We start from the raw sequence: 143791 nt of genomic DNA, 5'->3' as shown, positions 1-143791 counted from the left end.
TACATGTCAAACTAATTAGAAGAAAGGATTTGCACCAGGCGGTGGTGGCACACACCTTCACTCAGGAGGCAGAGGCAGATGGAACTCTGTGAGTTCAAAACCAGCCTGGTCTACAGAGCGAGTTCCAGGACAGGCTCCAAAGCTAAGTAGAGAAACCCTGTCTCAAAAAAAAAAAAAAAAAAAAAAAAAAACAAAAGAAAACAAACAAACAAAAAAAAAAGGATTTCCAAAGTCCTCACAACAAATAAATGATAAAACACTGGGTTGTAGAGGTTGCTGCAGGAAGATCTAGACAAGGCTACACAAAGAATTCCTGTCTCAAAAAAACAACAACTATGAAGAAGATAAACATCTGAGGAACTAGATATGCTAATTACCCTCTTGTGATTATTACCTGATGTATTTATACAGAAGAAGAGCAGGTTGTAGAGCTGGTGGCGTAGATCACATGGTGACCATCGCTGGTTGACAAAGATCCAACATTTCAACATTGCAGGCTACACTTGTCCAGCACCTTTTACTTTCATTTTTAATGATTCTCACTATCATACCTCTCCCTTTAGGAAACTTTGTGTGGGCTTTGGTAAAGGATAAAGATGTGCACAATGGTTGGTAGTCTCTCTAAAGAAAAAATTCTTTGGGGAAAAATCCCCACCACCATGGAACCAGGAATTCCATTGTGCCCTCCTAATTACAACAAGAATAGGAAAGTTAGGGATTTACTAGACATACCTGATCCCAAGGATGAACTGCCTACAGTTCAGACCCAGAGCCTGCAGCCATTAAGGGCAAGAGTTCAGTTAATAAATACAGAGAAATCGGAATGATATGGTATAATGGGAAAAGAATAAGACATTAGGACCTTCCTTTTTGGGAGTGTTATGAGGGGAACAGGCCTATATAGTAAGACTAAGAAACTGTAGTATAGTGTCTGCTCCCCAGAAGTCCTTTCCACAAGATCAGGCATTTGTGATGGAGGAAGGTCATTGGTTAAATAAAAAGAAACTGCTTGGCCCTCATTGGTTAGAAGATAGGTGGGAGGAGTAAACAGAACAGAACGCTGGGAGGAAGAGGAAGTGAGCTCAGACTCCACAGCTCTCCTCTCGGGAGCAGACACCTCAGAGAGACGCCATGCTCCCAGCTCCCAGGCAGACGCACACGATGAAGCTCCGACCCAGGATGGACGTAGGCTGGAATCTTCCCGGTAAGCGCACCTAGGGGCACTACACAGATGATTAGAAATGGGCTAAATTAATATGTGAGAATTAGCCTAGAAGAGGCTAGATAGAAATGGGCCAAGCAGTGATTAAATGAATACAGTTTGTGTGTTGTTATTTCGGGCATAAGCTAGCCAGGCAGCCGGGGTGCTGGGGACGCAGCCCCGCCGCCCTTATTACTACACATTTGGTTAAGGGTCTCCTTTCCGTTGGGAGCTTAAGGAAAATCCCTGCGTGGTAAAGCAGTCATTCTTCTTACTTCTAGCGAGAGGAACTTGTGATCCTTCCATTAACATATGATTGGTGCCTATTGTCAAGATCAATACTAGATTCTACAACTCCTGATCTCCAGTCACACTCCAGCTCACACGCCCCCTGTCTCCCATTTGGTCCTCTGTGCAACTATGCAGTATAAAAGGCATGATCACCGTCGTACACCCCCCCCCACTCAAAGGACTCTAGTGTCCATCTCCTCTCCCCAACCCCCATCCTCCACCCCCGCCACACATCCTCTTTGGCACCTGAACAACACCACTCCACTCCCCACCAAAGCAGGTCTCTGGCAGACTTGAGAGCTGGCTCAGTGGTAAGGAGCACTTGCTGGGCTCCCAGAGGACCAGGTTGGTTCCCCATGTCAGGAGATTCACAACTGCCTGTAATTCCAGTTCCAGGGGCTCCAACACTCTGTTCTGGCTTCTGTGGACATCCACATACTCATGGTATATACATAAAACTAAAATTTAACTCACACAATAAAACAATACATTATGCTTCCAAAATATGTGTGCTCATTGCTCTTGACAAAACATATGAAAAGGGCAAGGTGAGGAAAGGCAGGTTTATTTTTGTTTGTGGTGGGTTGGCACGGCAGCAAGAGCTTGATCACATAGCATCATTTGAGGTCAACTGATGCTCAGCAGACATCCTCCTTCCCTCTTCATCTAGTCTAGGGTCCCACTCCATGAGATGGTGCTAGCTGTTATGCCCAATCTGTGGGGACCCTAAAATACCACCAGGGAGACCGACTCACCGAAGTGCAAAAGCAAGATTTATGTGTGTATGGAGCTACCCCACCCTTCTAAGGGCATTATTTAAAGACAAAACCCAGAAAAGTTACATTAGCAGGGTGTGGAGTGATGGGGTTCAATCCTGATTAGCTGGAATCTAGAGACTTTTTTCATCTGTTGCTTGTGAAGTTTTCTTATCGGCTGACCTTTGGGTGGGACACTGCAGTTATCTGTACTTTCCAGATGGTTACCCTGTTACTTTTGTCCCTAGCCATTTCTGAGGACTGGAACGTTTTACAAGAGATAGCTTACACAAGACACAAGATGGAGGCAGAGAACAAAATGGAGAAACTTTGGTTCTTCATTGGCCACATTGATAGTGGGTTTTATTTCCTCAGCCAAACCTCTCTGGAAACTTCCCAGATGTGCCTCAAAGTGTGTCTCCTGAGCGATTCTAAATGTCATTAAACTGGCAGTGAAAATTAACTGTCACAATGTGCAGAATTGTTGCATTAATTAAAAAGTATCTTAGGGCTGGAAAGATGGCTCAGCAACTAAAATCAGTTGCTGCTCTTGTGGAGGACCTGGGTTTGATGCCCACCATCCATGAGGCGGTTCACCACTATCCATAATCCCGGTTCCAGGGGATCCGTTCCCTCTTGACCTCCAAGGGCACCATGCAAGCATGAGATTGGAATGAATGCATGCAAGTTAAATGCTCATCCACATAAAATAAATAAACATGAAAATATTTTAAATATTATAAAAAAAAACAGACCTGCTTAACATGAATCAGAAGAATTAATAGAGAGTAAGGAGGATGAGCAGCTACTGATCTTTCTAGACTGACAGCTTGATTCCCTGATAAGGACATCTGACGCCAGCCTTACCATGCTGTTCAGATGTACCAGGTGCAGCATCAGTCTGCTGCAATCAAGAAAGGCTGGAACTGCCCGGGCAGTGCTAAGAACGGTACCCAGAGCCAGGCATCCAGAGCCGGGCAGCGAGACTTACACCTTTTATCTCAGCACCCCGGAATCAGAGGCAAGCAGAGCTCTGAGATTTCCAGGCCAGCTGGAGCTGCACAGTGAGAGTCTATCTCAGAAGGAAGGAAGGATGGATGGAAAGAAGGAAGGAAGGAAGGAAGAAAGGAAGGAAGGAAGGAAGGAAGGAAGAAAGAAAGGAAGGAAGGAGGGAAGGAAGGCTCCAGAAAGAAAGGCTGGATTGGGTGTAGGGGTGTATAAACCTGTAATCCCAACATTCAGGAGGCCAAGGCAAAGGGAGGAAGAAATGCAGGAAAACCTGTCTTAAATTTAAAACAGAACAAACAGAGAGTCAAAGTGGAATGCTGACCAAGCCTGAAGGAGTCAATGTTCCTTGACCTACCAGACCCTGTGGTCATGACTAATAGACAGGCGATTGTGCCATAGGTGGTCAGTAGATAGGACAGTACTTGCTGTTAAGGTTTGGTGTGAAAGTCACCCCCCACATCAGTTCATGTGTTAGAACACTCAGTACCCAGCTAATGATGGTGCTTTGGGGGGTTGTGGAACCTTCAGGCTGTGGTGATGGCTGTGGTGGGTCAGTGGGGGTGGGCCTTGAATGTTACACTCACCTGTAGCTCTGGTCTGAGCTCTCTGCTTCCTGTCTGCAACCACACCACACTATGACCAACCACCTCAGACCCCGAGTGACACAGACTAAGCCACCCCCATGATGGTCTGAAACCCCTTGAAATTTGCCCCCAAATCAAATTTCCTCCTTTAAATTATTTCTATGGGATATTTTGGTCAGAGCAACAAACAAAGGAACTAGTGTACTTGCTTAATACAATCAACAGGACATAAAGGCCACTTAGCAAAAGCCAGGTTTCTATCACCAAGATAGGTAATTGCAACCTACTTTCCAGATCTAGCGAGGTCCCAGACTCAGCTGACCGATGGCATAGGAGCCATAACCTTTGATAATGATCCTGAATTATAGCTACATATATGGTGTAATACGGATGTGTATTCCTTTTCCAACGGGACCTGTCTGTGCACCAAGAAAAGAGGAATACCTAGCCCTGTTGCGGGATATTGAACACCCATCATGGGCTGGAACCTGAAAAGTTATCATATCTTCATGTTATAAAAGCTAGGAGCTTCACAGACTTCTGGCCTGCATCCAGCTCACAGCAACCTCACACGGTGTGTTAACCCCCCAGTGCTCATCAAGCCTGTGATGGAATTCCTGGAACTGCTGAAAACTGGGAAAGGCTTTGGACCCATTCCTTCGCCCATTTTGCTGAGAGACAAGACAATAGGACTGCTCACAGAGAAACCTTTAAACCCTACCTCTGCTTGTAGCCACGCTTGTTTCCCAGAAGGAAGGGGTACTCTCTCCTAGTCTTCCCTCTCCACTGTGCAGTTGCCTGCGGCCAATCACTGCCCTCAAATATTAAAATGCAAAATTCAAGAAATTAACAATTCATAAATTTCAAATTCTATAGCACTTGAGGCAGCTTGATGGAATCACATACTATATTGCTCTGTCTGCATCAGATATGTATGATCCCCACAACCTGTGCCCAATGTTATGATTTAAAAAAAGCAACAAGTGAGAGAGAAAGATGCCATGAGATAGAGTTCAAGTAAAGGGTTTTTTTTATTAGGGCAAAGGGAACGTAAAAAAGGGGTGCAGAAGTAGGGAGACCGGCCTCTGGGGACAGAAACAGCAGAAGAGAAGAGAGGTGGGGGGAGCAGGGGTAGACAGAGAGACAGGCAGAGAAGCAGAGAGAGAGAAAGAGAAACAGAAAGAGAGAAAGATAGAGATGGGAGATGGGCAGGCCTTTTAAAGGGAGCATAGTGAATGTGCACAGGAATCAATTGAGAACTTTCATATCTTATCAGAGACCCAGGGGCCAGACAGTATGATGGATGCCTGAACACGAACACCCAGTGTATCTGTACTGCCTCCCAAGGGCTGGGATTAAAGGGGTCTGCCGCCACCACCAGCGCCGGCCTGTGTGTGTGTGTGTGTGTGTGTGTGTGTGTGTGTGTGTGTGTTTTAACATTTTTAAAATTTATTTATTATGTATACAGTGTTCTGTCTGTCTGTATGCTTGCTGGCCAGAAGAGGGCACCAAATCTCATTACAGATGGCTGTGAGCCACCATGTGGTGCTGTGCTGGGAATTGAACTCAGGACCTCTGGAAGAGCAGTCAGTGCTCTTAACCTCTGAGCCATCTCTCCAGCCCCATGTGTGTGCGTTTTTATGTAGACAAATGTGGATGGATGTGAATGATGTCCCACTCAGACACTGCCTCACGCCAGGGCTGCTGTGCTACCCGGCAGGATGCCAGGGATGTTGCACTATGAAGCTGCCCTGTCACCAAGACACAAGCCAGATGAGGAGCATCTACTGCTGAAGGATTGCAAGCTTCCTTCATGACCTCAAGGCGAGTCAGGGAGCAGTGATGACATCCCTGAGTGACAGTTACAGCTGGTGACCTACGCTGAGCTTAAGAGCATTGAAAGTCTACTTACCCTACTTCTAATCAGGCTGGCCCTGGTTTGGATCCACGTATGGAAGGGAATCCTGAGAAAAATGTCTATTTAGCTAGCGTGTTAACTTTCTTGAGCACAGCGGAAATTATCCAGGAGTATAGCTTTGGAACTCTATTGTGCAAAGGATTCACCAAACCTTCTGATTGGCACTGCTCTTCTCTTTCTCTTTTCTCTTCTCTTCTCCTCTCCTGTCCCCAGAGGCCAGTCTCCCCTCTCTCCTCCCACCTTTTCCCATTTACTTCTTCCCCCGAATAAAAACCCCTCCACCTGAGCTCCGTCGCATAGTGTCTTTCTCTTGTGCGCCGTTTTTTCTAAATTACAAGAAGTTTATGTGCACCACATGCGAGGACAAAGGGCATCAGAGCCCCTGGAACTGGAGCTACAGGCAGTTGTAAATTACCTGCTGTAGGTGCTGGGGAGCAAACCCGAGTCCTCTGCAAGAGCAGGAAACACTCTTAACCACTGAACCATCTCTCAACTTACAAAGATTATTTTTAATTATATGTATGTGTGGAGGAGGAGACCAAAGCACATTTGTGCAGAGGCTAGAGGCACTGAATCCCCTGGAGCTTGTGTTACAGGCAGTTGTGAACCATCCCATATGTTAGGAACTAAACTCGAGTCCTCTGCAAGAGCAGTCCAAGCTTTTAACCGCTGAGCCATCTCTCCAGCTGGTTTGCTATTTTAATTGATTAAGTTATATAATCATTCCCTCTACCCAGGAGTGGTGGTGCACACCTTTAATCCCGGCACTCAGCAAGCAGATCTCCAAGTTCGAAGCCAGCCTACAGAGCAAGTTCCAGGATAGCCAGAACTTACACAGAGAAACTCTATCTCAAATGCCACCCCATCAGCAAAATCAGTTTCCCTTTTGTACATGTCTCTTCCCTTAACACATCTCATTTTCAACATATGCACACACAATCATAAGCATGATATGGTACATAGGGTATTTTCCTTAAACGTTCACTTTGAAGACACTTCCTCTGCATGCACAGACAACCAGTTTAGGCTGAATTGAGCTTTTTGACATGGCCTTAGGGGCTGTAGTGATGAGCTGCTGGCTGCTTCCCGCTGCCAGGCTCCCGTAATGCTAGCTTTACCCAAAATAATTACACAAAAACTGTATTCATTTAAACACTGCCTGGCCCATTAGTTCCCACCTCTTATTGGTTAATTCTCACATCTTGATTAACCCATTTCTAATAATCTGTATAGCACCACAAAGTGATGGCTTACCAGGAAGATTTTAACCTGCGTCCATCTCGGAGAGGAGAGCTATGGAGTCTGCCTCATTGCCTTCTTCCCAGCATTCTGTTCTGTCTACTCCACCTATCTAATCTGCTGTCCTATAAAAAGCCAAGGCAGTCTCTTTATTTGACCAATGAAAGTAACACATAGACAGAAGACCCACCTACATCAGGGAGAAAATGGAGCATGGTTGAATAGAATCTAAGTTTCCTGGCTGATAAGGGGAAAAGAAACTTCTTCCATTATTCAGAGTGAGGTGTGTATGCACTAGGTGCTGGCATAGGTCCTAGACTCCAACTGCATTACAGAGGAATGTGAGCACAGCCCAGGCCAAGGGGAGCCCCAGCTTGCTGACTCCCCATGCTTGCCAGCCTCAAGGTTTCACCAGACCCTTTGCTGAGAGTCCAATCACTACTCCTCCCCACACCTCAGCTGCAGACAGTCGTGACCCGGATACACACGGTGCATGACTGTGTGGAAGGTAGGAGGCACACTGCAGTTCTTTGGTGCTGCAGCTTTTATGACTCATCTCCCAGGCTAAGAGTAGGCTCTACAGTACACAGCTTCATGGGAGTCAGCCATGCTCCTGCAAATAACCTCAACAAATTGATTGTTTCTGCATGCTAGACTTAGAACGTTTTGTTGTTGTTGTTGTTGTTGTTGTTGTTTTTACTCAGTCCCCACTCTATGGGTGAATGGATGCTTCCCAAGGAAAAGTCACGCATTACACATCCCTCAGTATATTCTCTCTCTCTCTCTCTCTCTCTCTCTCTCTCTCCCCCCCCTTCCTTCCTTCTTTCCTTCCTTCCTTCCTTCCTTCCTTTCTTCCTTTCTCTTTCCTCTCTTCCTTTCTTTTCTTTTTCAGCAGGCTTCCACAGGGTACACATCCATCTCTGACTACATGTATAGATCAGGCTGACATCCTCCTGCTTCTGCCTCTTGAATGCTGTGATTAAAACTGTGTACCACCAAATCCAACTTAATTTGAAATGAGTATTTTCATCCAGAAAAAAAAAATGAAAAGAATTTGGATCAAGGCCAGCCTAGATTATACAAGACCTTGTCTCAAAAAGCGTTTAATTGGCTAATTAAACAAAAATTCAGTTTTCCTGTGGCCGCTACCCGGAGATTCTGATTTGTAGCCAAGGAATCCACATTAAATCCTCCCAAATGATGCTGATATCCGTGAATAGCTGTGTTCCCTGGGACCTACAGAGGGTCCCAAGTTCTTGTATTGTGGAACAAGAAAATTGGACACATGAATAACAGCAGCAAGCACAGAGAGACTTCATTAAGAAGGAAAAAGAAACCTTGTTCTAGATTCCCAATAATGGGAGGAGTCAAATCATTATTTCTTTGTCTTCTCTCAGAGAGAGAGAGAGAGAGAGAGAGAGAGAGAGAGAGAGAGAGAGAGAGACTGCCAAAGGACATAGACTGTAGCAAAAAGAAAATTATAATTTCAAAAGTGCTAGTACAGTAAAGGTTGAGGCTTTTCTGTCACATAGAGTTAAGGCTTTTGGTCATTGGCACAGCATGGGGTTTTCATTTTTTTAAAGTTACATTTTATTTAGTCTGTGTGTGCATGCGTGTGTGCATGTGTGTGTGTCCACGCGTGTATAATGGAGATGACAATGTATGTGTCACAGTATCTGTCTGTCCTCTCCCCTCATTTTCATCAAAATTACATTTTACACTAATCATTTTTTTCTTTATCAATTCCTGCTTCCAGATTTCTTTGAAATTCAGGGAAACCAAAGTGGTGGATTTATGAGTCTACATATCCAGGAACAACACACCTGCACTGATCAAATCAGCCTCCTGGAACAGGAAAGTAGGGCAGAGGCTGGGAGGGGCTTAGACAAAAAGGCTGCAAAATTACCAATTCAAGAAAAGCCTGTTGGTAAAGAGGAGGGCTGGAAGCCCCAAGGTGGTGGTGCACGCCTTAGATCCCAGCACTCAGGAGGCAGAGGCGAGAGGATCTCTGTCAGTTTGAGGCCATCCTGATCTACAGAGAGAGTTCAGGACAGCCAAGACTATACAAAGAAACCCTGTCTTGAAAAAACTCCTGCGGGTTGGGGGGAGAGGAAGCCTGGAATATACACACTCACACACATGCACATACACACACAGACATACACACATGCATGCACACACATATACACACACAAACACCACAATACACACATGCACGCACACACACATACACATGCACAAACACCACACATACACACATGCATGCACACACACACAGGCACACGCACAAACACCACACATACACACATGCATGCACACACACACAGGCACACGCACAAATACCACACATACACACATGCATGCACACACACACATACACACGCACAAACACCACACATACACACATGCATGCACACACACACATGCACACACTCACACATACTCTCACAGCCCTTGATGGAGGCCAGCCAGCACAGACTGGAGCCACCCGCTCAGAAACAGATACACCCCGGTGTCCCAAGGTGAACCGTGCTCATTACACTACTAATACACCCTGCTGAAGATCCAAGGCAATGAGATATGCAATAAATGAAGTTACATGTAGAACAACATGGGGCAGAAGATGTACGAGAAAGTATACCGGATGTGAGTGATCTCAAAAGCTCGTGTAACATAGCATAAAAACCAACATCCTACATTCAGTATTCGCTGTTTAAGTTCCTAAAGAGTCAGACCCAGTCTGCTTTCTCCTTCTCTGAAGCATACCTGTTTGTGATTAACCATCCCTGCTTCTGCTCTTATCCATGTAGCTCGGTCTAGTTCCTTGTTCCAGGATACAAGAACATTGGATCCCAATATTTGCTTATATCGTACCCTTACTTCCTCATTTGTGTGAATGGGTTTTTTCTTTACACCCAACTGTAGGAAACTGCAACCCTGGGACAGGGATCCTTAACTCAGTCCTATGCAGGGGAAAGGTTTTACAATACGGCACAACCTCAAAGGAAAGAATGATTCTGAACCTCAACTCAATGGAAGAATAAAGGCTAAAAAAAAAATCACATAGGGCCGGCAAGAGGGTTCATCAGTAAAGGTGACTGCCGCCAGAGCCAGAGCCGGGCAACCTGAGCTCCGTCCCTGGAGCCCACATAAAGGTGGGAGGAGAGATTGGCCCCACTAAGTTATCCTCTGGCCTCCACGTGTGCCCTGTGACATACATTTACACCCCCAAACGCACACAGCAATAAACAGTTGTTTGTTAAAAAATCAAAATCAGTCAACATAACCCTGTAACTTAGCCTTTTCTGTCCATCTTACTTCCACATAAGGATGAGCTCAATTCTGCCGTTCTACAAAACCCTCTGACTACAGGACCTAGGCTGGCTTCCCTAACCTTTTCTGAAGAAAAGGGAGGAATTTTTATTTATTATTATTATTATTATTGTTGGTTTTTTTTTTTGAGACAGAGTTTCTCTTTAGTTTTGGAGCCTGTCCTGGAACTATCTCTACAGACCATGCTGGCCTCAGACTTACAGAGATCCATCTGCCTCTGCCTCCCAAGTGCTGAGATTAAAGGCATGCGACACCACCGCCCAGCCAGAATTTTCTTATATACAACAAAAGGGAAATTTCCCTTTACGATGTTTCCTGGGGGCTGGTGCGATGGCTCAGGGGGGCAAGGCTTGACCACGGTCTGACTCTCAGGACATGGAGGACGTAAAGAACCTACTCCCACAAAGTCTCCTCCAACAGCCACGCGTGAGCCCAGGCACCAGCTGTCCATGTGAACCTGGGCACCATTTGTTCTTTCTTCCCCAGGATAATTTATTTTGGTTTCATTTGGTTTGGGGCAAGGTTTTGTTTTGTTTCGTTTACTTTTGGAGATAGAATCTCACTAGGTAACCCTGACTGGCTCGGTAGACTAGGCTGGGCTCAGACTCACAGAGATCTGCTTGCTTCTGCCTCCTGAGTTCTGGGATTAAAGGCGTGTAGGCAGGTGGCACCATTCCTGGGCTGGTTTGAGGCCCCAACACGTAGCCATGGCTGACCGAGCACTTAAAACAATCCTCTGGTTCCTGAGTACTGCAATTACAGGTATACACTAGCAAGCCCAGACCCCCTTGTGACTTTTTAGTAGGACCTGACCATGAAGGTACAGCTTTATTGGCAGAATTCTGACTTGTCCTGCTTTCCACGTAAGTGCTAATCCAGATGCTCTCTCCATGAAGCTTCCTATCTGGCGTTGGTTCTCTGCTGCAGATGTTCCAGGTGGCCCACCATCAGAACCATGCCTGACATCTTTATAGCAAAGGGCAGGTTTACAAGAGGAAAACCATCACGGAATCATTTTGTCATAGTGTCACATGACACAGGGAGCCTTCAGGTGAAGGATCCAACTTAATGCTCAAATCACATGAAGCAGGAACAGCTGTGTAGACGTCTGACCGGACAACAGTGGGAACTGGTGGAGCAGAATGAACTGGGACAACCCAGCGGGGCCTGTCCGTCTAGACCCTTCTCGGTCCCTGGTTGTAACAATTCTTCGTCTTCAGTATGGAATGAGGGCTCCCTGGAATAAAAGCCATCATTTCTTTTAGACTTTTTTTAAAAATTTGTTTGATGCTTTTATACATTTATAGGATGAATTTTAGTAATTTTTGTTTTCATCTCCAGTCCTCTCCAACCGAACCCTTCTCCATGAGACCCCCCACTCCACCCCACCCCCATTTTCAAGTCTTCTTTTTTTGCTTGTCACCCGCTGAATTTAACAAGAGTTTCTCAACAGAACATGCTTGATGGGGTGTTTATTGAATCAAGGCAAACTTATCAGCAGCTACATCACTGAGAATAAATGACACCCAGGAACTGGAGAGGTAATTCGGCGGTTAAGAACATATACTGTTCTTCTAGATGACCTGAGTTCAAATCCCAACACCCACATCAGGCAGCTTCACAACCATCTGTAACTCTAGCTCCAGATGATCTGATGCCCTCTTCTGGCCTCCACAACAAATACATGCATATACATAATTAAAAATAAAATAAATGTCTCCATCTCTCCAGATCCTTAAGGATACCCCAGCACCAACAACTATGAACTTCCAATAGTTCCTCAAGAACTTGTAAAGCCCCATTTCCCCCTCCCCTGTCCATGATGAAATGCTGAGGGAATTTTTAATTTTTTAATTTTTATATTTTTTGATAGGGTTTCTCTGTGTAGCTCTGGCTGTCCTGGAGCTTGTAGACCAGGTTGACCTCAAACTCAGAGATCCACCTGCCTCTGCCTCCCAAGTGCTGGGATTAAAGGCGAGCGCCACCACACGGGACTGAGGGACCCAGTTTCTGCTGGTTTGCGCAGATACCCTCAGTGCAGTGCAGTCCTGAGTGCAACAGCCTGGTCATGTCAGAGGACATCTTACTGCTGCACGTTTTCCCATCCTCAGGCTCTTGGGAGGGGTGTAGCTGTCCCTACACGGTGAGTCCCCCCCCCTTGCCTAGCCCGCCCCCCACCCCCCACCTCCCCCCACCCCCGCCATCACGTCTTCGCAGCAAGTTGGTCGGTTATGGTTTCTGCATTAACTGCTGCCCACTGGAGTAAACATTTTTTGGTGTGAATGGATATAAACCTAAGTATTTAAAGGCACGAGGATAAACTCTTACAGAACGGCTAACATTCCAGGCTTTGTGGCTGGCTTTGGGGGACAGGGTTCCGGTTTCTATGACTCAAGTAGGGAAAGGCTTTCGGGTTTCTAAGGTTTGTGTCAAAGGAGGAAGTGTGAGAACCCGGAGGACAGCAAAGGGTCAGAGAGAAACGCGGCTGCGGGAACCTTCATTTGAAGCCACCATTTTCTAAACTTTTTTCCACAGACCCAACACCTTGTTTCCCGAATTCCCAGCTCTTCCCGGGTCTCGTGTCCAAGGACACACCCGGGATCCTTGTATTAACTACTTTGATTAACTGCAACCTTCCCTTCGTCGTCGCCCTTTGCACCCTAGGTTTTTGTTGGTTTCAAGGGCAGCCAGCCTATGGCCCTCATAGCACCTTCATTTGAATCCTATCGTACTATTGATTTTTCTGGGGACTGGGACAAAATACCTAACGAAAGCAAATTAAAGATGGAAGGAAACAGAACATAGAGCAGTTGGTCATTTTGTGTCCACAAGCAGCACGCACCGGGCAGTGAATGCTTTGGCTCAGAGACCACGGAACGGTGCGCTGGCTCACAGGTAGTGTGGTGCTTCCTTACTCCGTTCATCTAACCTGTAAACGTTCTTGTAGACCCACCCGGAGCTTTATTTCCATGGTTGTTCTTAAGCCCATGAAACCATCGATCGAAATTACCTCAACCACTGCACCTTCTTTCCAGCTCCCAAATGTCCAATTGTTCTTACCAGATTCATTTGTAAGAAAGGAGACATAACTGTGAGCAGAGAAAAAAATTATTGTTGGTTTTATTTATTTGTTTATCTTTTGTACTTACTTGTTTTATTTTATGTGTATACATGTTTGTCCTGAGCATATATCTATTCACCAAATGTGTGCCTGGGGCCCTTGGCGGAGGAAAGGGACCAGGATCTCTTGGGACTGGGGTTACGAATAAGTATGAGTTTCCATGTGGGTACACGGGAACAAGTGCTCCCAACCACTGAGCCAGCTCATTTAGTTATTTACTTAATTATTTAGTTAGTTATGAGACAGAGCTTCTTTTTGTAGTTTAGGCTGATCTGAAACTCACTATATGCCCCAAGATGGCTTGAACATTCAGCAAACTTACTGCCTCAGTCTTAAGAGTACTAGAATTTCAGGCATGAACTATGACCCTGGGTTTTTCATGAAACAGGTTCTCTGTGTAGCCCTGGCAATCCTGGAACTTGCTCTGTAGATCAGGATGACTTTGAACTCAGAGATCCACCTGCCCCTGCCTCCGAAGTGCTGGGATTAAAGGCATGTACCACCACTGCCTGATCAAAAATAAATAAATAAAGAATAAATAAATAAGTCTTAAAAGCAAGGTAACAAGATGGTCATGTGGTACACCCCTATAACCCCCACACTCAGAAGGCTACAACAGGAGGATGGTAAGTCTGAGGCCAGCCTGGGCCACATAGTGAGACTGTAGTTGAACCAACAAACAAAACCAAACAAAGCAACATAACAATCTCTTACCAATTAAATTCTAATTTAATGTATGTAGCCAATAGAATGTCATAGTTTTACTTGGTAACATTTTGTTGCTTTCTTGATGGTACATAAAAATAGCGCCTCTCAACAGTAAGTGGCATTTTAGAGTCAAGCAAATATGAAGTAATTAAATAGCAACTTACTTCACTCTGATGAAGAAATGTGTGCCATCAGAACATGGAAAACCCCCTTTACATGCAGTTAGTGATGTGAATGTCTCTTTCTACCAAACCTGAGCATTGTTATGACCATTGTCAATGCTTCTGCTTAGCTCAGCCTCTACTTCCCTTTCTCAGGAAGGAGACATGTGCCCAGCTGGCTCAGCAGCTTCACACACTAGACATCCAGATCACAGCTCAATGGGCAGCCAGCGTAAGCCATCCCAGCCATCAGGTTCAAGGTGTGTGTACCAGTGTCATATGGGCAGGACCTTAGAACCTGGTGCGGTGTTCATAGAGACATGGGGTTTGAAGGGTCTGTTCAGAGAAATCAGATACCAAAGGGTCAAAGGGCATGGTCCTGAAGGGTCAGTGTGATGCTATAGACCACGAGTCTCCTTTGGTTTGGAAAGCTGTTTTGACCCAGATCCCTCTTCTCCTCCCTCTGCTTTCCTTATTATATTACTGTTGTTATTATATTATCATTATTATCGCTATTACTATTGTCTTAGTTAGGGTTTCCGTTACTGTGCTAAGACACTATGGCTAAAAACAACTTGGGGAGGAGAAGGTTTATTTCTCCTTACAATTCTCGGGTCACATTCTGTCACTCAAGGCAAGGACCTGGAAGTGGGAACTGGAGCAGAACCCACAGAGGAGTGCTGCTTCCTGGCTTGCTCCTCAAGTGCTCAACCTACTTTCTCTGTTGTTGTTGTTTTTATTAAACAAACAAACTAAAGGTTGGTTGGTCTGGCCTGGTTTAGTTTGGTTTTTTTGAAACAAGGTTTCTCTGTGTAGCTTTGGAGCTTGTCTTGGATCTTGCACTGCAGACAAACTGGAATTGAACTTAGTGAGATCCGCCCGCCTTTGCCTCCTGAGTGCTGAGATTAAAGGCTTGCGCCTCCACCGCCCAGCTTTCAACCTTCTTTCTTAGACAACTCAGGGCCACCTGTCCAGGGATGACACTGCCCGCCGTGGCATGTGCCCCACAACATCAGACGTTAGTCAAAAAAGAGCTTCCCAGACTTGCTGTCAGACCGTCTGAAGCAGACATGTTCTGAGCTGAGGTTCCTCTTCCCAGACAACTCTAGCTTCTGTCAAGTTGACAAAAAAAATAACCAGAACAGAGAGCGTCTAGAACAATAGGTTTCATTGTGACATTTTTGCATATGTCATTTGCGTACATCATTGTATTTGCTCATATCCACAACCTTCCTCCCATTCCCTCCCCCTCTGTAAGTCGGATATGTGCACGTGTATACCTGCGAGTGATACTGTGAGTACAGATAAAATTTGTAAAGTACTTGGCAAGAAACAGGCACTCACGAAACTGCGGTAAAAATCAGCTAGGTTATGAGGGGACGGAATGAGCTGTTGTTGGGACAAGGAATGTGGAACTTGTGATCAAACACAATGTCGGGGACTGGAGAGATGACCCAGTGGTGAAAAGCTCACTCTGCTCTTACAGAGATCTGAGGTCAGTTCCCAGAACCCACCTTTGGGACTTCCTAGGACGCTAGCTCTCAGGGGATACAAAGCACTTAAGAGCTGGAAATGGTGGTGCTCACCCATAATCCTCGGCTCTGGTGAAGCCGAGGCAGGAAGACAGCCCGAGCTGGCAGTCACCCCATTTACAGAGTGAGTTCCAGGCTGAAACCCTGCCCCCCAAACCAAACAAACAAGGCAGGAAGACAGCCCGAGCTGGCAGTCACCCCATTTACAGAGTGAGTTCCAGGCTGAAACCCTGCCCCCCAAACCAAACAAACAAGGTAAAAGGAAAACAGTAAGGAACTGGTTAAGAGTGCCTTTTTCCATCTCATAGATGGTGAAACCAGGGGTGGTAGTGAACACTGCAAGTCCAGCCCTCCAGAGGCTGACGCAGGAGGATCCTGAGGCCAGCCTAGACTGCATAGTGGACCCTGTCACAAAATAACAAACAGATTATTTTAATCCTCTGAGTGAGGCATTGAGGTAGGAAGAAGGTGACTAAGGAAAGTAGAAAATATATCTTGCTGGACAGTGGTGGCGCAAGCCTTTAATCCCAGCACTCCGGAGGCGGAGGCAGATGGATCTCTGTGAATTCCAGACCAACGTAGTTCCAGGACAGCCAGAGCTACACAAAGAAACCTTATCACGAAAAAAAGAGGGGGTGGGGGGGGGAAGGTGTATCTGGAATAGAATGAGGTGTTTCAGGCACTGATCCCTGCTCCACCCAAGAGATTGCAGAGGCTCGTGTGGGTGGAGCCTGTGGGGACCCCGCCTCGGCCACGCCCCGCACTGCCGAAACTCCGCCCCAGTCCCTTGACTTCTCGGGCACTCACTGGCCGCTCGCTCTGTGGACCCTGCTGTCCTGTTTGGCCACGGAGTTTCCGCGCAATCGTCCAGCTCCTAGGGCGACACCATGTTGGGCATGATCAGAAACTCGCTGTTCGGGAGCGTGGAGACGTGGCCTTGGCAGGTTCTGAGCACCGGGGGCAAGGTAGGCCCGCCGAACGGCGTTAGAACTGGAGGACTGCGCAGCCGTCCCCACCCTGGCCCGGGGCTGGAGGGGGTGTTGCGAAACTGTGGGTGGGACTGTGACCGAGCTGCGTTCCTGCTGCCACCGCACTTCGCAGCCAGGCGCTGGCCCTGGGAAGGAGGGAAGAATGCTGTAGGGCTCAGCCCGAGCAGGATGCGAAAAGGATCCATCTTGGAGAGTGGGACACTGCCTGTTGAATGCATTTGTCCATTTAAGCATTCCAAACTGTTTGAACTTCCCCCCTCTTAGTACAGAGACCCATTCTGTCACAGGCTGGCCTGGCACTGGCTGTGTAACCCAGACTGGTCCTGAACTCTGTGGCAATATTCCTGCCTCAGCCTTCTGTGTTCTAGGGTTACAGGCGTGAGCCACCACGCCTGGCTACATTCTGAGCAATTTTGTTCGCGAGAGACTCTTGGTTGCAGAAACGACTGACAAAAATCGTAGCGAGAAAAAACAAAGAAACAGAAAAAAAATCCAAATACAGAAGGCATAGAAAAGGTTTGTGTTGCAGACGTATTGTGCAGGTTGGGAGTACGGGGCGGGGTGGGGTGGGGGCAGCAGGCCGATCTGCTAGGGAGCCATGAGGGGATCTTCAACCTTCCTTGGGCTGTGCAGCGCAGCTTGTACGGCAGTTCACAGTCAAGGGTATTTTCAAAAGTTCAGAGCTATATGGTTCATGATATAGAACTGTTCGTGTTGGGTGCGTAGAGTGAGTGAGGAGATATAAATCACCGTGTTCTGTCTAGTTTGCCTCAACACATAAGTGGGCAACAGTCTGCTTTCTTGAAAACTGGAAGCTGGGTACTCAGTTAAAATCTTGCACGCATGCATTGTTTTCCTTAAACTCTATTTGATTATTGACTGGTTGATATTGGGCATCAAACCTAGAGCCTTTTGCTACAGATTGAGTGTTTCACCACTGCCCTGTGCCCTTGGCCTGACAAGTATTTTATCTCAGTACCATCTCTCTTTATAACAATTTTGGTAAAGGCTTGTATACTTGGGGACCAAGTTCTGGAACATATCACAGTGAGCCTCACACAAAAGCTCACAACTCACCTCTAGACTAGACTCAGTTATCTAGAGGCCCAGCAAGGCATCTGTCCATCTCTCAGAGTTTCCCCAGCTGTAGATGGAACAGGCAGTTGAAGGGCTGATCGCAGGGGGACCGACATTCAAAGGCCTTCACCAGCCAGGCAGATAATGGAAATGAACGGAACCGGCTGGTTAGATTACAGGGCCTGGTGGCCACCGAAACATGTTAAGAATATTTTATGAAGCCAGGTGGTGGTGGCGCACACCTTTAATCCCAGCACTCGGGAGGCAGAGGCTGGCGGATCTCTGTGAGTTTGAGGCCAGCCTGGTCTACAAGGGCTAGTTCCAGGACAGCTAGGACTGTTATACAGAGAAACCCTGTCTCAAAAAAAAAAAAAAAACAAAAAAAAAACAAAAAAAAAAAACAAAGAAAAAGAATGCTTTACCACCAAGCAGCTTCTCAGGACTAGTATTGTCAAGTTAAGAAAAGCCAGATATCCAAGTTCTCTGTGAGAAATCCCCAAGTTTACAATAATTATTTTAACAAATAACACTCTTTTGTGTGCTAACTATGTGTGGCAGGCATCTTAGAAAGAAAGAAAGAAAGAAAGAAAGAAAGAAAGAAAGAAAGAGAGGGAGGGCGGGCGGGCGGGCCAGATGGAGGGACAGAGGGAGAGAGAGAGAGAAAGAGAGAGTAGACAAAACCATGCTGGATATGGTGGCTCATAGCTGCAAACCCAGAACTCAGGAGGCGGAAGCAGGAGAATTGCCACAAGTTCGAGGTCATCCTGGCCTACATTGTGAGTTCCAAGCTGGAGCTATATAACAACAGGGTGAATCCACCCAGGAGTTCTGCCCTCATGAAACTTTTGTTTCAGTGGCTAAAAAGCAAATAAGAGATATACACTATGGGGCTGGAGAGACGGCACAGAGGTTAAGACTGTGCACCGCTCTTGCAGGGGACCTGAGTTCGAGTCCTAGCATCTACATCAGGCAGCTCACACCCCAGTGCTAGGTGTCTGCCGAGCGACTTATAGCATAGTTATCTCATTGAAACTTCAAAAGATGTTGTTAAGACTTGAACTAAGCCAGGCATGGCTGTGCCTGGCTGCAATTCCAGCACTCAGCCGTGAAGACAGGAGGATTATAAATAAGTTACTTAACATTCTAGCCACCCTAGGCCCCAGATTCTTCAGTTGCAAGGGAAGCCTAAGGCTACCTTTGTGACATTTTGTTAAATATTCAAAGAGACTTGTAAGCTTTGTCTTTGACGTACAGAGTCAGGGTCTGGGTCACAATCGGTTGTCTACACCCCTGGCAGGTGGAAAGGGCCCTGTGGGCTGGGCCTCATGTGACTTTGAGCCGTCCACATGCTAGGGACTGATTTCAGCCAGACCTTATCAGGTTCTCCATTGCTCGAGGAGGGAGGGAGCAGGGAGCCCACTGGTTTGAGTTGGGTGGGTCCTGAGAAGGCTTGGAGCAGGACTGATAAGAATGTTCGACCAAATGATCGGTGTCCTCTGACCCAACCTGTGCGAATTCGTGCAGGGCGTGCAGGACAACAGCCTAGGTCTGAGTCCTGGCTCCACCATCTTCCCACTGTGACCTGGGCATGGCACTTAACCTCTTGTTCCCCAATACCTCTAAAAATGAAGACTAAAGCACTAACCTCCCCTATGCATATGTATTGACTTCCAGGTCAATAAGAGAACCTGTCTCAAAACAAAAGCAACCAAGGGATCTGGAGATGTGGCTCAATGGTTGAAAGCAGTGACTGTTCTTGCAGAAGACCTGGTTCAGTTTCCAGCACTCACTTCACAACCATTCGTAACTCCAGTTTAAGGGGCTCTAATGCTCTCTTCTGACCTCTGGGGACCAGGGATGCACCTGGTATACATTTATGCATTATTCATGCAGCCAAACACTCATACACATAAACAATCTTGTGTTTTGTTTGTTTTTTCCAAGACAGAGGTTTTTCTGTGTAGCCTTGGCTGTCCTGGAACTCACTCTGTAAATCAGGTTAGCCTTGAACTCAGATCTTTCTGCCTCTGCCTTCCAAGTGCTGGGCTTATTACACCACTACTTGTCCAGCATAAATTTTAAAAAGGTAGTTGGATCCTGATAAATGATTTCTGAGCTTGTCCCTTTGTTTACACACACACACACACACACACACACACACACACGAGGGGAGAGAGTGAGGGAAGGAAGGAGAGAGAGAGAATGTGAATGAATTCAGGTCCTTTTGCACGATGATACCCAGTGCAATGTTCAGTCCTTAGCAGATACTCAGAGCCTGCTGATTATTTGCATAGAAGGAGGAAGGAAAGCCCAAAGAATCGGCTGTCTCTTTTTTCCAGTGAGTTCTTGCCTTTAGCTGCCCCACTTGTTACAGAAGTTAACTGAATAAAATGAATTCTGAAACTTTGTTCCAAATTTGTCACCAGACATACAAGTGTCTGACCCCAATAACATGCACGTTGACCAAAGAGAAGCGGAATGCTGCGAGCGTCCGCACACCCCTGGGGTCCTTCGACAAGCACTAGAACGGAGGGTGCAGAGAAGAATTCTGTTTCCTGTTTCGCCTTTCAGCAACTGGGTCTTCTTGGGCAATCCAATCTGTCTGATTCTTCATTTCCTACTGGGTAAATACAGTTAGGTGACCTTTGAAACCGTTTGCAGTTCTGAAGCTCTGTGATTCACGTGGTTGAGTTTCGAACGTTAAAACACGGCAAATAGCAGAATGAGGGGGTGCAGGGTTCACGAGGACAGGGGTGTTAGAGAATGAACTCTGCCGGGGTACACCCAGAGTTAGTCCTGGAAGGCTGTTTGGAAATATCAGTCTCACTAGCTGGAAGCTTCATAGGGGTCCCCGGTGTTACTAGGTGAGATGGCCCAGAGTCAAGGCTGTTTAGCTGCCTCTTGATTCCTGCTTTGATGCAGTTCCCGTCTCATAAGAAGGGGTTTTCTTTCTTTCTTTTATTATTTAATTCTTTGATGATTTCCTACATGTATATAATCAATATTAGTTTTTTACACTCCTTATTATCTTGTCTCATCCCCCAGCCTTCTTTCCAAAAGTACCCCTTCTTGCTTTCATGTCTCTCTGTGTGTGTGTGTGTGTGTGTGTGTGTGTGTGTGTGTGTCTGCCCCACTGAGTTTAAATAGGCTTTCCTGCATGAGCATGGGTGACCATGGCAATATGGATACACCAGCCACCATGAACTGTAAAGCTATGAGAAATATTTACTTTTGAGACAGATCTCAGATAGACCAGGCTGTCCTTGAACTCAAACTTCTGCTCCTCCTGCCCTTATGTCCCCAGTGCTAAAATTATAGGCAAATACCACCGCAGCTTTGTAAACATGAGGCAAGCACTCTCCCCATGAGTTATACTCTCAGTCTCTGAACTGGACACTCAGAGTGTGCATGAAATTTTCCTGGCTCTGGGCATGGTGGTGCATGCCTTTAGTACCAGCACCAGGAGGCAGGGGCATGTGAGTCTCTGTGAATTTGAGACCAGCCTAGTCTGCACAGCCAGTTCAGGCCAGTCAGGGCTACATAGTGAGACCCCCACCCCCTCAGAAAAAAAATTAAGATAAAGTCTCCTTGTCCTCGTTCTTGTTACTCACCTTTAATTTGTACAAAAATAGGTTTTGCATTCCAAATATGAAGTTAGAGTATTAAATATACTTATTCAAACTACAGAGACCATTCACAACCCACAGTCCTACCTAAATTCTCTTTTCCCCTCTTAGAGCCTTAGGAGTCAAAGCCACTTCTCCAGTTGAGACTCGTTGGTGTGGCATGATACAGGAAACCCTGTTTGATAACCCTAACCAGCCAGTTCCTCAGTCATGAGTACCATTTTCCTAATCACTAAAGGAGAAAGCCTTTAACCAAATAAAGACCCAGGGATTTGCATCATGTAAAGTTGTGTGGTTTAGCTCTTCTCCACGAAGACTTTATTTTTCGACTACAGCAGTGTCTCATTGCCAGACAGCAAAACCAAGACAGACCAACTTTACTTTTAGTGCCCTGAGATAAACTTCACCCAACCCGAGTAGAAGGGAAAAGACTTGAAGGAGTCACATTGTACCCCGTCGCTATGGGTGAAGTGTTGTTTTTGCAGAACATTGGTTCAGCCACGTGTGTGTTCATGATAAAGGCTGATGTAGAAACAGTTTTCTTTTGTGGATTGTAAAATTTTTTAAAAGTTTGAAGAACAAACACAAATAAAGTTTGAGCAATACTGACTTCCTGGATGTCCAGGAACACAGCATTTTATCACAGAAAGATGTCACAAGGCAAGGTGAAGGGGACAAGGCACAGGAGAGCTGCATGTTTGTCGTGAGTCTGAACACAGGGAGAGGTTAAAGGCCATAGGACAGAGGCTCGGTACAAAGGACAGACCTTGGTGGAGAGAGGCTTTGTGTGGGAAGAGAGACTGCAGTGTGCAGGGTGAGCTGGGGAGGCTGGGAATGCAGCTCCATGGTAGGACAGCATTGAAGGCCCATTGCGGGAAAGCTGTTGCCCTTCCAACCCGAAGAATGGCATCTGCCCTGGATAGAGGCATGCCACTGTCTCCTCTCTTCAGAGCTCATGCAGCTGCTCAAGCTAGTCCCCCAAGAAACCAAGGGATCACCCTCAGGAAGGCAGGTTTGCCATAAACCACGCTGAAGAGAACGGAGGAATACTTACCCTTTTAATGAGATTATAGCACACTTTTCCTGTCCAGAATCCCAGCCTTTAGCAGCAAACAGAGCTATAGTCAGGCCTGCCTACTTTTCTGGTTTACTCAGAAAAGCACAACTTTCAGCTTGGTGGTGGTGGCACACGCTCTTAATCCTGTCACTTGGGAGACAGATACAGGTGGTTTACAGAGGGAGTTCCAGGACAGCCAGGGCTGTGCTGTTGCACAGAGAAACCCTGTCTCAAAAAATTAAGGAAAGAAGGGAGGGAGAGAGGAAGGGAGGGAGGGAGGGAGGGAGGGAGGGAGGGATTGAGGGAGGGAAGAAGGAAGGGAAGAAGGGAGGGAGGGAGGGAGAAAGGAAGGGAGGGAGGCAAGCAGGGAGGGAGGGAGAAAGGAAGGAAGGGAGGGAGGGAGGCAAGCAGGGAGGAAGGGAGGCAGGCAGGCAGGCAGGCACACCTTTCTCGTTACTTCTCTGTCTCTCTTCCAGTCAGGCTTTCCCTTCACTTCAGCCTCACTCTCTCCAAAGCCCCCCCCCCCACTGTGTGGATGTGTAGTAAGGTTTCTCACCAGGCTTTCTTGTGGGGATCACCACCCCCCAAATAATGACATGAAGACTTATTATTAATTATGAAAGCTTGGCTTTAGCTTAGGCGTGTTTCTAACTAGCTTTTATAACTTAAATGAACCCATTTTTATTGATCTACATTCTGACACATAGCTTTCACCTCTTTTCCATTCTCTACGGCCTACTTACTCCCCATCTCGATGGCCTCTCTCACAAGCCGACATTCATCTCCAGTTTCTCTTTCTCCCTGGAAGTCCCGCCTATTCTCTCCTGCCTAGCTATTGGCCATTCAGTTCTTTATTAAACCAATCAAAAGGTGCCTTGGCAAAGACACGTCTTCACAGTGTACGAAAAGATTATCCCACAACCAGTATGGCCTCCATGTGCGCTTAAGTCAAATGGCATGGCTCTTTCTCCTTTCTCTGCTCCATCTCCCTCCGTCAGACTGCTGCCAAGATTCACAGCTTGCCTGCCCCGGGTTTGTCTTTTAAAGGCTGATAGGCTTTCTTTTGAATTCTTTTGTTAATGAGTGTAAGAACCCCAAGAGGGGACCTCACTCCTTCAGTCACATGGCAACACTAATGGGACGCCACAAATTTTATGGCTACATTTTCTTGGGTTCCATCCCCAGCTCCAAAAGAAATAAACACAACTAGAGAAAAGAAAGAAAAGGAAGATGGGGCAGTGTCTAGTTGAGTGGTAAAGCTTGACACAAGCATGCACGCACACATGCATGTACACATGCACACATGCACGCACAGCCCTGGGCTCACTCTCTCTTAACACCAAAATAAACAAAGCGGAGTCAGGGGCTGGTATTGAGTCTAGAAGCTATGAAAGAACATACATACTTCTTTACCCTGGACCTGTAATTACAAACAGTGTGAGCTGCCCAACATGGGTGCTGAGATCTAAACTTGAGTCCTCTGCAAGAACAGCACACTGTCTTCACTCTGAGCTACCTCTCCAGCACCCCATTTTTCTTTGTTTCTTTCTCCTTTTTTAGTCTCCAAAACCTTTTCAATCTCTTGGTGTTTCACTTTTGTGTTGTCTCCAGTATTCTAAGATTCAATAGCTTCTCTAGCAACCTCAGAATATCAATCATAAAATTTATTTGTTGTTTGGTGGTCATGGGTTTGCTTTGAGACAGCCTATCATGTAGCCCAGGTTGACCTTCATCTTGTTAGGTAGCTGAGAATAACCCTGAACTCTTATTCTGTCTCTGCCTCCCAAGTGCTGCCATTACAGGCACGCGCTAGCCCTTCCTGTAAGATTTTTTAATAACTTTTGATAATCTACATTTGTAAAAAACCTCAGAATCAGCCGGGCATAGGGCACATGCCTTTAATTCTGTGTTTCTGAGTTTGAGGCCAGCCTGGTCTATAGAGAGTTCCAGGATCTCATGGTACTTCATTTCGACTCCGTCTACACGGCCACCGTACCCACTCTGAGGAGTCTCTCGCTGCTTCGATCTCTGTTCTCATCACGGTGTCTCCTGGATCTCTAGGAAGACGTCTCCTATGAGGAGAGGGCCTGTGAAGGAGGGAAGTTCGCTACCGTGGAAGTGACAGACAAGCCTGTGGATGAGGCTCTCCGGGAAGCAATGCCCAAGATCATGAAGTATGTGGGTGGCACCAATGACAAGGGTGAGCACCCCAGAGGGACGGGGCTCTGTGTGAGCTCGTGTCAGCCAAGGAAATGCCAGGGGTGACTATAGACACCTGTGACTGCCTATTCCAAAGCTCTGCTATCAGACCGCTTGGGTGTCAGCCCAGCTGGCCTCTCATTTCGAGATATACACGTTCTCTGTCACTCAGTTCGTGGTTCTTCCCAAGTGCAGAGCGGTGCTCACTCGTCTGTTTTACTGTGTTTTTTAACACTACGTGTTCACTGTGGGTGAGTGGGCAGAGCACACCCATAGGAAGCTGGGTTCTGTGCACGGCTGTCATCTGACTGGAAACTGTCAGCACCAGGCTGGAAACCCGTCAGCCCTCAGGCTGTTAGCTGCAAAGGCCCAGTGAGCTGTGTGTGTGGCAGCCCCAGACTCAGCTCTGGTGGTCGAAGGTCTGTGAACTCTTAAGCCATTCCTGGCATTTAGACACAGCAATCCAGGCTGGCTGCCCCCTCCTCCAGCCCCATTTCTAGTCATTGGGCTGAAGTTTATGTAAGGTACACCATGGGAGTGTAAATTTTAGTTTTATTTTTACTTATTTCTTGGGGGTTAGGGGTTGCGGCAGGGTCTTTACCTAGTGAGGCTGTCCCAGAGCTGACTATGTAGAGCAGGCTGGATCTCGAACTCACGGAGATTCGCTTGCCTCTCCTTTCCCAGTGCTGAGAGGCGTGTGATACCACATCAGCTTGTTGGACTCATAAGCAGCTTTCTGACTTAGGTAGCCCTGCAGAATCCCTGAAAACTAGTCATGGGTTTTAAAAGAACATGAAAATAGAGATACTGGGTTTGATTTTTGAGTATTTCCCATGCTGGTAGTTAGAAAGATAGTACAGAACTATTTTAACCATGGTAATATTTTCTTAGAACAAAGTAAGCAGGCTTTAAAAATTAAGATGCCCTGTAAGAGGTTAAGGAGATTTTTTTTCTCTTAACTGTTAAAGTATCTGTCTAGGTTGTTAATATGTATAAACAAAACTCAATGGCTAATTTCCGCCGCCGTTCTAGCTCACACATTTCTGTGTCTCTTTAGAGCTTCAAAGCGCTAGGGGCCGAACCCAGGGCCTTGGGTGTGCTAAGCAAATGTTCTACCATTGAGCTGCATCCTCAGCTCCTGGATTTTGAGTCAGGATCTTGCTACGTAACTTGGGCTGCCTGGAACGTAATCTTTCCTCTGGAATGCTGGGATTATAGGCCTGTGGCACCACACCAGGCCTTTCAGGGGACCTTTCAATATAAACCGAATATTCCGACTATTGCATATTTTGACCCTTTTACCTGTTGTTTTGTAATCATGCTCTGTGGTTAAACAGCCTTCTCAGCACAATTTCTCATAGTTGCCTTGTATGGATGGCATTACGTGTCCATAATTTACTCAGACATTCTCCTGTTTTGAACAGTTACACTCTGTCCTGCAAGGGAGGTTGTATTACCCATCCTTTTCCATATTTTATATTTTTCTCAAATATGCAGATCCTGACATATCTACAGTCTTGCTATGTGTCACCAAATAGTTTTTTGTCTTTTGTTTCCTCAAGCATGGGGGCTGGAGAGGTGGTGCACTGGTGTAAGATGAATTACTGCTCTCAGAGGACCTAAACTCAGCTCTCAGCCAAAGGAAAGGCTGGAGAGATGGCTCAGCACCTAAGAGAACTTGCTGTACTTGCAGAGAACCAGTGCTCAGCTCCCAGCACCCACAGGGCTCCCAGTCATCTGTAGCTCCAGTTCTGGGGACCCAGTACCCTCTCTGGCCTTCACAGATACTTACATGAATGTGATACACACGCTCAGAAGGCACACATGCAAACACGTAAAAATGAATAGCACCATTATACTCTTATCTCCAGGATATAAAAGTTATATGAAACATTTGCACAAGTCTAATTATATATTTTTACTGCCTAAAATGTTTGTTGCTCGTTTAAAAAAAATGCCGTGGAAGAGAAATTATATCCATGGCTCATAGAGGCTCTATCTAACGCCTGCTGCCCTCTGTGTTCTGATGCCTTTAGGAATTGGCATGGGCATGACAGTCCCTATCTCTTTTGCCGTGTTTCCCAATGAAGATGGCTCCCTACAGAAGAAGCTGAAAGTCTGGTTCCGGATTCCGAACCAGTTTCAAAGCAGCCCACCGGTTCCGGGTGATGAGAGTGTAAAGATCGAGGAGCGGGAGGGCATCACCGTCTATTCCACGTAAGGAGAGGGTTCTTAGCATCCCCGTCCACGCTTGACGGCCTCGGATTCTTCTTGAATCTTTTCGCTGTTGAAGATGAATACCTACCTACATTATCCACAGCAGGGTCTTAGAAAAACCAAGGGATATATATATCAATCGTAGTTTGGGCTCACAAATAAATTGGAATGTAATAGTGGGGATTTACACCCCGCACTTCCTTTGAATGTAGAAGGGTAGGGAGTGTTTGTCAGAGCTAAACAGCCACCCCCCTGATTGCTCCTGGTCTGTGGTCCTCTAGGCAAAGGACACATCCACTCTCTTGTATTTCTGGTTCTGTTTCAGGGACTCCCTCACAGTTATGTTTCTTCACTATAGGAAGTAGTGGGGGCAAACCGTTGCCGGCTTCTGTTTGTTTTACTTTGCTTTGTTTTCTTGGTGCTGGGAATTGAACCCACTACCCCGTGCATGCTAAGCATGTGCTCTACCACTGAGCTACTCACACCCCGGGCCTGGTACATGGCCTGCCCTGCAAGTCAAATCTTTCAGATAACTGGTGACTCCCTGCTCGTCGAAATCCCACTGTGTAACAGGCCCCTGATAAGGTTCAGAAGACCAAAATCTTCCTTAATAGTAGCCATAGGCTGGGGGTTGGGTTCTGCTCAAGACCACTTTGAAAATTAGCCGTATAAATGATCTTCCCTGCACGGAGTTTCTATCCACTACAAGCCCACCCCATACAAAAGTGGCCTGTAGGCTTCCCTGCTCCAATTCCTGCTCTGAGGGTGGGACTTCCTTCCCACCCTTATTCCTTAGAAGGCCGGCGAGCGCACCAGCTCTCTGAGGTCTTTGGCTGGGTGAACAGAGCCCCCTAGAGGTCAGAGGTGGAATACACAGCTGTGCTGCTGCCGATGGAACCCTCGAGTTCTGTTTCTTTTTACTCTAGTCCTCATTCAGACTTCCCTGCCTCTGCGCAGAGGCTGGGTGAACTCTTAAGCAGAGTCAGGACTGAGATAGGTAACTGAGGGACCCAGGATACAAACATTTAAGGAAGCACTTACTCTTACAGCCACCCAAGTGCAGGGTGAGCTCTGAGAGTAAGAGCCTCCTTAAATCTCGTCCCCTAGACGTCTACTGGTCTCTCTGTCATTCTCGCTCTGTCTTGCCGGTTCTCCTTCCTGCACTTTGATAGGTGACCTGGTGCAAAGTATAAACTGCTATTATGTAGAACGATTCTCAGTTCTGCTGCGTTAATAGCAAGACTTTGCTTTAGAAGTTACTAAACTTCATTAAGGCCTAGTTTTCCCCATAGGTTAAGCCCTGCTGATATAATCAACATCCTGGGCTACTGTGAAAGGCCACCTATTAATACTCTCTAAAACACTATTTGTAAGTTACTTAATGCTATGACCTATTATTCTTTATCTAGTAATTACCTGAAGATTGGCACAACTGGGCCAGTTCCCCGCTCACCCCAGCCCCAGCACATGCCTTTTGCCCTTTGGTCCAGGCCTCTCTCAGAAGCCAAGTCTCTTCTAAGTGGTTGGTGACCCCCATTTGTTAAAAATCCCAGGTGACAGGTACCTAGCCACGTACAGAGGAAGACAAGCATCTTCAGCCGTGGTGGCCACAGTTGCGGATGCGGCTAAGCTCTAACCATTTGTCCATCCAGACTCAGAATAATGGGTTGGTGCTGTCATAGTTACTGTTCTGTTGTCGTGATAAAATCCTGTAGCTAGAGTTTATTTTGTCTTACGGCTCCAGAGGGAGAGTCCATCATGGTGGCTGGTGCATGGGAGCAGGAGGCCCGAGCTAGAAGCTGAGAGATCGCAACCCAACAGGAAACACAAAACAGAAAGGAAAGCGAATGGAGTAAGACTCTTAGAGCTCACATCTCCTGACATCTTTCCTCCTGCAAAGGTTCATAATCTCCCCAGACAGCCCCACCAGCTGGGGACCAAGTGTTCAAATACTCGAGCTGACATTTGCACCCAAACTACCACAGTATAATTGCTTTTGTTATTTTATATTAAATAAAATATATGTTATAATATATTTTGTTGATATAATTGCTAAATATTTTATGGAAATTTTCATCCTAAGCATGCTCTACTACTGAGGAGCATCCCCAGCCACCTATAAGAGGCAAAGAGCAAAAGATAGTGAAAGCATTTGTACCTGTCATTCGCATGGACAGTGAACCCGGGGTCAGTTTCCTATCTTATGATGACAGGCAGAATACCCTGAACTACTTTTTTGAGTAATTCCAGGCATTATATGATTTCACCCATAAATAGTTTAATGGAACTACTGGATTTTCTTTTAAAAAGTACAATCATAATACCATACTACTTCTAAATGTTAACAGTAATTTGTTCATTTCTAATAATATAAACTAGTTATTTATCTAGATCTTTGTTTATTAATTTACTTACTTATTTGGGTGCTTGAGTCAGGGTCTCTTAACGCATTCCAAGCAGGCCTCGAGTTCTGGGATTACAGGCATACATGACCATGCCTGACTCTCCCATCATCTTATAGTTCATTTTCAAGGTTTACTTGAACCCATGACTGCTTTGCCATTAGTCAGTTAATTTTTTTATTGTGTATGTGTGATGCGTGTTCGTACGTGCATTGGAGGTCAGAGAACAATCTTGGTAGTCAGTTCTCTCCTTCCATTGCCAGTTTGGGGGATCAAACTCAAGTCATTAGGTTTGTACGGCAAGTACTTTATCTGCTGAGCCATCTGGCGTTGGTCAGTCCATCTTCAAGCTTTTTCAATCTCTAATTCTCCACACCACAAGACGCATTCATTTGTTCTTGTGGTTGGTGGATCACTGGCCTTGCTGTTTCCCAAATGTCTCAGTCTTGCAGCTTGCATTTATGTGACATTTAAACACGTCCCTTTGTCCTGTGCTGCCTGGAGACTGGTATGTGGTACTAGAGATCCATTTAGACTGAGGGCGAGTTTGGAGCCCAAGTATTTCTTAGGAGTTTGGCTCTGGTAGGGACTCCTGTGTCTCTAGATGCCAAGCCTTGGTAGGGACTCCTGTGTCTCTAGGTGTGGAACCCTGGTAGGGGCTCCTGTGTCTCTAGGTGCTGAGCCCTGGTAGGGGCTCCTGTGTCTCTAGGTGCTGAGCCCTGGTAGGGGCTCCTGTGTCTCTAGGTGCTCAGCTCTGGTAGGGACTCCTGTGCCTCTAGGTGCCGAGCCCTGGTAGGGGCTCCTGTGTCCACTAACCCCTGTTCCTGTGGAGTTGTCTGGTAGGCCACGGATGTCCCCACTTAGGTGCCTGTCCTATTGGAGCTTACCAAATAATGTCCTCTATTTGCACCTTCGTTTATCAGCTGGCGTACCTCAACAAAGACAAGTCTCCCCTCTTCCCTTGTTTGGTTCTACAAAGGCAGGGTCATATAGAAAGATCAGGATGCATGGCTGTCACCTTCTCCTCCTTTGCTAGTTTTTAGAATGATGATTTCTTTCATTGATGTCTTCCAAAGGCAGAGATCTTCCTCTCTGTTGATGGTTTGTTTTTGTTTCCGCCATACACAGAAACCTACAACTTTAGACATGCTGGATGCTTTGCACTACTTTGTACTCATTCTTTGTTGTTTTTCATTTTTCCTTCTAGACTTTTTGAAAAGAATCTATTTATTTGTTGTGGGTATAAACGCAGGCGTGGGTATGCTGTGGAGAGGATGTGAAGGTCAGAGGAGAACTTGGGTCTTGATCCTTGGTGTACGCTTTGTTTCAGACAGACTCTGCTCCTTTTCTACTACCAAACCAGGCCACCTGTCTCCACTTCCTGTCACCCCAGGAGAGCGCTGATATTACAGGTGTTCTCACTATGTGCCTGGCTTTTATCGACAGGACTGCAGATTCACTCAGGATCTCATGCAAGCACTTTTACCAGTGAGCTATTTCCAGCCCCTCCCTCTCTTTGTGAGTCTGGGTCTTAGGATCCCACACTGGCCTTGAACTCACTACGTTGTCCTTTCGACACACCTCTCAGCATCTTCCTTGCTTTCAAGCACATCTTACTGTTTTCTGCTCTCAAGCAAGAGTTAACCACCCTCTAAGGAACTTGGTTCCTTAGGATGGAAAAGGGCATTTAGGCAAAGGATAGATTAGGACCAGGGAGATTGCTCTGTGGGTCCGAACAGCCACACAACCTACTAACCTAAGTTCAGTCCCCAGAACCCACATGAAAGCACAGATGCAGTGTCATGCACCTGCAAGCACAGCACCCCTATGGCGAGATGGGAGGTGGAAACAGAACCATCTGGAAGCCATAGCCCAGCTAGCCATGCGGTGAAGCAGCAGAGACAGGAAACCCTAAGCTCAAAAAGTGGAAGGAGAGTATCAGCTCCCCAGAGTTGTCCTCTGGCCTCCATACGGCACAATGGCATGTGTAAACATGCATGCGCACACACAGCACACATGTGTGCACAAATAAATCAATATTAAAGGGTCAACTCAGAGCTGGAGAGCTGGGCTGGTTGATGACATTGCTTGCCGTGTAAGCCAGAGGACCTGAGTTTGGATCTCTGGCACTTATGCGATGGAGAAAAAGCCTGGGGCAACAACACACATTTCTATTCCAGTGCTGGGGAGGCAGAGATGGAGAGAGCTCTGGTGCTCCCTGGCCAGCGGCTCTAGCAGAACCGGTGAGCTCCAGGTCCAGTGAGGGACATTTTAAAAAATAAGGTGGAGACGAGTAAGGAAGATACCCAGTGCTAACCACTGATCTTCACACATATGTGCACGCACACCAGTATATGCACACATGAGCACACACTGTACCCAATACACATACAAAGTTAATCCATGGAAGGGAGGATGTTAGCGGAGACTGTTCATTCCGACCACCTGGACCCAAAATAATCACACAAAAACCGTATTAATTAAAACACTGCTTGGCCAATCACTTAGGCATATTTCTAGCTAGCTCTTATATCTTATATTAACCCATCTCTATCCATCTATGCATCATTATGAGGTCATGGCCTACCGGCAAGTTTCCATCAAACTCCTGCGGGAATCTTTCCCCTTTAGTGGCTACATGGTGTCTCTCTGATTCCGCCTACTTTCTCCCAGCATTCAGTTTAATTTTCCCACCTAGCTCTATTCTGCCTTGTCTATAGTTCCAAGCATCTTCTTTATTCATTAACCAATAAAATATACAGAAGGACTTCCCATACCAGAAGGAAGGAAGGAAGAGAAAGAAAGAGAGAGGGGAAGGGGAAAATTGGGATAGGGGAGGAAGAGTTGAGCCAGGTCTATGGAAGTCTATGAAATCTAAACACATGAAGGCAGCACATATCTATAACCCCATCACTTGGGAGGCAGTTTGACGCTAGCCCAGGGTACATAGTAAAACCTTGCCTCAAACAAACCAAAATAAAATTGAAAAGTGCCAAATACTGCACTGATTTAGCCTTGCTCCATGAATGAATGTGTTATAACTGAACATAGAATTCTAATTTATTGTAGGATTGTTCCTAGGTTGGCCACATGGTGTCACCACAAATCAAATGTGCATTTCCAGCACTGTGTGTCACTCTCTGATTCAGCTGAAAGCAAGGTTGATAAGACAAAGCAACAGGGCTATTTCTAATCAGAAGTACTATTTCCATAATGCCGTCTGGTGACTAAATTCTTTTCCTACAGTCTTGTAAAGAGGTGTCTTCAGAGAGATCATACATTAATTAACAGGACTTTCTAGATAAATAAAATGCCTTAGGAAGAAATGTAATACTGCCTGAATACTTTTAAGTCTTTGTCTGAGACAGAGTCTTACCATGTAACCCTGGCCCTGGCTATCCTGGAGCTCACTATGTAGATAGACCAGGCTGACCCGGAACTCACAAGAGATCTTCAGGGATTAAAAGTATGCACCACCATAACTGAATATATATATATATATATATATATATATATATATATATATATGGGTGTGGGGTGTGTGTGTGTATACATGTATATGTGTGTTTGTGTGAATAGAAGAAGTTGGAAGGGCAAGGGGTGAGACTCAGTGATGGAGAGCATTGTGAGCATGATTTTTAATTTGCTTCCCTACTCTGCAAACAATAAAGAAGAGAGGGGAAGCTGGAAACCAGGGGTTCATTGTCAGGTGACCAACGTTACAGCCCCAGTTCACTCAGCAGCCATGAACTTAGAATTGATGGCATATGACTCATGGTTTCCATGTCTGTAGAACAGATGTAAGAATGCCTAGCCCACTGTAAGGATGAGATAAGATCATATATGTAAATGTCCACACATCACCCGTTAGGTTGTGTTCCCATCTGCCCTTATAATCTGACCGAACAGTTAAAGCTGGTGGCCAGGGGGCCACAGAGCTCTTCAGCTGCCGTGCTCCACCTGGGCTTTGTGCTCAGGGATGTTCCACGCAGTCAGGGCTTGTTCGCCTGCTTGAGTGTCCACGCAGTCAGGGCTTGTCCATCTGCTTGAGCGTCCACACAGTCAGGGCTTGTTCGCCTGCTTGAGCATTCACACAGTCAGGGCTTGTTCGCCTGCTTGAGTGTCCACGCAGTCAGGGCTTGTCCGTCTGCTTGAGCATCCATATAGTCAGGCCTTGTCTGTCTGCTTGAGTGTCCACGCAGTCAGGGCTTGTTCGCCTGCTTGAGCGTCCACGCAGTCAGGGCTTGTTCGCCTGCTTGAGTGTCCACGCAGTCAGGGCTTGTCCGTCTGCTTGAGCGTCCATGCAGTCAATGCTTGTCCATCTGCTTGAGCGTCCACCCAGTTAGTGCTTGTCCATCTGCTTGAGAGAAATGCCCTCCTCGTTACGGAATCGAGAGATGCAGTTACTCTGCTACTATTCTTCATGCCTGGTGCATAGCTGTGGCATACAGCGCTGGGCTGCTTAGTTTTTGTCAACGTGGCACAATCTAGAGTCACGTGGTGTCTTCGTTGCTCTGATGAAACACCATACCTGAAAACAACTTGGGGAGGGAAGGGCTTATGTGGCTTACGAGTCCACATTGCTGTTTATCACTGAATGAAGTCAGGACAGGGACTCACACAGGGCAGGAACCTGGAGGCAGAAGCTGATGCAGAGGCCATGGAGGAGTGATTGGCTCGCTCTTCATGGCTCACTCAGTCTGCTTCCTTATAGAACCCAGAGCCAGCAGCCCAGGGGGTGGCCTCATCCACAATGGACTGGGCCCTCTCCCATCAATCGCCAATTGAGAAAAGGACCTACAGGCTTGCTCTCCTCAGAGGACCCTTGTTTGTGTCAAATTGACATAAAACTAGCCACCTGGGAAGAGGGAATCTCAACTGAGAAATTACCTCCATTATATTGGGCTGTCGGGAGGTTTTTGTTTTGTTTTGGGGCCTTCTATTGATTAATGATCGATATGGGCGGGCACAGCCCACTGTGGGAGGTGCCAGCCCTGGGCTGGTGGTGCTTGGTGCTATAAGAAAGCAGGTTGAGTAAGCCACAGGTGGCAAGCCAGTAAAGAGGGTTCCTCTGTGACCTCTGCTTCAGTCCCTGCCTCCAGATTCCCATCCTGAGTTCCCTCAGTGGACTGTGATGTGGAAGTTAAGCCAAAGAAACACTTTTCTCCCCCGAGTTGCTCTGGGTCACTGTTTGTCACAGTGACAGTGGAAGAGGAAGGACAGCAGCCAACTCTGCCAGCTGCTGTTGACCTCCTGTTAAAGGTTTAGACAACACTAGATGGTCAATCCCATCGTCATTCCATTTTTCTCCTTCCCTGTGGTGCTAAACTGAATGTTAGCATCACAGACCTCAGAGAGATAACATGGTGGGCGAATTGCCCTCTTTGACTGACTGAAAGTCTGCCTCTTAACCACCTCCTAACTTCCCTAGTCTATTTAGTTAGTCCCTTGTTTCTGGAAGTGTGTGTGTGTGTGTGTGTGTGTGTGTGTGTGTGTGTATCTGTGTGTCTGTGTCTTTTGCTTCCATGGTAACCGTAGTCTCTATTCTAACATTGGGCGAGATAAAATACAGCGCCCCAGAGGACAGCTTCTTTGAAGACAAGGAGTTAGAAACTTATTAACAGGCTTACAGAAACAATGGGAGCACTTTATTTCCTTTTGGGAACTCAAAGTACTTTACGAGCATTCCTTAGTGCACATTTGAGTGCGCTGATGCATCTGGAGTGCTGTGGACACGCAGCTGTCATCCTGTGAGACCAGCAGGAATGAGGTGGTTGGTGGTGGTGACGGGCTCCGTGTGAGGGGCCAGTGCTGGGCCTCCTCCATGTGAGGGGCTGTGGTCCTGGGTGGAGTCCGCTGTCTGGTTTGTTTGTATCTTTCTGGGATGGCGCCAGAGTGCGTTGGTAAAATGGGCAGAGAAGAGAGCACATGCCCGTGTCTCTGTGACCCTCCCAGCGATGTTTGTTTTCTAGTCGTTTCCATGGTGAAGCCAGAGGAAAATTTTATTTTTATTCCAAGCATCATGTTTTTCCCAGGAACAAATGTTAAAGAAGCCGGGAGCTTTCAGGAGTGAACTTAATAAATTCCTGAGTGATGGCATTCCCTTTGTCGCCCTCCCAAGAGTCCTTTGTCAGGTCCTGTTCCTGTAGTCACCACTGAGGTCCCTGGGCCCCTGAGAACCATTTTTGAGCTCTCCTCGCTGTGACTGTAGCCAGTACCTCCTGTGTGGAGACGCCTGTGCTTCTGCTACCAGCTCCATCGCTTTCCCAGTGAGCCTGTCTGACTCCAGTTCTTTGTCCTGTCTACGATTTCAGTGTGCTGTTAGCTTCCTTGTTGCTACGACAAAAAACCTGACAAAGAGCAGCTTAAGGGAGGAAGGTCCTCAGAGGCTGGGTTTGAGAGGGAATGCCGCCCGTCATGGCAGAGAAGCTGGAGGCAGGACTATGAGGCAAATGGCACAGCGCATCCATCAAGCGGAGGGTAATGGGCGCCGTGGATGCTCAGCCCACTTTCTCTTTTCTTCCTTTGCATTCAGTCTGTGAGGCCACACTGCGCATGCTCGTTCTTTTCTCTGTTAAACGTCGCTGAAAACATTCTTTTTTTTTAATTTATTAATTATTTTATTAAAGATTTCTGCCTCCTCCCCGCCACCGCCTCCCATTTCCCTCCCCCTCCCCCGGGTCAAGTCCTCCTCCCTCGTCAGCCCAAAGAGCAATCAGGGTTCCCTGCCCTGTGGGAAGTCCAAGGATCACCCACCTCCATCCAGGTCTTGTAAGGTGAGCATCCAAACTGCCTAGGCTCCCACAAAGCCAGTACGTGCAGTAGGATCAAAAACCCATTGCCATTGTTCTTGAGTTCTCAGTAGTCCTCATTGTCCGCTATGTTCAGCGAGTCCGGTTTTATCCCATGCTTTTTCAGACCCAGACCAGCTGGCCTTGGTGAGTTCCCGAAAGAACATCCCCATTGTCTCAGTGTGTGGGTGCACCCCTCGCGGTCCTGAGTTCCTTGCTCGTGCTCTCTCTCCATCTGCTCCTGATTTGGAACTTGAGATTTCAGTCCGGTGCTCCAATGTGGGTCTCTGTCTCAGTCTCCCTTCATCGCCTGAAGAAGGTTATAATATTCAAGAAGCAGACGCTGGAAACATTCTTACAGGCACACCCTGAGGTGTGTCCCCTGGGTGATTCCAAACCCAGTCAAGCTGACCAAATTTAGCTGTCACACGGTGACGGTGACGGATAGACATTAAAATAGTTAGGAAGAGCTACGTGAGGGCTGTTGAGATGGCTCTGCTGGTAACGGTGTTGGCCCACAAGGCTGACAGCGGAGCTTAATTCTCCAGATCCACACTGTGAAAACAAAGAAACGACCTGCACAAGTTGTTCTCGGTCTCCGCCACAGCATGGCACCATGCTGTGCAACATGCACCACACACATACACACATACACACACACACACACACACACACACCTTAAGTAAATAAATAAATAAATAATAAGTAAATAGACTTTTTTGTTTTGTTTTATTTTTCGAGACAGGGTTTCTTTGTAGCTTTTTGGAGCCTGTCCTCCAACTCCCAGATATCCACCTGTTTCTTTCTTCTTTTTTTTTTTAATTTTAAGAAATTACCACATGAATATTCGTCTATCTGCTTGACCCAACACAGATCTGTGTGGAAAAATACTTGTAATCCGCACCTGTAACAAACATATATAAACATTTTACAAAACACTTTGGGACAGCTGCTGGTGGTGGTTGGTGGTGGTGCTTGTGTGCGTACGTAAATGAGTGCATGCCATGGTGAACATATGGATGTCAGAGAATGACTTGGCAGGAGTTGGTTCTCTTTGACCACGTGGATCCTGGGGATCCCCTGGTTATCAGTCTTGGTTGGCAAGTATTTTTACCAAATGAGCCATTCACTGGCCCCACAAACCTTTTTCCCCTCATCATTATTCCCTTAAAAAATGCATTGTAATAGCTATTTATAGAGCATTTCCATTGCACGAGGTATGGCCCGTAATCCAAAAATTATTTGAAGGGCATGAGAGGGGCCAGCACTCACTGGGGAAAGTGTTTGCCATGCAAGCCTGGAGATCTGAGTTTGAGCCCCGAGCCCCACCACAGAAAGAGAAAACTGCCTAAGGTTGTCGCCTTCTCTCCACCTGTGCTGTAGCGTACATACACATATCCTCCTTCACACATCATACCTGCACACACACGCATGCATGCACACACACTCACACAAGCATATGAGAGGATCCCATGGGCCATATCCAGATACTGTGCCTTTTACATAAGTGACTTGAGTAACTACAGATTTTAATATCTTTGCGGAGACCTGGAATACACACCTCATAGACGGCCAGAGACAGCTATTATACTTGTACCCCCTAGCACTCCACTGGGCAGACCCCAGTCTTTTCTCCTCACTTCAGTTCCCTGATAGCCTCTCAAGATTGGCACTGTCACCATCCTGACTTAACAAAGGACTCAAACAGTCGAGATACTAAAGGATTTGACTTTGACTGGGAGCTGGAATGTGGCTGGGGTAGGATTGGAGCAGGCGTGCAGCCATTTTGCCTTCGGCTGATGAAGGCACATTTAAGAACAATACTTCTAGACCTTTCCAAAATCAGTTCTTTAGTGCTGTTTTTTTTTTGTTTGTTTATTTATTTGTTTTTGTTTTGTTTTGTGTTTTTTGAGACAGGATTTCTCTGTAGCTTTGGAGCCTATCCTGGAACTCACTCTATAGACCAGCCTGGCCTCGAACTCACAGAGATCCACCTGCCTCTGCCTCCTGAGTGTTGGGATTAAAGGCATGCGCCACCACTGCCCAGCGCTGTTTTTGTTTTTTAAGATTTTATCTCACATTTAATTAAGCATGTCTGTGTGCATCTGTATGTGGTTTTGTGTCTTCAGAGACCAGAAAAGGGCATTGGATTGCCTGGAGCTGGGGTTATAGGCAGTTGTGAGCTGCTGTGTTGTGTGGGTGCTGGGAACTGAACTCAGGTCCTCTGCGAGAGCAACAGGTACTTTTAACCTCTGAGCCATCGTGCCAACCCACCCAGAATTGGTAGTTGAGAGAACATGAGTTATCCGTTTTCACGGAACAGTTTCATATCGAGGCCTAAGTCGAGGTTGTGGGAAGCCTTCTGCTCATGTTCCTATTACTAGACCCTCACTTTCACACGGGCAGTCCTTAAACACAGACATTACAAAACTCCAGCACCTCGCCCATGGGCCTTTATTGCTAAAAAAGCCCTAGAAACTTATCTTCTTTCTGCTAATCCAATTTCCTCCTCGGCAAGTCCCAGTGAAGCAGAACTCAGCTGTCTTCATCTGCCTCCTGCCCTGCCATAAGTTTTCATGAAGAACCAAGTTGCAATCAATTGAAACTGGCTTCGTCTCCAATATTCGCTGGCTGTTGTTTGGCCCTTAAGATGAGCAATGCCTCACAGAGGAAGTCCTGAGTGACCCTGTAATCAACAGGCAGAATGCTTGCTGAGTGTGACTAACCACTCGTAAAAGAGCCAAGCATGATTCAAAGAACCCCACCAAAAATAATGTACCATTTGGCCTCGTCTTGGCCTGGTGCGAAGTCAGATTTTGAGTCACAAAGCTCATTAGCAATGCGGGTGTATTCGACTCTAATAAAGAAGGTAGTGTAACCCAGATGTAGAATGATATATTTAGAGCTGGCTGCGGGATGGGTTTTGGTGTGGAGGCAGTGTCATAAGGAAGCACCTCACCCCGAAAGGGACGGCTCCTCTAGTCCCCGTTTCTGCCACCAAGAGAAGTAGCCCCATCCGTGGGGAGTCTCTTTACTTCCTAGAAAAGGAAGTTTTCGTAATTTTGCAAAAAAAAAAAGGGGGGGGGGTGGGCAGAAGAGGTTTCTTCGTTGTCAAAGTGTGTAAAGCTGGCATGGGTCCCTCCCAAGACACCCTAGGGTCCCAACCTTGGTGAGCATCTAATGAAGACACTGTTTGTCTCCGTTAGGATGTGCTCCATCGTGACAGCTGCCCTGCTTTAGAAGACATACAACTGCTACCCCTGCCACGGCAGCACCACCATGGCTCCTCCTAGGTGTCCCTTCCTGCTGGTGACAGGCTAAGAAGAGAAGCAGCTGAGGCAGCAGAGGGAGCCAGAGAAGAGGGTGACAGGCCCTGAGACTGTCAGCCTCCCCTAAGGGGACTCATTTAGCTGCATTTCATTCTCTGGGTTACTGGTTTTAGTTGCAATGCTGCATGCAACATGCATAACTTGAGAACAACAGTCTTTGGGTGTTCATAGATGAGGTGAACCGGACCCCGCTAGTCTCGCCTATCTAGCTTGCTTAACCTAACCACGGCCGTGTCTTCTCGACCTAAACGACTGGCCTTCCCTGCACGATCATGTCCTTTCTCACCAGCCCTTGCTCTCCTATTTCCAGACAATTCGGTGGTTATGCCAAGGAAGCAGACTACATCGCTCACGCCACCCAGCTCCGTACCGCCCTGGAGGGCACGCCAGCCACCTACCAGGGCGACGTTTACTACTGCACTGGATATGATCCTCCCATGAAGCCCTATGGACGTCGTAATGAGGTCTGGCTAGTGAAGACATGAGTCGCCCTCTGAACTGAGAACGTCCTGGAGACGTGCCACTCTGTCCCCTGACTTGGGGTCAACAGGGGGCAGTGCTTCTCCAGTTCCAGCTTTTCTTCAAATTCCCTCCCTGTCGGTTTTCTAAAACAAGACAAGATTGGCAGCATCCTTCTTGTTGAGGGATAAAATTCCGTGGCAGATCAGAAAGATCCCAGCATCATTTTCTCGGCTGTCTGGGTCACTGAAAACTGATTCTTAAACATTGTTATCAACTTTGTATTTTTGTTAGTGAGGGAACATGTGATCTATGCATGGGCTTTCACCTATGATTCGTCTATGTACTTATCTAGAAAGAAACCAAAAAATATAAATCTTTGACTTAAGTGGCAGAGACAATTCTAAGTATAATTTTTTCCTGGGTTCTATTGTCCTTTAAAAAATATTTATTTTTACATGCGTGTGTGCATGTGTGTGTGCGCATGTGTGTACAGGGGCCCTCGGAGCCCATGAGAAGAAATCAGATGCCATAGAGCTGGAGTTACAGCAGACTGGGCTTCATCTGACTTTCATTGCTAGGAACTGAACGCCAGCCCTCTGGAAGAGAAGCAAGCACCATTGGGCCATCTCTCCAACCCCGAGGTTCACAGTCCTAGCGGAGCCCAGCTGATTTTGCCACTGCAGTTAGAGATGGGGAGTCTGCAGAGCATCCTCAGGGATCCCAGGGAAGAGGCGGTGTTCTGATGCCTGGCTGCCTCTGAGCCTCTATGTACCAGGGTTACCAGGCAGCACATCTGGGAACAATAGCCTAGGGTCGGGTTTGCAGCTGTGGTCCCCAGGGGTTTGCAGAAGTTGGCAAAGGCAGATGGAGAAGACAACCACACTCCCACACACAAGCAGCCCTGGGGGCAGGGAATTTCACGAGGAGGAGGATTTATTCAGTATGATGAGATGAGCTCAGAAAAGGCCCGAGTCCCGTTTCCTTAACTGAACGAGATAGGGATGAAGCAAATGAGTAGTTTGGCCCACAGAGAAGAAAAAGAGGGAGAGGCCATGAGCGGGAAGCGGGAAACGGGGAGCAGAGCTGAGCCAGAACAGGTGTGGGTAGGCAAGGCAGTGAGCTTCGGGGTCGTGCGGTGCTCCAGGATCAAGTCCCGTCAACAGCCCTGCCTTAGACAACTGTAAAGATCCCCAGGAGAAAGTCAGGAGGCCACCTGTCGGGGTTTGGTTACTATGGGAACAGCAGGGGCTCTGTGCAGTGCTTAGTAAGGGGAAGAAATACAAAGGTGGGCACAAGTGAGAGGGAAGGAGAGACCATAGCTGATGAAGTGATTGCTGGAGGCCTTCCAGGGTGGCTTCTGGTTTGCAGCCCCGGCTGTTTCTAAAGATCGGCCTCACTGCACATTCTGACTCTGCACTGGGGGTGGTATCATGACTCTCACACAGATGAGGAGGTGAGACCCACCCCAGGCTTTCACACTGAACCCAAGACTAAAGGAAGTGTAGCATAGAGCCCTTAGGTCATGTCAGGCAGGTGGATTTTTATTTACTTATGGTGTGTGCATATGTGTGTGAATGTGTATGTATGTGTGCATGCATGCGTGTTTGTGTACACAGAGGCCTAAAGAGGGTATTGGGGTGCCTGGCTTCTTATGTGGATGCTGGGATCCAAACTCAAGCCCTCATGATTGAGCAGCAAGCACCCTTAATCACTAAGCCATCTCCGCAGCCCCAGTTTGGATTTTGTCCTGAGCAAAATTAAAAGTAATTTGCGGCATTGATCAGGAATGTGACCCCCATCATATTTCAGAAAGAAAAGTCTGTCCCATGGCGCAGAAAACACAAGAAGGGGCACATGGCTGAGACAGGAAGCCCAGCTTCACTGTTCAGGAAATAAACACAACCCCCTGTCATTGTACTAAGACAACTGAAAGACTTTCTGACCTGCACAGCCCTATGTGATTTGACCTCTGCCTCCCTGCTCTCTGATCTCTTCCTCAATACGCTCCAGCCACAATGGCAGTACATTCTTTGTTACCTTTTCAGGTGGCTGGGTCTCATCATCCCATTGATGGTACCTTGACCCCTACCTTTTCAAAAAGGCCTGGAATGCCCCTGTCTCTAAATTACCCTACTCCACCCCATCCCAGAGATATCATTTAGGACTACAGTTAAGTGTTTAGAAGAAGCTGGTAAGGTTTTCTTTTCTCCCACAGCAAGAAACACAAGTATGTTGAACGGCAGGTGCTTGCTTTTTGTCTCAGGATCACAAAATGGCAGAAAAGGGCCAAGGAGACCCTGTGAGAAAACAAAAACATTCTCCAGAGTTCCACTAACTGGTGAGGCCAACTTAAGCTGTAAGGTGTGTGTGCAACCTGGGAAATATGTGCAACCTGGGAAGTGTGTGCAACCTGGGAAGTATGTGCAACCTGGGAAGTGTGTGCAACCTGGGAAGTATGTGCAACCTGGGAAGTATGTGCAACCTGGGAAGTGTGTGCACCTGGGAAGTGTGTGCACCTGGGAAGTGTGTGCACCTGGGAAGTGTGTGCCTTTGTAGCTAGGAAAGTCAGAGGCATATGAGATAAGTATTCAGAATGGCATTGGGGGACAATCAGTAGTAACTGTCGCATGAGGGGGTGAGCAGGTACATCTGCCCAGAGCAAGTTAGAGAAGGCACAGGAGAGCAATGAGATGGGTGTGGCCAGATCTCAGATCTGCAGGTTTTGCTTGGCCTTCTCCCCCAGTTCCTGCTGTTTCCCAGCTCCCCTCCCTCCCCTTAGAAAGCCAGAACTGAAAAAAGAAAAGAAAGCCAGCACTGGGGAGCACAGTCGGGGGAGAGGGGGTGGTTTCAGTCACCTGCCTCACACTGAGAACCCTGAGTGGCTAGATGACAGTGACAGAGCTAACAAGACAAAGGGAGAAGGGCTAAGGAAGCAAAACAAGTTTACCCCAATTCTGCATTTAATAATGGAAAGTAGCTGGCACAATGGTGTGTGCCTGTAATCCTGAATTTCGGAGCCAAGAGGAATGGGAGCTCAGAGTCAACCTTGGCTATGTAAAGAGTCTGAGTCTAGCCTGTGCTGCCTGAGCCCCTATTTCAAGCAGGGGGGAAACAAACAAACAAACAAAACCGCAAAACAGGACAGACATGATGACACACACTCGTAAGGCCAAGGCACGAATGTCACAAGTTCAAGGCCAGCCTAACTACACAGTGAGTTCCAATCTGAGCTAAAAATGAGACAATGTCTCTCAATGAAAAAAAAAAAGGGAGGTGAGAGGGAAGGAGGGAGGAAAGGGAAGGGAAGGGAAGGGAAGGGAAGGGAAGGGAAGGGAAGGGAAGGGAAAGGGAAGGGAGAATGAAAGAGAAACAGTAGGCTACAAGCACCAGACTTTCCCATTGCCAATCTACAAATGAGGAAACTAAACATTCCTATCCCCACCTACCCTCATCAGCATCACTGTCCAAACCGAAGTTTACTTTTCAAATCGTTCGGTCTTGTCTCACTTCTCTCCCTGGGGTGCTGGAGTAGAGTGCATGGCTCCTGTTTTAAATGGGTAAAAACCTGCACTGGAAACCAGTGACCAGAAGAACTTAGGTGTCAATGACTAACTCTTCCCAGGACTGAGTGCCCAGGGCACAGCTTGAGCTACGGCCTCCTGAACTGTGTGCGTGAACAGGGCTCTGCCTCTTCCCAGAAGCTACCACCTTCCCGTGGCCTTAACACTCCTTGCATTTTTGCAAGCTCTGTCCAGTAAAATTTGCTCTGTGTGTACTGTGGCACAATGCCACATTCTTAGGCTTACATATGAGTGTCCTGGGGTCATGGGGTGATTGTATGCACAAACACAGGGGAACCCTCAGTGAGCCCGGAGACTTAGTCACGGCTCGTTTAAGGAAGATCTCCTTAATTTACACTTGGCTTCTCCACTCTTTGTTCTTTGATCTTGAGAACAATAATTACAGTTTCACGGCGTGCCACACTGATGGGTTTGTATTTAGTGGATGCCACAGGTTTGGCATTTGAATTTATGTCCTGAACTGGAGCTAACCTTTTTTTGTTGCTATAGCGACATCAACCTCTAAGAATCTGGGGAGAGTCCCAAATAATAGCCACAAATGCAGAATCAGGAGCCAAGCTAGTAAGGTCGAGATGGCACAGCAGCCTGTGAGCGAGGCAAGAAATGGTGTTGGCTGTGAAGAGCCATTGCACAGCCCGACTATTGGACTGTTTGTCTCTGTGAGTAAACTACATTTTCATAAACAAACAAACAAAAAAGGTGTGCCATGGAACCGGAGAGATTGCTCAGTGTCTTTCAGAGGACTGGAGTTCAGATCCCAGCATTGACACTGGAAAGCTCACAACCTCTTATAACTCCACCTCCATGGGATCCAACTTCCTCTTCTGGCCTCTGTGGGAATCTCCATCTACATATTCAGACAAACACCCACCCACTCCCACACACATAAACAATAAAAATAAATAAATAGAGTAGATCTTTTAAAACATAAGCTTATGAGTTGGCTCAGGCCCCAACCTTTTCTCACCTGGCATCTCTTCCTCTCTCCTCAGTCCCTTATTCTTCAGAAGGTTCCTTTGCCATGCTCTCCCAGGGCCTCCTTCCCAATGTCACTATGCTCTCCCTGCCAGACTCCTCCATCCCTCTCTACCCTTTCCAGGTCCAGCTTCAGCAGCTTCAAAGTTTTCCCTGGCTCCTCCAATAACAGCTGTTGCCTCTGTGATTTCTATCCCCACCTCACATCCGCTTCCTGGAGATATGTTTGCTCACAATGGAGTCTGGGGTGTAGCTTGATTGCAGAGCACTTGCCTAGCATTCGAGAGGTCCTGGCTTTCGTCCCCATCATCACATAGACTGGGTGTGGTGGTCCCAGCACTGAGGAGGTAGAGGGAGGGAGATCAGAAGTTCAAGGGCATCCTTAGCTACAGAGCAAGCTTGAGGACAGCCTGGGATCTATGAGACTCTCTCCACACACGCACACATACACACACGTTCACAGTACATGATTTTATAATATAGATTAAGTAGAATTTTTAAAAGAACTACTGCCAGGTAATCCCAGCACTCAGGAGGCTGCCAGGCCAGGCTGGGCTACATATCAAGACCCTGTTTCAAAAACAAAGCAAGGGTCTGGGGACACAGTTCAACAGCTAAGAGCATTTGTAGCTCTTGCAAAGGACCTGGGTTTGGTGCCCAGGACCTGCCTGGTGGCCCACAGCTATCTATGACTCTAGTTTTAGAGGACCTGATACCCTCTTCTGACCTTGAGGGCATGCACATGGTGCAAATATATGCACGCAGGCAAAACACCCACACACATAAAATCAGTACATCTAAAAGGAGTGTTTTTCGAAGCAAAACAAAAACGAGCTATTGATAACTAAAACTTATGACACATTCACTGTATCCCGACTACTTGTTCATTCTGTGACTGGCCTGATTTACCCTGTAAGCAGGTCATCGGCACTATTTTCTCTATTCTGTTTACAGATGAACTGGGAGATTCATTAGGATGCCCTAGGCTAGCCCGGTGTGACGAGCACCTGGGAGGTGCAGGCAGGAGGATCATGAGGATAAGGAGTTCAAATTCATCCTCATTTATATAGCAGATTTGAAGTTAGCCTGGACTACAGGACAGAATCGCCTGTTCAGAAGCATGTCTTAGAACTAACTGAGGGACTTTTGAGCTTAACTGCTGTCTACAGAGGGTGAAGGATAAAGACAAGTCACTCAGATCACTGTTGGGAGACAGTGCTGCTTCTGGATGTTCAGGTTCACAGTTGTCCGTCTTCATCCAAGGCCCATACCCTAAGGACACAGGGATTCGAGGACAGCCACTAAGCCACAGAGTAAATCCCACAGGAGGACGAGCCGCCTCCCTCTGCCTCACCTGTAGGCACACGCCCTGTCGTTCTTGAATATCCAGAGCTGGCTGCCAAGCGGCTGAGAGTGTGAACCCAGCTGTCAAGCTGCCAGGAGGCAAATTCTGGCTCTGACATATCCTATTATCCATGTGACCTTGGGCATTCTAGTCTGTGTCTACAGGGTCTCGTGTAGTCAACATTCGCCTGACTGCTCAACTCAAAATCTGGACATCAGCCTGGGAAGAGATGAGTGGCGGGATGCTCTCAGAGGGCATCTGTCTCCCCCATGCTGCCATAACCTGAAATTAGCCTTCTCCAAGGCAGCAAGACCATTCTTATCCAGGCAAGCCCCCATGCTGGCATATCATCCTGCCAGTTCCCCTCAACGTCTCGTGGAATGAGAGTCTTTTTGCCTGTATGTGTGTCTATGTGAGGATGTCTGATCCTCTGGAACCGGAGTTACAGACAGTTGTGAGCTGCCATGTGGGTGCTGGGAACTGAACCCAGGTCCTCTGGGAGAGCAGCCAGTGTTTTTAACCACTGGGCCCTCTCTCCAGCCATTAAAAGCCTCATGCAAAATGGAGAAATGAAAGGGGAACAGGGAAGAGCTTCTTCAGAACTGGACATCCATGGGGCGGTGAGGAGCAGAGGGAACCTCTCCTGGATCACAAACTCATCGAGTTGTTCCACTAGCCATGACCAGACAGGGCTGAGAATTTATGGGACCTTGTGGAATTGGCCAATCCTCTTTTCTAACTCACCATAATTCAGCCTGCACCGTGGTTTTTATTGTTCTTGTTTGTTTGTTTATTGTTTGTTTGAGTTGGATTCTACTGTTTGACCTGAAATAGTATTAAATGTTCTCATCATTTGTTCACTTCACAAACTTTTTATTCCCACCTCCAATGCACCAAATACGACTCTATGCAATTACATGTGTCAACAAACAAGCAAAACAAAGCCTTGCAGAGCAGGTGTGGAGGAAACATGTGTCGTCTATGACATCATATTTTAGGAAGTAATAAGTGCTATGGATGAATTAAAAAGTAGGGAAGAAGGAAATGAGTGATTTTAGGGAATTCGTGAAGAGGATGGTATGTAAGTTTTACCGGTGAGGTCACATGAGACCAGAAAACAGTGTTGGGTGCTAGCCAAGCATCTGGGCAGATGGATGGCTGGGAACAAAGATGTACCGAGGAAACAGCCAGAGCAAAGGCCCCAAAGGAAGATGAGGCTCTGTGACTAAGGGTTGCTGGAAGGTTAGGGGGTCCCACAGGGAACAGGGGGAAACACGGACCAGAAGAGTTCGTGTGAGGACCAAGCAGAGGCCATGTAAGGACCGAAGGCTGTTGCAGTGCCTGTGACTGTTCTACAGTAAATGGACAGGCCCCCTCCAGGGCGCAAGCACAGGATGAAATGATCAAAGTCAACTTTGAAGAGGAACTCCTCTACTGTGAACGAGGAGGATGCACTGTAACGAGTGCAAGACTGGAGCTGGGTTCGCGAGAGCAGGAGTCAGTGACCAGCTGGGGTCCGTGACAGCAAAGCAAGGAAGAGGTGTTCGTCACTTGAAGCAGCGAAAAGCGCTTACCAGAGTAGGCGTATAGTGTGAAGGTTGACCCGACAGGATTCCCTAATGGACTAAGCACTGCATATGAAGGAAAAGAATGACATCAAAGAGACAACGATTCTTTAAATTTAACATTTATGTGTTTCTTGGAGAGAGAGAGACAGAGACAGAGAATGAGAGAGACAGCATGCCCTGACTCATATGTGAACAACTTGGGGGAGTTGGTTCTCTCTTCCACCATGAGGGTTTCAGGATAGAACTCAAGGCAGCAGGCTTGGTCTCGGGGGCCTTTGCCTGCTGAGTCATCTTCCCAGCCCCACAGGTTTTGTTCACTTTTTTGTTTGTTTTTAGTAGGGTCTCACTATGTTGTCCAGGTTGGTCTTGAACTCATAGAGTCAAGCAATCCTCTTGTCTCAGCCTCTCAAGTAGCGGGGAATACAGATGCAGACCAGCATGCCCGACTTGACTCTTGAGTGTTGTTGTTGTTGTCACTCTAAGTGTGGCTTTCCTGTCACCTGAGACACAGAGGATTCTAGTGGGGCAGGTTTGGGGGTGTCGGGGAGTCCATACTCTTTCTTCTATCCTTAGCAAGTGTAATGTCCATGATAGTGGTAAATTGTTGTGTGGTTTTTGAGTCACTGAGAAGCTGGCCTAAAACCCAGGTTTTCCACACTCCTTCAGACTCAAATATATTTATGCCAAGTGTCCTCCAAAATCCTTGCCCTGAACCAGGTTGGTCCCTTGGCACTGTAAGAGGGAGAGAGAACATCAAAAGCTCTTACTAGTAAAGACACGGTGTCCTTGAGAACAATAGAAGATAGACCGTTTCTGCCCATGGTTACCATAGTAGTTGGCCTATATTATAAAAATGCTTATGGTGCAGAAAAAAAGCTATACTGTGCCCAGAACTCTAGCCGTATGCCAGCAGGCCTTTCCTAGGCCCTTCCATGGAGGGATAAGTGCCAGATTTGGTGATGCTCACTGTCTGCTGCTCCCTGCTTGTACTCTTCCTTAGACGTCTCCCCAGACGCCAGCTTCTTCCAGAATTCTTGACCAAGAATTCCATCTCACTATCTCAGGATCCAGTTTCTCCTGGATGACTGGGAACCTTTGATTTGATGATGGTGGCTTTTGTTTGCTCTCTCTCTCTCTCTCTCTCTCTCTCTCTCCCTGCCTCCTTTGCTGATGTATCAGATGTCAGCTCTCAGCTAGTGCTCCAGTGTCAAGCCTGTCTGCCATGCTTCTTTCTGCCATAGTCAGGCACCGCAGAGCAGTGTTAATCAACAATAGCCCACATCATGATGTAAGATCACATTACCTATGAGTACGCCTTAGCCTTCTTCATTTAGTGAGTACACTCAGCGATTGTTTAGTTCCCTTTCTCATTGCTCTGACAAGACCCCTACAGAAGCAAGCTAAGGGCTGAGGTGAGAAGGCATGGAGGCAGGAACAGGAGGTGGCTGGTCACCTCGCATCCACAGTCAGGAAGCAGAGAGAGATGAATGCTGGCGTTCCACTTGCTATCTCCTTTTTAAAAATTCAGTCCAGAAGTTCAGTCGATGGCATGTGCCAGCCGCATCCCAGGAAGGTCTTCACTACGTGGTGAATGAAGTACTCTCAGAGACACGCCCAGAGGTGTGTCTCCTAGGTGATTCCAGACTCAGTCGAGTTGATAGTGAAGAGTCCCCTTCGAAGTGATGCCCCAGCAATGATATGTCAAACAATGTGCTTCCTGTCCTCAAGAGAGTCACAGCTCTCACATAAAATGGAAGTTTAGCTGTGAGCTTCTCCTGCCCTGATTATAAGCTTATTGCAGAGGAATGCCTGAGGAGAGACCAGATGCTCCCCCGTGACATTGTTCAGCCTTTAAAAGTTCAACCAAAGCTGAAAATCCAAAAATCCACGTTAGTAGATTGTTGTGGTTGTTATCAACAGAGATTTGCTAGTAATGACTGTAATGCTGGAAATTTTTCATTAATATTGATCCAAACAACACATGAGCCTTTCAGTTGTATTCCCTTGTAAGAATTCAGGGAAGTCACCTACTATTCCCAAGTTTAATTCAATTATTCACTTGGAATTCTGAAAAGAAAATGGATATTTGATTCCTTTGTTTTTATTTCTTCTGGAAAAAATAAACCATCGTGATCCTGAAAAAAAAAGATACAACAATATGTCTAATTATTTCATTCATGCGGACTCTCTATCCTCTTCTGTGTGTTGCAACAGTTAGGGAACACACAGAAGTTATAATCATTCCATTTATGAGAACATTTTTAACACTTCAGAGCATATGCCCTTTCGGGAGAATGCTGGTGCCTGTGGCTCTACCTGTTTCCATAGAGATAAAAGCCTTGGGCTTAGAACTCTGTCGAAATGAAAGCCAGCATGATAACAAAGCACACGGTTCCCTCCTATCGACACAGACATGAATTCAGCTCCCAGATTCAACTGGACAGTGGGAACAAGAGGATCATTTCTTGCTTTGGTGGCGGCAGCTGGCAGGCTGGGCTCAGCTGGCACTGCGGACCGGAGAGACTAAATGTGCACTCCTGTGTGGCAGCTGTGTCCCAGGAGAGAGCATTTGGTGACCAAGCCATCCAAGATGCCATGCAGGTGCCACAAGGCTCTGGCCTTTCCTGGGAGTTCACGCGTCATCACGCCCCGCTGTAGTTTACTGACTGTGGACAAATGCCTAAGGCCAGCCTAGATCTGAGGGGGGACCAGACCCACCCTCTTGGCAGGAAGAGTGTCGGATAATTAGGGACATCTTGAAAACTGCCCTGTCTTCTTCTGAAATCCTTAAATGTGCTTGGCATATTAAAACATATCATTGTCTATCCTGTGATTTAATTTCATTAAGCATTTACAAATACCACCTAAACATGCATTCTTATTATCCAGATGCCATGTCCAAACATGTTTGTCAAGTCAGATAGTTTTGTTTTGTGTGTCTTTGGGTGTTTTGTTTAATTAGTTCCTTGGCTGGTTTCTGTCTTGTTTGAGACAGTTTCACTTTGCCGCTGATGCTGGACAGTAAGCCATCGTGTTGCCCAGGCTGGCCTGCTGGTCTCGAACTCCCACCAAACCTCTGCCTCCTAAATGTTGAGATTACAGAGGAGCCACCATGCCCTGCTGAAAAAGTTTTCAACTTAACGCATTTAAATAATTTTTTAAATGGGGGAGGCGATAGGGAGAGGGGGGAGGTATTGAGCCCCCAGAGTTCAGAATAGTGGATTACAGGTGATTGAGAACTGCTAGATCTAGGCTCCGGGAACTGAGCTCAAACGCTCTGCAAAATCAGTATGCACTCCTAAGTGCTGGCCACCTCTCTAGCAAAACTTTCGCTCTCGATTCTGAGTTTTTGTAGTGTGGGTGTCGCTCTGAGACTTCGTGTTTTTTCTTGTGGAAAACAGAAACTTGGCTGTGTGGTAAGTGGATCTGGCCGGCTTCAACATCCGAACTAAAGATCTCTCTGCAAGTTTTGTGTGCTAGCACCTCATCTTGTTCCAGTAAATCAATAAAATCTATCTTAGTGTCAAGGCCTCATTATAAATTACCGCTGGTCCTGAAACTGAGAAGCTTCTGTAAAGCAAAGGACACTGTCAACAAGACAAAACGACAGCCTACAGAATGGGAAAAGATCTTCACTAACCCCACATCAGACAGAGGTCTGGTTTTCAAAATATACAAAGAACTCAAGAAACTGGTCACCAAAAGAACATATAATCCAATAAAAAAAAAATGAAGTACAGACCTAAACAGAGAACTCTCAACAGAGGAATCTAAAATGGCTGAAAGACACTTAAGGAAATGTTCAACATCCTTAGTCATCAGAAAAATGCAAATCAAAACAACTCTGAGATTCCATCTTACACCTGTAAGAATGGCCAAGATCAAAAACACTGATGATAACTTATGCTGAAGAGGTTGTGGGGAAAAGGGAACACTCCTGCTTGCTGGTGGGAGTGCAAGCTGGTACAGCCCCTTTGGATGTCAGTGTGGCGATTTCTCAAAAAATTAGGAAACAACCTTCCTCAAGACCCAGTAATATTACTTATGGGTTTGTAGCCAAAGGATGCTCAATCGTGCCACAAGGACATGTGCTCAACTCTGTTTATAGCAGCATTGTCTGTCATAGCCAGAACCTGGAAACAACCTAAATGCCCCTCAACTGAAGAATGGATAAGGAAAATATGGTACATTTACACAATGGAGTACTACACAGCAGAAAAAAAATGACATCTTGAATTTTGCAGGCAAATGGATTGAGCTAGAAAACATTGAGTGAGGTAACCCAGACACAGAAAGACAATTATCATAGATACTCACTCATAAGTGGTTTTTAAACATAGAGCAAAGAAAGCCAGCCTACAAACCACAATCCCAGAGAACTTAGACATCAATGAGGACACTAAGAGCGATTTACATAGATCTAATCTACATGGGAAGTAGAAAGTAGTAAAAGACAAGATCTCTGAAGTAAATTGGGAGCATGGGGAGAGTTGAAGTGGGGAGGGGAGAGACAGAGAGGGAAGCAGAGAAAAATGTAGAGCTCAATAAAAATCAATAAAAAAATTACCACTGGTGTCGATAATTTTTAAAACTCTGCCATCTATTCTAATCTAATTTCTTGCTCATTTTTGCAATTCCTTTGTAGATTTTTTTTCACCTTAAATATACAGTCTGCCACCTTGAAATTTTCAGGCAAATGAATGGAGCTAGAAAACATCGTTTTGAGTGAGGTAACCCAGACCCAGAAAGACAATTATCGCATGTACTCACTCATAAGTGGTTTTTAAACATAAAGCAAAGAAAACCAGCCTACAAATCACAATCTCAGAGAACCTAGACAACAATGACTCTAAGAGAGACATACATGGATCTAATCTACATTAGAAGTATAAAAAGACAAGATCTCCTGAGTAAATTAGGAGCGTTGGGGACCTTGGGGGAGGGTGAAGGGGAGGGGAGAGGCAGGGACGGGAGCAGAGAAAAACGTAGAGCTCAATAAAAATCAATTTAAAGAACCATATGGGAACCTGCTACTCTGAAGCCTTCTACAATATATGCATCTATGAAATATATATATATATATATATATATATATATATATATATATATACATACACACACAGTGTACAATGAACTTCTCTAACTGGGAGCTTGTAGCTAATTGAGGTGTGATTGAACCACATTTAATCAGAGCAATAAATGACAAAGATTGTTCTTGTCACCTGTGTCTGGTCTAAGAGTTTGAGGAAATTGCAGCCCCAGTACTCGTTGACGTTTGAATCCTGGAGCTCCACACCAGGCTGGAAAGTGTCCAGAGAGCATTGCTTCCTCCTGATGGAAGACAATGTGGACTTGATGACTGACAGCGGTCCACGGCCTAATTTATCAGTGGATCTATCACTTTATCATCAAAGTCCTAGGAACCATTTCATACGTACTATAGAAGAAGAAGACGCCGCCAGCTGTGTAACCCCAGTATACAACCAGGAGATGATTATTAGTTTTTTTTGTATTAATAGAAGTTGACAACATAGAAGCTAGTAATAGTATGTTTCCTTTGGGAAAAAAAATGGAATATTCATTGACAGGATATCATGGCCCTGCCATGGGGTGTGTGTGTGTGCGCGCACGCACGTGCGCTCATTTTTTATTATTATTTTGAAGGTTTTAAGCTTTCTTTTTTTCTGAATTTTGTTGCAAATAATGCTATCTGTCATTTTTGTTAAGCCTTGCACAGTTCACCAGAACACATTTGAATAACCTCTGCCATAAGGTCCTATATCTGCATTTTCCCTTTTAGGACTTAGTAACTTAAGGAAAATTAAATTTTTACGCGTCAACATTTGGCTTAGTAGTGTCAGGCTCTCCTTCTAGATGTAGCCACCGAACTTGAATAGACCTGCAGTATTTTTCAAATTATCTGCTCTCTTCTGCTAATAAAGCAACCATGGGCCAGGAGAAACTGCTTGGCATTTAGAAGTTCTTGCTGCTCCTGCAGAAGACTGCAATTTGGTGCCCAGTCATCTATGTCAGGAGGCTCACAACCACCTGCAACCCACGCTCTAGGGAACCCACTGCCTTCTCCTGGCTTCACACATACACACACGCACGCATATATGCATGCACACACATACACACACACACACACACACGCACATATGCATGCATGCGCACACACACAGGCACGCATGCACATATGCATGCACACACATACACACACACATGCACATATGCATGCACACAAATAATACAGCAATTCTTTAAAAATAACTCATTATAAAGAAGCAATATTAGTGCAATAGAAAGGTTGTAATAGCTACGAACTAGGGAGAAAGCAGAATAATTTTCTTTTCCTTTTGTAAGATTTTTTAAAAATGTATCTGTTTAAGTGTATGCCATGCGTATGCCCATGACTCCAAGCCCAGGAAAGGGCTGGAGTTATGGGAAGTTGTGAGCCCCCTGGCATGGAGCTGGGAACTGAACTCGGGTTTTCAAGTGTGTAGCAAGTGCTCTTTTTAATATTTATGAGAGTTTATTTACTTTTGTTTTAAGTGCATGAGTGTCTGTCTGCATGTATTTGTACCACATGTGTGAGGGCTTAGGGAAGCCAGAAGCAGGCATTAGATCCCCTGGAATTGGAGTGTTATATGGCTGTGAGCTGCCATGTAGGTGCTGGAAAGTGAACCTGTGTCCTCTGGGAGAGCAACCTCAACCACTAAGCTATCTCTCCAGCTCCCAACTTTTCAAAAAAAGAACCTGACAACTTGACAGCCAGGTCTTGTGGCCTGTCCTAGTAATTCCAGCATTTTGGAGGCTGAGTGAGGCTACAGGGTGAAAGACCAACCTGGCCTACAAAGTAAGACCTTGCTGTCAAAATAAAACATAAATAATTTAAAAAATACCCAGACAGTTATAAATGAGACTTGGCTGATTTTAACAGTCTAGACTAGTTGTTGTGGTACTTTACAACATCTTAGTACATACAACTAAACTGCACAGTTTGTACACACTGATACAATTTGATATAGACCAATATACTATTATTTGAAAACTATCAGAATGTGATACCTAGGGACCACCACATAATTTCTGGGACTCGGTGTAAAATGAAAATGTAGGGGTCCTGCATAGAAGTAGATACGTTAACAGCCCTTTCTGAGAGCACTGTGCCCACCTCGTTCCCAAAGCACCCTACCTAACCCATGCAGACACGTGACCCAGCTGAGGCTCAGATATAGATCTGAGGCTCAGCTATAGGCCTGAGGAGGCCGACTGATCCAGGGCGCTAGCAAGAACCTGTCTGTGGAAGAGACTGTGGGAAGCTGGGTCATGCTTGAGTCACGGCTTGAAGAAACACACACATGCACTGTGGCCCCACCCCACTTCACTGACCAAACATAAATCCAAGACAAAGGCATTAAGAATTTCAAGATGGTGACCACAGAGCGTGAAATGTCAAGCACAAGGACCTGTTGAGTTGGGGCTTTTCTTTTACAATGTGCCAATTGCACCCTGTGGACATCAATGAACCAAAGAACAAACAGTCCTTTCCTGGCCCGCTTGTCACAGCCTCCTCTCGTGTGGCCAGCCACAGTACTGGTGGGGTGAGGAGCATGCGGCTCATTCTCACACCCCGGTTCTTTTTCCTTTCGTCTAGTCCCGATCCACAATTCCTATCTATGGACTTGACTCTTTCTAAGGACCTGTCCCTAAGATGTGGGACGTGTCAGAAAATTCAACCTGGGACGGCAGCAAGAACATGATTGGACAGCCGTCAATGCCAGAACTACAGCTCTCCTCTTGCAGGGAATAGAGATTATTTATTAGGCAGCCATTTTGAGTGACCATGGCCCGGAAACATAGATTTAGGTTACCCCAAATTCCATGTTTCAATGTGGAAAAAGTTTCATGGAGTTTTTATAAGAAAGAGAAAGTCATCTAGCAAGGCAAGTTTATATTTCATTGGTAGGTAGAAAGAAATGGGGCGGGGAGGAGGCTTTTCTACGGACCCAAGATGCTGTCTGAGCTTTTGGGATGGTGAAAGCTAGCCGTCTGCTAAATGAACAGATTCCAAAAGGCGTGTATCTGTTAGTTACGAGATGTTAGTTCTAACACAGAAGTGGGCAAAGGAATGGCTGCTCCGGAGGACGAGAACTACCGGAGATAAAGTAACTGGCCTCTGGACCCGCGACATTCCAATCTCTCGACAGTGCTGAAGTTGTACTCAGTCAATCAATCTCTGCAGACACAGCTTCTTTCCTGGAGTCTTGGTTTGCACACCCTGGCTGCCTTCCCTGACATCCCATGCCTTGGGTCCTTGCCTTCATCTGTCTAGACCTCCGCTTCTCTGTTATTAAGTTCCTCGAGTTGCGGTGTTGGCTTCCTCATCCCGAATGGAAGAGCGAGGGCGGATGCGTGCTCACATTGCCTCCCAGATCCATTCCTGCGAGAGGGCTATTTCCGGCAGAGGGCGTTTGGTCTCTTGATTGTTTTATCGCCATTTTTAATGGACCGGCTAGAATCGATGTATTTTGATTCATCAAAGCCATTTCTCAGCTGTGTGTTCTGATGCTGTTTGTAGAAGCCAAAACAAATGAGTTGTGAGTAATTCGGATGTGTGTTGTGTTGGCAAAATGGGTCTCGTATCCTCCAGGCCCAACAACAGACGGGTTCATTCTATCACCCTAGATTTTTAAATAACAATAATTAACACTTAAGACAGGCCCTTTTATCCAAGGTGCTCAAAGGGCTTTGTGGTCATTAACCTATTAGTTTACCTGCCTCAAGTCACCCCAAGGTCAGCAGGCCTCTTCATATAACAAAGAGAGAGAGAGAGAGAGATCCATGACTAACCTGGAGGAAGGTGGAGAGGTGGAGGTCACCAAAGCAGCTCACCTGGAAGAAGTCGGTGGAAACATCTCTGCTAGCAGCTCTCCCAAGGCTCACAGAGCTCCTGAGAGAATTCTCCTGGATGTCCGTCCGGTCCTCTGCAGAGTGTTCTTTCCCTTACAGTTACAGAGGGGCAACAGTGATGGTAAAAGCAAGTGAACCATCCCAGAAGGTTCTTTTCTCCCAAAGGAGAAAATGGCCTCTTTCAAGTTAAAGAGACTCTTAAGACAGACACATTTCAGGAGGAACCTGTCAAGGGTTTGTTAAAGACCCGAGGTCTTGGCAGGCGGACGACATTAAAAAGCACGTGCTGAAAGCCACACTGGGGAAAAAAAAACTATCTTCTCAGAAACAGTAGATTCACTCATTTCATCAAACCTCGCACCAGAAGATGCTCCACGTGGGGGCAGGTGCTCCGGAGTAACAACGAAAATCCTGATGCGTTAAATCCAATCAAGGAAGTAAGATTCATGTTCCTTTCTGGTTTGTTTGGTTTTTGTTTTTCAAGGCAGGGGTTTCTCTGGATAGCCCTGAATGTTCTGGAACTCACTCTATAGACCAGGCTGGCCTCAAACTCAGAGATCTGCCTGCCTCTGCCTCCCAAGTGCTGGGATTAAAGGCGTGTGCCACCATTCCTGGTTCATGTTGACGACGTATTTCTTATTCATTGTTTTTTATGTATCGACTTTATTTATTATTTACCACTTCACATATTTATAGACAATTAACTCATAAACTAGGTCCCAAAAGTTAGGCTTTCTTCCATTTTGAACAGGAAGTATTCTTAGGTACTGCAGAGTTTAGCAGAAGGTACTCAGCGAGGGCTGGAATAAGACCGGAAGACAAGAAGGATCTGGAAATCCAGTGGAGCAGCCTTTAGACGTAGGGGTCGGGTTTAGGTGAGAAACAAAGCACCTGGGAATAAAGGTGAAAGGTCATTCCAAAGGTGAAAGGTCATCCCAAATAGAGACAGCATCTAAGACAAGTTGAGGGGTGGGCTTATTTCGTTGCAAGGCTCTGAGAAAATAAACTTGGCTAAACCACCCACTCTGGAGATCTGGGTGAAATGGGGTTGGATGGAACATGTAGAGCTGGGTCCCGGGGTATCTCAAAACCGAACTGGGTGCACAAAGGTGGGATCTTCAAACCGCAGATGGGAGAAGAACCACAGAGGAAACTGGAGGGTTATTTTGGAGGACTATATAGGTCACCATAGAAAAAATAAGTGTGTTATTTCAGTATGGCTGGTGCCCTCTAGTTATGACTCCCTTCATCTCTGGACCTAGGGATGCCCAGAGGCAGCGAGAGCCTAAGCAAGTGTGTTGTTAATGGGGCTGAGGAGATAAAGATGAGAGGTCACAGTCAAAGCCCGGGGAGGTACCAAGAATGGTTTGTCCAGGAAAGAGACCACTCACAGTGAGCAGCCAGGTTCTCAGGAATGACTTCCCAAAGACAAGGGCAGATAAAAAGGGTTCCCCCTAAGTTCACAATTTTATCCACCATCAGCTATTTGAAGACCAGGTCTAGGTAAAAATCGCCCTTCTATCTGCCCGGAGAAAGTCCTAGTACTTTGCTGAATGGGTGCTCTTTGGAATCTTAGGATTAAAATCAGACTTTGGGAGAAGCCCCGAAACAGGGATTAAGCATCCTCGCCGTAGCTTCCTAGACACATTGGAATAGACTCTAAGGGAGCAGATGTTCCTGAAGACACACCTCTCCGGGCCGAGGCACCTCTGGCCAGCAGTAAATGAGAAATAATTGTTCTCACCAAAGGATTCTCCGTGGAAACTGGACTAGGCGTGTCTTTCTGTCCTTCCGGTTCTTTTTATAGACACTTCTGGAACCTGAGTGAGGTCCTGCAGGTCTTCCGCCCATTTGAGGAGAGATTAAAGCACCTGAGGTTGTCTCCTCCTTACTCACTGCAGTCACAGCTTCAGCACCACTGCGGTCTCATCAGTTTCCAGAGTAGGCACCGAGGAGGTAAGTGAGCATCCAGCGGCTGGGAACCGGGATCCCCACTCCTGCCAGCTGAGTTTGGACTAGCTGAAGGAATGGAGCTGGGAGTATCCAGATGCAGCAGTATTTGTATCTTGTATTTGTTTATTGTGCTGTTTTATTTTATTGGATTCAAAATTATTGTTTTCCTAGGTCACCTCATTTAAGTCAGGGATTTTAGTCCTAAATATCTGTAAGGTTACTTGAAGGAAGGTGACATTTTGCATACTTTTTTGGTGAACAAAAAAACAGGTGTTTAATAAAAGCCTATTGCATTGGGTTGACTTGAATTAAAATAGAAGAAGAAACAGCCATTCAAATTACTGGGGAACATGGCTGGCCTCTCTGCTTTAAGCAGGGCATCCATGTTTGAGACAATCCAACCAAGGATGGCTTGACATTCTGGTGCCCGATACAACAAGGAGCCCACCAATCAGACAAGAAGATTCTGCTTGCCTTTAAGTGGCCTTTGGAAATTCTGATGTGAAAACAGACAAACTATCTGGGTGTCACCTAGGAAAGAGCATTCTGGTTTCGCTCTGCAGAGAGGGAGCTAAGTTAGTGTGGAAGGGTTTAGGTTAGCCTTCTCATTTCCTTCCTGGTTGTCCTATACACAGCAGTTATAAATACGGGGCTAGTGGAGAAGAAGGCATTCCTACATTTGTAGACTATACTTGTATCTCTCAGATCCTTATCCCAGCCAGGAAAATTGGTATCAAATAAAATGTTACTCCCCTGTGTCTGGTGACTATTGGTAAAGTCATTCCCTGTGAATGCTCGTGTGTCTTCATTTGGAACGAAGGATGGGACACCCAGCAGGCATTCTCGTGAGTGAATTTAGCATCACAAGTTACCTTCATCTTTTCTTTTCCCCCCGCAGGAGACCAGGCACTCATTCCTGTGAGGTCTACCTGTAAGCCACCATGTACGAGGACTGCGTGAAGTCCACAGAAGACTATTACCTCTTCTGTGACAATGAGGGGCCATGGACCATCGTTCTGGAGTCCCTGGCGGTGATTGGCATAGTGGTGACAATACTGCTGCTCTTGGCAGTCCTCTTCCTCATGCGGAGGGTGCAGGACTGCAGCCAGTGGAACGTGCTTCCCACACAGTTCCTCTTCCTGCTCGGTGTGCTGGGGCTCTTTGGACTTGCTTTTGCCTTCATCATCCAGCTCAACCAACAAACCGCCCCTGTCCGCTACTTCCTCTTTGGGGTTCTCTTTGCTATCTGTTTCTCCTGCCTCTTGGCTCATGCTTCCAACCTGGTGAAGCTGGTCCGCGGTAGAGTCTCCTTCTGCTGGACAACAATCCTCTTCATTGCTATCGGTGTCAGCCTGTTGCAGATCATCATCGCCATAGAGTACGTGACCCTCATCATGACGAGAGGGTCAATGTTCGTGCACATGACACCCTGTGAGCTCAACGTAGACTTTGTCTGTCTCCTGATCTATGTCCTCTTCCTGATGGCCCTCACGTTCTTTGTCTCCAAGGCCACCTTCTGTGGCCCTTGTGAGAACTGGAAGCAGCACGGGAGGCTCATCTTTGCCACCGTGCTGGTCTCCATCATTATCTGGGTGGTGTGGATCTCCATGCTCCTGAGAGGCAACCCTCAGCTCCAACGACAGCCACAGTGGGACGACGCAGTCATTTGCATTGGCCTCGTCACCAACGCCTGGGTCTTCCTGCTGTTGTATATCATCCCCGAGCTGAGCATCCTCTACAGATGCAGTAGGCAGGAGTGTCCTCCGCAAGGCAACGTCTGCCAGGTCCCAGTCTACCAGCGCAGCTTCAGGATGGAGAACCAGGAGCTCTCCAGAGGTACAACCCGGAGGGACTGTGGCAGGGAGGGGATTAAGCAGGCAGAAAGAACCCAGAGCCGTCTCACTGGCACAGGCCAGAGTTTTTAGTGAGTTGTGTCAAGTATAGAGACAAAGCCTTTTGGAACCCAGTGGAAAGCAGATCTCCTAAAATGTAGACTTTATGTGGAAAGAACAAGACAAAAAGAATTGAAGGCTCTTAAGGAAAAGGTGCGACTGTTGCTCGCACGTGGCAAAGAAAATCATTCACTCTAAAATGAGTTTACTAAGCCGGTGTGGTAGCACACACAGCGGTGGATACGAGAGGCTGGGGTGTTCACAATTTTCCTTGGTGACACAGAGTTCGAGACCAGCTTGAACTACATGAGTGTCTCCAAAAATAATAATAAAATAAACAAATAGAGTAAAATGAGTTAACCAGCCCCAGGCTAGGGATACATAAGGCCACGGTGAGTTCAGGCATGTCCGCTGTCAAGCGCAAAAGTAGAGCCTGGCAAAAGGAACTGACGTTTTGAAAAGTGTAAGTCTGCAAGTTGATTTACCCAGATAAAACGTAAAACTGACTTGTGGGACTCAGCACTCAGAAGAGTCACAGAGTTCAACAACTTCTGGGTTTCTATTTTGCAAATTGTTCACTGTTTCAAAAAAAATTTTTTTTCAAGGCCCTGTTATAAAAAGCAACAGGAAAGACATTGAATCTGAACGCTAAGCCGAAGCTCAGATGTAGGATCATTAGTAGGCAGGGAACAACTGCTCGTGTGACATTTTCTTGATAATTTCTAGGTCACGTGTTTATCCATACATAAAATCAAGCCACCTGTCTCTGTTTTGTTGGGGTTGACATTATCCGTGATCCCAAAGATGCTTGGTTCCTGTCAACCTGGAGGGAACAGTGGCTAATTTCAGTTATCTGAAAACATATCAAGACTCATTAACGCCTCTTGTGAAACATCTGACATTATCTATAGCCCAGTGCCACGGTTTCACATCAATTTTGGTGTCTTAATAGACAACTGATTTCTCCCATTTTCTTCCTATTGGGTAACAAAGATGCTATTTCATATATTGTATGGGTCGCATAATGTTCGCCAGGCTCAGAAACATTGAATATAAGCTTTCAAGTACGTACACATTCTGAGCTGTTATCGCTAGTTAATTGCACATTCAAATTAAATCCTGTCCAGATAAATGCATCTATTAGTTCTTTTCAGTTCCGCTGATGGAAAGTCGGAAATTGATGCTAAATATCCTTCCTACAAAATTATAGCTGTGGATGCTTCCCATCAGATCCCTGAGGTCTGGGGGTGGGGAAGGATTACAGTCTGTCAGTCTTTACAATCCCTTTCGTAGTTTCTACCTGAAGATGGGATAAAAGTTGTTGCTTTTTTTTTTTAATCCCAGAGACAAAGAAGTTCTTGTAGTATAATAATATCCCAAAGCATGCTTGTAATGACCCTTATTCCATGCCCCCCAAACGTTAGACATGTGTTTAAGGTGTTATAGGAAGGGCACCACCCTGTCTCAAACAAACAAAAATAGTTAAAAGAGTTGCCAGGTGTGGTATAACAACCTCATAATCCCAGAAACGGGGGCAAAAAAGTCCATGTAAAGTTGATGCCAGCCTGGGCTACAGGATGAATTCCAGGCCGTATTAGGACTGTCTCAAAAACAAGGTAAAAGGAAAGTGTCAGAGCTCGCAGAAGAATTCCATTCTTAATTTGGTCAGAACTATCCTACTATCCAATTAAAACTAGAACAACCCATTTCTTGAGCTGGGTGGTGGTGGTGCACACCTTTAGTCCCAGCACTCAGTACTTAGGGGGCTGGAGGAAAGCAGATCTCTGAGCTCAAGGCTCACCTGGTATACAGAGTGAATTCCTGGATAGTTAGGATTACACAGGGAAACCCTGTCTCAAAAAAAAAAAAAAAAAAAAAAAAAAAAAGCAAAACCTGGGCAGTGGTGGCACACGTCCAAGCACTCGGGAGGCAGAGGCAGGCAGATATCTGAGTTCCAGGCCAGTCTGGTCTACACTGAGTATCAGGACAGCCAGGTCTACACAGAGACACCCTGTTGAGAGAGAGAAAGAGAGAGAGAGAGAGAGAAGCTCCATTTTAAACAGGAAATAGTCTGCCGATGATAGAGGACAGTTATTGCCAGAGTCAGTTGACGTTTTGTGGGGGGGAAGAAAAATCAATACTACAGTGCTTTAAAAATGCAAATTGCCCTCCAAGGTTGGGCGGAGTCACCAGATAATTCAGGTGGGAGACTAGACTCAGAATTTAAGTCTGGGAAGAAGCAGTTATCAAAACATGACGAGAGTAACTGAAGTGCAATAGAAAGGGTAGGGTGACAACCAGCTAGGGAAAACAAGAACCCAAATACATAAGAGCCAGCAGCTGGGAAACCACAAGCGTGATCATGGCGCCCGTGGAGCTAGCTGGAAAGCAAATCTCCTTGGCCTACAAGCTTGTCTATTGAAGTAATAATCACAGTGTGACTAAGCAGACGTGTGGCTGGTGAGAACAGCCATGCCCTTGTTCTCGGCATCAGTCCGGCTCCAGCCTCAGCACAGGTCTGGGATCCACTAATGAGACGAGCCATGTGGGGTACTTGGGGAGGTTCTGTGGAAAACCACAGGGCTGATTAAAGGGCTTTAGCGTCACACCTGTGTGCAAAGGTTAGGATAGTAAAACTGAGTTGGTAGTTTTAAGTTTTATGCGCCTTTCTCATAGCCAATCCAGGCTCTGTCTCAATTCTATCCTGAAACATGGCATTTTGTTCAGGTCCGTGAGGCACACAGTGGCCCTGTGACTCTTCTGACTCAACGCTGCTTGCCACCCAGGCTCCAATGGCATTGTTATTTGATTTACCGCTGGGTTTATAAAACCAGAATTATGCAGCTGCGAGAAGAGGGGTCAAGGGGTGATTAGCAGAGAATTTCACGAGTGCAAAGACATCTCTGCGGGAGGCAGTTGTCCTACTGGTTTCCATCTCCAACTAAAAAACGGGGTAAAATGAACTTGAACCAACACATGAAGGATTGCTACTGAATGGGAAAATAAGAGATGGCAAGGGATTTGCTGAAACCGATCAGCAAGAGGGATTAAAGACTCCATCTAGTTCCTGGAAGTCTTTGCAAAGATTAGGCTTTAAAGTCACTCTGAAGTAGCTTATGGACTTAATTCTAGAGCATGCCAGACAACAACATCTGGATGCAAACGCAATCAGGCATGTCATTACCGGACATAGCGCAGACGGGCAGATTTCCTTATACTGTCAATGTGCTCCTTAAGAACTGGATAAATAGCTCAGTCAGTGAAGGACTTACTGTGCAAACAAGAGGCCTGAATTTGATGCCCAGAACCCACATAAAAAACCCACATGTAGTGGCATGCGTTCTTTATTCCAGTGCTCCGCACGTAGAGGCAGGCAGGTCCCTGTGGCTCCCTGTCCAGCCAACCTAGCCCATGCGAGACCCTGTCTCTTCACAGCATGATGGACAGAGCTGGGGAGACGACTCAGTAGGTAAAGCATGTGTCTCAGAAGTATAAGGACCCCAGTTCAGATCCCAGCATCCGTAAAAATGCCAGGCAAACATGGCAGCCTTGTTATGCCAGCCTTCACCAGGCAGAGACAGACAGGAGATTTCCAGAGCAAACAGGCTAGAGAGGTTAGCCAAATCGGAAACCCTGCGTTCAAGTATGTAATATGTACGGTGGGGGTGATCTAGAAGATACTCGACATCAACTTCTAACCCTTATTGTGTGTGCATGCGTGTTCACAAGCATACGTGCACATACGCCATACACATGTACAAATTACCATAGTGAATAGTGTCTGCAGAACAACACCCAAGGTTGACCTCAGGTCTCCCCGCACAGGCACACACATACAAAAACACACACAGACACACATGCACACTCATATGCTTGAGCATGCACACACACAGCTGTATGTTGATGGAATTTTCAAACCGGTTGTTCTTCATAAGGCTTTTTTTTTTTTTGCTTTTTGAGTCAAGGTCTCATTTCGCTCAGGCTAGCCTTGAACTCTTGACCTCCTACTTCTGTCTCGCTAGTACTAGGATTGCACTGACACGCCCTACACTCAGCTTCACTTGAGCCACAAATGTATCTATATACTCTCACAGCATTTGATTAATATTTCACAAGCTCAACATATTGTCAGGCGCTGGGAATGTCGTCATAAAGATATCCAAGAATAGTGCAAAAAAATGTGAGCAAATAATTGAAGGAATTAAAATGTATGAGTGGAGAAGTCATTTATGAATTATGTTTGCGCTTAATCAACTCATTTATATGTATCTGGGGTGACGGTATTTTAACAGATGCCTCTTTGATTAGTTGGTGGGCTATGTTGCCTTCTATTTGAAGTTAGTGGAGTTCAGAATAATTGTTCTCCTAAGTTATAGCTAGCTCCCCTCCGCCAGCCCAAATCAATGGCCACTTAACTAAACCAGTTGTTCACACCGAGGACTTGAAGAGATCATAAACACATTAGGACATCCGTTATAGATCTTCTGGGGGCAAGACAGTCCCCCCTCTAATTGTTACCTGCTTTATCCATTGTAGATTAAGTAGAATATTGTTCATCTCAGGTTTGCTAAAAGCAAGACCTGCCTGTCTTCAAAGGACTCAAGGTGTGGCGGGCAGTTTTCTGTGCAGTGCTGAAGGGATCATTAGTGTGATTGCTCTCTAAGGTCTTAAGATGAAGAGGAGTGATGAGCTCGGCAGAATGAAAAATGGCTGAATGAATAAAAAATGAGTGAGCCATGAGAAAGCAAACATTAGACCCTTTGGGCTTCCCTAGACACATCAGCTTTTGTTGGGGTTTTCCTTTTCAATAATTCTTTATTTTGCTGTTTTGAATTTTATTTATTTCTTTAGTGTGTGTGTGTGTGTGTGTGTGTGTGTGTGTGTGTGTGTGTGTACAACTTTCAGAAGTGGCTTCCTCTCCTTCCATAGTAGGAGCTGGGACCAAACCCAGGTTGGCAGACTTTCATGGCAAGTGTCTTTACTCACTGAGCCATCTCACAAGTCCCCACTTTTGTCTTCAAAGTGTACCTACTTTCTCAAGGGAAATCCAGTGCAATGGACCCAGGTGAAAATTTTTGCTTGCTCTTTTACAGGAATCTTGTTTTTCTTTCCTGCCACGCTAAGATGTTACCAGAATCTTAAAAAGAGAGAGAAATTTCCCACCTGTGGCGAGTAGAAAGGTTCTTCCCGGGTGGGAGTCTAGTGGGCGGGGAGACATGGGGGAAGGTCATTGAATGAGTGCTACCTTAGAGTTAGGGAGGGCCAAGAAATTCTGGCCTGCCGCTACACAGTAAGGTGTACTGTGTGTTATCTGGTTTGGTTTTAATCTAGAAAAGAAGAATTTGGAAGGTTTTCCTCATAAACTCATGGCTAAGGAAATGTGTTGCCCTCGATTTAAACACTGTGTGATGCATATACATGTGGAAACGTTGTGTGGTCCTCCTCGATGTACCACTTAAGAGTACGCTTTAGGAACTGATGAGATGGCTCAGTGGGTGAAGCCTCTGGCTGCCAAGCCTGACCACTTGAGTGCAGCCTCAGAACCTACTTGGTAAGAGGAGAAAGCTGACTGCATCTAAGTTGTCCTCTGACATCCACACTTGTGCCGTAGCACACACTCACATGTACCCCCTGACACACACAAAGTAATACATGAAACAATTTTAAGGGTGAAATGTTGAGGTTATAGCTCAGTGGTAGAGTGTTGTCTAGCTTGAGAGGGGGGCCTATGTTCAATCCAGCACTATTTAAAAAGAGCAAAACAATAACAAAACAAAAACAAAGCAGACTACACTCTTTAAGTAGTTATAGGTCAAGGCTAGAGATAGCTCAGCTCTTTTTCATCCTCACCATCATCATTATTATTATTGTTATTATTGTTGTTTGCTGCTCTATCCTGGGTCTCTGGGCTATTGTGTCTCGAGTCCTGGTGCTCAAGGGTGAACTCCCTCTCATAGTATGTGGCTCAAGCTAGATCAGTCATTGCTTGGTCACTTCCATTGTTTCTGTGCCACCTGACATCTTGTAGGCAGGACAAACTGTAGGTCAAAAGGTTTGTGGCTGTGTTGGGGTCCCAACCCCTCCACTGGAAGCCTTGCCTGGTTACAGAAGATGGCTTGCTTAGGCTCTGTATCCCGTATTACCAGGAGTCTTTCTTAACTAGGGTCACCTTCATAGATCACTGGGAGTTTCCATCACCAGGCGATGGCTCAGCTCTTAAGAGCAAATGGTACGCTTGCAGAGGACCGAGGTTCAGTTCCCAGCACCCCTGTCAGAGAAAGAATTGATGCCTTCTGCTGGCCTCAGAAGGCACCTACACTCATAGCTCAAACACACAAGTGCATAATAAATTAAGAATACAACTCTTCTTAAAAAGTAGTTTTAGACCTGGAAGAGGGGAGAGAGACAGAAACAGAGGGGAACCAGCACAGAACAGGGAAAGACGGTGAACTGCGGACAGAATTTGTCGGGTCTAACATTGGATAAGGCTAGGATTAAACCCACAAAGACTAGAGCAGAAGCATAACCCGGTAGCTGGGACAGCGGTGCGTGTCACCGGCAGATGGATGCTCACAGCCCTAGCCTGGAGAAACATCGGCTTCCTAACAAGCAAGGCCCCTGGCCTCTAGGAGCCTCGGGATGTTCATATTTAACTAAAGATGATGTCACGCTCTTCTCCTTCCACACGCAGATGCCAAGTCCCAATCTACAACATGAGGTGGCCAGGGGCTTTATGTAGAGAACCAGCACTTTCATAAATTTGTGAAAAATAACTAGAAATGGGTGCATTGGGTTATTCTAACTTCTGACCCTGTCTAATGAGAATGTTAGGATGAAATTTGTTGCCAAGGGACAGCGTGCAAAGGCATCCCATTATATTACAAAAGCTAAACCAAGGACTCAGTTTCTCCTACGCTGAAGGGTAGACATGCATTTCATACATCACAGGATTCAACCCCTCTAGAAAACGCCAGTAGGAGGAAGCTGTCAGGGGCAGGCATAACCACACCACCTTCAATAATATACAAAGTGTAGCTCACACACTCTTTCCTTACGTCCCAACCCCAGGGACCTGCATAGACATCAACTGTTTGCATCCTCAAGAACCTGTGGAACAGACTTGCTGTCAAGAGCATCCAGGTTTTCCTTTGGTTTCCACCAGGAAGAAACATGAACAAAAGGTTTAGGAACTTGACAGACAGGAGAGGACAGGGAAGTAATACAGATGGGGGGGTCCCAAGCTGACCTTCTCCAGGGTCCAGTCACCAGCACTGCAGCCTCGAAGTGTGGCCACCACTGGCACAGCTGTGTCCGTGAACACCCAAACACACAAGCATGTGAACACCCAAACACACAAGCATGGTTGGAGCAGGCGCTGGGCCTGAGAGACAGAAGTCCCTGACGTCATAGAGTTTCCCACCTGGTTGACAAGACTGTCACTAAACAAATAACAGTCTATGTGCTGATTCTATGACAATATAGTATTTCTCTAAGGAATTGTGTGTGTGTGTTTGTGTGTACACATGTGCACATGTGTGTGCCCCTAGGTGCTCATTTTTGTGGTACTGGGAATCAAACCCAGAGTGTTCCAATGTTAGGAAAACCCTGGAAATAATTTATTATTATTATTATTATTTCCAGTTTTAAAATTTGAATCCAATTAAGTTGGGCATAGTAACACACTACTAAATATCCAACACTCAGGAGGCTGAGGCCGAAGGATCACCAAAAGTCTGAGGCCAGTCTAGATTATACAGGAAGTTCTAAACCAACCTAGGCTACAGAGTAAGTCCCTTTTCAAACAGCAACAATAAAAATGAATCCAACTCGTGGAGAAGTCAGCCTGCAGGGACGATTGAAAGCCTATGACCCCAGGGGTCACTGTTAAGTCCAAGTCAGAGAACATTCCAGCCCAGCGTTGAACCATTTTCAGGAAAGTTATGACATCTCTCCTGCCTTTGCTGTTACCACATATGTGTGTGCTTCTCCTGAACACGCATGCTCTAACCGTGTACAGCCTTCCTCATAAACGTTTAAAAGATTCTCTTAAATCGGATCCTTCAAGCGCTGGATATGGAGGTGCACGCCTGTCACCCCGTGTTTGAGAGCTGGAGGGAGGAGCATCCAGAGTTCAAAGGTAGTGCCAGCTTCACACTGAGTTTGAAGACAGCCCGGGCCACACGACACCTTGCGTTAAATCGGCAGCTGAGGGAATAGACAAATGAAAGAGCAAACCCACTGGGTTTTTGTTCAATAGCTGCCACAACCAACTAGTCCTTAAAGCACCAAGAACCAATCTGCGAGCCACTGAATGACCTCCCAGTCCTGGTGAGTCCAACACTAACACGGCCCCTCCCTCCTTTGGCTTTCAGCCCGAGACAGTGACGGAGCTGAGGAGGATGTAGCTCTAACTGCACATGGTACTCCCATTCAGCTGCAGGTAAACATGCTCGACTCACTCACTCAGGAAGACACGGCAAACACTTTCCTTGGAGTCTACAGGATGTGTGTCCAGTGACTTTATTGGTCCAAGGGAGGACAGGCAGGGCAGGGCAGTCTCAAGTTACGCCAGCTGGCCCAGGAGAGACCCTAGGTTTAAACGCCGAGAGTCTCCCTCCACACCACCACCTCAGTGTATTTTTTCCCAGGAAGGATCAAACAATGTATGGAGATCTGGATGAGGTAGAGGGGGCTGGCAAGCTAGGACGGAGGGCTGTAAATCCGCATGAGTGTTGAGTCTGGCTTTAGCACGGGCCATCTAAATCTATCCCCCTGCACCCTCAATTTCCCCCGTTAACCACTCTCTAGCCCCGACAGCTCAGGCCATCCTGACAACAGGGCTGGGTCTCGTCACCATCTGGAAGCCCAGATGGATGAATCAATTTTAATCCTTTCGGGCAAAAACAGAGGGAGTTCTCCTGAGTCGATTGGACATCGCACGTCACCCCGTGGCACGTCGAGCTGCCATGGCTCACAGGCAGATGCTGAAAACTCAAAAATACCCCGCTGGGGAAAACCTCTTGCTTTGTGGGGACCACAAGCAGCTGAAGCCCAGGAGGGAAAGTCGCCCTCACATTGCTTGTCCGCTTTATGAGGCAGCCGGTTAAGCTCAGCTGTCCCATCTGGAGCAGAGAATCTGTGTCTCCCTGAATGGCACTTAGACCAGGATATAGCCACATGTCGATTGCTCTGATTAACCCTGGCAGAAAGGAGTGGGGATGGGGAGCTTTTGCACAACGAGGAAAATTGTTTTTTAGCCATCCTGTAGAGTTTCTTGGATGCATTTTCAAATTCTAGGAATCAACTATTCCATGGCTTTGCAAAAAAAAAATCTTATTAATGACCAACAGTGGAACCCGACATAAATAGGTTTGTGTGATGATTTCCAGTGTCAACTTTCCACAGCTTAGAATTACCTGGAAAAAGAACCTCAAGGAAGAACTGTCTACATTAGCTTGAACTGTGGCCATATCAGTAGAGGCTTGTCGTAGTTACTTTACATAGTATGGGAAGATCCAAACCATTGTGGGTAGAATCGCTCCCTAGACAGAGGATCCTGGATCATTTAGGAGGAGAAATAGGAATCATATAGGAAGAAGCTAGCAGGCAAAGTGAGCATGCATTCCTTTCTCTCTGCCTTCGAATGGGGAATGATGTGACTAGCTGGTCTCGAATTCCCAGTGTCTTGACTAGAACCTGGAATAAGCGAAAATCAACCCCTTATCACCTGAGTTGCTCTCTATGAGGTCATTTTACCATAGCAACGGGAATAAAACCAGGGCAATTTTATTGTAAGGTTTGCTTTTTTAAAACTAACGAACTAAGTGATAGGGAAAGGACACTATTTGGCTCGGAAAGTTGCTAATGACATCCGTTCCTTTCCAGACTGTTGATCCCAGTCAGGAGTATCTCATCCCACGAGCTACACTCAGCCCACAGCAAGATGCGGGATCATAGAGCTACCAGAAACAGAAGAAGGACAGCCTAGAAGCCTGTGTCCTGCTCAACACAACCCTAACGGGCCTAGGAGAACTCTCTGGAAACACTGTCCATGCGGTATCTGCCCTGTCCTTCCTCTCTGCTTCCTTGCCCTTACTAACCCTTCTGGACCCATTCTCTGAAGATTACCCTAGCCCGCACAATTACAGTCTTGCTGCCTCCCTACTTTACTGTGTCTTCTGCATTTATTTAACTACATGTTTGTCTTTCTTAGCGATGCGTGGAAGAGTTGGTGTCTCTGGTTAATGGGACTGGAATAAACACTTTGGTGTGGAGACATGGCGGAGGGGTGGGGGGAGGGCGGTCATTCTAATACGACAAAGAGATGATTGCACCTCTGGCTGTTTTTCTACTGTACTAGAAACCGTACCTAGCAATGCTACCATCTTCGCTGTGCTCAGCAGCTCAGCTCAAGCCCAGCACAGAGGCATGTGCCCAGAATCACAGCACTAGTTATTGTGGAGTGAGTGGTTTCAAGTCGGCCTTGGCAAATCTGCAGTCAGCTGGGACGAATGCGATCCTGTCCCAAAACAAACAAAAACAGGCCAGTTCAGTGCTATTAACTACGTTCGCATGGCTGTACTCAAAAGGGTCCTCGAACTTTTTCATTTAGAAAACTTAAAATTTTACACTCCCCGAGTAACAGATCCCCCTTTTCCACCCCCATCTCTGGCTGTCGCCATTCTACTTTCTGTGAGTCTGACAACTTTTGAAGCTTCATATAACAGAATCATACTTCATCCAGTGTCCGTCCCTGTGTGCCGGCCTTATTTCCCTTAGCGTAAGAGCCTCAATGTCCACCCATGTGTCTGGGGTTCTTTGAGGGATATTTTATTGATTTTATTTACATCTATATATACAAGTCTGCTTGTCTGTATGGGAAACATGTTTGTACAGTGTCTGTGGAGGCCAGATGAAGATGTCAATCCCCAGACCTGGACGGGTAGGCAGTTTGGAACCCCGTGATGTACTGAGAACTGAATCCCGGTCCCCTGCAAGAGCAGTAAGTGCTCTTAACCACTGAGTCTTCTCAGCCCCAACTCCACCTCTTGCCATGTTGTATTTGTTTGTAACAGGAGTCCTGTTTTGTTTTTTGAGGTTTGCTTGTTTTGCGTGTATGTGTGTGTGAGTGTGTGTGTGAAAGCATGCTCACACACACACGCATGACGCATGAACGTGGAGGTCCGAGAACACACTCGGGTATCAGTGGTTGCTTCCACTTTATTTGATACAAAGTCTCTTTGCTGTTTGCTGCTGTGTAGACCAAACACTGGCCCAGGAGCTTTCGTAGCTCCTCAGTATCAACCAGTCTCCCAGGAGCAGCACACTGAGGTTACAGACACCAGCACTACTGTGTTTGACTTTTACGTGGGTTCTGGGCGTGTGAACCCTCATCCTCGTGCTTCCTCACCAACGCTTACCCACTGAGTCATCTCCCAGCCCCATCTGCTTGGGTTTTGAGCCAGGGTCTGTGATAGACCCAGGATAACTTCATGGCAATCTTCCTTTGGAAGGTAGCTAACATTACTTTGCACACCTGTCCCATTTTCTAGGTACAGAAAAAATGTCATTGGACATATGGGTAACTTCTACCTGTGGCCACTGTGAATAATGCCACAGACAGCTACAGGACTATCCTAAGTCCTGTTCTTGTTTCTTCTTCTTCTTTTTTGAAGGGTGGCTTCAAGACAGGGTTTCTCTGTGTATCTTTGGCTGTTCTGGAACTCATTTTGTAGACTAGACTGCCTTGAACTCATAGAGATCCATCTTCCTCTGCCTCCTGAGTGCTGGGATTAAAGGTGTCATACACCACCACACCCAGCTGTTCTTTTTTCTTTTAAATATATCTCCAAAAGTAATAGATATCTCTGGACCATATGAAAATTTCATTCTTTGATTTTACATTGTTAAATTTTAATGTATTTATTTGGGGAGGCCCATGTCATGACATATTTGTGGAAATCAGTAAAAAGCTTGGGGAAGACAGTAATCTCTTTCCTCCATGTGAGGTCCTGGGGATCAAACTCAGGTCATCAGACATGGCAGCAGGTCCCTTTACCCACTGAGCCATCTTTGGGCCCCATTCTGAATATTTTAAGAGACATTCTATTGCTTGCTATTCATGTCTACACCATTTTATGTCTGTCAGAAGTGGAGAGAGGGAATCCAAATATCTCTACCTCCTGGACAACACTTATTATTTCCTAGGTAAGGTTCTGTTTTCATAGTGACATCCTCGTGGGTGGAAAATGTTTCTCCACTTTCCATAAGGAAACCTTTAAAAGACTGAGGAGAAATGCTGAGGGTGTGGCTCCGTGATAGAGTACTCGCTTGGAATGCATGAGGCCCTGGGTTCAATTCCCAGTACCACATATAAAAAAAATTTAGCCCAGTGGTGGTGGCTCATGCCTTTAATCCCAGCACTCAGGAAGCAGAAACAAGCACATCTCTGTGAGTTCAAGGCCAGCCTGGTCTATAAGAGCTAGTTTCAGGACAGTCAGAGCTTCACAGAGAGACTCCGACACAAAAAAGCAAAACAAAACAAACAAAAAACATTGAGGAAATAGTACAATGGTAGAATAATTGCCCAGCAAGCACAAAGCCTTGGGTCCCATCTCCAGTGCTGTCTAAATAACCTGAAGAATAGAGGGAGGGAGGGAGGAAAGGAAGGAGGGAGGGAGGAAAGGAAGGAGGAAAGGAGGGAGGGAGGAAAGGAAGGAGGGAGGAAAGGAGGGACGGAGGGAGGGAGGGAGGGAGGGACGGAGGGACGGAGGGACGGAGGGAGGGATAGCAGGCAGCAGATGGGGGAGATGGCTCAACAGGTAAAGAAACTTACTTCCAGTCTAATATCCTGCACTCAAGTCCCCCAAGGAACCATAAGGAGGAAGGAAAGAATCAACTCCACACACTTACTGTGGCATGCACACACCCATATGCCTCACACACATATGCACACAAGTAAATAAATGTAATTTTTATTAAAAAGGACCGGAGTATGGAATTTGACAGTAGCCTGATCTACATATGGAGTTCTAGGACAGCCAGGGCTACATGATGGGGACCTGTTGCGATAGAGAGAGAGAGAGAGAGAGAGAGAGAGAGAGAGAGAAGGAGGGACCTAGACTCTTCTGTAAAACGATAGCAGAATCCTCAGGCCACAACCCTGGGCAGCATACACACCGTGGACATTCCCAGGGGCCGTCCGGCGGGTGACCTCCCACAGAGTTGCCACCCAGGGACAGCAGGGATAATGGAGCAGCAGCCCGGCTTTCATGTGCCATTAGCAACTGATGCTCATAAAGCGCACCAAGCGGTGACCATGAAAGGCCGCCTGCGCCTCGCTGTCTTTGATGAGCTGGTGCCTCTTACTAATTGTCCTGTCTTTGTGTCTAGCACCACCTCCATCCCCGTGGTTTCACCTGTCCCAAATTTCTTCTGTATAACAGGCACAAGAGAACTAACGTCAGAGACGTGTACCCAAAATGTCCTTGGGGGTCAAATATAGCCTTGGAGAAGGAAAAGCAGAACTTCAACAAGATGGGATGACCAGTCAGTAGTCACTAGTGGCAGGCCAGCTTTCCTGGCTGCTAGGCCAGTCCTTGCCCTCTGTAAGGTCTCCCCAGGTCTTTATTTCTGTGTTTAGGTGTGTTCCCCTGAAAGCACTGAGTGTCTGTGTGATGACGCAGTGAAAAATAACAAAGACTGTGTGTGTGTGTGTGTGTGTGTGTGTGTGTGTGTCAAACCACAGTGCACATGGAGTGGGTGGGGCATATACGGCAGAAGGAGACAAAGATATTTGGGGGCTAATAATTCTCTTAAGAATAAGCCCAAGGGGCTGGAGAGAGGGCTCGGTGGTTAAGAGTGCTTCCTGCTCTCACAGAGGACCCAGATTAGATTCCCAGTTCCCACTTCGGCTCACAACCACACATAACTCCAGCTGAAGGGGATCCCACACACCTCTGGCCTCTGGGGTACCTGCATTGGCACACATTATCAAGTACATAAAGCTTAAGTCCTTTTCTCGGAGTAGTTCAAAGCATCTTAACGGGCCAGCCCGATGTTCAGCTCTGGTCTCTCACAAGTAACCCTGTTTGCCACTCTTCAAGGATATGGTATCTAAAATTAAGTTGTGCTCTATGAGATACCTCAGAACTGACATATTCAGGAGACATCGAGGTGGCTCTCGGGGATGCAGAGATGCTCAGTTGCGGATCTCTGTAAGTTCGAGGCCAGCCTGGTCTACAGAGCAAGTTCCAGGACAGCCAGAGAAACCCCTGTCTTGAAAAACAAAAATAAATAAAAAACATCAGCTCGATGCTGGCTCAACTTTCTCAAGCAGACACTCACCAAGAGAGCAGCAATAGGAGAAGGTTCCAGACACCAGCTAAGTGTGCACTTGAGGCTTTCGTCCTGAAAGAAATCATTTGACCATGGCAGATGAGAGGAGACTCCTGGCAAGGGACCCACGCCTCCAAAGCAACCACAGTCCAAGGCAAAGAAAAACAGGACCTCTTTGTTCACAAATCCAAACTTTCCAGATTTGGTCCTAAGAGGAAAAAGTTAGTTAAAAGACTCCCATTGATGGGTATAATGGCTTGTGCTGTAATCTCAGAATTTGGGAGGCTGAGACAAGAGGTTCACGAAAGTTTGAAGCCAAACTAAGCTACATAATGGGCTTCAGGCAGGCCAAGGCCCCAACAGTGTGAAACCATGTTTTTAAAACAAAAACAAAAGCAAAACCGCGAGAAGGCTCAGTCGTGAGGACTGCTCGCTGAGCAATCATGAAGACCAGAGTTCCCGTCCCAGCGCCCAGGCTCCACACTAATAAACTGGACAGGACACAAAAGACAGCAACTCTAAATCCCTGGGACCCAACACCCTCTTCTGACCTGTGTGTACATGTGGCGGGGGGGGGGGGGGGGGGGCAGGCGTGCCGCTCACACTTGTGGGTGTACATTGACAAAGATTTACACACAAACTAAAACACATCTTTAAAACATCTCCGGAAAAAAAAAAAACCTACAAATTCCTCATTGCTCTGTTTGCTCACTGCTGTCAGGCTTCATAAACCCGTAAGTGTAGCATAAATTCTACACATAAGAGGAACTCAGTCTTCATAGGCCTATAAGAGGGACCCAGAGGGACACAGGCACACACAGGATGGAAACTGGAACCTAATTGCTTCTCTTGTGCAATAGCATGAAATCTGAAGGCAGCCAAACCACAAAAGCCGATTTTTATTAAAATTTGGCATGTTATTTATTAAGGACTTTTTTTCAGTGGTTTTTCAACTTTTAAAATATGGCATCAGATATTTCTCTCAGTGCCTGATTTTGTGTATCATGGGCCCCTGATCCTGCGGCTGAGGTGTGTGTCTCCCAATCCCAGACCCACTGATGAGACCGGCTTCTCAGGAAAAGTGTGGCTCAGGTGCCCAGGACCCCAGGCTTTGAGCATGTGACTTGGAAAACTGTTCCTGCCGTGGCCCCACACAGCCAAGTTACATCAGAGTTCCTGGGGGCGGAGCTCATTGCATGTCTGAACATCCCCTTAGGTGACTCTGCTTTGCCAGCTGCAAGCCACTGCAGTGAAGAGATATTTAGCATCCTGTGTAAGGGATGAGAAAGAGGGGACATCAGCACCTTGGCTTGATCTACTTCCTGAAGAGGAGGAGCTAGGGATGGTGGCACACTCCGGCAACTCCTGAATGTAGGGGGTTGAGACAGGAGGATTGCTGTGTATTCTAAGCCAGTCTGGGCTGCACTGCAAATTCTAGGAGACTGCAAAACAGTAACAATAACAACGAAAAGGAAAGGGGAGATAGCTGGGCATGGTGGCGCACCTCTGTGATTCTAACACTGGGAAATCTGAGGCAGGAGGATTGCTACAAATTTGAGAACAGCTTGAGCTACATAATAAAACAAAAACAAACCGAAAAAGACCATGTCTTTAAAACAAAATAAAATACTAAAAGGAGGAGGGCTGGGGGAAGAAACAGGTTTGGAGAGGGAAAGGACAACCCTGTATTCAGCCCTGGTAGGTTCTGTCTGGCAGAGGCAGTGCCTATAAGCAGGAGAGCACACAGCTCTATGGGTCCCATAGACCCACGGGTTCAGAACCGGTGTGTGTGTGCAGTCAGAGGGGCCGCTTTCTCTTCCCACCATGGGATCCAGGGACGTGGATCCAGGGACTGAAGTTGGGTAGCCCGATTTGTATGGCTACCACTTTTACCCACTGAGCCATCTCTCTGACCCAGCACATTAATTTTTAATTGGCATCGACGGCCAGGTGTACTGGCACCTGCCTATAATACCAACACTTGGGAGGTTGAAGCAGAAGGGTCAGGAGCTCAAAGTCATCTTCAGTTACACAGAGGATTGGAGGCCAGCCTGGGCTGCATGGGATCCTGCACCAAGCAAAAGAAAACACAGCCAAAGTCAAGAAACAAGAAGCCAACGTTCAAAGAGGCTGTGTCTAGTTGAGGTCCCATGGACCTCTCAGACTGTGTGTTTGGGGAGCTGCCCTGCAGCCATCAGAAAAGGCTTCTGCACTGTTTCGTGGCACAGATGGATCTAGCCTTTCCCAGTGAGGTTCAAGAAAGCAGAAAGGGGTTGGCGTAATCAATGAGTCTAGCGTGTCGGGCAGACAGGCAGCCTCAGAGCTGCATCTTTTCCTGCTGCCTCGTGGTGCGTCACTGCCGACCATGTCAGGGTTCTCACCACGCTGGACCCGTGACACACTCACTGGGGTTTAAAAGAAGGAGCTCAGGCCTTGGCAGCGTAGCAATGTAAATCCTCTCCGATCTTGCCTGCAAGCTCCCCCACCCACTCCTGATTCTGTTTACACAACCTGGTGGGGCCTTGTTCAGTTCCCCTTGAAACATCCTTGGGGGAGATGTGTTCGGGTGTTCGGTGTCCGTGGAGCTCAGACCCTGCCGCTTCTCTTAGTTTCCGCCCTGGGGGTGCATCCCTTTTCCCTCACGTTTCAGACGTGGCCTCATGTAGTTCTTCTTGGAAACAGCGTTTTCCCAAGTGCAATAAAGCAAAACCTTCCAGAAAGAACCAGACGTGAGGAAATGCATTCCGCTAGAGAGGTGAATAAGTTCCTCTCCTCCCCGCAAGCCACGGTCTTGAGAACTGCTTTTATCGTGTTGGATTGCTGTTCTTATTTAGAAGAAAGCAGTCTGCTGACTGGTCGGCTGAGGCCATGGGAAGCCTTTGGGGACTAATTAGTACTCACAGCACCAGAGCAGACGTGAGGGAAACCTGAGCACTGAGTTCTCGAATTGATAGCACCATAATTCTAATTTGTCAGATGTGTGCGTGTGTGTGTGTAAAACAGACTTTTCTCAAGAAGTTCACATTGAAGACCAGATCTGGTGCCTCATGCCTTTCATCCCCGGCACTGGTGAAGTTGAGGCAGGAGGATTGCCATGAGTTTAGGACAGCCTGTGCTTACACATTGTGAGTTCCAGGTCAGTCTGAACCGTAGACTGAGACCCTATGCTGTGAGCTGAAAGTGAAATCTTTCACTACACTTGATTCCCAGCTAGTGGTGGTGTTTGGAAGGGAGTGGAACATTTAGGAGGTAAAGCTTCCATGGTGTGCTATAGTTCAACCCACTGAAAAACCTTCCACCTTGGGCTTAAAAGCCATCTTACGGAAAAGACAAACTAGGCTCATTCCTGTTCACGACTGAACCTGTTTCTCAAGGACGGGGCTGTGTTCCACCTGTAACCTTATCTACAAGTGGGTTTGTGCTGCCTGTTCCAGGAAATGGCAGCCACACCTTTGTTTCAGAAGACTTTATGACCAATTTATCAGGCTTGTGTTTTTGTGACCCCTTATTTTCCTGCCAAAACCCTCATTTAGAAGCCCCTTACTCCTGAGACATACAAATCTTTATTTTTATTGATTTTTTTATTGAGCTCTACATTTTTCTCTGCTCCCCTCCCTGCCTTTCCCCTACCCTTCAACCCTCTCCCAAGGTCCCCCTGTTCCCAATTTACTCAGGAGATCTTGTCTTTTTCTTCTTCCCATGTAGATTAGATCCATGGAGACATACGAATCTTATATTCCCTATGTCCAGTGCTGATCTCTTGAACCCTGTCCTGGGGGAGACAGACCGCCTGTGTACTTGAATAAAGCTTGCTCTGATTAATTTGGCTGTGATTTGGGTCGGCGACCTTTCTCATCACCACCCACCCACTTTCACAGACAAACTCTGGAAATCGTAACTTAATATCTTCCCGAAAATCTCTTGAGTCTTCTTGAACGTCATCCTGAAACACTTTCTCATGGTGACTTTGCCAGATTGCTAGTTTCAGGGCTCTTCCTGCTGCTGAGCAGCCTACACTGCCACCCCTCCCCCTCTGTCACCTCCCACTTCCCCCTCCCACCTCCACCCCCACAGTCTGGCCCCCCCATTGTCTTAAGTCCCCTCCTCCCTCTCCAAGTAGGAACCATCAAGCTGGACTCACATCTTGGTTTCCCAGGATGCAGAGTAAGTGGGCTGTGAGGATGACTAACAGATTCAGCCCACAGCCCCTTCGGATTTTGCTTTCCTAACAGAAATCACAGGGTTTCTTCTTGTGCAATTAGTCACCCTCAGAGAACAGCATGGAGCGGCCTTTCGTTCTATTTTATTGTATGTGTGTTGTCTTAGTTAGGGTACCTCTGGCTGTGATGTACCACTATGACCAAGACACCTTGGGGGAGGAGGGGGAACGGTTTATTTCAGCTCACACTTCCAGTGCATCACTGAAGGATGTCAAGGAAGGGATTCAAATAGGGCAGGAACCTGGAGGCAGGAGCTGATGCAGAGGCCCTGGAGTGGAAGGGCATTGCTTACTGGATTCTTCCTCATGGCTTGTTCAGTCTGCTTTTTTACAGAACTCAAGTCCACCAGCCCAGGGATGGCACCACCTACCATGGCTGGGCCCTCCCTCACCAACCCAGAAGTAGCCCTATAGACTTGCTGAGAGTTGATCTTATGGTGGCGTTTTCTTAATCAAGGTTCTCTGTCCCCTCTTCTCAACTGACTTTAGTTTGTGTTAAGTTGACCCCTGGGTCCTTGCTCCCTTGTTCTCTCCCTTTCTGTGTGAGGTAAAGAATCTTCTCTGCCACATGCTCCTGCTACCACAATGTTCCCAAGTACATGGGGCCAAGTGACCACACAGTGACCCCTCCGAAACCATGAGCCATTACTGATCTCCCTTAGGTCTTTCCTTCAGGTGTCTCGACAAAGCTATGAAAAACTAAATTAAAACATAAAACCAGGAAGAGGAGACTTACTCTGAAAAACCCAAGTTTTAGCCAGAGGGTGAACTATCACCTACCACTAAGAGACTATCACATAACTGTCCAAAAACACAGAGAAGAGTATCTCCAGTCTTAAGCGAAGGACTGAGGAAGTACTTGTGTTGTCTATGAAGGGAAAGGACACTGTACATTAACACTGTTGGGCCTGGGAGATGGCTGTCAGTAAAGTGTTGGACACACAAGTATGAGGACCTGAGTTCAAGCCCTATGACCCAAGTTGTATGGGGGGGGGGGAATAATGATGTTGCATATTTGTAATCCCAATGCCAGAGGGCAGAAACAGGCAGATCCCTGGCACTCTGTAGCCAACCAGCCTAGTGGGTGAGCTCCTGTCTCAAAAAATGATCTGGGCCAGTGAGGGGATACAGTAGGTAAAGGCATATGTGTTCCAGGTCTGATGACCTAAGTTTGATCCCGGGACGCACATGGCTGAAGTAAAGGACAGGCTACAAGCTGTCCTTGGATCTTCACACGTATGCCATGTCGTGTGCATAACCACACACATGTGCCATGTTACATACACAACCACACACACAAACAAAGGAATAAAAATGTTTTGAAATGTAAGGTGGATGACATTTGAGGAGCCACACTTAGGGTTCCTCATGGACGTGCACACATATGCAGAGGTGCACACGTTTGCAGACACACACACACACACACACACACTTGCACCTGGACATACACAAAATAGACATAATTAAACCGGTTAACCCCTCCACGAACAACTAGGAGAAATCTGAATAAACCCTCCAGCTGAGCTTGCTGTTAGTTACTTGACTTCAGTAGGCTTTAACAATCATGAATTGGATCATGGCGATCTCACAGATGACAATGGACCATTAGTCTCTGATCAGCTAGGCTGTAGGGGTGCCTCTGACACAGGGTCATGATGGTATCATTACCTTGGCTGCCCTTTAGGGGTTCCAAAGCTGTTTTTGTTGAAAACACTGGCTCTTCCTTTGGGCTGAGGAAGTGTGGGATGGATGTCATCAAAGAGCCACAAATATCACCATCATGCTTTGTTTAGGTTTTGCTTTTGACAAAGTCTCACTATAGAGCCCTGTCTGACCTAGAACTTGCTCAGTAGACCAGGCTGGCCTTGAACTCACAGAGAGCTACCTTCCTCTACCGGGATCAAAGGTGTGCACCGCCGCACACAGCTATACTGCCATGTTCTAAGCATGTGAAGAGCCTGAAGACTGGATACATACATGTAGCCTGCTAGCTGCTATACCTCTGACCCTCAGCACCTTTCCCCACACCTCAGACCACTGTGTGTGTGTGTGTGTGTGAGTGTGTGTGTGTGTGTGTGTGTGTGTGTATGTAGGCTGATACTCATGGAAATCCTCCTGCCCCAGCCTCTGGAATCCTGTGACCACAGCCACTATTCTTGGCTCACCCTGATTCTTTATCATATAAATACCCCCAAATCCTGTCCTGAAGAGGTCGATTTGAGACCTATCTTCCCACACAGTCAACTTCCTGAATAAACTTGCCTTTTAAAATATGTCTGTTTTATATGTGTGCGTGTTTGCCTGTATGAATGTATGTGAACCACATATGTGCCTGGTACCCAAGGAGACAAGAAGAGGGTGTAAGATTCCCTGGAACCTGAGATACAGGTGGTTATGAGCCAGCAGGTGGTTGCTGGGAAACCCGGGTCCTCTGGAAGACTGGCCAGTGCTCTTAACAACTGAGGCATCTCTCCAACCCCTGAATAAACTTTCTCTTTTGAAAAACCCATGATTTTGTTTTAATTGGTATACTCCACTAGGTAAAAGTGGGTCTGATTTGGTAACACGTGGTATTTAGTTTCAAATACTAGAAACAGTACCAGGCATAGTAGTGCACTCTGGATGCTGGGGCAGGAAGCCCTCGAGTTTTAGGCCAGCCTGGGTTGCATAATGTCTGTGTCTTGGGTGATTCTAGATCCTCTTAGTTGGAAATCAACATTCACATCGCAGTTGGCCAGAACCTCAAATTCTAAGAGCTCTAAGACCCTTTAAGCTTACCTGGTTCATCTTTGCACCACACAGAAGCCCATGACCGCCCTGACAGAGCATCATTGAACTTGAACACCCCTAGCAAGAGCAGCTCACCTTCCCAAGAAACTGCTTTAGGTGCCTGTCCACTGGGCACCTGCTCAGCGTGACTATCGGACAGGCAGAAAGCAGCATACTGCTGTTGATCCCAGATCTGAGACAGCCCACCCAGCCTGACTGCCAGCCCCATTCCCTGGCAGCTCTTCCCCGGTGGACATTGCCCAGTCTCCCGATGTTTCAGGTCCGCAGGCACTAATAAGCGGGCCGTGTGTGAACAGCAACAATAATAATCCCTAAAGTGTTCTGATGTGTTCATTTACACAATTAACATGCTTTAGGCAGAGCCTGGAGGCAAATAAGCACACAGTGAGTGTTGACAGTGGTGATGATGGTGCCCATGGCGTTCTCTCTGGATGAAATGTCTCCAGACCCATCTGCCAGGCTGTGCCCCCCGGGATTCTAAAAACAGCTCCCATATGCAAGTGAGTTGCAAATGGGTTCAATATTCGGTGTAGGGCAACGTGTATGTCCCCGGTTCAGAGGGACCAGCACATGCCTTAGCCTAGACTTCCCGATGGTACCAGGGCTGCCCGGGATACAGAGTCTCAGCATGGATCACAGAAGACTCATAAGCATCTAAAACCATCAGGTCTTTTTTTTTTTTTCCATCAAAACTGCTGTCAGCCAATGTTTTTCTAGCATATGTTTATGTAACTATTGGAGACCATGAATACATTTACATATATTAAACCAACCTCTAACTCCACTGCAACATGTTAGCGTTCTGGTTTTATCTTTTCTAATTCGGTTGTCATGTTGGAAGTGTGGTCCATGTTTTATTTTGGGCTGAGTGATGGATAAGACGTTCGCCCAGCATCTCCACAGATGATCCGTTAGAGACGTCTGACACAGGAGCACCTTCATCTTTTCACACCGATTTTGTGTTGTAGGTGTGCACCTGAGCCTGTGTGCCGTGGACACATGTGGGGGGGGGGGGGGTCAGAGTACAGCTTGCTGGAGTCAGGGCTGTCCTTCCACCGTGTGGGTCCCAGAGCTGGAACTCAGGTTATCAGGCTTAACAGCAAGCACCTTTACCTGCTGAGCCCACTCGCCAGCCCATGAATGTTTAGTTTTGGGCTCTGCCCTGTTCTCACCATTATCTCTGTCTTTTCTATGCTGATCTTACAGACATCACACTGAGGTCAATACATAGCTTTTCTATTCCAATCCCTTGTGGGTAAAAACATCTAGTCCTTTCCTTCCTTCCTTCCATCCTTCCTTCCTTCCTTCCTTCCTTCTTCCTTCCTTCCCTCCCTTCCTTTCTTCTTCTCTCTCTCCCTTCCTTCCTTCTTTTCTTTCACCGAGGCATTTTTATTTTCCCTAGCAATGCTTCACATCACTAGAAAAAGAATCCAGGATTTTTTGTCCTGTATGGTTTTTTTATTTTCATTTTATCTTGTGTGTGGGTATTTTGCCTGCATAGATATGTGTACCGCATACGTATGCAGTATCCAAGGCGACAAAGGAGAATATCAGATCCCCTGGAACTGGAGTTAACAGACAATTGGGAGCCATCGTGTGAGTGTTAGGGATCAAACTCAGGCCCTTTGGAAGGTCAGCTAGTGCTCTTAACCACTGGACCGTTTCTCCAGGCATCTTCCTGGGGGTTTCTATCTCTCTTCTCATGGTCCATGATGCCCCCTGAGGTTGTCAGTACAACACATTCAAGCCGGGAGGACGAGAACAGATCACTGTCATTTTCTAGCTCTTTGAGCTGCATGTCAAATCTGGGCTCACTCATTCCACGTGTGTCTACCATGCCCATGAGGCCGGCCGTGCTCCCAGCTCTGCTCATCCGTGATTACAGATTAACCAGTGTAACCCGCCTTGTCTCCACACTTAGAAGCTGCACTGTGGCTTTGAGGGTGACCTGCTAAGACCCTGCCACTGTCTCTTTTCAGCCCTGTTGATGACCTTGAGAGCACCAGCCAAGGGCATTCATGTGAATGATATCGCAACGTAGAAAGATGCCAACACACTGAAGAGGGAGGGTTGTGACGCGGCTATTTGTAGGGGGCGGGATATGGGGCTAGACACAAACATTTGTGTCTCTGAGCTCACGACTAACTCCATTGAGTCATCAGAGAAGTGCTTTGAATTGAGTTGAAACAAACCCAGCAGAACCAGCTCATCATCACACAGAAGAGGTCGGAGGGGGGAACCCAACTGGGACCATAAGGGGTGCATGTGTGCTAATGGATCCCATTAAAGTATTGTCGTAATTGTTTTTTTTTTCCATTTATTTATGTAAAGACAGTTACTCAGGTAGTTCAGGCTGCTCTTAAACTCACTAAGTGGGTCAAGATGACCTTGACCTCTTGACCCCCCTGCCTCCTGTGTTCTGCGTGGTTACACCACCACACCTACTAAAGCTTCATTTTCTTTTATTGCTTCTTCTTTTTTGGGGGAGGGGGGTGTGGGTGGGAATCCTGCGTAACTCAGGCTGGCCTTGAGTTTAGAGGACCAAGGCAACCTTCTGGATTCATTCTCCTAAGTGCCGGGATTATAGGCACGTGCTACGCACGCAGCTAAAAGAAGTTCCTTTTTTGTTTGTTTGTTTGTTTGTTTTGTTTTGTTTTTCAGAGACAGCTGTAGCTTTGGTGCTTGTCCTGGAACTAGCTCTTGTAGACCAGGCTAGCCTCAAACTCACAGAGATCCACCTGCCTCTGACTCCCGAGTGCTGGGATTAAAGGCATGCGCCACCACTTCCCGAGTGCTGGGATTCTTGGCGTGCACCACCACCGCCTGGCTAACAAGTTTCATCTTATTGCCTGTTGCTGATTCAGGGAGTTTGAAACATCCTCTCCAGTGCTAGCACCTCAGGGCAAGTCATTGCAAACCCCATAGTGACATGTCAAGGTTTTCCAGTGATGCTCTCTGTATCTGCTCTCTTAAGGGACACAAGCCCTCAGGGACACTTGTAACCCCAGCATTCAAGATGCTGAGGCAGGAGAGTCACGAGTTCCAATCCAGTGTGGGCTACACAGCGGGTTCCAGACCAGCCTGGGTGACATAGAATAACCTTATGAAAAATAAGCAAGGAATTTCTCGAGGAAAGGTGAATTTCCTCAAAAGGAGCCATAATTTCCCACAAAGAGAATGAATTAGTACTGGGTGTGTGGAGGCTTATACTCATAGGGATGAAGGCCAGCTGGAGTGCTGACCCCTTTGTCTTCCAACCGGCATTTTGAGAAGCTCTTCTCCTTGCCTGGAGCGCCCTCACCTGACAGCTGACTCGAGGCTAGGAGGAAGAAATGGACGCAAATCAAATACTGCCTGGTGCCCACCGGTCCCCTCCCTGCGATTTTCATGCCAACTGGGAGGAGGAACCAGAAGAGAGGCCTGGAGACAGATCCCGATTAGAAGAAGGAAAGTAGGAGGGATTCCGGAAATACGAGGTGATCGAGCACAGGCTTTGACTGCTTCATCAAATGCTCCCTTGGAGAATGGTTCTAGCCTGTCAGTGGTGGCACACGCCTTCAATCCCAGCCCTCGGGAGGCAGAGGTAGAGCAAGTTCCAGGACAGCCAGAGCTACAGAGGGAAACAGGTCTTAAGCTGAAGGTGGAGGAGGGCCTGTGATCCTAACACTGAAGCAGGAGGCCTGGGGTAGAGAGTGAGTACCAGGCCAGCGTGGGATACAAAATGAAAGGCTGGCTCACAGCTGGCTCGGCAAGTGTGTTTGCTGTAGATGCATGAGAGCCTGTGTTCAAATACCCAAAACCTGAGGAAAAGGATTGCGACTGAACATGTGTGTACCTGTAAGCCCAGCCTCTGAGAGAAGAGATGGGCAGAGATGGGAAGCTAGCTGGAGCCTGCCTAGCTGTAGCTACAGTGACAGACCGTCTCCAGGGAATAAGGCAGAGAGGAGAAAGAGAGAGAGAAAGCAACGTTGTCTTCCAGCCTCCACGAATACATTCAGATGTAAAGATCCCCTTACCCTCCCCCCACATACAGAAACAAATTCCAAAAGCAAGGCAGGCGTAGTGATATACACCTGCAGTCCTAGTACTTGGGAGGTGGGAGTAGGATCAGGGTTCGAGGCCAATCTTGCCTACAAAGCGACTTCAAGGCTAGCCCAAGCTATATAATAAGATCCGGTCTCCAATAAAGCTAGGGAACAGGGCTGGAGAGACGACTCAAGAATTAAGAACACTTGCTGCTCTTGCAGAGGACCAGAGCTGAGTTCCCAGCACCCACACAGCGGCTTCCAGCCAGCTGTATCTCCTGCTCTAAAGCGCTGGATCCCTTCTTCCAACCTCACAGGGCACCAGGCACATGTGGTAGATATACTTACAAAGATTTTAAAACACTCGTAAAATAACTTTTTTAAATCTGTTTTTTTTTTTAAGAAGGAAAAGAAAAACAGGCAAGGGAAATAAACGGCTCAGCAGGTAGAGATCACCACGAAGTCTGACTTGAGTTCAGTCTCTAGAACCCGTGTGGTGGGAGAAGGGAACAGACCTCTGCATGTTGTCCACTGACCTCACTCACATATACACGAACATACACATAGACAGACAGACAGATGATAGATGGATAGATAGATAGATAGATAGATAGATAGATGATGGATAGATAGATAGATAAATGATAGCTGCAATTAAACATTTTAACACACGTGGGTTTCCAAAGACAGCCACCTACACACTGAAGCCAGTTTCCCAGGTGCTCAGAGGTCAACAGCGGATTTTCCAAAGCTGCGCCGCATTTGAGGCTGGGACATCAGTGAACACGTGAGCCCTGCTAGCAACAGAAGGAAGTGGGCAGGAAGCGAAAGCCCGACCGGGTATTCAGTGTTCAGTAAGTCTAGAACGGAAGGAAACTCAGAGCATGTGGGAGGGCGGAGGGGGGAGGAATGCTGGATCTCCAGGACCAGCCTGTACTTTCGGTTTTGGCACACTTTTCCTGACTGAAAGCCAATGTTCTCACCACGTAAATATCAGATGACATTAATAAGCTCTGTCTATGAGACATCACCTGTAATGATGCCAGGTTGCATGCAAATGGGCTAGGAAACCTTGGAGAGCTTCATACAAATAAGGACAGGGGAAATGGAAAGTAGCTTTAGAACTTGAAGGGTGGGGGAAAGGCCGCTCGGAGGCACACTTGCCTCCAGCCTGTTTACGGTCTGCCTCCGTGGTGTCCTCCACAGAAGGCAGTCTTAGCTTTGGGAGTCCGAGTTTCCGCTACAGAGGGCTGAACACTGAGGTTTCACTGCCATCTAGTGGATACTTAGAGTATGGCAGCTTTGTTCGCTAAAACTGTAATTGCAGAAAGGCGGGACCCTAGGCTGCTGGGTTTGATCCTCATTTTACATCCTCACCTCTTTAGTTCAAAGGAGATGGCACTTTGCCTCCAGACATCAATCACTGACACTGCTCAATGGCCAGCCTGGACTAAATCTTTACATTCTGCTTTCCTCCAGGAGGGGATGAAGAATGGAAGTCCTCTTCTATATACTTCTCATTGTCATACATCTTTAATCCCAGCATTTGGGAGGCAGAAGCAGGCAGATGTCTGGGAGTTCAAGGCCACTCTGGTCTACCAAGCTAGTTCCAGGACAGCTAGGGCTACACAAAGAAACCTTGTCTCAAAAGCCAAAATAAATCATCATTAATTATCATCTTCATCATCAAACAGCGAACCTCTTGCCCTTGAGGGCAAGTGACAATGAGATACCAGCCGCCAGGCGTGACCAGTCCTGCTCTAAGAGAGAGCATTCTGCTGCTGCCTGAACGGCCAGGGACTCAGAATGCTGTGACCATGTGTTCAAACATGGAGACCACCTTATCTCTTGGACAAGACAACTCCAGACACGGGGATGGTGCCATTCCCAGGTCCTCCTCAGTGTCTCAGTGGCCATGAGGATAGGAACCTAATGACAAAATAACCCAGAACATTCTGTGCCTGTGGAGGTGGAGGCAGAAAGACTATTCTCAGCTGCATAGGGTTGGAGGTCAGCCTAGGCTACATGAAACTGTCTCAGAAGACAGTTTAATCCCAGCATTCAGGAAGCAGAGGCAGAGGCAAGCAAATCCCTGCGAGTTTGAGGCCAGCCAGACAGCAAAACCCTGTCTCAAAAGGGTAGGGGCAGAAAGGAAGGAAATCTTCAACTAACTGTGTCTGTCTTAAGACTCTCCATACCCAGAGGAATCCTGCCCCATACTTTTCAATGAGGCATGTTAGACCTAAGAGCCAGGAGGAGCTGGACACGCTGCCACTGATTCCCACACAGCAAACTGAGGCAGGACTGCCACAAACCACCATGGACTACATAGTAACCTCTAAGCTATCTTGGGCAGTGCACTGATTGAGACCCTGTGGGGTGGGGGTCAGGGATCTGACTACACAAGCCTTGCAACCACCCCCACCCCACCCCCCATCTGTCTACCTGCAGACCTGCTAGGCAATGCCAACCCCATTCAACCTCAGGACACAGTCCAGGAAGCTTCAGGTGGCCACATGCTTGGCCAGCTCTGACGGATGATACACACAGTGGCAGGAAGGTCCAGGAAACACCTCCCATGCCTCATCTGGGCATCTCCTCATCTGCGTCCCTTACAGCAACCTTTATAACAAACCCAGAAACACACACACACACGTATGTGTGCATTGTGTATATTTGCATATGTGTGGGTGATTACATGCATAATCTGTGCATGGCAGTCAGAGGACATGGAAGTCAGTTCTGTCCTTCTACCATGCAGCTCCCAGGTGTCGAACTCAATTCAGTAGGCTTGGCAGCAAGTGCCATTGCCCTCTGAACCGCCTGCTAGCCCAGGAATGTGTAGTTAGAATGTGACAGATAATACGAGCAAAACCATGCTATTTTCTCCTCCCAGCAAACCCTGAAGGGTTATGGCTTCTGGAGAAAGACTGGAGCAGTCTAGAAGGAGTCTCATTGCTGTTTGTCACCTTCCTACACTGCTTTTCTAAAGCACATTTCTTTCTTGTGCATGCCCACGTGTCTGGGTGCACACATACTACGACACACATGTAGAGGTCAGAAGGCTGCATTCAGGAATGGGCTCTGGTTCCACCATTTGGATTCTGTAGACTGAATGCAGGTTGTCGGACCCAGCGGCAGGCACCTTTATTCACTGAGCCCTCTCACCAGCTCTGGCACCTCCCGCCTTTCAATTAGTACAAACCCGGAGGGATGCTAGTGCGACCCACCAACCTTTGTGAGCTATAATACCCATCATTCTGCATGAACTTAACTCACTTTCCTGTTGGTTTTGGTTGGTTGGTTGGTTTTTGGTTTTTCGAGACAGGGTTTCTCTGTAGTTTTGGAATCTGTCCTGGCACTTGCTCTGCAGATCAGGCTGGCCTCGAACTCAGAGATCTTCCTGCTGGGACTGAAGGTGTGCGCCATCATGCCCAGGCCCAAGTGAAGACTCTTTTAAAGGGCAAGTTCCCAACTAAGCAGATGTTTACATATTGTTTGCATGGCTAAGGGTGAGGATCCTAGTTCCCCCATAAGGGAGAGATTCCTAATCCTCTGCCCCACAGATTTTAGAAAGACATCCCCTGATCTCCCAATGCCATGTGTGTACCCACACCCAGAAATAACCTTTAAAATATATTAATTTTTTTACAAAAGTAAATAAATAAATTTAAATTAAAAAAACAGTTGCCATCGCATCTTTATTGCATATCCAAGGGAATAATTTATCACACAACGGACACATCCCGCCCCAAGAAGAGACACTGCCCACTTAAAGGGCTTGAGGTGAATGCAGGATCCATCTGTTACTGAGGCTGGGGGTGAGGGGGTGGGGAGAAGGGCCGGTCAGGAATGCATGGCATGACAAAGCCCAGATTCTCCTGGCAGGAAGAAACAGGCCTTGTCTACTCCAGTAATATCCAGAAGAGCTCCCAGAAAGGACATGGAGGTCCTGGCCGGCAGCTAGTCTGGAGGTGATACGCCCTTCAAGTCAGTGTCCGCACTGCTGGGACCATTGTGGGCCAGTGCCCAGCGATTAGACACTTAGTGACCTTTAGCCTCTCCTCCCCAGGCAGGAAGACCTAGGAGGGCAGGGCCAGGTTAGCTTCCAGTGTGGACTGATAGGCACAGGGTGGAGACCCACATCTTTCTGGGTTGGTGCGAATTGCGGTTCTGTTCTGTGCCAAGTGATCCTCACGGACCCCACCCTGGGTTCAACGAATTGGCTTCCGGAGATGAACGAGTCAGCGAGGAGTTAGATGGCCAGTTGTTTGCCCACAATTCGTGGCAGAGGTAAGAGTCCCGCCCTGAGTCGCCCAAGACTCCCACCTCCAAGAAGTATCCTAAGAATGGGACAGGGAAACACGGGGCGCTGAGAAGCAGAAGCAGTCTGCTGGGCGCGGCAGCCCCAGACAAAAGGACAGCAGGGTGCTGGGTGGGGAACAAGCCTCTAGTGCACAGTTCCCCTAGGACACCCTGGATTCAGTTCGCATCCGCAGGGCTCCTGACTGGAAGCTGCTGCCTGGCTCTCGTTGGCCCATTCTTCTCAGAGTTAGCTGCTGTCCCCTTTCCGTCCTTCGTAGTTATTGTACGGACTGGTCGGGGCATGTGCCCTCGGGATAGAGAACTCCTTCTTAGGGGTCCGATCCTGTGAAGGAAGCAATCACGTGGTTAACCCTTCCATGGCCACCTCAGTGAGCCTCCGATGCCCTTCTCGAAAGATCTCTGTCTGCAGATCCTCCCCGAGCCCAAGTGCCACCCCAACCCCAAAAGGCACAGTGCAGGGAAAGAAGGCATGCCATCCCTTCACGGTGGCCACTTAGGTGCCACTAAAATGGTGGCAAACGCCATTCCCAAAGGACAACTGTCCCTGGGAGAGGGGGAGTGAGGAGTGGCAAAGGTCGCTTACCTGCAGCTGAAAATGGGTGGAATAAGGTGCATAGAGCGTGTCCCCTGTATCCTCGAGACCTGGAACAGAAGAGAGGAGAAACTGAGGCCCCTGGGCACGTGCATTCCTCACTGTAGCCCTTGTCATGGTGTGTCTGTGACAGTTGGTCCCCTTGGGCCGTGGCAGTTCAAATTTCTTGCAGGGAGAGGCCATGCCTTCCAGCCCCAGACCGGGCACTGTCACACCTGGGGCCACGGGGACTTACACATTTCCCAAACTGGGAAGAGTTCAAGTGGTGTGTTCTGTGTATTTGGGGGAAATAGATAGGATGTTTGAACTTGAGCTGACAAGTTTACCTGTCCCTGCCCCCTTCCTAAACACTTCTTCATTTAAGATAGTGTGGGGACCTGGGTGGGCACGGTGGTGCACACCTGTGATCCCAGAACTTGGGAGGTGGAGGCAGGAGAATGAGGAATTCAAGGCCATTTTCAGACCTTGTCTCAAAAAAATAAAGTAAAAATAAAAAGCCAAAATAAGTACTGTCAAGGTAGGTCGGTGGGGAGAGGCATTTGCTGCCCAGCCTGATGACCTGAGCTTCATCTCAAGGCCCATGTGGTAGAAAGAATTCTGAAACTTATCCTCTGACAACATACATGTGTGTTGTAACACACACACACACACGAAAGAAAGTAAACAAGCAGTATTAAATTTTTTAGACTAAACATATGCAAGCAAAGATAGTATAAAGAACATAAGGTGTGCCCTGTCCTATAAGAAACACAAGTAAGCTAATAAGAATATGTCGGTTCTACAGCACACATACATGGTGGAGCCATTCCTAAGACAGGCCGGGGAATGCTGGGCTCTGAAGCAGACAGACGACACATCAGACAAGCAGCTGCACCCTGACTATCATGAGGCTAGAGACTAGTGACAGTTTGGTCTGTCTGGACTGACTTCCGTTGTGGAAGGCTGCACAACTTACGCAGACCCAACATAACAGGATGTGGGGAGCCAGTGAGAAATGGGAGCAGCAATGGACAGTACCTAGAAAGACGGCTGAGAAAGGAAGCCACCAGGGGCCCAGAACATGAAAAGCAAGACGCTGAGCCAGGCACACTCTGAAGGCAGAGGTGGGGGGATTAGCATGTAAAGGCCCAGTCTGCTCTGCACAGCAAGCTGAAGCACAGCTACATGGCAAGACCCAACCTCAAAACAGGAAAGTCATTTATACACCTTTGCACAGAACCCAACTCCAACCACAAACACTAGGGGGTTTCCTACCCTTTATCCCTTATTCTAGTTCAGCCTGCATGAAATTGTGTTGGAAGTACTAGATGAAGACTTGAGAGGCCGGCTTCCAGTTCTACTTAACTATGACTGGATTTTTGGGGAAGCTACTAAGAGATTGCCTTGAGTCTCAGGAGAGACTTTGGGTTTTTAAATAGTAAACAGACTATGGGGACTTCTAAAATTGGATTAAGTGCGTTTTGCATTATGATATGGTTATGTGCTGTGGAATAACCCTTCTGTACACTGTGAATATGTATTATTCTCCTTGGCTTATAAAAAGCTGACAGGCCAGTAGCCAGACAGGAAGTACAGGCGGGACAGTCAGACACAGAGAGAATACAAGGATGAAGAGAGAGAGTCAAGAGAGGTGCCAGGAGCTGCAGAGGGAACAGGACATGTAAAGCCACGAGTCATTAATGTAGAATAATAGAAATGGGGTAATTTAAAATGTAAGAATTAGTTAGTAATAAGCCTGAGCTACTGACAAGCATTTATATTAAGCCTCAGTGATTCTTTGGGAGCAGGTGGTCAGGACAGGAAAACTCTGCCTACAGCCATGAGCACAAAAGTCCAGGGAATGGATTGTGGTGGTTTAAATGAGAAGGGCTCTCATAGGCTCAGATGTTCAAATACTAGGTCTCTAGTTGGTGGAACTACTTGGGGACTCTTACTGGGTACAGCCTTGTTGAGAAAGTATGTCAATGGGGCGGGCTTTGAGAGGTTAAAGCCTCTCCCCCACTCCCAGCTGGTTGGCTTCTGCTTCCCGCTTGTGTTTGAAGACACACACTCTCAACTTCCCTGCCATAATGGACTCTTATCCCTCTGGAATCAAAAGACATAATGGTTTGCGTTGGGTTTTGGTCTTTTGTCAAAGCAACAGGAAAGTGACTAATGTTGGTTTACTTAAGACCAGAATCTGTAACCAGCCAGCAAGCTCCTTGTAGTTTGGGCGTTTGTTTCAGAGGGTGTTTGTTTGAATTTACTTTAAGATCTGTCTCTTTTAATTTTACGTGTATGAGGCTTTGCCTGCAAGTAAGTATACCACATGTGCGTCTAGTGCTCAGAGAGGCTAGAAGAGGGTGCAAGATTCCTGGAGTTGGAGTTGCCAAGGGTTGGGAACTTCCACGCGGGTCCTCTGCAAAAGCAGCAATGCTCAACCATGAGCCATCTCTCTTGCCCTTGTTTGGCTTTTGTTTGCTTGTTTGTTTGTTTTCTAAGACTGGATCTCATATACTCCAGGCTGACCATGAAATTCTGATCTTCTTGTCTCCACCTCCCAAGAGCTCATGACAGGTGAGCCCCACAGCCTGGCATTCTTAGGGTGATAGTCAATGATTCCTCCTCTGCCTCCACTGTCTTTTCTCAGTGTTTTGCTTCTGGGTTTGGGAGTGTGGTGTTGTCTGTTTTGGTTCCCCTCCTGTCTCTATTTCTCTTTTCCACAATGGAGATTACAGGGTGGCTCCAAGTGCCTTGGCTGGGATTACAATGTGATCAAGACAAAATTAGGAGGACACTAGGGCAGCTCGGAAATCTCTTCTTGCTTTGAATGGAATAGCTGGTGTGCTTTCTAGAAAGTTACAGATTTTACAGCTGGGAATGTTTCTGCGGTTTGCTTGTTTGTTTTGTTATTGGGGGTTTGTTTGGTTGGAATCTTTGGGGTTTTGTTGTTGCTGTTGTTTGTTTCTTTGTTTTGGTTCTTTGAGATAAGGCCTGCCTTTGCCTCCTAAGTGTTGGGGTTAAAGGAGAGTGCTACCACTGCCTGGCTTGGTTTTGTGTTCTTGAGACCACCTCCTGTACCCCAGGCTGGCCTTGAAATCCATGTGTTGCCAAAAATGACCTTGAACTTCTGATCCTCCTGCCTCTCCCTCCCAAGGGCTGAGCTTACAAGTGTGTGCCACCGTACCCATTTTCAGTGGTGCTGGAGGGTCTATGACTTTCCGTTCATGTTTAAACAAGCACTGTACTGACCTACATACCCAGCCCAAAAGGGTTTTGGTATTCTGAAAGACAGTCTTTCTATATGACCCATCTTAAACTCATGATGATCCTCCTGCCTCCGTCCCCCAAGTGCTGAGATTAGAGATGTATTTGCCTCTGTGTATGTGTGCAAGTGTGTGTGCCCAGGTGTGCACATGAGCCTGCACTACCATGCCCAACTTGTTCCCCCGTCTTCATACCAGGGCCTCCTCGCCCGTACCTTGGGTGATTTCCTCTTGGGAGTAGGCTCTGTTCTCTACACCATAGCTCTGCTTCATGAGTTGAGGTTTACAGAAAGCATCTTCAACTGGGTAATCTGTGGGACTTTGTTGCCTTGGGAGCCGTAGAAACTCAGGGAAGACATAGAATGCCAGGAAAACCCAGCCATTGGCAACCAAGGCTGTGCAGAGAATGGTGTCGTCCCACTCAGAGCCGATGTCGGGAGTCAGGAGCAGGACGATCCAGGCCACCCAGACGGCAATGGACAGGAATGAGGTGCAGCATATGTGAGCCCCGTGTCTCTTCCAGCCACGGAAGGACCCACAGAGGACGAAGAAGGATGAGAAGAAGGTCAGCGCCATCAAGAAGAGTACGTAGATGAGCAGCATGACGAAGTCCTCGTTGCGCCGAGAGGCGGGCAGCTCCGAGAAGATATCGGTATTGGTGCGGTTCATGGTGAGGACCAGGTATTCAACTGCAATGACGTCCTGGACTAGGCTGAAGCCCAATGCCAGGCTCAGGATCACAAGCCACGACAGGGGCTTCCTCCCTCGGACCAGCTTGTTCAAGTTGAAGGTGTGGGCCAGGAGGCAAGAGAAGCAGATGGCAAACAGGACGCCGAAGAGGAAGAAGCGCGTGGGGCCTGTGGCCCAGTCCAGCTTGATGAGGAAGGCAAAGGTGAGGCCGAAGACCCCGAGCACGCCCAGGAGGAAGAGGAACTGGGTGGGGAGCATCTTCCGCCTGTTGGAGTCCTGCACTTTGCTGATGAGGATCAAGAGAGCAAACATGAAGGCCACTGTGGCCACAGCGCCCACCGCGGCCAGTGTTTCCAGGGCAATACCCCAGCCTTGAGCCAGATCACAGAGTCTGTGGTACCTGGACTCCAGGTCTGAGCGGCAACCTCTAGGGGCAGTCATTCTGATTGCTCCTGCAATTAACAAAAGAAAAAGGAGAAGCAAAATTAAGGACCAGGCAAGCCTCCGAGACACAGGTTGGAAATGGGGCTGTGTTTAGCCAGTCTCCCTTGTAAACTACATCAGAACTAACCCAGGGGAGGGACCCAGGCCTCACTCCTCTAGAAAGTGCCACTAGTAAGTGACCATGCTTCTGTAAGTAGCCCTGATTAAACCCATTGGTCCCATCTCCCAACCTGCCCCCCCACATCCACACACCTGTAAGTCAACTTTCTGTACCTCCTGTGACAAATTCTGGGGGCCAAGAAGAGAGGGTATGAACCTCATAATTCCCATTTAATTCTACTAGTCTCTTTTGATTTGTTTTGTTGTTATTTGGCTTTTGGGGTTTTGGGGGGGTTTTTAGCCCAGGCTGTCCTCCAACTCGCTATCCTGATAGCTCAACCTCCCCGACACTGGAAAGGCTAGAAGCTCCCAGTTGAGGGGTGACCCACAAAGCAGGAAACCTATTCACCCATTAGAATGGGAAACCGGCTGCATGGACCACAGCTGACTTTCTGTCTGTCCTTCACTCCTCTGGGAAAAAGTCTTTTTTCTGTCTCACACCCTTGTTGCCCAAACCCATGACTTCTAAATACTCCACACAAGAGGAAGACAAACTATGAAAGAGATAGGGATTTTCACATTATCTCCAAATAGGTAGCTCTTACATACCGAAGCCTGTGTCAGAAAGACACTGAAATTCAACAGGGCTGGACATGGCTGTCTATGATCCTGAATGTCTTAATAAACTAAAAATCCTATCTGAGTTCTTATGGCATTTTTTTCTTCACTACTCCTTTGGTTTTATTGTTTGTTACTTGTATGTGAAATTTTTTCTCGTTAGTTTTTCTTTCTTCCTTTCTGCTTTATTATTTCTTGAGGCAGGATCTCATGTAGACCAGGCTGGCCTCAAACTAGCTTTGTAGCTAAGGATGGCCTCGAACTCCTGCTCCTCTGCTGGCTCCTCCCGAGTGCTGGGACTACAGGCCTGCTTCAGAAGACCTACTTCCTTTCTCTCCTTAGCTTCCTTCCCCGCCCCGCTATGGGTTTGCTAGTTCTTAGCAAGTCAGGAGTCCACTTAGGAATCCGGAGGTGGATTCTACAACCAGCTATGGTCTGGCTGGGAAGATGTAGTCATGGAGGCCAACTCTTTGGAAAAGCCTAAGAGTCCTCTAGTGCGGGGTATAGAATAGGGAGGCAGAAGTCAGAAATGAGAGGGAAGCCAGGGTTGGGACGCATTGAAATGGAACCAGCGCACAGCATCTGCGGGATCAGGGCCTCTCCAGGAAGCAGGAGAAATGAGCCTGAGTTTCCTCGCCACGTGGCAGTGCTGGCACATGGGACTTTCCAGCCATGTGACAGAGTGCCCGCTGGTGTGGGTGACTGTACCCGCCCAAGAAATAAGGACCACCCTTCCTTCTCCCACCCCGTCAGAAGAGCGGCCTCGTCAGCACGAACAGAATTCTTCAAATACCTGTCTCCTCTTAACAATGCAAACAAAACCTAGAATCAAAACACTTAGGAAGCTGAGGCAGGAGGATTATTGCAAGGTGGTGGCCAGACTGTGTTACAAGTTTTATGTTATCTTGAGCTAAAGAGTGAGACCCTGCCTTGAATGAATGAATAAATAAATAAATAGAAAATTAGGTAAGACAAGTCATCCTACCAACATTAATGAGTAAATTGAGTAATGAGTAAAAAAAATTATGTGGCTGAGTAACATATATAGATATATTATTAACATATGTAATATTATTTACATATTATATATGTTACTCAGCCACATAATTTTTTACTCATTACTCAATATATATAATATATATCATAATATATATATGAATTCACTTTTGCAAATGTATGTTATATACATGAAATTTTTAAGAGTTTATTACTTTTAATTATGTGCGTGCGTGTGTGTCTGGGTGGGTATGTGCATGTGAGTGCCAGTGCCCACAAAGGCCAGGAGAGGGCGTCAGATCCCCTGAAGCGGGAGGGTGTGGACAAGCACCGCTTTGGTTTACTGAGACAGGGTCGCCTGCAGCCCAGATGAGCATCACCCTTGGCGTCCTCCCTCTCCCTCTCCCTCTCCCTCCCGAGTCCTGGGATCATGGGCCTGCACCACCCCAAACAGCAACAGCAGCAAAAAGTCTTAGTGAGTATTTTGTGTGGGAGTGACTAATTTTTGGGAAATCACCAAAGTAATTCACCTATTAGCCCTCCTCCACCCTTTCCCCAGCTGGCTGGGATTGCTCAACGTGTCTCACAGTGTCCTAAGCACTCTGAATTTCGTGAGAGGCAAATAAAGGTCACTTAAGAAGCGAGAAGGCCTTGAAAAGCTGCTGAGGCACCGTAATGTGCCTGAGGAGAGGACAGAAACAGGAAGGAAAGTGTCAAACGCAGGTTCTTAGCTTTGTTGTAGTTTTTTTTTTTTTCTGTTCCTTTTCTTTTTCTTTTCACACTTACTTATTTATCTACTCACTTATTTGGAACAGGGAGGCCACGTGTGTGCCACCATTGGAGGCCAGAGGACAACCTGTAGGTGTTGGTTCTGTCTTTCCACCATGCAGGTCCTGGGAATCAAACCTCAAACCCATGCTGTCAGACTTAGCCACAAGCACCTTTACCCACTGAGCCATATCCTTAGCCCAGATTATTTGTTTTTTAAGACAGAGTCTTTAGCAGAGGCTGGCCTGGACTCCTAGCAATCCTCCTCTCTCAGCCTCCTGAGTACTTGGATTACAGACCTGAGCCACATAGTCTGCAGGATGGACAATTACTTGGTGCTACCTTCAATCTTTTTGGAATGAGTTGGGACTCGAAAGTAAGGCAGGAACACACCATTGCAGGGTTGGGGTGGGCCTAAGGGGAGAGAGGGAACGGGGAGACTGGAAGGGAGGTTCTTTCTGAGCTCAATCACAAGCCCTGGTCCCTTTCATATTTGAGATGGTTTGAACATGAAATCCCCTCCGCAGGCTCGTGTGTTTGCACACTTGGTCCCCAGCTGCGGGCCAGCCTTTGTTGGGGCCTTCCTGGAGAAGTGAGCCATTGGGGGTTAGCTTTCAGATCTTTTAGCCTAGCCCAACTTCCTGTCCACTCTCTGCTTCCTAATGATGGAAGCAATGTGACCAGCCACTCATAAACTCCGGTCACCCACACTTTCCCCACCATGACAGGCGGTAGCCCCTCAGACTATCAACCAAAATAAATCCTTCCCCCTCTTAACAGGTCTTTGGTCACAGCCATCAGAAAGGTAACTAGTATAATTGGGTTTCAGGAGCACTCTGTATGGACCAAATCACTAACCCCTCTGAACTCGTTTTCTCGTCTATAAAACAAAGGAAGGGCTGTTGAACCAGGGGACCAAGCCCTTCGTCAGCCTCTGCTCATCCCCTGGGCAGTCCTGTGTAGACAGCTTCCTTCCATGGCTTTCTCCAGCCCCACCTTCCTCCTCACCTCACCTCCCATCATTAAAATATGGATCGCAAACTTCTAACCAACCCAAAACCAGGCCTAGGGGTGAGTGAGGTCAGAGCAGAGAGGGCCTGGGAGTCTGGGGGACAAAGACAAGTTCGGTGAATAGTGTCGACCCTAGGCATGGCGTTGGCATGTGGCCCTCGCTGGTGGACAAGGACAGACGCCAGCATTTGTTGAGCCCTTGGCTTCTCTCCTCCACTTCCAGACTCTTCTACAGCACTATAGTGGAAGGGCTCAGACAGGCTTAGAACTGGATGCTGGCTCCACATGGCCCTTCCTAGCAGATCTCACAAAGGAACATGCTGAGGAGCGAGGGTAGCTCAAGGCTGACTCTCTTCCTTCTTGGGACATTCACTTCATTCCGTCATCAAAAGAGACCACAGCACCTTCCTCTGAGGACTGCCCTGGGGGTGATGTCAAGATCTCAGCCCTGCAAACTTGGGACTCTGTAGCCTTTTCATTCTCTCCAGTCAGTAGTGACAACGGTCACAGTATCATGAGGAAGTAAATGGCGTCTGCTGCCACATATCAGACAGGCGCAATGCTGAAACGCCATGCCTTATCGCGTCTCCTATTATATGTTCTTACAGTATCTCATCTACTATTTTATTTTAATTAATAATTTTTACAATTTTTCCTCATTTTCATCTATTAGTCTAATAATCTATTTAGGTTAATCCTTGGGAAATAAAGTTAAGGATGAAGCTATGGCCCAGTGAGTAAGGTGCTTACCTCTGGAGTCTGAGTCTCCAGAGCCCAGTTAAAAGCCCAACAGGGCAGTCTACAGGGAGATGGGAGGCAGGAGACTCTCTGCTCACTTGGGCCAGCTAGTCTGGTGTATGCAATGGTGGACAGGGGACTCTGCCCCAAAGAAAGTAGAAGGCGGGATCAACACCTGAGGTTGTCCTCTGGCTTCGTCCCGAGCTACCTGTGCACCTCACACAAGCAAATCATTTTTTAAACAATGAACTTAAATGTACAGTGTCACAAAGGAAAGATTTATGATTCTACACCTCGTCTAGGCTTCGAGGCCCATGCCTGTAGTCCCAGCCACTTGTAAAAGGATCACAAGTTTGAGGTCTGCATAGACTACATAGCAAATTCAGGTCAGTCTGGGAAACTTGGTGAGATCCTGTGTAAAATAAATAATTTTTTAAAAATTAAATTATATATGGAGAGCAGTGTAGAAGAGAAATGAATAAGGACAAAGTATGAGGCCAGACATGGTGATTGCTCTGAAGACCAGAGAAAGGCAGAGAGGCAGTCAAATCTCTGAGTTCAAGGCCAGCCTGTGCTACAAAGAGAGACCCTGTCTAAGCAAAAATAAATAAATAAATAAATAAATAAAGTATGGTATAAATGCGTGAAAATGCCCATATCCACACAAACACATAATTAAAAATAATATAACAAATCTATTTTAGAACACATAAATGACATTCAGGAGGGCCGAGGATGGGTAGAGCGCTTCCCTAGTTAACAGTTTCACCCTTGATTCCCTTCCTCTCTCAGTCACCAGCATGGCCTCTGGAGCCCGCCCTTCTCCAAACTTCTCTCCAGACTCCACCGATGGTTCTCAACCTTCCTCACACTGCGATCCTTTCATTCAGTTCCTCAAGCTGTGGTGATCCCCACTCATAAAATTATTCCATTGCTATTTTATAGCTGCAATACTTGCCACTGTTCTGAATCATCATGTAACTATCTGATAAGCATGGGATCTGATACCCGACCCCTGAGGGAGGGCGTGGTCGCGACCCACAGGTTGAGAACCACCACCCTCATCTAGTCCAGCTTTGACTGGTGATAGGTCCCCAGAGCAAGCAACCCTTCAGGTAGTCAGTCCCCCTCATCCACGAGCACTAGATGGACAAATCCCACAGAACCCAAAGTGTGGCTGCTGCCCTTGGAGAAGCAACTGCGTAGGTCTGTCAGACGGCTGACCGACCGTGCGCTTAAGCAGTTGGGGATCTCAGAGAGTATCATGTGGGCGACTGAGATCCCACATACCTGAGCAGGATGAAGAGGAGGGAACCCCACTTTGATGCTTCTTTGTGTTTAAACAGGGTCTCACTGTAGCCCAGGCTGGCCTTGAACACACTATGTAGCTGAGGGTGGCTTTAAACATTTTGATCCTTGAACAAGTCCTCTTAATAGCTGAGCCATCTCTCCAGCCCCTTCCTTCCTCCCTCCCTTCTTTTTTCTTTTTGGATTTTCAAGACAGAGTTTCTCTGTGTAGCCCTGACTGTCCTGGAACTGGACGTGCAGACCAGGCTGGCCTTGAACTCAGAGATCTGCCTGCCTCTGCTTCAGGAGTGCTGGGATTAAAGGCATACACTGCCAGGTCTTTCTTTCCTTTTTTAAAGACAGGATCTGGACATATAAGGTAACCTAAACTGACCTCAAACTCACAATCCTCCTGCCTCCACCTCTTGAGTGCCAGGGTGTACACCACCACACCCGACATTCCAAAAGTGCTTTCTATGTGAATCGGAATTTGGGGTTGTTCAGAGTCTTCTCATACAGAATGGTGCTTTTTGCCTCAAGTGTGTGAAATCCTTCTCCTGGTCAAAGAGCTCCCTTCCCTCCTGCTCAAGGTCCAGCTGTGTTTCTTCTCCCAATTTAACCTATGCTGGGATTTTCTGTTTGTTTCGAGACAGGGTTTCTCTGTGTAGCCTTGCCTGTCCTAGAACTCACTCCATAGACCAGACTGGCCTTGAACTCACAGAGATCACCTGCCTCAGCCTCCCTCCAAGTGCTGGGATTTTTATCGCATTATTACTAATCCCTTCCCATTCCAAAGGTATAGGTCTCTTCCTAGACTTGACAGTATTCATTTCCCGTGTGCCTAGAAGTGACATTGCCGCCAGTGCTGACCAGCCTGTCGGATAACAAGCTCCACAGGGCCACAGAGCAGCTCTCCTGACTGTTGGGATCTGTGTGTGTGTGTGTGTGTGTGTGTGTGTGTGTGTGTTCTGCTCAGTGGCCCTGAGCAAGCATTATGGACTAAAATTAACTGCTAACTACATACTCAACTATGAGTAATGGAGATGAAGGTATTTATTCGAAACAGGGTCTCGTTCTCGTGTAGCTGGGCCTGGCCTCAAACTTCCAACTCTCCTGCCTCCACCCCACCCCCGTGTAATGGGCCCTCATGCGTGAGCCGACACACCCAGCTAAAGGAGTAAAGAACTTTAAGATGAGGCCGTTCAGATGTTTCCTGACCCTCCTACCTTCATCCAGGCTGAGGTCTTCCAAGGGAGGAGTCCCACAAAAAAACGTCTCTGCACTTGAAAAAGGATTAGTCCAGATGGGAAGTACCTGTCTGCGATCCCCTGGACTGGGTAGCCACCCCAGCTCCCACCACATAAACATGACACATCGTGGCAGCATCCTGTGAATAATGCCTTACTAACACAGCCGAGCTGAGTTTCTAGGTAGGGACGGAAGGAAAGTGCATCACTATGAGGTAGACGGGACAGATCTGAGGGCAAGGCTCAGGCCCTCTTCTCACTTTCATACAGCGCCCCGGAGTAGAGCCCTGCACTCTTACTCCGAACAAAGCAAGTAGACTTTAGATTAATGAGAGCGTGCACTAAAACAGGAGAAGCCAGTGAGTGTGTCTGTGTGTGTGTGTGTCTGTGTGTGTGTCTGTGTGTGTGTGTCTGTGTGTGTGTGTCTGTGTGTGTGTGTCTGTGTGTGTGTCTGTGTGTCTGTGTGTGTGTGTGTGTCTGTGTGTGTATCTGTGTGTGTGTGTCTGTGTGTGTGTGTCTGTGTGTCTGTGTGTGTCTGTGTGTGTGTGTGTGTCTGTGTGTAGGCACAGCCCTGGGATATTCCAGACAGGTGGGTCTTTGTGTGTTTGGGGCAGCCTGGTTTACATAATGAGCTCCAGGTCAGTCAGACCTCCATCGTAAAACCCAGTGTGCAAACAAAACAAAGAGCAACAGAGAGCAGTTAGAGATGCAGCCTGTGGAAGAAGAAAATCATCACAGCATGAGAATCTGTAAAACAAAAGCTACAGGAAACTAAAAGAAGCGACAAAGTTATAGCTTCTTTTCTTGGTGTAGAGTCTGTGCCCCATATCTGTGTGAGTATGTGCTGGTGTAGAGTCTGTACCCCGTATCTGTGTGCGTATGTGCTGGTGTAGAGTCTGTGCCCCGTATCTGTGTGAGTATGTGCTGGTGTAGAGTCTGTGCCCCGTATCTGTGTGAGTATGCGCTGGTGTAGAGTCTGTGCCCCGTATCTGTGTGCGTATGTGCTGGTGTAGAGTCTGTGCCCCGTATCTGTGTGAGTATGTGCTGGTGTAGAGTCTGTGCCCCGTATCTGTGTGAGTATGTGCTAGTGTAGAGTCTGTACCCCGTATCTGTGTGAGTATGTGCTGGTGTAGAGTCTGTGCCCCATATCTGTGTGAGTATGTGCTGGTGTAGAGTCTGTACCCCGTATCTGTGTGCGTATGCGCTGGTGTAGAGTCTGTACCCCGTATCTGTGTGAGTATATGCTTACACACAGAGGCCAGAGACAGACATTGAATGTCCTCCTCCATTGCTCTATCATAGTCTCTTGAGACAGTCTCCCGCTGTACCTGAAGCTCAATGTTCTGGTAGACTGGCTGGCTGGGAAACTCTCAGGATCTGCCTATCTCTGCCCCCCTCCCTGGGTTTACAGACACACATGGCCATACACGGCTATGCCCGGGTTTACATGGGTGTTTAAGATTCTAACTCAGGTCTTCGGGCTTACACATCAAGCTCTTGTCCAGGGAACCAGCTCCTCAGCCTCCGTAGATGACTTTTAAAATCTGGTCCTTGGCAGATGTCATACATAAAAAATAACCAACATAATCTCAAAACTATTTTCTGGATACTTTAATGGAAACACTGTCTATCTTCATACGATTCATCTCTCCATTATTAACTAGGCCCTCTGAACTGGTGGCTGTCAAGCACTTTCTGTAATGGCAGTAAGTAGTTTGGTTTTTGGAAGCCATAACTTTGTAACATAAAAATAGTCACAAATAACACAAAAACAAATGACCATTAATATGTTCCCATGAAACTCTTTAATCCCAGCATTTGGGAGGCAGAGGTAGGCAGATCTCAGTGAGTTTGAGGCTATCCTGGTCTACAAAGTGAGTTCCAGAATACACAGAGAAGCACTGTCTTGAAAAACAACCAAGAAAAAGAAGAAAGGAAGGAAGAAAGACTCTTTATTAAGGAGGAAAAAAACAAAATTCCAGGCCATTTTGGACTGTACACCATAGTTTGCTAACCCTGCACTATCTGATGGAATTTATCCAAATGGTCATGAATGTTTACCAAAGCCTGAGTGCCATTTAGAACGCAAAGAATCTGAAAATCTAAAGTAAACGTACAGACTTGGTGCGGTGGGCCGCGCCTGTACTCCCAGCCACTCGAAACGGGGAAAGTGGAGAAAGACACGTTTGAGCTCTGGAGTTTGAGATGCTCCAGGACAGCTGACCAAGACTTAGTCTCAAAATGAAAGGAGGGAAAGAAGGAAGGGAAGAAAGGCCATAAGAACAAGAATAAAGTGGGCACGGGGACACGCACCTTAGTCTCAGCACTTAGGAAGCAGAGAGTTCAAGGCCAGCCTGCTCTACGTGGTAACTTCCAGGTCTGCCAGGGCCACAATGAAACCTTGTCTCAAAAAAAAAAGCAACAGTGGGGGGACAAAAATACAAACACTGAACTTTCGGAGGGTAGCTCAGGCCTATACTCCCAGCACTGAGAAAGTGGGGTAACCTGATCTACACCAGGTCAGTGAAGTCTATTTGAATTCCTTTCTTGAAACAATAGCAGGAGCTGACAAGCTGGCTAGATGGTAAAGGTGGCGCACCACCAAGCCTAAGGAGCTGAGTGCCATACACAAGACACACGGTGGCAAGAGTAAGCCAGTTCCCTCAAGTTGTCCCTTGACACTCACAATATGCACTGTGGCATGCTCACACCTACAGACAGACAGAAGGGAGGAGGCTCCAACAAACGAGAAAAAAAGTCAGCACTGGTCGGAAGGTCAGATCCCCTCCAAGGAAAGCCCTAGCCCTGTTCAGTTTACTGTGACTATTTGGACTGTCTGATCCCACCGTCCCCTCTGTGGATCTGCGGAAAGAACAACAGAGTCTTCCGCCATCAACATTCCTCTTCACACCCCCGTAGTCCTCAAACCTCTCAAGAATGGAACGAAATTGAAAATGCAGGTTTTCAATCAGCCTCTGAAGGAGACTGTGCAGCCTCAGGAAAGCAAGGATCTACACACAGAAAACACACTTGGGGCATCCCCAAAGACCCCCTTAGCACAAGGACCTCAGGGAACAGGTAGCTGCCTAATAAGTTAGTTTCTGCAGAACCCAGGGAACATTGGACTGCCTGGGGCCAGGTAGAGACCTCTTCTTAGGAAATCACAGACCTGCCCTCTGGCCATTCCCTTTGGGCCTGGAGGCCAGCCTCTCCATTCTTGCTTTGATCCTAGGGCAGCACCTCCCAGTCCTTCCTCTCTCTCTCTCTCTCTCTCTCTCTCTCTCTCTCTCTCTCTCTCACCCCTCAGGGTGGAGTGCTGGCCTCACCCTCCCCTCCAAGTTCCCAAGCCATTGTGTCTGAAGTGGCTAAAGAATTCTCCTTTAGGAATGAGCTCAGAGCTGTGGCTGATTCCAAAGGACCCTTCACCAGGCTTCAACAAAAGCCTCTGAGAAGAAAGCTAGGCTGAAGAAAAGTCAGGAATGTTGGACCTTCCAATTCCTGGATCCAAGCAGGCTTTATCATTTAGAAGCCTTCACTACAGGTGTTTTAAGAAAATTTTGGTCAGACATGGTGACGGATATCTCTATAATCCCAGCACTCTCAAAGCTGAGGCAGAAAGATGGTTACAAACTTGAGGCCAGCCTGGATATCAAACAAAACAAAGCAAAAAAGCAACAACCACCACTGTTTTCTGTCTTCAGATTCGATGAGATTAGCTAGCCTCCTGCCCTTACTTGCTGCCTTGCTTCTCCTCTGGGAAAGGAAGCTTTTCACCCTCTCGAAAGCCAGGCAGAAGTTAAAGGGAGAAAAGGTCTTGGACCGTGGGGCACTAGGAGAAGTAAAGGGTTGGGTGGAGGAACACCAAGGGCTCCCCTTGGTTTTATTCTGTCACACACGTGAGTGTGGGAGTTCTGAGGAAGATCTAGAAGTCGCTCTTTCTGAGCCTTCTCTCCTTTGGGAAGGAAGTGCCTCCTTGCACTGTCTCCACGTGCCCACTCGATTCATTCACAAGCTCTCGGAACTCAGGCTCAGTAACAAACAAACAAACAAACAAACAGAAAGCCGGCCAGTAGTGACACACGCCCTTATCCCCAGCACTCCGGAGGCAGAGGCACGCGGATCTCTGTGAGTTCAAGACCAGCCTGGTCTACTACAGAACTAACTCCAGGACAGCCAGGGCTACACAGAGAAAACCCTGTCTCGAAAACCAAAAAGCTCAGTAACACCCCATCTTTCACCAGGGGCTCAGAGGCACCTGGGAGTAGCCTAGTGCACAAGACCGACCTCTTTTCATTGCAACATTTTAAATATTGCTTTGTATTTTAAGATAGGGACTTACATAGCCCAGGCTGGCCCTATCGCCTTCTACCACCCAGGTGCAGGATTACAAGCTTAGTGGTCTTTCCCCTCTGTCTTAGCCTGGGAAGCCCAGAGAACGCCTTCCGTCCGAGGTGCGTGAAGCTCAGTTTCATCAGTTTCTCCTAGCCAGCTGCAGTCCATCACAGGTTGTCTCTGCTCTCCTACCCCAAGGGCTCTCCAAGCCCCACTCTCCGGATTTAAAGCTGGGCCCCGTTCGCCTTTCACTACACCCTCTTACCTGGTCGCCGCGGCGCTGGGGGTGAACCGAGAACTTATGAATCGCGCGCGTGGGAGGGGCGAGCGAGCGTGGGACCCCTGCCTGCTAGGCGCGTCCCGGGACACGGATCCCGCCTAGGCTGCGCAGAGCAGTTATAAAGGCTTCTGTCGCGGGAGGGAGGGAAAGGGTGAGCCGAGGGACAGGGGGCGGGGGGCGGGGCTGGGGGGGGCGAGGACACGCCTAATCCAGCTCCGCGGCACTTCTCGCTGTTATGAAAATAAAGTCACCGCGCCAGAGACTGAACCAAAAGCCTCCCTGACGTCAGAAGAACAGTCACTCATGAAATAGGTGGTAGGGTTGTGGAGGAAGCATCCGAGTCTGCCAGGCGTAACTCCCCAAGACAAACGCTGGCATCAGGCGGGAGCGCCGGTAAGATAAGGGCCACACCGTGAACCCAGCTGCGGACGGGCGCTCCTGGCTGTCGTCTCCTGGAGGGAGCCACACCCATCCTCCCCAGGGCCCCAAGGGTCAAGACCTAGCCAGCGGCTCCTTGCCGCTCCTTTGTTACTTTCTGCAGGAGGAGTTGGTCTTCATTTCCCCTTGGTGACACCTGTCTCCTAATCACCCCTTCCTCCAGTGCCAGCGAGCGCTGGGAGGAGCCAGGCTTAAAAGAAAAAAGATGGTCCCCTAGTCAAAGCGAAGGAGGTAAAGACCAAGGAAAAGTCCCCTGAGGACCCAAAGATGGTTCAGGAAGGCCACTTAGTGGAACTGTATTCGCGTAACCAGGTTAGTATAGCCCTGGGCTGAGAGATCATATCACTGTCTTCCTAACCAGCTCTCCAAAAGTTTGACAAAGAAGGTTGATAGGAAAGGGGACGCCAGATAAAATTTTGAAACGAAGGAATTTGCCTTTGGTGTCGGATTCCACCTGTCTAGGCGGGTGCCCACAGCTCTCCCATTATCAGGCCAGTCTGTCTGGAACTTGCCTGTCCAGTGGTCAAAAAGCCCTGGAATGTGTTGTTGGGCCTGGTTCTACCGGGTCACCTTGGTGGCCTGGGGGAATTGGACTTTAAGGTGGTGGGGAAGGTTTAGAGCAATGGTTCTCAACCTTCCTGATGCTTCGGCCCTTTGATACAGTCCCTCGGGTTGTGGTGACCCCACCCATAAAAGTATTGGCATTGCTACTTCAGAATTTTGCTACTGTTATGAATCACAAAATTAATATCTGTGTTTTCCGATGATCTTAGGTGACCTCTGTGAAGGGGTTTTTCAATTCCCAAAGGGTTTTGACCCATGAGTTAAGAACCACTGACCTAGGGAGAAAAAAAAAAAAAAAACTCTTTTCTTTGATCCACACTGTGTGTGCCCAGCCTGACAACCCAAATCAGCGAAGTCCAAGAAGAGCACCAAGACTACAAAATTGTCCCTGGCCTGTACAATGACCACAGTGAATATACACACACTGCAACAGAAAGAGAAAGACAGAAAGACTCTTCATGAGCTTATGTTATGGTGTGCAAGGTACTGGGTTCAAGCCCCAGGACTGGAATACTCTGCATCTTTGGAGGTCTTGCCTCTGTTGATCTCACGCTCAGGAAGCCACAGCCACTACCTTAACTTGGCTGGTGGTTTCCCTAGAGGCCTGCAGGTCAGGGGGCTTCAAGTGCTCTCTTCCTCTCCTGGGGCTCATCAAGGGACAGAGGCCTGGGAAAGGGACTTTGAGAAGGATGGGACTGGAAAGGACTTTGCTCTGAACTTCTTCTCTCTTGTCTACAGAAACTTGACCAACAGAACCGTAACCAGTCCGCAAATTCTAGGCATGTATGTAGGCATTGAAACAACACAGTTTCCAGCAGTCAAGTTATAAGAAGTAAAAAAGACATAGAAGGGCTAGGCATGGTGGCTCACACCCATTGTCCCAACACTTGAGAGGCTAAAGCCTGTTGTCATTCAAGCCATACCAGGCTATAAAGTAAGACCTTGTCTCAAGAAGAAGAAGAAGAAATGAAGAAAAGAGGAAATGAGAGAAAAAGGAATGAACTTTATCATATGTTTAAACCAATAAATCCAAATAAGATTATCTCAACACATTATCCATCTTTTAAAATATGAGGCCAGTGGTAGAGGGCATGGAGAGATGAATCAGCCTTTATGAGCACTGACTGATCTTCCAAGGGACTTGAGTTCAATTCCTAGCACCCACATGGTAACCCACAATTCTACCTCCCGTTTCAGGGACCCGATGCCCTCTTCTGGACCCTCTGGGTACCCATGTCACACACAGTACACAGACATACATGCCGACAGAACACTCGTACACAGAAGACAATTCTTTTTAATGAAGCAAGGGGCGGAGAAATGGCTGGCTCAGTGGGTAGACATGCTGTCGTGAAGCCTGATGTCCTGGGTTTTATCCCCGAGTCCCACATAGCAGAGGAGAGAAACACTTCTGCAAATCGTCCTCTGACCTCCACATGTGTGTTGTGGCAAGGACTCACACACTATATAAATAAGTGCACACATAGATGTAATTTTAAATTGGCTTTAATTCTGAATAAAATACAAATCTAGACATGATGACATGTGACCACCATCCCAGCACGTGGCAGACTAACACTGGAGGATGTTGAGTTCAGTCATATCCTGAGCTACGTAGTGAGGCTTTGCAGAGAAAATTATTAAGTTATTTTTGCATTATTTTGTCACATTATGACCTCAAAAATTCATGCCGCTTTAGACCAGTCACATATCAGGGGACCAAAAGTCATGTGCGGTTCGTGGCTGCCACCCTGGACAGCACAGAGCTAGCTGTCACTGAGGGCACTTCTAGCCCTGTTTTAGGGTCTGAGTCACTATGTCTGGGGTGAGGCTCATGACGTCAAGTAGAGGACGTCAGGTCTGAGGAGGAAGCAAGAGCAGAGAGGACAAGATTTCTTCGTTGCCACTGGCAACTTTCTCTGATGCCCGTTGTGCCCTAAAATACAGAGTCTAAATGATGTCTGGCTGACTGGTCCAGGCTCGTGACTAAGAGACACCCTTGTATGGGAAGGCGCTCTCTCGCGCCCTCGCTCTCCTTATATTTCACTTTGTCATTGACTTTGGATGCCCACCTGTCAGGTAGGAATTTCCTCCTAATTAAAACATTTTGGTCCTGGAGGAAAATCCGTAAGATTCGGGGCGCGAATGAGAGTTACCCAGCCCCACCCCAAGGTTACAGAGCAGTTAACAATTATTAGAGAGTAGAGACTCTCTGGTGAGATGCTTGCAAGCTGGGCGGGGAAGCAGCAAGGGTACTTTGATGAGTCACCACCCAGGGCTGGAGTGGACTTTTCAGTGCTCCCTTTGAGTCACCCGTGCTCCTGTAAGTGACCCTTTACCCCTGTTCGTAACCCAGTGAGCTCACTGGTTCACTAGGCTAGACTTGGGTGGAACTGTTTCTTAGATCTATAGTCAGTGTCCTGTCTGGCCTGAGCACAGTTGTTCATGTCATCTCAGGAAAAGTTCTGGAACACTGCCTTGGCCTTTAAGCACCCCTTCCTATCCTCCTTTGGTTCTTTAAAACGTATTTTGTTTTATGTGCATGAGTGTTCTGCTTGTATGTATGTATAAATGAATGAATGAATGTATGTATGTGTACCAAGTGAATTCCTGGTACCCAAGGAGGTCACAAGAGGATATCGAATCCCCTGGAACTGGAGTTACAGATGATTGTGAGTGTCCATGTGGGTGTTGGGAACCAAACCTGGATCTTCTGTAAAAGCAACCAGTGTTCTTAACCACTAAGCCATTCTACCATCCTGTGTTGTTTATAAAGTGGGCCTGTGAGTCACCCATAGTGGATCACACAATGGGAGGCTATGACAAGGAGATTGCTATGAGTTTAAGGCCATCCTGGGCTAGAGGTGAATTCAAGTGTTGTGGAATAATCTTTTTGTACACTGTGAAGATCTGTAATTCTGATTGGTTTAATAAAAAGTTAAACAGCCAATAGCTAGGCAGGATGTCCAGGCAGACGGGATGCTGGGAAGAAGAAAGCCAGATGCAGATTCCAGAAGCAGGATGGGCAAATAGAAATTAGGTAAAGAACACGTAAAAAACCATAGATTAAAAACTGTGGGTTAATTTAAGTTATAAGAGCTAGTTAGAAACAAGCCTGAGCTATTGACCAAGCTTTCATAATTGATTATGAGTCTCTCATGTCTGTTTTTTTGTGTGTGTGTGAGCTGGTGTCCCAAAGAAAAATCCACCTACATTCAAGGACAGCTCAAGCTACAGTGTAAAACCCTGTCTCAAAGCAAAACAAAAATAGTAATTACAAAAAACCAGGTGTGGTAGCCTACATGTGTGATCCAGCACTCAGGAGATGGCCAAAAGCAGGCCAGGAATTCAAAGCCAGTCAGGCTGGCTACATGGAAGGTGAAGGCCAGCCTAGGATACACGAGAGCCTTTCTCAAAAAGCAAAGCATCAGGGCTGGAGAGGTGGCTCAGCAGTTGAGAGCACTGACTGCTCTTCCAGAGGAACTAAACTCTGGTCTAGTTCCCAGCACCCATATGAAGAATCACAACTGGCTGTAACTCCAGTTCCAGGGGATCTGACCTCCATGGATAACATACGCACAAGTGATGTACTTATATACATGCAGGCAAGAACTCATACACGTAAAAATAAAAATAAATCTTTAAAAAACAAACCATGATGTAGCCTGACAGTGGTGGTGGTGCACCCCTTTAATTGCAGCACTCAGGAGATAGAGGCAGGCAGATCTCTGAATTCAAGGACAGCCTGGTCCACAGAGTGAGTTCCAGGACAGCCAGAGCTACACAGAGAAACCCTGTCTCAAAAAAAAAAAAAAAAGTGAACTTGGGGAAGGAGAGATGACTTAGCAGTTAAGAGCAATGTGTTCTCTTCCAGAGGACCCCCAATGCACATAAAATAAAGTTAAATTTTTTAAAGTAAACTGATAAAAATCAAAGAAAGAACTCTTTCAAAAAAAAAAAAAAACAGGGTGTATCTGTAACTCCCGATCCAAAGGATCTGATGCCCTTTGACCACAACAGACACTGCACACCCACGGTACACATACATACATGCAGGCAAGCATTCCCACACAGTTAAAAGAAATAAATCTTTAAAAACCGTTAAACACCGAATGTGACACCCTCGCCATGCCCAGTGGAGAGGACACAAGGTCACTGTGAATACAAAGCAGAGGCTTCGAGGCTACTGATGTCTACTTGGGCAATGAGGCAAAGATGCTGGATTTCTTGTTTTATCTTTACATATTCTACCTATTTGGCAGTATTGAGCATTTCATAACAAATAACAACTATAAACACTAAAAAGAAAGACATCCAGGGCTTGGTAGCACATATTGCTGCAATCCTAACCTGCGAGACAGAGGCGGGAGGACCAGTGTTCAGGGCCACCCTCAGCAGTGTGGCAAGTTCAGGGCTGTATTGAGACTTCATCTCGGAGAAAGAGAGATTCGGGGTCTAGGACATATCTTACTTAGTGGGAAAACACTTGCCTAGCATGCAAAAGGCACAGGGCCCTGCACCCCAAATAAATAATACATAATTTATAGCAATAAATAATTTATAAATTGTAGATAAACAGATAATACGGTTGCAATAAGTAAGTAGATAATAGGTTGTAAATGCAAAAACATAGGAATTAGTGAAAGAAATAGTTTAAACTGTAGTCTGGAATCCCAGGCTGCATCCAGTTCAAGCTGTCCTGAAGTGGGGCTGCACGCCTGACTGGAAGTGAGGATGAGAGACGAGAGAGAATGAGCGGAAGAGCCTCCTTCGGCTGCAGGCCAGCTGGGAGCCTTATGCTATCTGAGGCTGGATGCAGCTCTGCCTCAGTCTGGGGGTCCAGGATCTCCAACACCTCCGTCAATGGCCTTCCACAAACCACCAGTCTGGAGGGCAGAAATCCAGAGGCTCTATCAGTGGCCTCAGCTTGGCTCACCCCTACCTCAGAATGCTGGGTTCTCCTCTTTTTGTGCGTATGGGGGGATGGGTGACAGGACTTGGTAGCCTAGGCTGGCTTCCGACTCCTCCTGCAGCCATAGCTGGCTTTGAGGTGCTGTCTCTTGCCAGCACGCGACACTCCTTTTTCTCCACTAGCAAGATGGAGGGTGCTGGTGCCTGCGAAATGGCTTGTACTCTTCCTGTGAGGGCCTGGGTTGGATTGCCAGCACCCACATCTGGCAGCACACAGCTCCCTGTAGAACCAGCTCCAGAGCTGTCGGGCACATACACTTAAAAAAAATCTAAATTTGAAAGGGGAGATGATGAAGGGCGCTATTGAGTGTGGTGCCCTACACTTACAGCCTTAGCACTTGAGAGATAGAGGCAGAAAGGTCCAGAGCTCAAGAGCATCCTTGGCTATGTGTCAGACTAGGAGCCGCCTGGGTTACACAGGACCCTGTGCTTTGTCTTCTTTTGTTTCTGAGACAGAGTCTCACTACATAGCCCGGGGCTGGCCTGGAATTCACCATGTAGACCAGGCTAGCCTAATTGAGATCTGCCTGCCCCTGGTATTAAGGGCTTGCACTCCCATATCCAACACTGTCTTATGTTGGGAGCTGTGAACCCCCAGATCCTGAATTTCTTGTAAACAACTTGTTTTCCCCTGATCTGAATGCCTACAGCTGCTCTGAGCACGAGATCCTCAGGAGTTCCTGATGGCAGGGGAATGGTTTCTGGTGCGTTGGCTGGGGCGTGGCTATCCCTATATAAGCTGCCCCTGGACACAATAAAAGGGCATTCTTGGGGCATTCCTGTTTCAAAGATGACTCTTGTCTCTGTGTGTTTCAGTCTCCAGCCCCCTACCTGGTTCACGAACTGTATGGTGGCACAGAGTGCAGACGGGCATGGTGCGCCGCAGTCTTTTTTTTTTTTTTTTCTGGTTTTTCGAGACAGGGTTTCTCTGTAGCTTTGGAGCCTGTCCTGGAACTGGCTCTTGTAGACCAGGCTGGTCTCCAACTCACAGAGATCTGCCTGCTTCTGCCTCCTGCCCGGCTCACAGTCTTATTTTTAAGTCTAGGAAAGATCCTTCAGTCTCTGCCCTCTGAAAGAAATTTTCATATTTATGCAGCCATTAGGGAGCTATATAACTGTAGGATTAAAAAGTCCAAGCTAACTGCCAGGTTTTGAAAAAAAACCCATCAGTCCCTGAGCTTGAAAACCCACCAATCCCTGCACCCACCCAAGCTCAGGACTTAAAATTCTGCCAATCCCCACACTGGAAATCTCGACTCTGTAAAGCCCCACCCCCTATAGGTCTGTCTCCCACCCACTCAGTTCTCTACTGTTTCTCTCCCAAGCAGAGGGAGCCAGCGTCTTGTGTCTTCCCCATTAACTCTCTTGTGTGAGGTTTGTGTGCAGTGCAGTGTGACTCTGTGGTATTTCCTTGGCTCTCAACTGCCAGGATACCTGCAGCACTTCCTCTGGGGAAACTTTTCCCCTCAGAGCCGTGACACTTAGAATAACTGTGCTGGGAATCAAATAAAGTTGTGTACAAGGGGCTCTGTCTAGCAGGGCGACAGAAGTAATAAAACAAAGACCAAGGTATTGGGTTAGGTATCACACTGAGGAAAACACAAGGACCCTAGCCAGACACAAAAGGTCACAATCAAGAGTCCCTGTGGAGCCGAGCCTGGTCCTCTGTGTCTGCAACCCTAGCTACTCGGGAGCCCACAGAAGGAGGGCAGCAACTGCAAGGCCTGCCTGAGCTATCTGGAGCCTGAGCTATCAGCTGGAGGCCAGCCTGAACAGGTTAGCAAGACCCCTGTCTCACACTAGAAAGTAGAAAGGAAATTGGAGATGTAACTCACTTGCCTGGCACTTGCAAGGTCATAGGTTCAATTCCCAGTACTGCAAGAAAGGAAAAGAATAAGAGAAAAGATTCCCTGTGGAGAACAGTTAGACCTCACTGAGGAGACAGGCCTAAGCATGGAAGTGACGTGAAGAACAGGAAGAGAGAAAGGCATTCCAAACAGACAGGGCCCAACGCGCAAAAACACGGAGGCAGGAGCAGCTCAGCCATTGCTAACCTGGGAACATGAGTGAGATGGCGGCGAGGCTAAAGCTGGGGAGGGAGCCAGTGGGCAGTGAGCTTCAATTTCCAGATTCTTCTCAGAGGCAGAGAAGGCCTGCTGCCGGGAATTAACCACCACCATACCACACCTCCAATGAGGAGGAGGAGACCACCGTCATGGAGGAGGCACACACAGGTCTTGGAGAGACAGGGGCACAGATAAGAGTTACGTTTCCACACGGCAAGGAATACCAAGACAACTGGCAGCCCCCAGAATTGAGTCAGTGGCCACACTGACCGCTGACTTTCAGCCCCAGAACTTGGAGGAAATGGTCTCAAGCCATCCCACTTGTCATACAGAGTCATTCATCATCACAGCGCACTAACCCGTGACCTCCACACTCCAGGAATATGGACGGCATTTGCATATTACAGCAGATGATGGGGGCTTCTCAGAAGCCCCAGAGGCACTCCAGGAGTCTCGAGCTTAATCTCCCAGTGGCCATGGTTTCACCTCCCCACCCTCCCCAGGTGGAAGGGAGAGGACTGGGGTGCTCAGGGGTGCAGTCTGCAAGGACCCAGAACTTGCGGTCAGCTTCAGGCTGCCAGCCACCAGCTCCACCCCTGCAGTATCTCCTCATCAGACGGTTTTAACAGCGCTCTCACCTGGGCTCAGCTTTCCCCACCTTTTCTTCGATGTACTTTAACTATGAGCTGATTCTGAGTCTTAATCCCAAGGCGAGTTGTTGCCCTTTTTTTTTTTTTTTTTTTTTTTACTTGACTTGGTTTTAGAGACAGTCTCCTTGTGTGGCCCAAGCGGGCTTCGACTTGAGGCTGTCCACCTGCTTCAGTTACTTGAGAGGTGGGGTTGCAGGCATGTGCCACAACACTCCACCCCAAGAGCAGTGCTGAACCCGGTAAATTGCTGCTAGCAGCACCAAGGTTAGGTTAGAAAGCACAGAAAGTGCTCTAACTGGTTCAGTGACATGAAACCCAAGGCAGCTGCAAGATTCTCTTCTTCCCAGTCCTCAGAACAAAACAGCTCATCCAGAGGATGGATCTGCCCTGATTTCTCTCTGCCTCTTCTGCGCAGCTCAGGAAGGCAGACAGCTGTGCCTGGCCAGGAAGTCCACAACATGCCAGGTCATCTTTCATTCAAGCCTCTTCTCTCTCTACTTTCTCTCTCTCTCTCTCTCTCTCTCTCCCTCCCTCTCTCTCTCTTTCTCTCCCTCTTTCTTTCTCTCTTTCTTTCTTTCTTTCTTTCCTGCCACATGTGAGATTCTAGGTCCCATTGTCCCTGTACAAATTAATCAGTTTTTAATTAATTAAAAATCTTTCTTCCAGATAGGGTCTATCACTTTATGGCCCAAAGCCTGTGTCCTGGAACTCACCATTAATCCCAAACCAACCTCATATCTGGTGACCCTCCAGCCTCAGCCCCCCAAGTGCTCGGATTACAGGAGAGAGCCACGGCACTGACCAGTTTTCAGTTCAATCCCTGGAGCCAATGTAATGGAAGGAGAGGATCAATTCTCATAAACTGTCATGTGAACACTAGAAATAGAGCCCAGGTCTGCTCTTAACCCCTGAGCCATGTCTCCAGCCCAATTTGTTGAGTTTGAGAAATGGATACAGCTGTACAGCTCCAGGGATTGAACTCAAGTTGTTGGGCTTGGCCACAAGCACCTTTAACAGATAAGCCATCTTGCCAACCCTCGGGGCTTTTCTCTGTTGTGTTTCCTGGTGAAGGCAGAGGCCCCAGCCCAGCTGAACTGGATAGATGGAACACTTCCGTGGTACAAAGGTCTTGAGTTGGAGACCGGTCTAGACTTGGTGGCAAAGCCCTGCTTAAGAAGAGAAGGAGGTTGAGTGGGAGGGACGGGAATAAAAATTAATAGAAAATTAACATGAATTTTCCAACCCCCAGCGAAGTTTGGAATTAATCAATTGTCATTTCTCCAAAGAGGGAAACAAGAGAAAACCACACATCGAGTGAAGGCCTACTGTGCAGTAGGGTCCTTTCCAGAACAGTAGAACTAAGGAGGGCTAATCGTGCGTTTGCTCTGCACACTTGACGCCTGCTATGCCGCACACAGGTTGTGTGTCTGATGAAGCATGCGGCGAATGAAAGGGCTGCCCCACGTCGGCAAACGGTTCGCATCACAGAGCCCTTCCGTGAGAAATCAATCCACAGGGTAGCCACTTTACGACGTTTCTTCCTTTGGTGGCTAAGTCTGTGTGTTGGTGGGAATCTCAAAAACAGCCAAAAGGGCTGGCTGGTTGGCATCTCAGAGGGGACAGCATCAGATAACCCTCTGTTATTGTCCCCAAGCAATAATTGAGTCTGGCTCTGTCCGCCTCCCAGTGCACCTGCTGACACAGGATCTTGTCTGATTCACTGACTAATTCCAAGAACAACACAGATCCAAGGAAGACTGAGACTCTGTGGGGACTCTGGACCGGTAAAACACCTCAGGCCCCTTTGGGGACACCCTGTGTTGGCACTGCCCAAGCCGTCCCGCCCCTGGCAGGCAGGCAGGCAGCAGAACAAGGATACTTTTGGGTTCTGAACTTTGCCAGCCTTTTCCTTGTTTCTCTTGCGGTAGCCCAAACCACTGAGATCTTTTTAAGAAGCCGATGGGTGTGGCCTTGGAAGGAGTCAGCATAAACAGGGTCCCACAAAGGAACTCCCAGCCTGACTGTGGTTCACCTGAGAAAGAGCTTAGGAACCCAGACCTGTGGGAATCTCTTTTCCACGACAGACAAGGAGAGACATCTTCCCACAAAACTCTAGAACTGGGCAAGCATGTGCATTTGCGTAAGCATATGCGCATGCGCGTGCAGAAAGTCATTCTCCTCGTCAGACCCAAGCTGGAGGGAGCATTTGGGCTGGCATAGCTATCTTTGTCTGTCTTTTGAGATGAAGTCTTACCAAATAGCCTGACTGACCTAGACTGTGATATGTAGATCAGATTGGTCTGAACTTTTGGAAATCCTCCTGCCCAGTACTGGAATTATAGTCTCGTGCTTTTTCCCCCTTGTTTTGTTTTTTAATTATGTTCATTTACTTAATTTTCTTTTTTGTTTGTTTGTTTTGTTTTGTTCTAAGACGGGGTCTCGCTACATAGCCCTGGCTGTCCTGGAACTCACTCTGTAGATCAGAGAGTGAACTCAAAGAGATTCACCTGCCTCTGCCTCCCAAGTGCTGTGATTGAAGGTCAGTGACACCATGCCTAACTTTATTTTCTATTTATTTATTATATGTATGCATGTTTTACTTGCATATATGTCTATGCACCCTCAGAGTGCCTGGTGCCCTCGGAGGCTGGAAGATGGAGGAAGAGCTCTTGGAACTGGAGTTACTTACAGACTATTGTGAGCTGCAGTGTGTGTGTGTGTGTGTGTGTGTGTGTGTGTGTGTCCATGCCAGGGGACAGAGAAAGCAATGGAGATCAAAGAATAACCTTCATGCATCGCTTCTCTCTTTTTCACGTGTAGATCCTGAGATCAAACCCAGATCATCAGGCTGGGCAGCAAGAGGCTTGAACTCCTGCGCCATCTTGCCAGTCCATTGTCTTTTAAATATTAATAAATTAATTTAGTACGTTTGTGTGAGTGTACGGGAACACAGGTCTCACAGATGCTCAAGCGAGAACATGAACGCAGAGGCCAGAAAGGGCCCGGGTGTCCTTTTCTGTCACTTTCCAGTCATTCCCTTGAGGCAAGGTCTCTTCCTGAAGCTGGAGCTCTTGCTTTCTCGGGTAAGCCGGAAGCCAGGGAGCCCCTGTGTTCCTCCTGTGTCTTCCTGCCCTGCATATTCTTCTTCTGTGGCTGTGTCAGAACGCTGGTCCTCACTCTTAATGACTGAGCCATCTCTCCAGATCCTTTCTTGTTAGTTTATTTTTTATTTTCATGTGTTTGTTTTCTTTTTCAAGACAGGGTTTTATGCTGTAGTCCTGAACTCCCTATTTAGTACAGTAATTTAGCCCAGCCTCAAATCTGCAGCTATCCTCCTGCCTCAGATTCTTGAGTTCTAGGATTGCAGGCACACGACAATCTTCCAAAGACTTTCCCACACTTCCAAATTCCCACCACCCAACAACTGTGATGTCAGAACAACTGTGTTCAGCAAAAGCCCAAAGTTGGCTAAACATGAAAGCTGGCTATAATCCATTCTCTAACCAAATATGTGACCTTACACAGTTATTTAATCTGCTTCCTTATCTGTAAGTGGAAACAACTATTCTTGCTTTTTAAAATAAGCCAGTAATCATATGGGAAGCAGGACACCTAGCACAGTATTTGGCCTGCGGTGTGGCATCAAGACAGTAGCATCAGGTGGGACCAAGCTTAACCATTGAGACAACAGAAGTTCAGACAGACTCATGTTGTATTAGGCCCCAAGTCTGAATGGTGGGGGCCGGTACTCGAACCATGATCTCTAGACTCCTGTTCCAGAAAGCCAGTTACAGTGTTACCCATCTAAAGATAGGTTTTCTTTTTACAGCAAGGTCTCATTCTACAGCCCAGGCTGGCCTGGGACTCACTATGTACCCCAGGCTGGCCTCCAACTTGTATGTAGTCTTCCTGCCTCAGTTTCCCAGGTGCTGGAATTACAGACGTGAAATCACCACATTCTCTCTGTAGCCTTGGTTGTCCTGGAGTTTGCAGGGTAGACCAGGCTGGCCTCACACTCATAGATTCACCTGCCCCCGCCTCCCCAGTGCTTGGATTAAAGACATGTGACACAGCTGCCTGAGATTTGTTTATTTTTAATTTGTGTGTGTGTGCGTGCGTGTGCGTGCACATGTATGTGCACATATGTACACGTGGCTTGTGCCATGGCATGCCTATGGGGGGTCAAAGGACAATCCACAGGAAACCACTTCTCTTCTACCCTGTGGGTCCAGGGAATTGAACTTGGGCTTGGTCAAAGCGTCTTTATGCCCTGAGCTATCTTGCCAGGCTTGTACACAGCTTTCAGTGTCCAAAGGGTCCTCTTCAAGCGGCATGAAGTACGCAACAGTAATGTGTCAGCCCAGAGTGAGAAAGATAGGGTCAGCCCTGGAGTATAAATATTTCCCAAATTTTGGCAGTCTGTGTGAAGCTTATTCTTATTACAAAAGGAAATTATTTTTAAAATGATAATCTTTTCTTTTCACTAAAAAGTATCACGCAATAAACATTAGGAAGAATAAGCAGTTTGGGGCTTTTTTTTAGTTTATGTTTGTGTAAGTGTGTGTGTGTGTGTGTGTGTGTGTGTGTGTGTGTGTGCATGAGTGCAGGTGTCTGTGGAAGAGACAGCCATCAGACACCCTGGAACAGAAGTTACATGGTGCTGGGAACTGAACTCAGGTCCTCAGAACAAAACAGCTTGTGTTATTAACCAGTTGACCGTCATTCCTGCTCCAAGAATAGTTCTGTTTTGTTTAAACCAGTTTAGTCTCTATTACATGACAGTGACATCTGATAGCCAGACATTTTGGCTTCCAAACAGACTTAAAGTTTTGTCTTATTTTTTAACAGGCCAGAATCTCTACAAACTAGCTATTCATTGTCTTCACTTATGTTGGTAGTTTTTTGCTTGCTGCTTGCTTGCTTGCTTGCTTGCTTGGTTTGGTTTGGTTTTGGAGACCGGGATTCATGTAACTCAGGCTAGCCTTAAACTTGCTATACAGTCTAGGCTACCAAGCTTGCCTCAAACTGCTGGGCATCCTCTTGCCTCCCTAGTGCTGGTACCAGCCCACCAATGTAGTAATAAGGGCGGCGGGGCTGCGTCCCCGGCACCCGGCCGCCCCCACGGCTAGCTTTACCCAAAATAATTACACGGACACTGTATTCTTTTAAGCACTGCTTGGCCCTTTAGCTCTAGCCCTTACTGGTTAATTCTGATATCCCGATCAACCCATCTCTAATAATCTGTGAGAACCGGTCTTACCGGGAAGATTCTAGCCTAGTCCATCCTGGGTCGGATGGCGTGTGTCTGCCCAGGAGCGGGGCATGGCGTCTCTCTCAGGCGTCTGCTCCCAAGAGGAGAGCTTTTGAGTCTGAGCTCACTTCCTCTTCCCCCCAGGGTTCTGCTCTGTTTACTCCTCCCACCTATCTTCCAACCAATAAAATGGGCCAAGGCAGTTCCTTTATTAGCCAATGACCTTCCTCCATCACACCAAGTCCAGCTACAGGACCTCAAGGTGTACATAACCACTAGAAGATGCTCCTGCCACCATCAGACCCAGTCCCTAACATAGCCATACTGTCTTCCTCTGTATCCCACTGTCCCCTGTGAGATCATCTGGCCCATCTGTGGCTGACTCTATAGGGACTTCAGTAGCTGTGACCTCTGCCACTTTCTCCCTGGAGAACTCAGTGGCCTCCTCAGGCCCCACCCTGCTGAACTCTCCTGGAGCTGGTGATGCCTGAGGCTCAGGCAGTTCCTTGGTTTATTTCCTAGACTGTTAGGTTTGGCAGCATAGCAGCTCCTCCTTTAACTTTCTTTCCCAAGTGAACATAGCTGGCACAGTGACCTCACCGGGGCCAGGCTGGCATCTGTCAGCCAACGCCTCCACCCACGGCTTGTTTTCCATCATTTGTGTTTGCAATGTTACTCCATTTCTCTGTGCTCTGCCACACAGGGCAAAGCTCTCCAAGATTGTCTTGATTTCCTGTTGACCATGGCCAAAGCCTCGTTTCTTGGGGTGGAGAAGGCATTTCAGGTGAACTGTCCATAACAAACTAGGAAGGGCAAGCTCTTAGAAGTGCAGCTCCAGCCACTCCCTGTGCGTTCCCCATGTACCCTCTGTCTCCTGAACCTGCCGTCCCCAACCTGCCTCCTTGTCTTTATCTCAGAAATCCAGTAGTTTTTACTTTATATATTGTCATCTCCTTCCCTTCCTCCCCCTCGTCACGCCTCCTCTTCTTCCTCCTCCTCTTCCTCCAGGATAAGTGATAATTTTTTCTGGAGCCAAACGTGAGTGACCATGGCCCAAGAACAAACACATTTTCAGGATACACTAAATGCCCTCTCTCTTTCTCTCCCTGGTAAGGTTTCATATAGTGCAGACTGGGCTTCAACTTGCTATACAGCTGAGGATGACTTTGAACCCCTGATCATCCTGCATCTATCTCTCTCCCCAGTGCTAGATTACAGATGTGCACCACGACAGCCGCTATTATGAAGTGCTGGGAACCAAACTCAGGATTCCTCATTGCTAAGCAAGCACTCCACCAACTGAGGTACATCTCCAGGTTTCTATCTGTCTATCTATCTGTCTATCTATCTATCTATCTATCTATCTATCATCTATCTATCATCTATCTATCAATCATCTATCTGTCATCTATCTATCATCTATCTATCATCTATCTGTCATCTATCTATCTATCATCTATCTGTCATCTATCTGTCATCTATCTATCTATCTATCTGTCATCTATCTATCTATCATCTATCTATCTGTCATCTATCTATCTGTCATCTATCTATCTATCATCTATCTGTCATCTATCTATCTATCATCTATCTATCTGTCATCTATCTATCATCTATCTATCTATCATCTATCTGTCATCTATCTATCTATCATCTATCTATCTGTCATCTATCTACCTATCTATCTGTCATCTATCTATCTGTCATCTATCTATCTATCATCTATCTGTCATCTATCATCTATCTATCATCTATCTGTCATCTATCTATCATCTATCTATCTATCAATCTGTCATCTATCTATCTATCTATCTATCTATCTATCTGTTATTCGTGTGCATTGGTGCTATGCCTGCATGTATGTCTGTATGATTCCCTGGAAGTGGAGTTAAAAATGGTTGTGAATGGCCACGTAAGTGCTGGGAATTAAACCTGGGTCCTCTAGAAGAGTAGCCAGCATTCTTAACTGCTCAGCCATCTCTCCAACCATGTTTTTTTAACTCATTATTATTGTTTGCTTCTTAGACTGATATAGATTCTCACATTGTAACCCAGGCTGGCCTGAGCCAATAGCAATCCTCCTTCCTTAGCCTTTTATAGTCTAGAATTACAAGTATGCTCCTACAAGTTACTTACCTAGATTTATTATCTGAGTCGATTGCTTCCTGGTAACAGGAAATGGAAGCCAGGTGTGGTGACACGCACCCATGATGTTGACACTCAGGAGACTGAGGCAGGGGAATCTCAAGTTCAGTGCTTGGCTACATAGTAAGTTTTAGGCCAGCCTTGGCCACATAGCAAAATCCTGTTGCAAATAGAAGAACAGGAGGAGGAATAGGAAGTAGGCAAGAGCAAGAAATGTTTAAAGGACGACACATAGCAAGGGTTTGCATTGACAAGGACTTGTTCTGGTGGTGTGAGATGTCCTTCTGTATATGTGTTGCTTTTATTGGTTAATAAATAAAGAAGCTGGCTTGGCCTGTGATAGGGCAAAGTAGAGCTGGATGGGGGGGGACTAAACTGAATGCTGGGAGAAAGAAGGTGGAGTCACGAGACACCTTGTAGCCCCCAGAGGGAAAGACGCAAACTGCTAGCTGGAACCTTGCTGGTAGGCTATGACCCTCATGGAAATAAATATAAAATAATAGAAATGGGTTACCCAAAGATATAAAGCCTCAAGCTATTGGTCAAACAGTATTGCAAATAATATAGTTTCCATGTGATTATCTCAGGTCTGGGCAGCAGGGAACAAACAAGCGGCCTCCCCCAACATTCAGGTTTTGATTTATTAACCTATGTCTTTTCCCTGATGGAAACTGAACCCAGGGCTTCACACTCGCCATAGCCAAATATTCCACGCTGAGATCCATGCATAGCCTCCCGGACACTGTTGGGAAGGGAAGAGTTGAAACAGATTGTCTCTTCTCTTCCCTACTCTTCCGGCCATACAAAGATTGTTGCACCCAAAGCCTCCCAGACTCCAGAGATCGTGGAAAGTCTGTTTACTTGACACTTTTCAAAGGGAAAGTTCCAGAGCTCAGATTGACCAGCAATTCAGAAAGACCGGTTCACAGGCGTGTGCAGTGAGATAAGCCTGCAGGTGTCAAGGCACTTAAGAAAAAAATATACAAACAGAACTAACTTATAAGTGTGGAAGACGGAGGGAGAGAGAGAGAAAGTGTCCCATTTTTCTGTACCATCTGTCATCTGACATCAAAGCATGTTGAACCCACGTGGGAAGGAAAGATCTTTTGAGGACTGACTTTTACCTCTGTTTCCCTCTGGTCACTCCACAGAGTGGTTATCTAAGTTTGCCCTCAGATCTTGCCAATAAGGCTCAGCAAATGATCAGCCTTTGCTTCGTGGGGCCATTGCCGTTCACTGCCACACCTGTATGTCAGCTGTGTGGCTTGTTCCCTGAGCTACATGACCGTCAGGATTAGCGGGGTTTTGTTGTTGTTTGTTTGGGGGCAGGGACTAGGGTTTGGGGGTTTAGGTTTTGTGTTTGTTCTGAGACAAGGTCTCACTTGCAGCCCTGGCTGACCTGGCACTCACTATGCATACCAAGCTGGTCTTGAACTCACAGACAGCCTCCTGTTACTTCAGCCTCCCTAGTGCCAGGATTACAAGTGTGGGTACACCGTGCCCGGCTGTCGTTATATTTATTTACTTAATTATTTACTTTGAGATAGGTTCTCAAGTAGTCAAAGCTGACTTTCAACTCTCAATGTAGCCAAAGATAGCTTTAAATTCTGCTTCTGTTTCTGCCTCAGCAGTGCTGGAATTGTGGGCATGTGCCACCATGAGCCACCGTGTGCCACCATGAGCCACCGTGTGCCACCGTGTGCCGCCATGAGCCGCCGTGTGCCGCCATGAGCCACCGTGTGCCACCATGAGCCACTGTGTGCAGCCGTGAGCCACCGTGAGCCACCGAGTGCCACCATGAGCCACCGTGAGCCACCATGTGCCACCGTGTGCCACCGTGTGCCACCATGAGCCACCGTGTGCCACCGTGTGCCACCATGAGCCACCGTGTGCCACCGTGTGCCACCATGAGCCACCATGAGCCACCATGAGCCACCGTGTGCCACCATGAGCCACCATGAGCCACCATGAGCCACCATGAGCCACCATGAGCCACCATGAGCCACCGTGTGCCACCATGAGCCACCGTGTGCCACCATGAGCCACCATGAGCCACCATGAGCCACCGTGTGCCACCATGAGCCACCGTGTGCCACCATGAGCCACCGTGTGCCACCGTGTGCCACCATGAGCCACCATGAGCCACCATGAGCCACCATGAGCCACCGTGTGCCACCATGAGCCACCGTGTGCCACCATGAGCCACCGTGTGCCACCATGAGCCACCATGAGCCACCATGAGCCACCATGAGCCACCGTGTGCCACCATGAGCCACCGTGTGCCACCATGTGCCACCATGAGCCACCATGAGCCGCCGTGTGCCACCATGAGCCACCATTAGCCACCGTGTGCCACCATGAGCCGCCGTGTGCCACCATGAGCCACCGTGTGCCACCATGAGCCACCGTGTGCCACCATGAGCCACCATTAGCCACCGTGTGCCACCGTGTGCCACCATGAGCCACCGTGTGCCACCATGTGCCACCATGAGCCACCGTGTGCCGCCATGAGCCACCGTGTGCCACCGTGTGCCACCATGAGCCACCATGAGCCACCGTGAGCCACCGTGTGCCGCCATGAGCCGCCATGTGCCGCCATGAGCCACCATGAGCCACCGTGTGCCACCATGAGCCACCATGAGCCACCGTGAGCCACCGTGTGCCGCCATGAGCTGCCATGTGCCGCCATGAGCCACCATGTGCCACCGTGTGCCACCATGAGCCACCATGAGCCACCATGTGCCACCGTGTGCCACCATGAGCCACCATGTGCCACCATGAGCCACCATGAGCCACCATGAGCCACCGTGAGCCACCATGTGCCGCCATGAGCCGCCATGTGCCGCCATGAGCCACCGTGTGCCACCATGAGCCACCGTGTGCCACCATGAGCCACCATGAGCCACCGTGTGCCACCGTGTGCCACCATGAGCCACCATGAGCCACCATGAGCTACCATGAGCCACCATGAGCCACCATGAGCCACCATGAGCCACCATGAGCCACCATGAGCCACCATGAGCCACCATGTGCCACCATGAGCCACCGTGCTCGGTTTATACAGTGACAGGGTTTAATGCATGCTGGGAAGCAAGCACTCCTCTGAGCTACAGCTCCAGTCCCAAGGGAAATAATTTTAAATACCCACTTACCCATGTATAATTTAGGCAACACTCAGCTTAGCCACCTGGTTCATTCATTCACACATTTAGTGAACAGCCACCTTCTTCCCAGAGACCAGGCTCTGGAGCAGAGGGCATAAGTATATCCCTTGTCCTTCAGGCCCTCACCGTCTCCTGGAAGAGAAAGATATAAAAGCTGGCGATTAGAACATAGTTAGTAAATGAAGAGAAGTGGCTAACCCGGGAATTCAAAAGAAAGAGGGAGGTTTCTTCAAGTGAGATGAGGGTTTTAAAATAGAAAAGGCCTTCCTCTACCTGAGTAGCCTTTCCTTCCTCTGTGGTTCACTCACCAAACCCTAACCCAACAACACCTCCTCAAAGGCAACACTAACTTCTCTTTGTCTGCAGCCCTTTCAGAATTGTCGCACAGATAGTCAAATAGCGCGGGTGTGACCCCTGCTCTTTCTCCCCCAGTGAGGTTACTTTGCATTGCAAACACTGGCTACACACTTGAGAAACAGCAAGGGATTTGTGAGCCTGAGATGGTTATGAGGAAAGCCAGGCAAATGAAAAGCAGCCTCTGGAGGAATTCTCCAGCCCCTCCATGGCCTCAGGCGCTGGGCCTAAATATTGCTAAAAGCTGTGTTTTAAAGTTCTCCTGCTGAGCCTGGTGTGGTAGCTCCTGCCTATGATCCTAGCACTTGGGAAGCTGAGGCAGGAGGATAGTCCAGAGTTTAAGGCAAGCCTGGGCTACATTCATCTAGCGATTAGATTATTAGCAAATTGTGCTATGTCATGGGAGCCCAGAAGCCAAGTGTGCATGAGGGGAGGGCATTGCAACCAAGGAGGACAACGGAGAAAAAAAAAAAAAGAACCCAGTTTGTTGCCAATGTTGCCTTGAGACACAGCATGTGGAGTGGGATTGGCGAGCCATCCCACAATGTCTGGCCTTACCACAGTCTCTTCCCTGTTCCTGTCTCGAGCCTTTAAGTACTTGAGTCTGCTCTTACACTGCCCTGTGAGGAGGGCTGCACACACTGACCAGAGACTGGGTCATACCCAGAGCGAAGACTAATGCGTCCACCTCTAAGGCCTTCTAGGAATTCAGTCTAGATCTCTGTGTCACAAAAGAAAGCCAGAAAACTAACAAGGACTCGGTGGCTCACATGTGTAATCCTAACATTTAGGAGGTAGCAGCAAAGGGATCAGGAGTTCAAGACTATCCTCCGCTACATCCAAAGCTAGCCTGAGCTACGTGTCTCAAAAACCTCAAGCACACTGAGGAGAAGACATATTCTGTGAAGCCCTTACAGGTGTGGTGGCCCATGCTCGAAATCTCAACAATGGTGATGGAGTAAGGACAGAGGCAATGTGGTTCCATCATCATCTATGCACGCATCTGTGACTCTGCCATGATCCTGTCACATAGACCACACAACCATGTAAGGGAGACAAAGGGGCTACCATGTACCGGGGACCCAACAGAGGGCACATGAGACCAGTCTCCCCACAGCACTGGGGACCCAGCCTTCGCATGTGAACCCACTGAGCCAGTACTGACATGAATAAGCAGTGCTTCGGGGGAGAAAGCCTCAGTGCCCCTCAGAATCCTGAAACAGTGCTTTGGGGGGTGGGAGGCAGATCTAGGTTTCACTGGCCAGCTGGCATGATGAAGTTCCAGGCCAATGAGAGGCCCTGTCTCAAACAAAAAGGAGGAAGACACCTGACCTCATGGGCGTGCACACACATGTGCAGTGCACACATACCCTTAGAGAGAGAGAGAGAGAGAGAGAGAGAGAGAGAGAGAGAGAGACAAATAGAAAAACCCAGAGGAGCTAGTTACCACATTCAGCACAACCTCTAACCAGTGAGCCATTTTTTACTTCCTCCCTCCCTCCCTCCTCCTCCCTCCCTCCTCCCTCCCTCCGTCCCTCTCTCTCTCTCTCTCAATCTATCTTTCTTTCTTTCTTTCTTTCTTTCTTTCTTTCTTTCTTCACAGTGCACAAACTCTCTGCATAGCCAGCCTGGGCTAACATTCATGATCCTCTTGCCTTGGCTTTCTGAGGGCTAAGATGACAGGTGTGTGCCACAGCCCAGAACCCCAAAGGATTATAGAGAGAAACTGTAAGGGTGACTGCCCCCACACACACACACCAGGTCTGATGGAGTCCCTATGAGAGGAGAAGGTGTTCCTGTAAGATGTCAGCCTGCAAGGGGACAGATCAGCCTAACCTACAAAGGGGCACAGCCCTGAGCCGGCCTGCTGTCGCTTGGGTATGTGCTCAGTTATCACCTACCAAGTTTTAAAACCACAGTCTATGGAGCTAGAGAGGTGACTTGGCAATTAAGAGTCTGCTCCTGAAGAGGACCTGGGTCCAGTGCCCAGCACCCACGTTAGGAGGCTCACAACCTCTTGTTATTCCCGCTCCAGAGGGACCCAGTATGTCTGTCTTCCGTGATCACCTGCACACATGCGCACACACCCTCACACAGATACACAATTAAAATAAGTTTTTTAAAGAATAAACAAATACAAACTGTAATTGAGGGGCCAGTGAGATGGCTCAGTGGGTAAAGGTGCTTGCCACCAAGACTGACGATGTGAGTTCAAGCCCCAGGATTCGCATGGTAGAAGAAAAGAACCAACTCCATATGTGTTTTGTGAGAGCCCACATACATGTGTGCACACACAAAATGAATAAATGTAACAAAACTGTAATCTACTGAGTTGGCATTGTTCTGAAATTAGCCATATCGGTATGAAAACATTTAACAATCTCTTTCAATTTCTACAAGTTAACACAATGTCTTAAATATGTAACAGCAATACAGGTTTAACTACAGAAAATAATAAAGTATTCTCTTCATAATGAAGAAAAATACTTGTAACCTAGGTATAAATGGGGGCCCGTGTCTGTAACCCCAGCACTCAGGAGGCTGAGGCAGGAAGATGTCAAGTCAAGGTCAGCCTGGGCTACTTAGTGATCTGTGAGGCCAGTCTGGACTATATAGCAAGACTTTGTCTCAAAAATAAACTGAAGCTGAGTGTGCAGTGCCTACTGTCCTTCAGGGATCCTTTGAAGAGGATGGAAAGTGATGCAGAGGTGAACCAGCATAGCAGAAGGAGGCGTCTCTCAGGTGAACCCAGTCCGTGTCTCTCAGCCAAATCCCACACAGTACCAGATGTTCCCGGACAAAAGGAAAGGCCTGGGAGATCCCAAAGGTATCATTGGCCATCAGGACCACCTTATTCAGTACCTGAGGTCCCCTCAAGACTCATGTTGTGCCCTCAGTCCCAGCAGCCACCTTTGTCTTCTGTGATGGTTGAGTGAGAACAGTCCCCATAGGTTCGCATGGTTGAATGCTGGATCCCCAGTTGGTGAATGGTTTGGGAAGGATCAGAGTCTATGGTGAACCAGGCTTTTTCTTCTGGGCCACCAACCAGCTCCCAAATCATGAATCAGAGACTTATTAGTTGGGAATGCTCGGCTTGCTTAAGTTTGTTTCTGGCTAGCTTTTTTAACTTAAAACTAACCTGCTTCTTTTTATCTACTTTTCTTTCCTTCTGTATATCTTACTTTCACTGTTTCTCCTGTCTGGCTGCCTGGCAGCTGCCTGGCTTCTTGCCCCAGGCTTGTCCCTCTCTTCCTTTCTCCTTCTCTTCTCCTCCTTCTCTCACAGTCTCTCCTATTCATTCTCTCTGCCCGCCAGCCCCACTAATCCCTCTCCTACATAGCTAGCTATTGACCGTTCAGTTCTTTATCAGACCAACAGGTGCCTTGGCAGGAAGGTGAAACAAATGCAGCCCATCTTTACATAAACACACTCCTTTAGATCGTTAGACAAATGTAACACATCTTTGGAATATTAAACTAATATTCCACAACAGTAAGGCCCTCTAGAAGGAGGAGTGGGCTTTGTGGTCTCCTGCCATGACCAGTGTGTTCTCTGTTTCTGTTTGAGATGCATGTTCTCAGCTGTTCGTGCGGTCATGCCTTCACCCCACCAGCATGCACTCTAATCCTCTGAAACTGTAATTTCAGTTGAATATCTCTTAACTGTTACACTATGCTGGCTGGTCTTACGTCAGCTTCACACACAAACTGGAGTTATCTGATAGGAGTGAATCTCGATTGAGAAAATGCCTCTGTAAGATCCCGCTGTACAACAACGTGGTGGCTCAGCCATCTGTAATGGGATCAGATTCCTCAGATTCCTTCTTCTGGTGGCCGTGAAGACAGAGCATTCATATACATAACCACATGTATATGAATATATGAATAAGTAAACCTTAAAAAAAAATATTTGTACTAGAAAATGAGATGGCTCAGCGGTTAAGAGCACTGACTGCTCTTACAGAGGACCTGGCAACTCACAACTGTCTGTAACTCCAATTCCAGGTGATCTGACACCCTCACACAGAAACACGTGCAGGTAAGACACCAATGCACATTAAATAAATATCAATCTTAAAAAAAATAAACAAAATAAATTTAAAGCTGTAAAACATTTTCTTAATCAGTGATCGATGGGGGAGGGCTCCACCCATTGAGAGCAATTCCATCCCTGGGCTGGTGGTCTTGGGTTCTATAAGAAATCATGCTGAGCAGGCCAGGGGTAGCAAGCCAGTAAGCAGCACCAGTAAGCAGCGCCCTTCCATGGCCTCGGCATCAGCTCCTGCTCTGTTAAAGTTCCTGTCCTGACTTCCTTTAATGATGAGCAGGGCTGTGGAAGCGTAAGCCAAATAAACCCCCTCCTTCTCAACTTGCTTTTTGTTTGGTCATGGTGTTTCATTGCAGCACTAGGAACCCTAAGACATGCTTTGATGGTGATGTTTCAGCACAATAGATAAGTAACTGAGACCCCAGATCCCCTTCCTCAGAAGCCTCTTCCCCACGTGGCAACCTCCAGAAGCAATTGTCCCCAGATGCCCTCGTCGCTTCTGTCTCTTCTTACAACAGGGTCTTCAGGACAAACTTGTGACCACTGAGGATGTTTAGGAAACACAGCCCAAAAGGCCAGCGACACCCCCAACACGGTGACCAGTCACGTGTAACTGGTATTTTACGTGGCAATTAAATGAGAAAATGCAAATAAACCTCCTAGGCTGACCCAAAGGAGAACAAATAAGGCAGCAAGGAGAAGGTGGGGTGTGACCCAACAAACAGTCTGGAGGTATGGAGTGGGGGGCGAATCACCTCTGCTTCAAAGAGAACGGCTCAGCTTGTGTTGTTTCCCCAGGTGCTGGTCACCGGCTCCCTTATCAGACACACCAATCCAGCAGGAGTGGGCAGGGGAAACACAGCCTGTACTTCCCACCTAAGCCACCTGTGCAGATCACTCCTCCTCTCTGTCTGTCTCTATCAACTAGCACATATTATACTCAGGCCTAAACAAACAGGTAAAAAAGGTTAATTTCCTGGCAGGAAATGCCTGTGTAATCAAGTCAGCAGCTCCAGTCCCAGCTTGTCACCAACCAGCACTGTGACCTTTGGCAGGCCCACCCCCCTCCCTACCTATTAAGTCACCCCAACCCTGCAGGCAGCAGCTTCTGGTTTGGTCTCTGCATCTCTGGATTTCCTTCTCCCCTGGAGATCTGTAGTATGGCGATCCTTCTGAAACTCCTGCTCTGTGGCTCAAAGGTAGGGCATGCACAGTGCCCCAGGTTCAGTCTCCAGTGTTGCCAGACCTGGAAGGAGGGATCTGGTCAGTACTGGCCTGCTTAAATCTATAATCTCTGGCCTGGGTTTATAGGGCAGCGAGAGAACACACACTTCGCATGCATGAAGGCCCAGGCTCAATTCCCAGTGCCACCAAAAACAAAAAACAAAACAAAACAAAAAAAAAACCTTACATTTAAATATCTGTGTAACCTCTAGGAAAGCAATAATAAAATCTATATCTTTACTCCTGGATCGCATTTGTAATGATTAATATTGCCAACTTGGCGGGATCTTGAATCACCTGGAAGACAGGCCTTGGGATCACCTGAAAGGGATCATCTAGATTAAATTAACAGAAGTGGGAAGTGCCACCCAATGGCAGGGGTCCAGGCTACCCAAAAAGGAGAAAGTAGGCTGAACAGGAGATCCATCACTGTGCTTCCCAGCTGTGGATGCAGTAGCCAGCAGCCTGCCTCCAGTCTTCCCCGCCATGATGGACTGACTGACTGACTGGGAACAGATATAAGCCCCTTCTCCCTTAAGTTGATTTGTTTGCTTGTTTTAAAAATAGGTTTTCAAACTGGGCATAGTGGTGCAAACCTTCAATCCCAGCACTCAGGAGGCAGAGGCAAGTGGATCCCTGTGGGTTGGAGTCCAGCCTGGTCTACAGACTGAGTTTCAAGACAAGCAGGACTACTAAGAGACCCTCTGTCTTTGGCTCTGTTCTGTTGCTGCAGAGACACCACGATCAAGGCAACCCTTAAAGAAGAAAGCATTTAACTGGGGGATTGCTTATAGTTTCAGAGATTTAGAGAGAAGGAGGAGGGAGGAAGAGAGAGAGAGGAGAGGAGAAACACTTATTGGTCATGTATGAGCCTCCCCGCCCCCGTGACACACTTCCTCCAATAAAGCAGCACCTCCTAATCCTTCTAATCCTTTCAAATAGCAGCACTCTCTGGAGACTAAGCTTTCAAACAGATCAGCCTATAGGAGTCGTTCATACGACCACCACACCCTGTCTCAGAAAAAAAATTAATTGAAGTAGAATCGCATCACTTTCCTCCCTCCAGCTCCCTGGACCCCCAACACTCCCGTGTTGATAGTCTTTTTCTTTGGTGATTTTTAGAATGTATATATGTTTGTAAATATATACAGATATATAAGTACAGCCTGCTAAGTCTGTTTCTGTCGTTTGTGTATGTGTATGATTTCAGGGCTGCCCACTCGACCCTCACTGGATAACCAACAAGGGGTCTTATCCCTGGGAGAAACTAATTCTCCTTCTCCAGGCAGTCATTAGCTGCGTGTGGTTCTTTGCCTAGGGGTGGAACCCTGTGAAATTTCCTGCCTCCCTCCGAGGTAATATGCCCACTGATGTCGGGATTGTTCTGGTCTTGTTTATGCAGCCATTTCCAGGAGAGGCAGAGTCACCACAGACTTCCTGGTATTCTGGCTTTTATAACCTTCTGTTCTCCTCTTCTGTGGTGTTCCCTGAACCACAGATATGGATGGGAGCTGTGATAGACAGGTATCCCCGGGACCAGGGCTCCTGATGATCCTCTGCTCTCTGCATGTGTCCAGTTGTGGTCTCCACTGGCTGCAAAAAGGGGCTTCTTTGAAGAAGGGCAGAAGCTACACCTATCCCAGAAAGCTGGCTTGCAAACTATTGTTTGTAGGTTTGTCCTTTGAGAAAGGGTCTCACTATGTGGCCCTGGCTGGCCTGGAATTCATGGTGTAGAAAAAGAGAAAGGCAGACAGGTATGATGGTGTAAGCTCATAACTGCAGCACTGGAGAGGTGGAGACAGGTGCACCTCCATAAATATGTTTTTTGGTCCTGGTTTGGTTTAGCTTTTTTGTTGTTATTGTTTTTTTTACTTTTTATTGATTCTCTGTGAATTTCACATTATGACCCCAATCCCACCTATCTCCCTGTTCCTCCATAGCTGCCCTCCATCCTTGCAACCTCTACCCAAACAAAAACCAACAAAACATCTCACCCTTAAAGCTTCGGTGTGTCAGACAGCACACCCTTTAGTCTGTTCATCTTTACTTGCAAGCATTCATTGCAATGAGTCATTGGTCTGGCTCGAGGCCTCTGTCTTCTGCCACACTGTCAACACTGGATCCACTCTGGGACTTCTCTCAGGTAGCCTGTGATTGTCCAGAGTCGTGGAGATCCTCCAGCTTTGGTTCTGCAGGACCGGCCCCTTCCCACCATGCTCTAACAGTTCATTGATGAGGTAAAAGTTGGGTTGAGCCAATTCAAAGGCCTGGATCTGGCCCTGAGTGGTAACTGAGCTGGTGAGCCCACCCATTCTCTCACACCTGCATCACCAAGGCCAGCCTCCCACTTTGCCCAGGCAAGGGGTGGGATTGGCTCTCATTCCATTGGGGCCAACTCTTCAGCACTGCCCCAGAGAGGAGCAGGACCAGCTCTCCCAAGTGAGGGGTGAGTCCAACTCCGCACAGCCCTCAGGTGTCAACATGACCCCAGGTGGCAGTCCAGAAGAGGCACCTAAATGTCTAAATGGCCTTTGGTAGTAACATGGGCCATGAACATCAACCCAGACCACTGCTATTGCAAGGCCACAAATCCAGCTATGGCCCTCAGCAGCAACATGGGCCTCAGGTGGCAGCACGAGCTACTCAAATCAGGCTGTTCCTCACCCTCACACCTCCAGTTCCGTCTCTCTTCACAGTGCACAAACCATTCCGCTTCTCTCTCTCCCATCATCCTTCCGCACACTCGTTCATCACAGCGCTGCCTGCCCTGCCTGTGCTGCATGGTGGTGGGTGGGGGCCTCTAAATTTGTAATCCCAGCACTGGGAATGTGGGGACAGGAGGATCCCTACTTGGAGAGTTCTAGGTCCAGGAGAGACTCCTTTCAAAGCTCAAGGTGGATAGCATTGAAGAGTGGCAGCTGAGGGTGTCCTCTGGGCTCCATGTACACAGGCACACACACACACACACGCATACCACACACAAACACACATACAGAAGAAAAGAAAAAGAAAGGGGCTGGAGTTCTGGGGTCCCCTTTAAGGGTACATTTCTGTGACCTGAAGACCTCCATAAGGGCCACGTCCCAAGAGTGCGGCAGGCCAAGGACCAAGTCTTTAACACAAGAGCGTTTGGGGGACATTTAAGTTATAAACTATGGTACGTGTGGAGGCCTGTGCTTTGGATTGAGAACTCAGCAGGTAGAGGAAGAAAGATGGCCAGACTGTTCTACGCAGAGGTCAGTCAGGGTCACATACCAAGACCCTTTCAAAAAATAAAAATAAAACAAGGGCAGACATAGCATCAGACACTTGTAATCCTAGAACCTGGAAGGAAAAGGCATAAAAGATCAGGAGTTCAAGGTCAGCCTTGGCCGCAGTGCAAGGCCAGCCTGGGTTATATGAGATCTTTCTCAAAAATATACTAAAACTGTCATGACTATGACATGCCATGGCTATGACTGCTTTAATGTTATATATGGGGAAATTGAGACTAGACAGATTAAAACACTATCCAAAATGAGCCTGCAAGTGACTAGTACACCTGAATATGTCTGTCCTGTTTGTTGTGAAACAGCGTGAGACAGACCTTGGTGGGCCAAGGGGCCATGCGGCAGATGAGAGAGGGTGAGAGACAGGCACAGCTTATGTGGGAGTTTACTGAGTTAAAGTGATTTGGGAAGGAAAGAGAGAAAGAGAAATACAGAGAGAAAGAAGAAGAGGCAAGGACCAGTCTGCCTGTTCAGAAGAGCAGGAAAAAGAGAGATGGGGGAGTGGCCAGAGTTTGTCTCTTAAAGGGACCTTTGCACGTCCATACAGACAGACTATGTAGTGACTTAGCAGTCATAGGACCCTGGGCTGGCCAGGGTACTGCCTGGGTTCGTCCTGCCAGGTGACAGGAACCAGCATAATGCCCGAATCCTAACAATGTTTATTGTCCCTTCTAGATATTCTCAGTCCTTGTTTTGTTCTGCTTTGGTTTTTCTGAGGCATGGTCTCATGTAACCCAGGTTGACTTCAAGCTCACTAGGTAGCTGAGGGTGACCTTGAATTGGTCCTACTGACACTACTGTCTCCATGCTCAGATGGCAGGGATGCACTGATATAATGTAAGTCTTTTTATTAAATTGTTTTGATTGAACTATATATTTTTTCACTCCCCTCCCTTCCTTCCTCCCCCCTCCTTCTACCCTCTCCCATGATCCCCATGCTCCCAATTTACTCAGGAGATCTTGTCTTTTTCTACTTCCCATGTAGATCAGATCCATGAATGTCTCTCTTAGGGCCCTCATTGTGGTCTAGGTTCTCTGGGATTGTGAATTGTAGGCTGCTTTTTCTTTGCTTTATATCTAAAAGCTACTTATGAGTGAGTACATGTGATATTTGTCTTTCTGGTCTGGGTTATCTCACTCAATATGATATTATCTAGATCCATCCATTTGCCCACAAATTTCAAGATGTCATTATTTTTTCCACTATGTAGTACCCCATTGTGTAAATGTACCACATCTTCTTTATCCATTATGATCTAAGTCTTTGTACAGTTTCCCTCTCCTTGTCCCCATGTGTGCTGTCTAGTTTTACATCACTGAGCACCCTCCCCAGATTATTCTGCTTTGGGTCAAGCCAGACAATCAAAACTAATCATCACAACTGACTATAGAGTAAGAGTCCATGCCAAACAAATAAACAAATATGATAAAAATAAATAGAGCCAAGTATAGAAAAAAAATCAGGTCTGATGATGGCCTAGGGTTGTGAGAGCGTGTACCAAATGAACACAAGGAGGCAGGCCTTCAAGCAGAGCATTTACCTCTGTGCTGTAAATTTTATGACTGCTTTGTTAAGTATCTCCCACTTGAAAGGCCTTATCTTTGAAGACAATGAAAGGAACTCTTTCTTTCTGTCTGTCTGTCTTTGAGGCAGGACCTAACTATAAACTGTGGCTATCCATGTCAACCAGGCTGGTCTCCAACCCACAAGATCCACCTGCCTATGCCTTCCAAGTGCTGGGATTAAAGTCCTACACCACCATGCCTGGTTTGCCTCAGACTCCTGCGTGTTAGGATGCAGAGATGAACCCTTTACCCAACTGGGATTATTTTGTTTATTTGCTTATGTTTGTTTGTTTGAAGTCAGGGTGTCATGGAGCCCAGTTGACCTCTGCTATGTGCAGAGATTGCCTTTGAGCTTCTGCTCTTCCTGTCCTAACTGCCCTGAGTGCTGGAATTACAGTTGTGAACCACTGCAGCCAGTTTCATGCATGTGGGGGATTACATTCCTACATGCTAGGCAGGCTCTCTACCAGCAGTGCTACATTGACAGCCCCCAGCATTCTTGCCTATTCTTGACCTGATGCTAAACAGACTGGCCTCCTCAGATCCTCATGTTGATCTCCTAGTGACTCTACCTTCCTTGATCCCAGCAAGCTCTCCGTCTCTGTATGCAAGTCCCACCTAACCTCTTACTGCCCAGCTACTTGCCATTTAGTTCTTTATTAAACCAATGAGAGGCAACACATCTTCACAGTGTACAAAATGTTTGTTCCACAACATTTCCCCCTTTTTGTCTAATTAAAAAGGAAGGTTGTTAACTTTAACATAGTAAAACTATATATAACAAAAACAACTATCAAGTAAGAATTACAGTTACAATATCCAGCTCATTTGCATTTGGCAAATTTAGAGAAAATATTATTATCTTATCTTTCTGAGTCTAAAGTTTTATACCTAATTTACTTTTAACATAACTAATGAAAACCACAAGTTTAACTATTTAGTCTTTAACTCCATCAAAGATCCCAGAAGGATGTAATATTATCTAATGGCAGGGACATCTGGCTGCCTGGACAGTCACCTAAAGTTTCTCTGCAAAATTGGGGCATCCATCTTTGGCCTACAGGCCTGGAATATTTGACAGACATTTCCAAGAAGCAGGGAATTTTGAAGGACTGTCCTACCTTGTCATGTCTTGGCCAAGTTCTGCAGTCACTTTCTTTTGTGTTCTGTTTGTTTAATTAGGACAACATACTGTCAGGAAATGAGGCAAGGGCAGTTTCTTTCCCAAATGACTAGCTTTTGCCACAAAGAAAATAAACTCCTTACAGAGATTCATTGTTACCTGCCATCTTATCTGAAATAGATTGGTACTCTCAGGAGCAGATGTGTCATGAAAAGCCTTAGATTATTAAACATCTTAAATGCCATATTCTGTAGGCCTTTGAAGTGTTTGAAGGCCATCTATCTAAATATACCTGTTTAACCTTGAAAACATACCTAATATGACTACAAGTTTAAGTATTATAGATAATTTCTAACCTGTATTTCTTACACACCTTGTCTGCCTAAGGCATCTGATTGGTCTAGCAAAAAGCTGAACAGCCAAAAAATAAAAGCTGAACAGCCAATAATTGTGCAGTCTAAGAATAGGCAGGGCTGAAAAGCAGAAAGAACAGGCAGGAGGAGAAATGTAGGCTTGGAAAGAGAAGAAGAGAGAACAAGGGAGAAAAAGATGGAGACACACAGGGCCAGAAGCCAGGCAGCTGCCAGACAGATAGACAGAGGAAATAGGAAAGTACGATATACAGAATGAAAAGAAGATAAAAAGGTCCTGAGCCAAAATGTAGATAAAGAGAAAGAGATTAAAACAAGATCTAAGATAAGGCCCAGCATTGATAACTAAAAATGTCTGTGTCCTGATTTGGGAGCTGGTTGGTGGCCCAAAAGAAAGCCAGTTACATACATACGTATACATAAAATAAATAAATAAATCACAAATAAACAAACAAAACACAAAGCCCTCAGGAGACTGAGGCAGGAAGATGTCTGGCAGGAAGACATGGAATACCTCCCAAAGCCCTGTCTCAGAGGCTGTTAGAACCAAGTGTGAGCAGGCCTGTCTCTCTAGAGGACCAAGCTCTGGTGTTGGTTGGCTTATAGCTATACCACACCAACCTCTGCCTCTGTGGTCACATGGTTTGCTCTCCACGGGTCCAAATCTATTTATTCATTTATGTATTGTTGATCCTTTTAAAAATACATTTTATTTCATTTTATGTATATGAGTTTGTGGTGGTTTGAAAGGAAATGGCCCCCAAAGGGAGTGGCATTATTAGGAGCTACTTCTTGGAGTAAGTGTTGCCTTCTTAGAGGAAGGGTGTCGCTGTAGAGTCAGACTTTGAGGTCTCCTATGCTCAAGCTATGCTCAGTGTGAAACACAGTTCACTTCCTGTTGCCTGTGGATCAAGATGTAGAATGCTCAACTTCTTCTCCAGCTCCATGTCTGCCTGCATAGCACCATGTCCCACCATGATGATAGTGGACTAAACCTCTGAAACCGTAAGTCACCCAATCAAATGTTTTCCTTTATAAGATGTTTCTTCACAGCAATAGAAACCCTGACTAGACAGAGTATTTCGTCTGCATCTGCATATATGTGTGCCATGTGCATGCAGTCCCTCAGAAGTCAGAAGAGGGCATTGGATCTCCTGGAACCGGAATCGCTGACAATTGGGGAACCTCATGTGGATGTAAGGAACCAGAGTCTGATCCTTTGGGAGACCGACAGGTGCTCTCACCTGCTGAGCCATCCCCGCAACCTCTCATCATTGGTCTTTTGAGACAGGCTCTCATGTAGCCCAGGCTGGCCTGGAACTCACTAAGTCCTCAAGTATGATTTTGAACTCCTGACTTTTCTGCCTCTACCATCCAAATGCTGGGATCCTGGGTATGTACAACCATGCCCAGCCACAAGAACTTTTAAGGCACCTCAGATCAGCAACGAAATAATCATTGTCACGACTGCTGTAGTTAGCACTTACTCAGCATCTTCTATTATTACTACAGAAATTAACATAATTTGTTTATTCACTTGGACAGTGTTGGGAACTGAACTCAAGGTTCTCCAGGCAAACACTCCAAACTGAACCATGCTCCCAGCCATGAATTAGCCATTTATGCCTCATAAGAACTCAGAGGGAGTGCATAATCATAAATCCAGGCTATGACAGCAGGCACAGCGGTCCCGACACCCACACCATCCCCTTTGGGTGTGAGCAGGATGTCCCTTAGCTTTGTCCATGTTCCTCTGAGGTTCTCTGGCCTTAGGCCGGCACCACAGACTTCACACTGTCCTGCCCTGAACAAGCATTAGTATGTTTTCTCCACCTGGTTAAGGGGGTGAATCAGATCCCTGAAGTGTCCATCAGCTCCATCAAACAACCAGAGGAGAGAGAAGAGACCCTAATTGGAAATGTCAATTTCAGCCAAGTGTGAGGGCTCATACCTATAATCCCAGCATTTGGGAGGCCAAGGCAGGAGGATTACTGTAGGTTCAAGGACAGTCTGGGCTACAGAGAGCTGTCTTGAAAATCAACAAAAATCTGGATGAGGGATGTATTTCTGTTGGTGGGCTGATAGCTTAGCATACACAAAGCTCTGGTTTGGATCCCCAGCACCACATAAACTGGGCATGGTGGTGTAGGCCTGGGATCCCAGCACTTGGGTATAGTAACTAGAGCGGCGGGGCTACGTTCCTGGCACCCGGCTGCCTGCACAGCTAGCTTTATACCCAAAATAATTACACGGAAACTGTATTCTTTTAAACACTGCTTGGCCCATTAGTTCCAGCCTCTTATTGGCTAGTTCTTACATATTGATCCAACCCATTTCTAATTATCTGTGTAACACCACAAGGTAGCTTACCAGGAAAGATCTTAACCTGCGTCTGTCTGGAGTGGGAGAATCATGGTGACTGACTGACTCAGCTTCTTTCTCCCAGAATTCTGTTCTGTCTATTCCACCTACCTAATTTTCTGTCCTATCAAAGGGCCAAGGCAGTTTTCTTTATTAATTAACCAATGAAACAACAGATAGAAAGATGACCCTCCTCCATCACTTGGGAAGTGGAAAAAAGAGGATTAGTCAAGGTCTTCCACAGGTAAACAGTGAGTTCAAGGGCAGCCTGTACTACATGAGACCCCATTTTTTAAAAAATGGGCACAAGGCATTGGATTTGATCCATCCACAACAAAAGACAGAGAAAGAAAGAGGGGGAGGGAGAGGGGAATAAAGGAAGTAGAGAGGGGGAAGGAAGTCCTGTGAAGCACACAGTGAATGTGGTTGCTCACCATATTGGCCCCTCAGAACCACAGCAATGGGGTGAGACAGGTCTAGGCTGCGCCTTCCCCAGGGATTTGGGGCTCAGCACTCCACTACACCCTGGAGCTATTGGCTGCTTTAACTGTGTTTTGTTCTGCATTCTGTACCTTTTGGTAGCGGGTGAAGGTTAAATTGGGAGAGCTGCGTGTGGTACCATGGCATTTGTCTTGGCATTCACTCTGCAGGATGCATCCTCAAATCCAGGGATGAAGAGACATGGAGCCGAGCCACTGCACTTAGAGTTGGCAAAGTTTGGGGAAAGAAATGGGCACTGTCAACATTAGTGTAGAGACCGTTTCCAAAGGGGAAACCAGAGGGTCACATGGTGCATCCTGGCCCAGCTTCCATTCCCATCTCAGGCTTACAGGGCGGATGAAGGAGATGCTCCTGACTCCACTAAGGCTATCGGGATGAGTTTGCTTCTCATCTCTTAAGAAAATATGCTGGGCATGATGGCCTAAGCCTTTAAGCCCTTGCACTAGGCTATCTCCAGGTTCAGCGAGAGACCCTGTCTCAAGAGAATAAGGCAGAGGGTGACAGAACAGGACACCTGATGTCCTCATCTGGCCGCTGTTCACGCACAGGAAGGCGCAACTGCACATCTGTACATACACTACACTCACACACACACACACACACACACACTCACAAATAATGTTTTTGTTTCATATTGTTTTAATCATCTATTTGGGATTAGAGAGTTGACATAGCAGTTAAAAAGCACTAACCATTCTTGCAGAAGACCCAGATTCAGTTCCCAGCCCCCACATGGCATCTTATAGCTTTCTGTGACTTCAGTTGTAGGGGATCCTATGCCTTCTTTGGCTTTTCCAGGCAACAGACACTCACATGCTCACATGATATATGTGTGTGTGTGTCTGTCTGTCTGTCTGTCTGTGCAAAACACTCATATGCATAAAATAAAATAAATAAATAAATTTTAATATTTCCTTAGGAAGCACCTTTCAACTCATTTTAGAAATCCAGAGCTCTACTATGGTGTGGGACAATTGTCTATATTCTTTCAATTATGTTTTAAATAAACACTGATTGGCCAGTAGCCAGACAGGAAGTATAGGCAGGACAACCAGACAAGTAGTAGAGGCAGGTCAATGAGAACAGGAGTGTAACACCCAATTCTGTGTTACCCTCTCAGTACAGTTCGCACGCCACTGTACCGTATGTGAGGGCCTGGAGATTGAAAGAACACACAAGAGAGCTGGGTTATTCGAAAGGAGATCAGCCGAATGCCATTTATTCGACTTTGGGGAAATCCTTATATACCTTGTTGCTGCACAAGAATTTCCACCCAGGCAGGTGGGAAATTACCACACCAAAGATGGAGTAAACAATGCCCTACAGCTAATCACCAGGTGGGGCAGAGGGAGTGCAGGAACAAACAGAATGTTTTAGTTAGCTGACCAGAAACTGTCCTCAAGATGAACCCCAGGAACAGGGGTAGACCTGGGCCCTACACAGGAGAATTATGGGAAGAGAAAAGCTCCCTCTGTAGTCCTGTTCAGCCACAGAAGCAGCAAGATGTGATTGCCTTGCTGAAAAAGGTACTGAGCCATGTGGCTAGCATAGACAAGAATAATAGGCTAATATATGTTATAAGAGTTAATAAGAAGCCTGAGCTAATGGGCCAACCAGTTTATAGTTAATGTAGACCTCTGTGTGATTTCTTTGGGACTTTATGATTGTGGGAACCGGGCAGGATAGAAAACTGCAGACAACACTACTGGGTATGTGGTGGTGCACATCTTTAATCCCAGCACTCAGGAGGCGGAGGCAGATGGATCTCTGTGAATTTGAGACCAGCCTGGTCTATAGAGGGAGTTCCAGGACAGTCAGAACTATTACATAGAAAAACCCTTTCTTGAGAAACCAGGAGAGAGAGAGAGAGAGAGAGAGAGAGAGAGAGAGAGAGAGAGAAGGAAGGAAGGAAGGAAGGGAAGAAAGAAGCCCAGAGCTCCAAAGAGCATCAAAGTCAGCTTAGAAGAGTTTGCAGGCCATCCTGGTCTATATAAAGAGGATCTCCAGGCTACCTATGGCTGCACAGAAAATGGAGAGGAAGAAAATTTGAGGAGTGACATTAAGAGCTGTGGTAAGCCTGGGATGTGGGGCTGTCAACACTGCTCGGAGAGTAAAAGCACTTCCTGACCAAGCCCAACAACTTGAGTTGGCTCCCTGGAACACATGGCAGAAGGACACAACAGACCCCTAAAAGTTCTTCTTTGACTTCAACATTTGTGCCATAGCACACATGTACACACTCCCATACACGCGCATGGACACACATGTACACACTCCCATACATGCGCATGGACACACATGTACACACTCCCATACACGCGCATGGACACACATGTACATGCACACACACATGCATTGGCCAGGCATCATCTACTCTGTTCTACATAGGGCTTGGATATCAGGGAGTTCAGAAGTAAAGGAGGCTGTAAGATATGGGGGGATTAATATAGTGGTCTCCAAAAAAAAAAAAAACCAGTTACTCACTTCTAACTGCAGTCTCCCTGTCAGGATGTTCTTGAGGATGACTCGGGGTGGGGAAGAAGTTAGCATTATGGAATGGGCCAAGGAGGATCATCTTACAAAAATATGGCACGTGTGACCTCCTTTAAGCTTTGCAGTCATGGTGTTGGTGGGGTAGTGTCAAAAAGAGTCCTTCCTTCCTTCCTTCCTTTCTTCCTTCCTTCTTTCCTGTCTGTCTGTCTTTTATGCCTTTCTTTCCTTTCTTCTATTCATTTCTTTTCTTCTTCTCTTTTTCTTCCTTCTTCTTTCTCCTTCCTTCTTTCTCTTCCTCCTCCTTGTCCTTTTTCTTTTTAAGACAGGGTCTAACTATGATCTGGAACTCATTAGATAGACCAGGCTGACCTCAAATTCATAGAGATCTGCTTGCCTTTGTCTCATAAGTGCTAGGATTAAAGGTGTATACTGCACATTTTTTGGTTTATTTATTTATCTTCAGATGGTGTCTGATTAAGCCTTTGAACTTGCAAGTCTACTGCCTTCAACTCTTGACTAACTGGGATTACAATCCTGTACCACAGGACCTAGCATGGGTGAAACTCAGAATCATTAGCCTAGGTAATTATTTAAAGGTATGTGCCATATGATCCACCACTTAATAACACTCTAAGAATGCAAACTCATTTGTTAAGTTTACAGATCAGATGAGCCAGGTGTAATGATCCAATACTTGGGAGCAGGCAGGAGGATCAGGAGCTCAAGGTCATCTTCACCTAAATGTCAAGTTAAAAACGAAAAGGCACCCAGCCTCTGCACAAGCAGATCAAGGGTTTCCCAGGAAGGAGGGTGAGCTAGGAGAGGAAAGAAGAGTTAGGACAGGAAGTAAGAGGGATTAGGAGAGGGAGGAGGGACTAGGAGAGGAAGGAGGAGGAGTTAGCAGAGGAAGGAGGAGAAGTTAGGAGAGGAAGGAGGAGTTAGGAGAGGAAGGAGGAGTTAGG

At 47.1% G+C, this 143791-nt stretch overlaps 3 protein-coding genes across 3 annotated transcripts; 2 read left to right on the top strand and 1 right to left on the bottom strand.

Moving 5' to 3' along the window:
* The first annotated feature begins 16634 nt into the window (after positions 1-16634).
* Positions 16635-40385, top strand: Hebp1 (heme binding protein 1). Its single transcript, XM_041639372.1, has 4 exons — positions 16635-16816; positions 24662-24800; positions 26836-27016; positions 39849-40385. The coding sequence occupies exons 1-4, from the start codon at positions 16739-16741 to the stop codon at positions 40021-40023; spliced, it is 573 nt and encodes a 190-aa protein (XP_041495306.1). The 5' UTR covers positions 16635-16738; the 3' UTR covers positions 40024-40385.
* An 18891-nt stretch (positions 40386-59276) lies between these two features.
* On the top strand, positions 59277-70184 carry Gprc5d (G protein-coupled receptor class C group 5 member D). Its single transcript, XM_041636758.1, has 3 exons — positions 59277-60171; positions 68600-68667; positions 70113-70184. Exons 1-3 carry the CDS (start codon positions 59277-59279, stop codon positions 70182-70184), a joined length of 1035 nt encoding a protein of 344 aa, XP_041492692.1.
* Positions 70185-89267: 19083 nt separating this feature from the next.
* Positions 89268-106372, bottom strand: Gprc5a (G protein-coupled receptor class C group 5 member A). The gene is made up of 4 exons (XM_041638457.1): positions 106257-106372; positions 93977-94903; positions 90508-90566; positions 89268-90246 (listed from the first exon to the last, which is right to left on the bottom strand). The coding sequence occupies exons 2-4, from the start codon at positions 94890-94892 to the stop codon at positions 90151-90153; spliced, it is 1071 nt and encodes a 356-aa protein (XP_041494391.1). The 5' UTR covers positions 94893-94903; positions 106257-106372; the 3' UTR covers positions 89268-90150.
* Positions 106373-143791: the final 37419 nt, after the last annotated feature.

Source organism: Microtus oregoni, unplaced genomic scaffold (genome assembly GCF_018167655.1).
Source record: "Microtus oregoni isolate MIOR12 unplaced genomic scaffold, Mior012 000002F_ref0000024, whole genome shotgun sequence".
Lineage (NCBI taxonomy): Eukaryota > Metazoa > Chordata > Mammalia > Rodentia > Cricetidae > Microtus > Microtus oregoni.
This window is presented reverse-complemented; position numbering and strand designations above follow the sequence as displayed.

Bases quoted from the DNA above. Each gene is read 5' to 3' on its own strand.
- Hebp1 (XM_041639372.1), top strand. From the start codon at position 16,739: ATGTTGGGCATGATCAGAAACTCGCTGTTCGGGAGCGTGGAGACGTGG. The intron at 16,817-24,661 runs GTAGGCCCGCCG...CTGGATCTCTAG, and splicing joins TTCTGAGCACCGGGGGCAAG to GAAGACGTCTCCTATGAGGA. The intron at 24,801-26,835 runs GTGAGCACCCCA...TGATGCCTTTAG, and splicing joins GGGTGGCACCAATGACAAGG to GAATTGGCATGGGCATGACA.
- Gprc5d (XM_041636758.1), top strand. From the start codon at position 59,277: ATGTACGAGGACTGCGTGAAGTCCACAGAAGACTATTACCTCTTCTGT. The intron at 60,172-68,599 runs GTACAACCCGGA...TTTGGCTTTCAG, and splicing joins GAACCAGGAGCTCTCCAGAG to CCCGAGACAGTGACGGAGCT. The intron at 68,668-70,112 runs GTAAACATGCTC...GTTCCTTTCCAG, and splicing joins GTACTCCCATTCAGCTGCAG to ACTGTTGATCCCAGTCAGGA.
- Gprc5a (XM_041638457.1), bottom strand. From the start codon at position 94,892: ATGACTGCCCCTAGAGGTTGCCGCTCAGACCTGGAGTCCAGGTACCAC. The intron at 90,567-93,976 runs GTACGGGCGAGG...CTTCTGTTCCAG, and splicing joins CCAAGAGGAAATCACCCAAG to GTCTCGAGGATACAGGGGAC. The intron at 90,247-90,507 runs GTAAGCGACCTT...CTTCCTTCACAG, and splicing joins CCACCCATTTTCAGCTGCAG to GATCGGACCCCTAAGAAGGA.